A 121,896-nucleotide genomic window follows, 5' to 3' on the forward strand; every position below is an offset into this window, starting at 1 on the left:
TTTTTTTTCAAAAATTTTTATTGAAACTGTTTCAATGACTTGAATAACATGCATGTTTACATATTTACATTTTTTTGATAATAAGAAAAAAAGCAAACAACGACAACAACAACCCCCCCCAAAAAAGACCCCCCACATATTTAAAAAACAAATGTATAAAATTAACCTAAAAATGAGGACAGTCCAAATTTTAACTGTTATAAGAGCTAATGAAAGGTTGCCAGATTTTGTAGAATTCATGTTCTTTCTACTTAATAGAGTACTTAATTTTCTCTAACTGTAAGTGTTGCATTACATCTCGAAGGAGGCTTTGATAAGAAGGAGGAATCTTATTTTTCCAGTTCAGGAAGATTAGGTGTCTGGCCAATAACATCACAAAACATATCACATTAATTTGTGACCTGTTCGGGGACAAATCAGTAGGAACAACTCCAAACAATGACATCACTGGGTCTGCTGGGACACAAACTTTTAAAATTTCCGACAAAGTGTCTATTATTTTAGTCCAGTAGGAGGAAATGTTGGGACAGGTCCAAAATCTATGGGATAGTGATGCAGGTGTCTGGCCACAACGGACACAGGAGGCATCCACTACTGAAAACATTCTGGAGAGTCTTTGTTTGGATAAATGTAATCGATGTAGAATTTTAAACTGCAGAAGTCCATGTCTGATGCAAATTGAAGAAGAGTGAACCCGTTCCTGAACTACAGTCCATTGTTCTTCTGTGATGTATACTCCCAAGTCCCAAGCATCTTTTATATGGTCCATTGAGATTGTACATTCCAGCTGTGACAGGCCATTATATATTTTGGAAATTGATCCATTCTTAAGTGGGTCATCCAACAACACATTATCCATAGGCTACTCTTGTGGTTGATTGGGAAAAGAAGGAAATTTTGTCTTTGTAAAATTGCATATTTGCAAATATTTATAAAAATCCTCATTTTCAATGTTGAATTTATCCTGTAATTGTTCGATTGTAGGAAATGATTTGTTAATAAATAGATCTTTGATTACATGAACACCTTTAATATTATTGAAATGTTTTACCTGAAAACAGGCTTTGTGCTTGATTATCAATCAATGATGTCAGAGCTGAACACTGTCGGAAGTCAAGTCAAGTCAAGAAGTTTGGCAGTCCCATCCCCAGTTTTGGTTTTTGTAAGAAGATTTTTTAAATTCTTGGTGTCTTTTTATTCCAGATATTCCTGTCGAAGGCCTTCTCGGCATCTAATGAGAGTAGTATTTCCAACTCTTCTTTGCTTGAGTTTTTGGTATAAATGATATTGAACAGTCTCCTGATGTTAAAAAACAACTGCCTATCTTTTATAAATCCAGTTTGGTCTGTTGACACAACAGTTGGAAGGACTGATTCCAAACGATAGCCAGTATTTTTCACCAATATTCTGTTGTCTACATTTAGTAGGCTTATAGGCCTATATGAGCCTGGGTTTAATGGGTCTTTACCTGTTTACCTTTACCTATAAATTAGAGAAATACAAGCATCATATAGTGTTGAGGGCAGTGAACCTGTTAATAGCGCTTCGTTATAAACATTTAGTAAAAGAGGGGAAACCTGTTCAATAAAAACCTTATAAAATTCTGCACTATACCCATCAGGCCCAGGGCATTTAGAGTTTTGCATATTCTGTATAGCTTGCTTAATTTCATCTTTCGATATAGGTTGATCGAATAAGTGTTTGTTTTCCAGGCTTATAATGGGTATTTGGAGCTTATCAAAATTTTTTCCTATTGAATTCGGATCATTTTTGGACTCTGATGAGTAGAGTTTAGAAAAAAAGTTTTTAAAAGTATCATTTATTAATTTAGGGTCTGTTGTTATCCGGCCAGTATCTGTTCGTATTTCTGTAATTAGTCTTGATGCTGCCTCTGCTTTTATTTGTTGGGCTAATAGTTTACCGGTTTTCTCTCCATATTCATAATGTTTGTGCCTAAGTTGTGTCAGCCATTTGGTAGCTTCTGCTGTGTAGTAAAAGTTCTGAAGAAATTAAGTTCTGTCTGTAATGACTGTTTTTTATATCATTATTATTTTTTATACATTATAGTTATATCAGTTCTTCGGTAATCTTTGACTCCTTTTCCCGTTGTTGTTTATTTTTCATATTATTCAAGGAAATAATCTGGCCTCTCAAGTATACCTTAAATGTTTCAGATAAAGTGGATCTAGTGATATCTGGATCATCATTTGTGTGGAGAAAAAATTCAGTTTGTTTTTTCAGTTCTTCTACTATATTGGACTCAATGAATTTCTCCACTGCCTGCGGGTCGTTGAAAGTCTTCCTGGTGCCGTCCACTGTAATCTCAAGTTTCGCAGGGAAAAGCATCCGGTACGGGGTTCCAGCATTGCAGAGTTATGTTTTCACCTGGTTGAAAGCTGCATGCTGACGTCCCACTTCTGGGCTCATATCAGGGAAGATGTCAATCAGTGATCCTTCGTAAAACAGTTTGCCTTTGGTTCGGGACAGTGACATGATCTTTTCTTTATCTGAGTAGTAATGAAGGTGTGCAGTTATGGGTCGGGGTCGTTTACCATGGTTTTGGGGTTAGGCTCCTGTGTGCACGGTCAACAATAATGGGACTGTCAAAATTTTCTTCGCCAAGCACTTTAGGGAGAAACTTGCCCACAAAGTCAGTTAGTTTGTTGAGCTTCGGGGATATTCAATATTTTAATGGTTTGGCGACGGCTTCTGTTTTCTAAATCTGTGCATTTTTCTTGTAGTTTCTTTAGGTCAGCGGTGAGTTTCTGGAATGTATTTTCCAGTGCCGTGAGCCTGTCAGAGGTGTCATTGAGAGACTGCTCCATTCCCATCTGTGTGTCAGCAGCCTCTGCTTGAAATGAAAATAATCTCTCAACTTTCTCCGTAAGCTATTCTCGGATGGTTTTGTGGTTTCCCCCAAGGCTGAGATCTCGTCACGTATTCCTTTGCTGAAGCTCTCTGTCTTGATGACAAGTTGCATGGTTTCACTGTATGACTTAAACACCGTTTTGAGACCAGACTTTATTCTGCTAGCTCTGTGGAGCGAGCCTTAGCTGCTTCACTTTTCTCTCCGGAGGTGTGCAGTTCAACATCTGGAGTGGTCTGCGTGTAATGCTTGTTTTTCCTTGTACCCATCTTGGTAACGAGTGTGCCACGTCTCAGTTTGTTCAAAGATGCAGGTCTTAAAGACTGAATCTTTTGATTTTTTGCGTGGAGCTTGTCTACTGCGCTGCCTACTACATGCGACCGGAAGCGAAAGTCGTGAAAAACATTTTGAACTCAGAATTAAAGACGTTGGGTTGAAGGTTACTTTCAAGTAAAATACCCAGTGTCTATTTGAGTCCTTGTATTTCTGAAAAAAATCTCCACCAGCAGCAAACCAAAAATGCCGTCCACTCCCTGCGTGCCGTCATCCTTTTACTGACGTGTGCAGTCCGCTGGCAACCTGAATAATAAAAGGACTGTTTCACTTTCACCTGCATCATTACGCAGGATCGTAAACTGTCATCTGTGAGCGTGTGCGATGTTAGTTTGAAAACGAATGAACTAAAATAAAATACATTTTAAATAAATGCTCATTAGTTATTTTCAGGAGCCGCATCAGAGGGATGAAAGAGCCGCATGCAGCTCCGGAGCCGCGGGTAGCTCTCAAACATAGAAAACCTGAGTCCAGGATCCTTAAAACCATAAAATCTATGTCTACATTACGGATGTAATTTAGGTTCACTGCATCAATTTCTATATCCATCATTATCAGCCCACACAGCTGTGCAGAGTCAGTCAGCATAGTCAGGTCTGAATAAGGGGCTAATTTAGCTTTTCCAAGGATGAAGCTTGAGTGGTACTTTGAGTGGCACTCAGACGCATTTGAAAAGCATCTGATGCAGAAGCTTGAGCATATGGTCTCCAGGGGTGGATTGCACAAACAGGGTTCCTGTCTGGTCTTAAGGTGAGTCAGTTGTATCTTGGCGTTCCAAGTCTGACCTAGCAGTTACTCCGGCACAGCTTGGCCTAAAGGCTCTCACAATTTTGCCCATTCTTTCAGTTGCCTTTTATTGCCAAGTATTGTCAACCTTTTGGTTTAACCATTTCAAATTCAAGACTCAGTTTTATCACAACACCCTTTTTTTGGCAACCACCTACATGCACGTAGGATTTACTGGCTGCATCTGACACACCCCATCACTCTCCTCAAGCCCTTTTAATTTTAAAGGAACTGATGATCAGGCTGCATCTCAACACAAAACACAATCATACTATAAAATGAGAATAAAATGTCCCCTACCTTGAATTGGCCCCAAGCACAATTGTCACTCAATGCAGAGATGCAGCACAGTTACCTGTTGACCCCTCCTCAATCCTGCTCACCAATTACGTTCTGGAGAGACATGACACCGATGACAAGGTGGTGAGAACAAACTGCCAAAATGTACCACATTGCTCCACATCGTGCCTAGCTATTCCCCTTAGCTGGGTACACCCCTTAGCTGCTGCTGTTGGCTTATTGCTTTAATCTAAAACTTTATGCACTCCATACACTTCTTGTCCACAAGTGTATCAAATTTGAGCACATATTCACTTGGAAAGCGAACCATGAAATAATGAGCCAAACTCAGAACTGCTCTTTACACATTAGGTAGATGTCTTCACATAATGTAGCCTTTGTTTCAAATGTTCCAGATTTATTTTTCTGCTCTTCTCCTTTTTACTTTCCTCCCATCTTTCACACTGTCCACCCCTACAACATCCACAAAACTAGGTGCTGGAGGTTGGTCACCCTTGGATACAGACCGTTACCAGTGGTTACAGGTGGACCTTGGTTCAAGGAAGCAGGTGGTTGCCATAGTGACACAGGGTCGCTACAGTAGCTCTGATTGGACCAGCAAGTATCGGTTGATTTACAGTGACACACAGAAAAACTGGAGGCCTTATCTACAGGATGGAAACATCTGGGTAAGTAAACATTGTATATAATATATTGTAATGTTATCTCATCTAAACTTTCCTTTTGACTCTTTGAAACCATTCCATGAAATTTACATTAAAAAAATTCAAAAAGATGTCACAATTAATGTATTGGAGTTAATCTTATTAAGAAATTGTGGTGCTCATAGTCTTTAGAGCAGACATGTCCAAAGTCCGGCCCGGGGGCCAAATGCGGCCCATGGTCAATTTTCATCCAGCCCGCAGCCTCCGTCATAAAATCAATAACATCTGGCCCGCGTGTAGAATTAATACATTGGGCAGCAGCGCTGTTACCTGCATGTTCTAAGTGCTGCCATCTAGAGGCTCAATTAGGAACAGGACAATGGTAAAAAAATATCTGTCCTGAGAAGCAGCAAGAGTTTGCCAATGTCTGCCTGGCACGTAGTGGCACGCAGGATTGAGGAAGTGTCATCGGACATCAAAAGACAATTGGGAGTCAGAGGAAAGTAGTTTGACTTTTTTTCACTAGCTTGCGACGAAAGCACACTGTAAAACTCCATTGCATCATTCATCAGCAAGTTCTGTGTGCTAAACATTTCCGATACGAACATGTTATGGGACCGGTGATAAAGTCAATTAACTATATCCGCTCCAGAGCGCTATGCCACCATCAGTTCCAACAGTTTCTCAGCGAGATTCATGCGGAATATGGAGATGTTGTCTATCACAATGACGTGAGATGGCTCAGTCTGGGTTCTGTACTGTCACGCTTCTACTCACTTAGGCAAGAAATCGGTGAGTTTTTGGCTGAAAAAGGACAACCTATGGGAGAACTAAGTGACCCTATGTGGCTGGCTGATTTGGGGTTTCTAGTTGACATTACAAAGCATCTTAATGTCCTCAACACCAGTCTCCAGGGACCAGATGCAGTCATAAGCCAACTATATTCACATGTCAAAGCCTTTGGAATCAAGCTGCAACTGTTTGAAAGACACCTGTCGTCGACCCAGCCCAACACTGCACACTTTTCAGCGCTGCAAGAAATCATGGCCAGATTTCCACAGAGCAATGTCAGTGTGCAAACAAGGAGGTACGCGTCAGATATTTCATCTCTGGCTGAAGAGTTTAAACAACGCTTTCAGGATTTTGCAGCTATCGAGAAGGAGATCACTCTTTTTTCCTCACCTTTCTCCGTGGACACAGATGATGTTCCAGACCATTTGCAGCTGGAGGTCATTGAGCTGCAGTGTAACGAAGAGATCCGCGGTCAGCACCAGCAGCTTTCTCTCGCCAACTTTTACCGACAGCTGAATAAGGACAAGTTTCCAGAGATCCGAGCATTTGGTAAGAAAATGCTAAGCTTGTTTGGGTCGACGTATTTGTGTGAGAAGACATTCTCGGTTATGAACTTAAATAAGAGCCATGTGAGGACACAGCTATCGGACTCTCACTTACAAGACATCTTGCACATCAATACTACCGCCATTGAGCCAGACCTGGCCTTTGTCCTGCACTCCAGATCTCAGTTTCACCCATCACACTAATGCGGACAAGTCATTTTTCATTAACGTAAGTCTGAATACGTTTTTTTTAAGTTTTCACTCCAGAATAATAAACATTTAAAAATCCAATCAACATTTATAGTTACTGTCATATTTTAAATGAGCCCTGCACTTGTTGATATGACTATTACTTGTTCATTACTCTGTTATTGTGTTTAGAAATTCTGTAAATAGTAAACTGCCATGGTGAGATATTTTTTTATGTTTCAAATGTAATTTGCACCCAAGAGTACAATTACTTCTGTTCAACTGTTACAAAAAAGTTAATTAAAGTGTTAAAAAAGTGAAGTTAAGTGAATATTCAATTTCAATTTTCAATGTCAATTCAATTTTGATATGCATGTTTCAAATGAACCAAAACACATGCTTGAGATAGATGAAATTAAAATAAAAAAGCAAATGTGAAACACAGAATGGCTCACTGAAATGTATTTAAATTAATTGCTGTTATATGTAAAGAACGTCCGCCAAGGTTGGCCCCCCTACATTTTTAACACACCAAATCTGGCCCCCTTTGCAAAAAGTTTGGACACCCCTGCTTTAGAGTAAGTGATATACTCCAATGTATTAGATTTTAGATTTCTTTTTTTCTATCTGTGGACTTTCAGACGAATGGAAGAGTGGTTACAAAATTAGGCTGCTTTTCTTTCTATTCATGCCTTGGGTTGCCTGAAAGGGCTGTATCTAAGCACTAAACTTGTGTCTGATTGGTTCCTTGGTAACCAAACACACACTGCAAAGGACATGTGCCTTTGGATGAGCATGGCGGAGTGTTATGCGCAAATTCTACCCATGTAAGATGTCTACTCCAGCTGGTTGGTTCTTCAGACACCAGACATCTGAGGCCCGTCTCCAGCTCATGGTTCAGTCTCTCAGTCTGTCCGTTAGTCTGGGGGTGATGTCCAGAAGACACGCTGACTGTGGCCCCCAGAAGACTGCAGAAGGTTCTCCAGAACTGGTCCACAAACTGCGGACCCCAGACAGAGAAAACATTTCTGGGAAATCCATATATACGAAAAACATTGTGCGACATCACCTCTGCCGTTTCTTTGTCAGAGGAAGGCTTATGTAAAGGAATGAAATGAGCCATTTTAGAGAATCTGTCAACAACAGAGAAGATAGTAGCTTGAGAAAGTGGTAAGCCAGTGACAAAGTCCAGAGATATGTCTGACCAGGGGCACGAGGGCACAGGTAGCGGCTGCAGCGGTCTGATACATAGATAGACAGATAGACAGACAGACAGACAGACAGACTTTATTTATCCCAAGCTGGGAAATTGCAGTGCAGCAGCAGCATTACACACAGTGAAATAAGTGAAAATAAGACTATAAAGAACAAACTATACATAATAAAAATATAAAAATAGTGAGCAGTAAAAAGATTATATACATAACAATAATAATAAAATAGCCAAATAGTAAACAGTAGTAAAACGTATTGCACAAAAAGGAATATCAAATGCAATAGAATATCAAAATAAGAATATCAAAAAGCAAAATGGCAGTGAAAATAAAGTGTGCCGCGACTGTAAGAACAAACTATATATAATAAAATATCCAAATAACAAGCAGTAAAAAAATTATATACATAATAATAAAGTATCAAAAGCAAACAGTAGTGGTAAGAAGTATTGTATTATTATTATTATTTTCAGCTGTTATTGTACAGTGTAATGGCATGTGGCAGGAAAGATTTCCTGTATCTGTCCCTTCGACAGCGGAGCTGTAGCAGCCTGTGGGAGAAGGTGCTCCGCTGTCTGTCCACTGTGTGATGGAGAGGGTGCTGATCATTGTCCATGATGGATAACAGTTTATTCAGCGTCCTCCTCTCCACCACAGTCTCAAGAGACTCAAGTCTGAGTCCAAGTACAGAGCCAGCCTTCTTGATGATCTTATCAAGTCTGTTGGTGTCGTTGGCTCTGATGCTGCTGCCCCAACAAACAACAGCAAAGAAGATGGCGCTGGCAACAACAGACTGGTAGAAGATCTCCAACATTTTGCTGCACATGTTGAAGGATCTCAGTTTCCTCAGGAAGTAGAGTCTGCTCATCCCCTTCTTGTACACAGTCTCTGTGTTGGATTTCCAGTCCAGTCTGTTGTCGATCACCGCTCCTCCACCTCTTCCACCACCTCCCCTTTGATCCGTAGTGGCTGTGAAGGCGTCTTCTTCCTCCTGAAGTCGATCACCATCTCTCTTGTCTTGCTGATGTTCAGCCTCAGGTGGTTCTGTTCGGACCACTCAACAAAGTTGTCTATCAGTGTCCTGTACTCCCGACCCGACAACAGCTGAGTCATCAGAGAACTTCTGCAGGTGACATGACTCAGAGTTGTACTTAAAGTCAGTGGTGTATAAGGTGAAGAGGAAGGGAGAAAGCACAGTCCCCTGCAGAGCTCCTGTATCACTGACCACCACATCAGACAGCCCGCTGCCCAGACGGACAAACTGTGGCCGGCCTGTCAAGTAGTCAGTAATCCAGGAGATCACTGCGTCGTTAACACCCATCCCCCGCAGCTTCTCCCCCAATAGCAGAGGTTGAATGGTGTTGAAGGCACTGGAGAAGAATGTGATTCTTACAGTGCCTCCTCCACCATCAATATGCATATGGGCTCGTTGCAGCAGGTAAATGACAGCGTCATCGACTCCTAAATGGGCTGATAGGCAAACTGCAGAGGGTCAAGGAATGTCTTCACCTGTGGACTCAGCTGGGCTAGGACCAGTCTCTCCAGGACTTTCATCACATGGGATGAGAAGGCGACTGGTCTGTAGTCAGCTGGGTCAGATGGCCTCGGCTTCTTGGGGACTGGAACCAGGCAGGACGTCTTCCACAGCCTCGGGACTTTCTCCTAACTCAGGCTCAGGTTGAACAGATGTTCAAGTACAGGAGACAGCTGGCTAGCACAGGTCTTCAGGATCCTGGGTGTGATGCCATCAGGGCCTGCTGCCTTTTGCTGATTGAGTCTTTCCAGCTGCCTCTTTACCTGGCTTGAAGTCACTGTTGGGTGGTTAATGCTGGTGTCCTCAGTGGGGGAAGGGGAGGAGGAGGAGGAGGGGGGGCAGATGGAGAGGTGTTGTGCAGGAGAATGCTGGGGGGTGGTGCGAGCCATTTGGGACAGTGTGGGTGTGTGGGAGGCAGGGGGCGTCTGAGAGGTGGCAGGAGGTGAGCTAAACCTGTTAAAAAACTGGTTGAACTGGTTTGCTCTGTCCAGGCTCCCTGATGTCTGCCTGTCCTTCACCTTCATCCCTGTGATGTGCTTCATTCCTGTCCACACATCTCTCACACTGTTCTGTTGGAGTTTGGCTTCCAGCTTCCTTCTGTAGTTGTCCTTACACTTCCTCAGCATGTCTCAGAGTCTGTGCTGCACTCTCCTCTGCTCCTCTCTGTCTCCAGACCTGAAAGCCCTCTTCTTCTCGTTCAGCAGTGCCTTCAGGTCGCTGGTGATCCAGGTGGCATGGTGGTGTCCTCACAGAATCTGATGTACTCTGTGATGCAGTCGGTCATGTTGTCAATGTCCTCGCCATGTGGCTCACAGAGTACATCCCAGTCTGTCGACTCAAAGCAGTCCTGCAGTGCTTCAGTGGCATCATGTGTCCACCTCCTTACTGTCCTGGTGTGCTTGGGTTGTCTTTTCACCAGTGGGACATACCTTGGAGTCATCCTGAGTTTTATTGTCTCTGGTGGGGCAGTCGATGTACTGATGAAAGTTATTTAAGGTGTTGTTCAGTGAAGCATGATTAAAATCACCTGTAATAACCATGAATGACTCCGGGTGTTAAGTCAGTAGGTTAGCGGCGGTGGAGCTGATGACGTCACAGGCTACCGCTGCATCAGCTGATGGGGGGATGTAAACAGCGATAGCAATGGTGGACGTGAACTCCCTCGGTAAATAATACGGGCGCATTCCCACAGCCAGCAGTTCAATGTCTGGGGTACAGAGACGTTCCTTCACGCTAACATGTCTTCAAACTTTTGGAAAAGTCTCTGTCTCCCCGTACCAAACTGTATCCTGGGACCTCAACGCTGCTGTCCGGGATGTGCGAGTGCAGCAATGTTTCACTAAAGCAAAATAAGCTACACTCACGGTATTCCCTCTGGGTCTTCACCAGCGCTGCCAGCTCGTCCGTTTTATTCCCCAAAGACCTCACGTTCCCTGTTATAATCGCTGGGACAGCTGGTTTGTGTCTTCTCCTTTTTTCCCTCCTTTTTACTCCAGACCTGCAGCCCCGGCTACTCCTCCGTAAGTCCTGCGGGACCACAGGTCTGTCTCCAGGCAGCAGCACGGATCTACACAGCGCAATCAGCTGTTCGCGCCTGTAAACAATGCTGCCCTGCTGCCGTCGGCATAGTTCCCAATTACAAAAAGTAGGGAAAGTAGAAGAAAAACATGGAGAAGGGTAGCAAACTTCCAGACATTGTCACAACTCTAACGAACAGGTTGTGATTGATCAGAAAACAGAAAAAAAAAGAACGAACAGACAAATGAACGAAACTTAAAAAAACACGACGGGAGCTGCTGCTACAGGCTGCCACCTGGGATGGCGCCAAACCGCGTCTGGGGTAGGGAATCTGGGAGGACTTGCACTGGCAGCAGACTGGGCAGGCCACAACGTATTTATAGACCTCCTTCTTTGACTCTGGCCACCAGAACTGCTGTCTGATGACAAACATGGTTCTTCTGATTTCCGGATGACAGGAGAAGGAGGAGGGGTGGTCCCAATGAATCACCTTGGACCGGAGCTTAGGGGGAACATAAAGTTGATTGACTGGAAACCTCCCAGGTGATGTTACCCACAAAGCAGGTAGCTGGCAGAGTGGGGTTGTTGATCTTGGAGAGTCTGGAGAAAATAGTCTCACAAGGCATCAGGCTTAACATACTTAAATCCAGTTAAAAACAGGTAGAGAAAAGAGCCCACTTTGCCTGTCTGGGGTTCAGTCTTTGGTCCGTCCAAACCAAAAACGGCTTATCAGCTCCCCCCAGCCAATTTCTCCCTTCCTCCAGGGCAACTTTAATGGCCAGCAGTACTGACATCGTAGTTTCTCTCTGAAAGAGACAATTTCTTGGAGAAGGCACTTGGGTGAATCTTGTTGTCAATTACTGACCTTTGAGACAGCTACAATGCCCAGATCTGAGGTGTCCACCTCGACAATGAACTGCAGACCGTAATCAGGCAGCACAAGGACAGAAGCATTGGTGAAGGGATCAGGTTAAGCAGCGCTGTCAGTTGATCCCTGATTTAGATAATGGGCCCAGCCCATGACACAATTGTCAACAATGCAAAAATCAGTAGAATGACCAGGCAAACTCAATAAGTTTAGTGTCCATAATGCACGGACCAGTTAAAAAGAGGTCCCATGAAGCATAAAACTAGAAGAAGGGTAAGCAAGAGCTGGTACAGGAGGCTGACACTCACATTCATTTAATATTATATAAAAAGATAAATAACTGAATAAGTAATAACAATCACAAAACAAAACAACTGAATGAGAAGGTGTGTCTAAACTTGTGACTGGTACTGTAGATTTAGAACTGTTAGAACTCTAAGCTGAATCTTATGAGGTATAATTTCAATTGATTTCATGTTGGCAAACCCACAAAAACCAAGGCTGTCGGGACACAGTGGTCAGTGTATAATATTCTGCAACACAGTGAGGTGTTCATGGACAAAATATTCATCTAAACATCAAGATAACATCAAGATAAGATCATGCATCACTGTGCTGCTGGAGCATTTGTACAAAAGCATTGTGTTATTATGGACATTTACAGCACTTAGATGCAGGTTGAGTCTGATGCCTAGAACCTGCCTTTTCAGTGAACCTAGGCATGAAAAAAAAAGTTCACAGATATTCTAAATTAGATTTTTCCATTCTCTATCTGACAGATCAGAGAAAAAAAAGTTCAAAATCTCAATCATATGTATTTGAACAGACAGGTAAAAAAATTGAATTTAAAAAACTGAAATGAAATTTCCCAATTTTTTTTATTCCTTGTTTTTTTACGTAAAAAAAAGTGTTACACAGACCATGGAGAACTACCTGCAGCATGTCAGGTAGGGATGCACGATAACTGTTTTTTACGGATATCGGATAACTTTCAACTCCTAAAGGCTGATAACTGATAACCGATAACACACACACACAGATCATGACATCAATACTATGAACAAAAACAAAAACTGTTTTGTCTCTTTAAATGACAAGATTTTTTTTTTCAATGAAAAACTATTGGCAAGCCTCTCAAACATTTTCTTAAAGCTATCAAACAAACTTTTGTGATATTTCACATCAATTTAAATAAGGTGCTGATATAAAAAAAAATAAAGGCTCCTTGAACTGATTCAAATACATGCATCAGGACTACGAATTGAAAAAGTGCACTCCAGAAGTTTACAAAAAATAAATATACATAGAAAATTAATGTACTGACCAAAGTTAGATTCAAACATTTCTATGTAAACAAACTGAAAAAGGGCATTCCTCAATGACAATAAAACATAATGCACAGTGCATAATGTACAAGTTAGACCTATCTATGTAAAAACAAAACTTTAATAACCTTAGCATGTGGGTCATCTTTGGCAAATTACTTTTTTGAATGCCTAGCCGATGTGTGTAAGTCCTGGTGGCCTCTTTGTGGCTGGCTTGCTAACGTTAGCTTCTCTAGCAACCCGGCGTCCTCAAATGCTTCTCAAGCTCCGTCAAAGTTATGGTTATGTTTCATGTGGCTGATCAAGTTTGAAGTATTAAAGCTTGTGCTATTTCTCCCTCCTCGTGGAACTTGCTTGGAACATTTGTTACAAATAACAAACTTTCTTCTTCTGAAATTTTGAAGAAGTCCCACACAATCGACACCATGTTCTCTGTTTTCGTAAGCACGCTGTGCCGCATGCTGCATTCACTGTGTATTCTTTCGGCCTTTTTAAGTTGATGTTCACATTTTTCATGTGTAACATGTTGAAAAATACTGCGATCTGCCATCAATTCAAGACAGCAACAACCCAAATTATGACAAAGTTAACGAGTTGTTTTCTGGCATGATGGGGTATTCTTGATTTTTCCCAATGAGAAAGACTTTTTCTGATTATGCCAATGTCACTTGAACGCAGCATTCACTGCAGGCCATTCGGGTCTCATAGTGGGAGCGAGGCACCGCCCTCCTGACAAATATATATATGCTTTCGGGGCTATTCGTCATGATATCAGATTTATCGGAATGATGTCATAATTTCCTGTTATCAGCTCGATAATTATTGCCCCGATAGTTATCGTGCACCCCTAATGTAAGGTTTCTATGTCTTTCAGACATTTGAGGGCAATGTGAACAGTGAGGGTGTGGTCCGCTATGAGCTGCAGCATGCCATCCTGGCTCGCTACATCCGCTTCATCCCAATGGACTGGAGCAAGGAGGGCCGTATTGGACTACGCCTGGAGCTCTACGGCTGTTCATATTGTGAGTATATATGGACAAGATAGGGAAACCCTACACTATTGTGTTCTACAGGAGCATTACTACCAAAAAATAAAAGCCACCATGTCAACATGGATTTCTGCTGGATGAAGTGGAGAATCTCAATTGTTTGTTGATTTGGATATGAATTATTTTTTTACATTTTCTTTTTAACAATACAGTGCAGGGCTGACAATCCTCTTTCATACTCAGAGGTACTTACATCATATGGCCAAAAGCATGGACACGGCCAGTGGTTCCCAAACTCTTTCTGAGAGAAAACTTCAAGAATTAGTATTTAAGAAAAGTCCAGGCAAATAGCTCAATTAGTCAAGGTCAGCTATGGATGTGAAATTTAAAAAACACATAAGCAGAGGCTAACAGCAAACAGTAAACAGCAATGCTAATAAAACACCAGGCTTGCAAGCTTGGCCAGCTGAGGGCATTCACATCTTTCATTTGGACACTAATGAGAAATGTGTGAATCATCAACATATTGTACCAAACAGGTGTTCAAACACAATTTTTTCCATCCATCCATCCATTCTCTTCCGCTTATCCGGGGCCGGGTCGCGGGGGCAGCAGTCTAAGCAGGGAGGCCCAGACTTCCCTCTCCCCAGACACTTCCTCCAGCTCTTCCGGGGGGACCCCGAGGCGTTCCCAGGCCAGCCGAGTGACATAGTCCCTCCAGTGTGTCCTGGGTCTTCCCCGGGGCCTCTTCCCGGTGGGGCATGCCCGGAACACCCTCCCAGGAAGGCGTCCAGGAGGCATCCGTTGAAGATGCCCGAGCCACCTCAGCTGGCTCCTCTCGACGTGGAGGAGCAGCGGCTCTACTCTGAGCTCCTCCCGAGTGACAGAGCTCCTCACCCTATCTCTAAGGGAGCGCCCCGCCACCCTGTGGAGGAAACTCATTTCAGCCGCTTGTATCCGAGATCTCGTTCTTTCGGTCATGACCCAAAGTTCATGACCATAGGTGAGGGTAGGAACGTAGATTGACCGGTAAATCGAGAGCTTTGCCTTTCGGCTCAGCTCCTTCTTCACCACGACGGACTGGTACAACGACCGCATTACTGCTGCCGCCGCACCGATCCGCCTGTCAATCTCACGCTCCATCCTTCCCTCACTCGTGAACAAGTAAGCCGTGAATAATGGTAAGGTGTGTTGAGACTAAGTGGAGGAAACCTAAACCTGCATAAAGCATTGTTCTGTGCGGGAAGCCAAAAGTAAAAATATCTTCAGTAATTACGTTTTCCGACTATGTCCAGAAAAATCCTCTTTTCACACATTTCACACACCCCAGTTGGCTGGGATGTGCCAGGTTTAGAGTTTCTTCAGTTTTAGCTTATGCTTTGCAGTAACATATGCTTATCTTCAGTCTGTTCTGTGTGGCTCAGGATGCAGCTGAGGTCCGAGCCTAACTGCCATGATTGGTCAGCCACCAGAGGGTTGGGGACCAAAAGACAGGACACTCAAGAATGTGATCCCTGGATTTTATCTTGTTTTATAATGTTTTGTAGAAAGGGGTGGTGGTGTCACATCATTGGCACAACAATTCACTCTCTTAAACTTGCTCTAATTTCTTTTTAAAGAATTAATAAAGTTTTTTACAAGTTAAATGCTTCTATCTTTAGAAGCAGCACTCTTTGTGACGCTGAACGATACCAAACACACAGTTAACAAGACATCATATGCTTAGTAATAAGTGAGTGATAAACTGGGATCCCAGGTTTAAATTATATAAAAAAATCTCCTTCTCACCCCGATGTGGTGCCATCTGTGTCATCCTCAAGCTGGGGTCCTCTACCAGAGGCCTGGGAGTTTGAGGGTTCTTGCGCAGTGTCTTGGCTGTTCCTAGGACTGCGCTCTTCTGGAATGAGGCTTCAGATGTTGTTCCTGGGATCTGATGGAGCCACTCTCCCAGTTTGGGGGTTACTGCCCCGAGTGTCCCCACTACCACAGGGACCACACTTGCCTTGACCTTCCATATCCGTTCCAGCTGCTCTTTCAACCCTTGGTACTTCTCAAGTTTTGTCAGCTGGGATCGCCATATCTATTACCACCACCCTCTTCTGCTCTTTGTCCACCACCACAATGTCCGGTTGGTTAGCCAGGAGCTGTTTGTCAGTCTGGAATCCCACAGAATCTTGGCCCTGTTGTTCTCAGCCACTTTCTGTGGTATAGCCCATTGGGATTTGGGACTTTCTATTCCATACTGGTTGCAGATGTTCCTGTATACTATCCCAGCCACTTGGTTGTGCCTCTCCATGTATGCTGATCCAGCTAGCATCTTACATCCTGCTACTATGTGCTGGACTGTCTCAGGGGCTTATTTGCACTGCATCTTGTCTTTCAAGATAGTGGCGCGTGCAGACGCAGCGGCTTGTAGCTCCCGTGTTTATGTTTTTGTTTGTTTTTACTCGTTTCCACGTTCACCACTCTTCTGGAAGCTCTAACACAGTTCAGCAGGTCTGAACTGTTGAACTCTGGAGTACAGTTCGGACTCCATACACCCCCTAAACTGGCCAGAGGCGGAGGTTTGGCGCTGTATGTTTACAGTGCCTGGTGTACAGCCACATGCACCGTCAGCACATTCTGCTCTCCTGATTTGGAATACCTGGCGTGGAAATGCCGACCGTTGAAGCTGGTTAGAGAACTCTCATTCGTCATTATTTTGGCCGCCTACATCCCACCACGGGCTAATGCTAAGCTAGCATTAGAGGAGCTGTACTGCCTAATCAGCGGGCAGATGGACGACAACCCGGAGGTGGCTGAGATTGTGGCAGGGGACTTTAATCACGTTGAACTGGAGGCAGTGTTTCCTAAATTTCAATAATACATAAAGTTTCCTACCAGAGACAGTAACATTTTGGATCAGGTTTACTGCAACATCCTTGCTGCTTACAAGGCTGCAGCAGCTCCACACCTGGGCATGTCAGACCACATCTCAGTGAAACTCATTCCTGTCTACAAGCCTCTGGCCTGCAGAACAAAGCCGACCACCAGGACAGTACAGATATGGACTGAGGAGGCCTCAGATTACAACGAGACCCACTACAGAGATTAGATACTCCAAGACCAAGGAGGTCATTGTGGACTTCAGGAGGTCCAGAAAGACAGATCACAGATCAAAGCTATTACCCCCAGCAGCCCCTCACTGGAGTGAGAGACTGTGAGGACTATGAGCCACTGCATACTGCACTTTTACACCTTCACCTCCAGATCACCTCCACCCTCTGTGTACTTAACATTTAGGTACACACACGCTTACCAAATTGTCAGCTGAATCTCAGTGTATACATTTTAGTATATTTTCTGCTTTTGTTGGTATATTTTATTGTTTTATATTTTCTGTTTATTATTTTATATATTATTTCATCAAATAATTATAAAGTAATTATTATTTGTATATATTATTTTACTCCCTTATTTTTACTGTATTCTATTATCTTTCTTATCTTTCTTCTTATCTACACGGGGGTTGCAATGGAAATTTGGCTGACATGCTCAATGATAATAAAAGGATTCTTGATTCTTGATTCTTGATTGATTTTTGAGTCTGATCTACTCTGGTAGATCCTGGCCTCTATGGCTCTTGGGCTTATGGCTTGTTCTTGTGCTGCCATGATTAGTGCCTCTGTGCTGCCTGCACTTTCCAGCCACTGGTAGGATTTCTTGATATCAGCCACTTCCTCTATCCGACGGTTGTACATGCCATGTAGGGGCTTGTCCCTCCAGGTTGTTTGCTCCTCCTCCTCTACACTCTTATCAGGGTTCTGCTGCCTGAGACATTCACTTAGCAGTCCATCCTTCTGGGCCATTTTTTCAATGTATTCTCAAATTTTCGATGTTTCACCCTGGACTGTTGCCTTGACTCTCACTAGCCCTCGGCTATATATATATCACTTGACATGTGGCTGGAGAATGACATGTTCCCAGTAAAAAAAGAAAAGAAAAGTAAAGAACAATGCTAGACCGACAGGAGAAGCAATATGAAGGCACAAGCAAGTCAAGGACACAGAGATTGACCAGATTGAAGCAGACAGACACGAAAAAAACACCAAGAAAAAACACAGCATTGGTGATCAACGTGCTAAAAGACTGCTTAGTGGAGAAAAATTTTTTAATGACGCTGAACGATAAAATCAGCTGCTGCAGGACTTTTATCCATCAGTACGAAATAAACAAAACAAAATTTGAACAGAAGAAACTCTGAACCCAGCACACCCAGCCAAGTGGTCAGGGAAGATGTGTAAGCTGCCTGCTGTAAGAGTTGGCAGATGTTGAGAGTTGACAGACGTTGGGCCTCCCTCAATTTCCAGAGCAACTTTTGTTTGACCAGGAGTACCACCAGGTTAAGTTTACTCATCCTGTGTTAGTGGTGGTGGGTGGGTTGGGGGAGCAGATGCCAAAGATTAATAAGAGTACTGAAGGAAGCGTTGGACCAAAATTAAAATTTCTCTTAACATAGTTATAATATCTAATTACTGTAGATTTTTTTATGCACTTGTCCTCATTTATTGTCATCCCTGTATTCGTTGGTTTTATTCATTCTTTTTTAGTCAGGTAATGATAAATATTTGTCAACAGAGTCAGTACATTGTCTTCTGTATCCTTCCAGTCACGTCATGCATTATTAACACCATGCTTCCCCAAACTGAAAGACGTTTTCTCTCCAACATCCAAACAAGATTATAGAGCAGAAAGGCGATGTCAAAAAGTTCTTTTCAGGTAAAATAATTTAAATCATGTGTGTGGGTTGGGTGTGCAGGGCTTTTAAGGACTCAAGTTACAGACTTAATAGGAATTACATTTTTGCATTGTACCTGTGAGGCTTTTCTCACCAACCAAATAGATGGGAATGCATCTGTTTACACTGAGACCTTTTGGAACTTCTGAAGGAGATGTTCCTGTTGACTTTTTCTGTTGACTTTATTTTTTTTTAATCAGGAGAGACTGTCAGTGTGTTTTATGTGTTTTTCACACAAAGAAGCGGAATGGACAACATCAAGACTATGATTCCAGTTGTTGTCAGATACTGGCACCCCAATTTCCTGCTCCCAAATCTGCTTCAAGTGAATTGTAGGGTTAGTGTTAAGGTAGTTAATGGAGTTATAGATCAAAGAAGTGGAGCATTTCTGAAGGGGATCTAGAGAGAGAAGCAAATCAATCAGGGACCCAGGAGAGTGATTCTGAAAATGAGGATACTGAGATTAAATGTAAGTGTCTGATTTGGAAAAAAACTGAAAAAAGTGATTTTGTCACTAGTCCTAGTTGAGAGTTCTGTAAAATCAGTGAAGATTCCATCCTTATAAAAGGATGGAATGAATGCTCTGCTCCCCATGGTAACAAGGCTAGTGGGGGGGGGGGGGTCTGAGGGTGCGGACAGGTGTGGCAATATGGAGAAGATTAGAGGGATATGGAGGGGCGAGGTTATGTATGGCTTTAAAGGTGAGGACAAGTACTGTATTTTGTAGCTGATGCGGTATTTGATGGGGAGTCAGTAGAGCTGTTGTAGAATGTGTGTGATGTGTTGGATGGAGGGTGTGCGTGTGATGATATGGGCGGCCAAATTTTGAACCATTTGTAATTTATGGAGGGTTTTTGTGTGAGGCCAAACAGAAGAGAGTTGCAATTCTCTAAATGTGAGTTTACTAGGCTGTGAACAAGAATGACAGTTGAGTGGGGAGTAAGGGAAAGATGGAGAAGTGGAAGTAGGTGGACTGGGTGATATGGTTAATATGGGAGGTGAAGGATAGGGTGCTGTCAAGGATGACACTCAGACTCTTAACTTGAGGGGAGGGGGAGATGGACGAGTTATCAATGGAAATAGAGAAGTTATGGAGTTTGTTTAATGTGGATTTTGTGCCAATTAAAAGAAGTTCTATCTTATTGCTCTTCTTCCCAAACCAATTGCCTGAAATAAAATCCGTAATGGGGACTGGGTGGGAGGTGAATGATTTTAACTGAATGACTGAGAATGGCCTGAAACGTATGAAAAAATACAGTTGAAAGTTGTGTTGGTGATATCAGTGGAAGAATGTTGTGTGAAATACTCAGATCAAGCAGGAGGAGTATGGATATGTAAACCGGAGTCAACAGCAAGGAGGAGGGCATTAGTGATTTTAAGAAGTGCCATTTCGGTGCTATGGAGGGGACGGAAGCAAGACTGGAATTGGTCATATAAATTATTGCAAGATAGATGGATATGAAGTGGAGCTGCAGCTGTTTCTTCTGTTTGAATGGAAGATTTGAAATGGGACTGAAATTATTGAGGTTGTTGGGATCTGAACCAGGTTTCTTGAGTATTGGAGTTACAGTGGCTGTTTTGAGGGAAGAAGGAACAATTCCAGTGGTAAGCAAGGAGTGAGTGATGTCAGTAATGAGAGGGTCAGAGAGAGGAGGGTGGCCTTTACGAGGACAGTCGAAAGGGGGTCTAATTGGCAGGTTGAGGAATTGGATTTTTTTAATGAGTTAAGATATTTTTTTGACTGAGGGTAGGGTGAATGCTGAAAGTGAATAGTTAGGGGTAAATGGAACTGGGACAAGTGAATACGGAGCAGAGGTGGGTAAAAGTTGTTTGTGGATATGTTTGATTTTTGAAGAGAAGAATGATATAATAGTGTTGCAGAAATCAGAGGAAGACAGGTGGGGAGGAAGTGAGTCCGGTGGTTTTGTAATATTTCTAAGGAGGGAGAAGAGGGCCTTGGAGTTTCCTTCGTTTGAACTAATTAAACCAGAGTAGTAGATGGATTTGGCTTTAGAAATGCAGTGTTTGTAGTGGAGAATATGGGTTCAATACATGTCTTTGTGCACAGTGAGACCCGTTTTCCTGTAGAGTCTTTCAACTTGATGTTCTTTTTGCTTTTAATTGTCTGAGAGTGGGAGCGAACCAAGGTGCTATGAGAGTAAATTAGACTGATCTGGTTTTGAGTGAAGCAAGATTATTTAGAAGGTTATGGAGGCAGTTGTAGTGGGAGAGCAGTTCATCTGGGATAGAAAAACTGTCAACACTAGGGAGGCTGTTGATACTAGCTGATAAATTGTCCAAGTTGATGACCTTATTTTTACGGGAAGTTATAGTACGTGGATGGTTGGATTTGGAGTATGAAAGATTGACACTGAAAGACAACAGCATATGGTCCAAGACAGAGAGGGAATCTGCTTTGCAGTCAACAGGTGTAACACCTGAGCAGCAAAAATGTGTCCTATCATATGGGTGGGAAAGTTAATATATTGCTGAAGTCCAAAACTGTCCAAACGGGATATGAAGTCTTTGGTGAGGGTATTATTGACATTGTCCATATCAATATTAAAATCCCTCAAGAGTATGTTCGGTGAGAGTATGGAAAAGTGCGTCAGGAAGGCAGCAAAGTCAGGAATAAAATCCTTGTTGGACTTGGTGGGCGATGCAGAGTGGCAACGATAGTGGGAATCGGTCCAGAGAACTGACATAAAGTGACCTTGACAGGAGCATACACAGGTGCTATCCTCCACTTCTTGTGGTAAACTAAAAGTCATTCAAAAATGTCAAAACGTAAAGTCATTGGCTGCTGCCACGTTTCAGTTAAACACAAAAAGTCAAGCTTATGGTCAACGAGGAGATCCTGCATAAGATGCCGATAAGAGACCGACAGTCTTGCAGAGCTCAGTCAATTAAATACAGGTTTCCCATGGTTGCATCTGTTTGATCAGGGTTTGTTAAGGTCATCTGTGTTTACACCAGCAGCAATGCTGGCTCTAATTTAAGCTATTTTGTTATTGAAGAGCCATACAAGTTCTTCACAGTTTGATGCATAGAACTGTGGAAGACGGGGGCAGTGTTGAGTAGCTGGTCAATGTTTGAGAATCATATTCTAGAGTTCCCAGCATTCTCTGCCATAGTCTTAGCAATCCTTTCTTGTCAGATGTACTGCCTTGTTATAGAAAGTCATGGCTTCTTTGTATATATTACAGTGAACTGTGAGTCCAGTTTTCTTACATTGTTCCTCCACCATGCTCCATGCTGTTCATGTTCATCAAGGGGAGATTCTGTCAGTCGACCTATTTTTAAGCTTTAGTGGACCAGTATTTAAATAGATAACATGGTATTTTTGAAATGTTCAACCATGTCATTTAAAGAGCAGTCTTAGCTTATCTTCAGCCTTGTCATCAAAGAATCTCTTTACTCTTTGTTGAGATTAGGTTGGCACACAGTGATGGTCAGAAATGGGTAATTCTAATACTGAAACATTTTCAATGTTTAACCCTGTTATCACCAAGTCCAAGCAGGAGACACCTGCTTGCTCCTTACTTTGGAGGAAGCAGGTATTAGAAATTTTATATTTAGAAGCATCACTTAAAAAAAGACTGTGTTGATGTTGTTTCCCATATAATCTGTTTTTTTGTCATTAATGCCAACATATGCTAATATCCTTTACATTTTGTGAAATCTTACATTTTTATTTACTGTTTTGTTTATTTCCTATTACTATTTATTGTTAATGTTATTAATCTGAAGGCAGCATACATTTTGTACTCTTGTGGCAGCAGCATTCCCAGTATTACCATGTGCAATTTGTGTAAAAATCAGTTTATTTTAATGGCTATTTTTCCACAGTTACTGTGGCCTATTTATGGATATTTTTTTAATAGATTTTTTCTACATAGTTTTTCTTTTTTATATTTTTCTTTGATATGTACTTGTCTATATAGTCAACTTTTATTTTGTATTTTGTTTTTTTGTATAAAGTTCTATCTGATCTTATCTGATCTTAAAAGGCAGTGGACACTCTCCAGGAAAGCGTCATGTCTCCACAGCTTTGCAATAATGGTCACTTTCTGTCAGTCATCACAGATGCCCCATTTTTGCAGATCAGAAGAGATCAAATGAGGCCAAGTTAGTAGCATGCCTTAGTGGGACATGAATACAGATGGAGAGGGCGAGAAGGCAAGTGGAGCTCAGTGTATCATGGGAAGTCCCCCAGCGGTCTAATCCTATAGCAGCACTATAAGGGGCTGGTCCAAGGCAAGCCTGAGCCAGCCCAAATCCAGTTTAATTGGGTAATACATATAGGGTGTATGTATGAGCACTTTAAGATCTGAGGATTTATCCCGATATAATATCGTATAATAATCTCAAAGCATATTGGATGATTACTACTATATTTAGATGGTGACTGGACTGCATTTAAATAGTGTCTACCGACCACTCAAAGCACATAACCAAGTCAGCATTCACCCATTCATGCACCGATAGGAAATTTGGGATTCACTATCTTGCCCAAAGACACTTTGACATACAGACTGGAGGAGCCGGGTATCAAACCACCAACCTCCTGATGATCTGCTCCATCTCCTGAGCCAACAGACACAAAGCAACTAATTTCATATGGTACAGCAAGTAGTCACAGCCATCGGTTCTAGATAGATAGATAGATAGATATACTTTATTTATCCCAAGCTGGGAAATTTCAGTGCAGCAGCAGCATTACACACAGTGCAATAAGTGAAAAATTGTGAAATAAGACTATAAAGAACGAACTACTATACATAAAAAAGAGCGAACGGACAAATAAACGAAACTTAAAAAACACAACGGGAGCTGCTGCTACAGGCTGCCACCTTCTTTTAGCAGAAAAGAGAATTTCTTTTTTTTTTGTCTTCCAGGGGCAGATGTCATCAGTTTTGATGGCCATGGTGTCATCTCCTACCGCTTCAGGAGTAAGAAGATGAAGATTGTGAAGGATGTCATCTCTCTAAAATTTAGAACCACGACTGGAGATGGGGTCCTGCTCCACGGAGAGGGACAGCAGGGGGACTACATTTCCCTGGAGCTCTTCAGGGCAAGGCTGCAGCTCAGCATCAATTTAGGTAGCCTTCCATAAAGTCTGTGTGATTTCAAGGACAGCAAAGTACTGAAAATGTATTCTCCAGAGACAACCTGTTGTATTGAAATTCTAAGGACTGTATTATCTACTACTGTCAGACGCGATATGATACATGTTTGTGTGATTTGCATGCTTCGCTCTAGGCAGTAACCAGTATGGATCAATTCAGGGTCACACTTCTGTGACCAGTGGGAGCTTACTGGATGATGACCACTGGCACTCAGTTGTCATAGAGCGTTACCGTAGGAATGTCAACTTCACTCTTGACCACCACACTCAGCAGTTCAGGACCAATGGAGAGTTTGACCACCTAGACCTGGATTATGAGGTAAAGACTCCCTGTGGCTCATGCTGTCAAGCATTTTCATCATCTCAAACTGATGTCACAATCTGAAGACTCTGCTTTTTACTTTTCTTATCAGGGGCCATTTAAATTTTTATGACATCCTTCAGGGGCCATTCTAAATGATCGAACATATATATCACATTATATCACACTGACCTCAATACAGTGACTAGAACTGCTTCTCTTAAACGAGGGGTCTGATGTCAGATGGCAGTAATGACACTACTCACTGCTGGTTTTTCAGGTTTGGGTCTGTTAGTTAGTCTGTTAGTCTGTTGAGCGGAACTGAGTCTTTGCATGATCCAGTTTTCAAAAGAGCTACTCAAAGCAGTAGATGAGAGATACAGAGATACAAACTTTACTGCATGTCGCTTTAGATTGGGAAAATCCTTAAGATGCAGAATGATTTTACATGATTTGAGAAGCTGGTTTGGACTTTGAAGGGTCAGCTCTGAGAGGTACTTGGTATTGTCCACCATGAGTTGTCTATTTTACGATAGAAGAGCTAGGTTCATTTGTTATTTGGGGTTATGTTAGCCATGTAGTGAAATTTGATAACAGTAAATCAAAACCATTGATAGTACTGCTTCAGCATGAGTAAGAGGAAGATGATGGAACCACTCTGCCTGCGTGTTCATGGGTAGCTTGTGTGAAGAAAAACAAAGTCCAACTCTGTGGTTTGTTCAGGTGAGTTTTATTGACTGTGCAGTGGAGACAGAAGTTCACAACAAGACTGTTGAATTCAGTCTAACCAGAATGAGTTTCTAACTAGGTTACAGGAAAAAATAGGTTTGGGCTCAGCCAAAGGAAGACCTTGGGAGACCAGACGCAGAAATGATCCCCAAGTAATTTGTAGTACTAGGATCTCGAGACATGCCTTTTAATTTAAGCATCAGTTGCAATTGTGGTGTGCGTCTAAAATACATTGAAAATAAATATACCTAGAGAAGTCAGTTTTATTTCTATAGTGCCAAATAATAACCAAAGTTATCTCAGGGCACTTTTTATATAGAGGAGGTCGGGACCAGGTTTTTATTGAGGTCAGGACAGTAACAAAATAACATTTAATTAAGTAATTAAAGTCTCATGTGATTAGGTCAGCACGAGGCAGAGGCAGACGAGGCTCTAGTCCATATTAATGTGTGAATCACGCATACTTTTACAACTACATTCACACTAGTTGTGGAAATCGTAAACGAGAGAAAAGGAGACTCTGTGATTGCAAAATTGATGATAGCAAATTCTCCAGTGTAACGTTAATGTGTGAACTTGCAGCTCAACACACAACACTCTCTCCAGCAGTTGACAGTGATGTTAGCCATAGGGGAAATAAGCCACATAACATCTGGGTGCTTAACACAAAACTGACAGTTCAACTACCAATGAATCTCTCGACAAAAACTCCTCTTCGGGATCCTAGGAAGCAAACAAACATACTCAGTTCATGACTCAATACAGCAGTTGGCCAATGAGAATATACTGTATTAATAGTCTGATAGCAATACAGCTAAAGGAAAGGTGCAGGGCTCACTTGTGCCAGTAGTAACTATTCAATTCAATTCAGTTCAATTTTATGTATATGGTGCCAAATCACAAACGAGGTTGTCTTGGGACACTTTCCATAAAGAGCAGGTACAGACCAACCTCTTTAGCAACAGAGACCCAACAATTCCCTCATGAGCAAGCACTTGGCAACAGTGCCGAGGAAAAACTTCCTTTTAGCAGGCAGAAACCACCAGCAGAGCCAGGCTCTGGGTAGGTGGCCATCTGCTTTGACCGGTTGGGTGAGTGATAGAGAGAGACAGAGAGAGAGAGGCAGGGGGAGAGAGGCAAAGAGAAAGAAAGAGATACAGAGAGTCAGACACAGAGAGAGAGAGAGGTTTGGGGATGAACAGAAATCACAGTATTGATGCTTCTAATTTTTATTTATTTATTGCTATATGTACAAATGGCATGGTATATGCATTTTGTGATATATTGATATATGTGATGTATTAACATGTTAATAGCAGATAATATATGAACATAGTAAAGCACTATTGATCTAATAATGATGGTAGCATAGCAAATAGTAATAAAATAAAAACTGTAAGTTATAAGGAAAATTTTAAGGATACTCTTAAACGTGGAGAGAGTGTTAGCCTCCTGAACCCAAACTGGGTAGCTGGTTCCACTGGAGAGGTGCCGGATAGCTGAAGGCTCTGGCCCCATTCTAATTTTGGATACTCTAGGAACCCCAAGTAATATGATCTCTTTTCCCAGTTCATACCAGTATGCCACAGAATTCTGGATCAGCTGGAGACTGGAGACTTATTGGGGCAGCCTGATAGTGAGCTGCAATAAATCAGCCTGTTAAGAAACAAATGAATGGACAGGTTTTTCTGTATCATTTTGAGACAGGGTGTGCCTGATGATTTTTACAATGCCACATAGGTGAAAAAGACAGTATCAGGCAGATTTTTTTTATGTGGGAATAAAGGACATATCATAACTCAGAGACTCCTTACAGTGGTGCTGGAGCTCAGGGCAATGTCATCAAGAGTAACTACATCTTTAGATAATGTGTTTTGGATATACATGGGCTTGAAGACACTTCTTGAAACAGTTGTCCATATACATACAGACCTGATCAAAATCTTAAGACCAGTTGAAAAATAGCTAGAATTTACCTTTTGCATATTTGGATTTTAATGAGGTTTTAAGTAGAGCTACAATATGCAAAAGCAAGAAGGGGGAGTGTGACAAAAAAGCACTTTGAAAAAGTAATTTATTGAAAACAACAAGTAAACTGAAATAGGCTGTTTATCAGCTGATCAAAAGTTTAAGACCATTGCTCAAAAAATTACAAAAAACTCTCCAAACCAGAACAAAACATTTTCTCAGTAGGACTCAGTAATGAGTAGCTCCACCATTCTTGTTAATCACTTCAAAAATTCGTTTGGGCATGCTTGATGCGAGTGTTTCCAGAAAGCTTTTGGGAACATTGCTCCAAGTGGTGAAGATGGCTTCACGAAGGGCATTAACTGTCTGGAACTGACGGCCATTTTTATAAACTTCCCTTGCCATCCATTCCCAAATGTTCTCTTTGGGATTTAAATCAGGGGAACATGCGGGATGGTCCAAAAGAGTGATGTTATTCTCCTTGAAGAAGTCCTTCATCAAGCGAGCATCGTGAACTGCAGCGTTGTCCTGTTGAAAAACCCAGCTGTTACCACACAGACGAGGGCCCTCAGTCATGAGGGATCAACATCTGCAACATCTGCACGTAACCAGCCGCCGTTTGACGACCCTGCACCACCTGAAGCTCCAGTGTTCCACTGAATGAAAAAGCACCCCAGATCATGATGGACCCCCCTCCACTGTGCCGGGTAGAAAACATCTCAAGTGGGATCTCCTTGTTATGCCAGTAACGTTGGAAGCCATCTGGGCGTCAAGGTTTTCCCATGTTTGATGCTCCCTGGCAAAGTCTAAACGGGCAGTTTTGTGGTGTTGAAGGAGACGAGGTCTTTGAATTCGTTTTTTGTTTTTGAAACCCTTTTCCCACAGATGCCGTCTGATGGTTATTGCGCTGCAGTCTGCACCAGTAAGGGCCTTAATTTGGGTCAAGGACCACCCTGTGTCTTGACCGACAGCCAATCGGATCCTCCGGCTCAGCGCAGGTGTAATTTTTTTGGGTCTACCACTTGAACTTTTTGTTCCACAAAGCTCAAGACCTTTCAAAACATTAAGAATGACTGTCTTACTGCGTCCAACCTCAGCAGCAATGGCACGAGAGGTCTTGCTTATGCAGCTCGACGATCCGACCACGTTCAAGAAGAGAAAGCTTCTTAGCTTTAGCTATCAGGAGGGCATGACCGTGTGAATGCCTGACAGAAAATGAGAATTTTGAACAGATTTTGGCTTTTATAGTCTGTGGTCTTAAACTTTTGATCAGCTGATAAACAGCCTATTTCAGTTTACTTGTTGTTTTCAATAAATTACTTTTTCAAAGTGCTTTTTGTCACACTCCCCCTTCTTGTTTTTGCATATTGTAGCTCAACTTAAAACCTTATTAAGATCCAAATGTGCAAAAGGTAAATTGTAGCTATTTTTCAACTGGTCTTAAGATTTTGATCAGGTCTGTAGTTTGTTTGCAAATGATTGCATTCTGTTTTATATATGTTTTACACAGCATCAGAACATTTTTGGAATAGGGGTTGCCTAAAGGAAACATATATAGTGAATAGAATTGGTCTAAGCACAGAACCTTGTGGAACTAACTTTGGTGTGCATGGATTCCTCATTAACATGTACAAACTGAGATTGAGATGAGAAATAGAATTCAAACCAGCATAGTGTGTTTCCTTTAATGCTAATTAAATGTTCCAATCTCTGTAGTGGAATGTGATGGTCACTGCTGTCAAATGCACCACTATAATCTAACAAGTCCACAGAAATATCACTATTACCAGTACAACAGAAATAAATAGAACAGAATTCCATCTTAAATTGAAAACCAATTATATGATTATGTAGAGTTCCTGACAGTTAGTGAGTGTTGATAACAGTAGTACAATAAACATCACAGTCTGATCAATGTTATTCTGTCCACGTTGTCCACTCTGCTGTGTGTCCTCAGATCAGTTTCGGAGGGCTTCCTGTATCAGTGAAGCCGAGCTCAGGAGGCAGGGAGAACTTTGTGGGCTGCATGGAGGGTATCACGTATAATGGAGACAACATCACTAACCTGGTCCGCAGGAAGAAAGTGGACACCTCCAGCTTTGTAAGACAACTCTCTCTGGCTCTGGTTTGTGCATACGTGTGTGTGTGTGTGTGTGTGTGTGTGTGTGTGTGTGTGTGTGTATTTATCAGAGACCTGGTTTATGTTGTTTATGTCTTATGTTGTGCTTTACATAATAAGCACACACACACACACACACACACACACACACACACACACAAATAGAAAACTCTTCATCCACACACAAACATTAAATGAAAATGACTATGTTATAAATACTGACTCAATATAAATCAGGAAATGAGGAAACGCTATCATAACTTTTCATGAATCTGCAATGAGGAAACACCAGAGGTAGTATAAATATGTAAAAAATCGCAAAATAGAATTAATGATAATAAATGATTCATGAAATATGATAGGTAAATAATAAAATAAAGTCACTATATATAATGTGAGTATAACCAAAGTGCAATGTGGGATATTAAAAAGAAAATTAAGATAAAAGTCATAAGAGAATAAAATAGTAAAACCAAAAGGAGAAGTGATGAAGAAAAATCAGACAAAAAAAAGTAGGTTATAAAGAAGGAAACAAGAAAATAAAAACAGAATAAAAAGGACACAGCAAGTAAAACAGGCTAAAACAAATTAATAAAGGAAAGATAAATAAATGAAAATAGTAAGGTTCAATGAAAAGCCACATTAAAGTGGAAGGTCTTAAGTTTGCCTATAAAAATAACAACACTCTCGGCTGCCCTCATGTCTTCAGGGAGGCAGTTCCAGAGACAAGGACAATAGAAATAACAAGATGCCTGACTGTGGCTTTTTGTTCTGACTTTTGCTATAATGAAAAAGCCACTACCAGAAAACCTGAGGGTTCATAGGATGAAAGCAAATCTGATATATAGGTAGGACTAAGACCATTAAAAGCTTCATATACCAGTAAAAAGATCTTAAAATCAATTTTTGAAGCAAACAGGTAGTCAGTGCAGAGACTTTAAAATTGATGCAATGTGAATCAGTTGCAATGTTTTCCAAATGATAAAATGTAGTCCTTGCGACATTTGATATGAGGGGTTTAGTGCAAGTGCATGCAGTGTCTCATTGATACTACACACACTTCTCTACATTATACCTATGTGTACATCGTGCATATTCACTTCATGTAAATGGTAACCCAGGGAACCTCCTCACGTCGCCATCTGGCACTTGATGATCACTCACTAATATTGCGGCGGTGATCCCATCTATCCCATCTCTCCCCTGCTCATTCACCCCGTCACCTTGTGTGTCCTCCATGTGTTCTGTTCATTTGAACCAATTCAAATCACATAGCTGCAGCCACATTGGCCTTTCCAATTTGCCATCATGTAAACTCATCATAACCCTCTGTTATTGTGTTTTTATCATTGTATAGTTCTGACTGCAATGTTGCCTTCCATTTTTGTCGAAGACAATTACACTCACCTGTTACCTTTGTATAGTGCTTATGCCTGGTTGGCGTGTTTACAATTAAGCACCTAAGTGTCCCTACGCCTGACAGGTGTATTTGATCAACTGGTTCATTGGTGTGGTATTTTGAAAGGCAGTGCCTTAAAAATGGCAAGGAAGTGACTTCATGTTAGATTTCTGTGTCTAATGTAGAGAAGTGAGTGTAGTGTTGTTGTTTTTTTAAATACTGTGTGTAGTGTTTTTAAAAAGTGTGAGGCTGAGAGTGTGCTTGTAGTTGTGCAGATCTGTATACTTCATGACAGTCCCTCGAGCATCTGGTCAGTCTTACATCTAAGTGTGTCAATAGTGAAATGAAGCTGTCTCACTCTCTCACTGAGCAGCTAATACTGCGCCTTCTGAAGAATTCTGTCAACTCTGTGGTCTCTCACGGTGGAACTCAGTTGTGGGCTGTTGGGCATGATCCTGTGTTGCCTGCATCTCAAGTTAAACCACAGATGATTGATCCTATAGTGGCCAGTCTCTATATGGTAGAAGTGGAGAGCAGAGGCGTCCTCTCCTTCACCACAACTGCACCAGGTACATGGACGACATCTGGGTCAAAATTAGAACACAGAAGGTGGAAGCTTTTATAGATCACATCAGTGCAGTGGACAGCCACATAAAGTTGACTCGGGAGGATGTTAAAGGAAACAGTCTGGCCTTTCTTGATTGTGCAGTAGACATTAAGGATGACTAAGGCCTCAACATTGAAGTATACAGAAAACCCCCACACACAGATCAATATTTGCTCTTTGATTCTCACCATCCACTGGAACATAAGCTGGGGGTAATTAGAACCCCACACCATGGGCTCAGAATGTGCCCACAAGGACAGAAGGCAAGCAGAGGGAACAAAAACACATCAGGCAAGCACTCAGAACACGTGGTTACCCTAACTAGGCCTTCATCAAGACTGCAAAAAGACACAGAACAGAAAGAGTAGAAAAGGACCACAAAAAGAACAATCATTTTACCATACATCTTGGGAAAATCAGAAAAAACACAGGAGGACTTTCAAGAAACACCACATCCCTCTACATTTCAAGCCCAGTAACACCCTGAGGCAGAAACTTGTTCACCCTAAGGACAAAACACCCAGACACAAACAGAGCAATGTGGTGTATGCAGTGCAATGCAGTGAGGAGTGCACAGACTTATACATTGGGGAAACAAAACAACCACTCCACAAATGCATGGCGCAACACAGGAGAGCCAACACCTTGTCACGTTCGGGTCCTATACCAGAGGCCTGGGAGATTGAGAGTTCTGCGCAGTGTCTTGGCTGTTCCTAGGACTGCGCTCTTCTGGAGTGAGGCTTCAGATGTTCCTGGGATCTGTTGGAGCCTCTCTCCCAGTTTGGGGGTTACTGCCCACAGTGCCCCCACTACCACAGGGACCACGCTAGCCTTGACCTTCCACATCCGTTCACGCTGCTCTTTCAACCCTTGGTACTTCTGAAGTTTCTCTTGTTCCTTCTTCCTGGTGTTGGCGTCAGCTGGGATTGCCACATCTATTACCACCACCATGTATGCTGATCCAGCTAGCATCTTACATCCTGCTACTATGTGCTGGACTGTCTCAGGGGCTTCTTTGCACCGTCTGCATCTTGGGTCTGATCTACTCTGGTAGATCCTGGCCTCTATGGCTCTTATGCTTATGGCTTGTTCTTGTGCTGCCATGATAAGTGCCTCTATGCTGTCTGTCAGTCCTGCATTTTCCAGCCACTGGTAGGATTTCTTGATATCAGCCAGCCTACATGCCATGTAGGGGCTTGTCCCCCCAGGTTGTCTGCTCCTCCTCCTCTACACGCTTATCAGGGTTCTGCTGCCTGAGACGTTCACTTAGCAGTTCATCCTTCGGGACCATTTTTTTTAAATGTATTCAGGAATTTTTGATGTTTCATCCTGGACTGTGGCCTTGATGCTCACTATCCCTCAGCCTCCCTCTTTCCGCTGAGTGCATAGCTTCAGGATGCTGGACTTGGGGTGGAAATCTCCGTGCATGGTGAGGAGCTTTCTAGTCTGAGACGATTCGAGCTTTATGACATGGTGTGTTATTCTGCTGGAAGTAGCCATCAGAAGATGGGTACACTGTGGTCATAAAGGGATGGACATGGTCAGCAACAATACTCAGGTAGGCTGTGGCATTGAAACGATGCTCAATTGGTACTAAGGGGCCCAAAGTGTGCTAAGAAAATATCCCCCACACCATTACACCACCCTGGTGGTGGTGGTGTAATGGTGTGGGGGATATTTTCCTGAACTGTTGATACAAGGCTGGATGGATCCATGCTTTCATGTTGTTGACACCAAATTGTGACCCTACCATCTGAATGTTGCAGCAGAAATCGAGACTCATCAGACCAGGCAACATTTTTCCAATCTTCTATTGTCCAATTTTGGTGAGCCTGTGTGAATTGTAGCCTCAGTTTCCTGTTTTTAGCTGACAGGAGTGGCATATGGTGTGGTCTTCTGCTGCTGTAGCCCACTTGCCTCAACGTGTTGTGCGTTCAGAGATGCTCTTCAGCATACCTCTGTAACAACAAGTGGTTATTTGAGTTACTGTTGCCTTTCTATCAGCTCGAACCAGTCTGGCCATTCTCCTCTGACCTCTGGCATTAACAAGGCATTTTTGCCTACAGAACTGCCGCTCACTAGATATTTTCTCTTTTTCGGACCATTCTCTGTAAACCCTAGAGATGATGCATGAAAATCCCAGTAGATCAGTAGTTTCTGAAATACTCAGACCAGCCCGTTGGGCACCACATTCAAAGTCACTTAAATCACCTTTCTTCCACATTCTGATGCTTGGTTTGAACTGCAGCAGATCGTCTTAACCATGTCTACATGCCTAAATGCATTGAGTTGCTGCCATGTGATTGGCTGATTAGAAATGTGTTTGTGTTAATGAGCAGTTGGCCAGGTGTACCTAATAAAGTGTGCGGTGAGTGTGTGTATATATTTATATATATATGGAAAACTGATAAGCCCGTAGGGCTGTCAGGGCTTTCAGGACTCAAAAGCAGAACACAGGACACGAACTGAGGGCGAGCGCAAAGGCTGGTTTTAATAACAAAATACTTTCTCCAAAAGTTGACAACAAAAATCACTTATGCAAAGGCAATAAGGCAGAAGGGCAAAAACTTAGGACGCTGAGGATCATAGACAAAAACGAACATGAGACTCTGGGGTGACTATAACTGTGGTAGCAAAGACAACACGGCACATTACGCACAAGACGATCTGGCACAGGACAAAGGGAGACGCGGACTATATACACGAGGTAACAATGAACAGGTGGAGACAATCAGGGCGGGGTAGACAATCAGACAGGCGGGAAACACACCGGGAAGTCAAGTGGCCTGAAACGAGAGGAGAGTTAGGTTTCACAATAAAACAGGAAGTGTAAGACAAGATATGATGCTTGTGAACAAAACACTTAACAGACCTGACGAGACATGACAGTACCCCCCCCCCCTAGGGCCGGCACCGGACGGCCCAGGTTCGTTTCGGTGCTTGTTGTGAAAGTCAGTGATTAGAGTCTTATCGACGATGAAGCTTGCTGGAACCCATGACCGTTCCTCGGGGCCGTACCCCTCCCAATTCACAAGGTACTGGTACCCCCGACCACGTCTGTGCTCCGCTAGGAGCTTCTTGACGGCGTAGACAGGGCCTCCGTCGACCAGACGCGGAGGAGGGGGTGGCTTAGTGGCTGGCACCAGCGGGCTTTCGTGGACCGGCTTGAGCTTGGAGACATGGAACGTGGGGTGTACTTTCATGGACCTGGGGAGTCTCAGACGCACAGACACTGGATTGCTAACTTTTGAGATCTCAAAAGGTCCCAGAAACCTGGGTGCCAGCTTACGAGAATGCACATGGAGGGGTAGGTCCCGCCTTGATAACCAGACCTTCTGGCCTGGGGTATACTGGGGCGCTGCTCTGCGGTGGCGGTTCGCCGCTGCTTTCATCTGTGTCTGGCTCTTAAGTAACACCCTTCGCGCAGCCGCCCAGATTTGCCGGCAGCGTCTCACCAGGGCATGCGCCGACGGGACGGCGACCTCCTGTTCATTAATTTCAAAGAGTGGGAGTTGATAGCCGTGTTGTGCGCGTATTCCACCCAAGTGAGATGATCGCTCCAGGAGGTTTGATTCTGTGAAATCAGGCAGCGGAGGCATGTCTCGAGCTCCTGGTTCATGCGCTCTGTCTGTCCGTTGGACTGCGGGTGGTATCCGGACGTCAGACTCACTGTGGCCCCGCACATCCTGCAAAATTCCCTCCAGAACAAGGAAACAACCTGGGGTCCTCTATCCGACACAATATCCTTAGTCAACCCATGAATGCGGAATACTTCTTTCATCAACACTTCGGCTGTGACTTTGGTTGAGGGCAACTTGGGCAATGGAATGAAGTGTGTCATTTTAGAAAAACGATCCACCACCGTGAGCACGGTGGTGTTACCTTTGGAGGCGGGCAGCCCAGTCAGGAAGTCGATGGTGAGGTGTGTCCATGGTCGCTGGGGTACGTCCAGCGGGTGCAGGAGTCCGACGGGGCTTTGTTTAGACGTCTTGTTTCTGCAACAGACTTCACAAGCTTGAACATAGTCGAGTATGTCTTTTCTAAGAGTGGGCCACCAAAACCTCTGTTTGATCATGAAGAGCGTGCGTTTAATCCCTGGCTGACATGTGAGTAATGAGTTGTGTGCCCACTGAATTACCTGGGACCGCAGCTGCACCGGTACGAACAACCGATCGCTGGGGCACCCCGCCGGGGATGTTACTCCCTCAATGGCTTTTAGCACATCATTTTCTATTTGCCAAGTTACTCCTCCTACCACACAATTTAGTGGTAGGATCGTCTCGGGTTCCTTGGCAGCCGGTTCCGGTTCAAACAAACGAGACAATGCATCAGGCTTAATATTTTGGGACCCAGGTCTGAAAGAGAGGGTAAACCGGAACCGACTAAAAAACAGAGCCCACTGGGCTTGTCTAGAGTTCAGTCTTTTTGCTTTCTTGATATATTCTAGGTTCTTATGATCCGTCAGGACTAGGAAAGGGTGCTCCGTTCCCTCTAACCAGTGTCGCCACTCTTCTAACGCCGTTTTAACGGCTAACAGTTCAGAGTTACAGGCTCAAACCTGTCAAAGACAGCAGAGCAGGGCACACAGACTGAAGAGTCATATGCAGGGGATGAGATTAAAGCCCTAGCGGAGGCAACCTTGTCAATGAAAAAGTGAAGAAAATTTTCACACATAGCAGGGGAGGACTCAATACAGACAGTTTGAGGGACATTGAGAACCGAGTCAATAGTCTTAAACAGGACACCAGGCTTATGACAGTTCGAAAGAATAATCTCAGAAAAATATTTCCTTGCACAGTTTTCTGACGGCAGGAGTCCCTTAACATTTGAAATGACACCTGCAGTTTGTCCCTTTTGGCAGGTGGAATAAAACCAAGAGCTAAGCTCCTCCGTATCGTTGTTCAAACACTCAGCGACACAGTTGTGAGTCTGACTTAAAACGGCCGAGAACTGAGCAGCAGTGGAGGGGTTAATGATGCGACAGCGTCGGGCAGCAGCACGAGGTATAACTGTGTTACAGGCAAGAGCAACCTCAAATAATACAGACATATGATCAGTGCGATCAAAACAAGTGTGTGTCCGCGACCAGACACAGACTGCGCAAGATTAAAAGAGTCAATGAGGCTTAAAAAGTCCTTTGCCATTGGCTTATCAGGACAGCATACATGAATATTAAAATCCCCAACAATAAGGACACGGTCATATTTAGGCATGATTTCAGCCAGAAAATCAGAGAAGTCATTTAAAAAGTCCTAATTATATTTGGGAGGCCGATAGATCACTGCACACAACACAGTTTGAGAGCAACAAAGTTCAAACAGGCTCAGTTCAAAGCTAGGCAACTATAGCTGCTTGCATTTATAGTGACTCTTAAAACAGTAGCAACTCCTCCACCTCGGCTCGACGTCCGTAGTGAGTTAAAATAGCAGCAGTTCGCAGGCAAAAGTTCAGTGAAAAAGCTGGACTCACCAATACTCAGCCAGGTCTCAGTCACACAGAGAAAGTCCAATCCTCGGGACGTGAATCCTTAAGAACAAAAGTTTTATTCGCTAGTGATCTAGCGTTTACCAGGCCAATCCTGGCAGGAGCCGGTAGCTCTGCGACATCAGCTGTCCGTGGAGCCCAGCTCAGAGGCCGCAGGTTACACGGATTCACCCCGTGCCGGCGGGGACGGGGAGAGCAGGGACCGCAGGGCTGGAACATCTCATCTGGGCCGACAACAGGTACCAGCCAGGTGTCGGCAGGGTCCAGCCTGGAGTCGACAGGATCCAGCGGGCGCCAAGAAATAAAAGTGCAAGGCATCGCTCCAAACGGGGTCCAGGAAACCGTAGAAAAACAAGCCATACAGGCCTTCAGTTTCACCAGCTGACCGCTGCGTTTACCTCGGTGACGCGGGCGCTTACGCCGGAGAGGTGGAGCTAGGGCGTGGCAAAGGTGAGCCGGGATCCCCGATAGAAACGGGGGCAACGTTTTATGTCCAGCATAATCCAATTTCACCAGATCTTCGGTATAAAGTCGTATATTCAGCAGTGTTTGGCGATCGTACACCAGCAGAGAGTTGACATGATGAGTGACAAGTGACAGAAATGGCACAAACACACACAGTATTGGCAGAGACAGACGGCCGGCCACACACACTGGAGCCATCTTGTTCAAGCAGTTTTTCTTGTTCAATCAATCAAACTTTATATATATCGTAGTTTTCATCCATTTAAAATGCAACACAAAGTGCATCACAAAATAAAAGAATACAATAACAGAAAGAATAAAAGCATAGTATGACAGACAATATCCCGCTTCCAGATATATCCACACATGCGCTCACACACACGCTCACACACACGCTCACAAACACACACATACATACACAAGGTGCTGAGACACGGCAGGGCACTGAGGAACCATGTGGGGAAACACCTATGGGAGCCATCCACACCGAGAAGCGCCACAGCCTACAGCCACCGGGAGAGCTGCCACAGAGACCACCCAGACGCCGATGGACAGGGGCAGACTCCACACTTAATGCAAAGCCGCCCCAGTCCCTCGGGCCCCTGAGGCCTCCAGGGCAACGCCCCCCATGGGCAGACCGGGCATACATCCCAGTGTGGAGGCCCCCCATAAGGAAACACTGAAGCTAAAAACTAAAAGACTAAGATAAGATAAATATAATGCACAAATGCAGGTATAATGCATAAAAATTAAAAACTTCAAGAAAGTTAAAAATGTAGAGATAAAATAGACAAATAAATAAATAATAAATAATAGTAATAAGATTTTAAGATGTAGTACTGATAAAATGCATAACTAAGAACAGGTCATAAGAAATATAATAAAAATAACATAATAGAAGAATTAGAAGTAACTCCAGGAATAATTAAAAGTCCAGCACCGGAGGACCTCAGGACCCGCGAGGGTTGATATGATAAAAGGAGATAAATAAGTGGGCCCAAGACCATTAAGACATTTAAAAACTAATAAAAGAACCTTAAAATCGATCCTGAAACACATGGGGAGCCATGTTGTCTATGTTGTCCCAGGCCTCAGGACCATAGGGGCCCCTGAATGACCTTTAATTTATTTTATTTTAGATTCACATATTTCTTTTTAATTAAATCATTGCCTGATGAATTAAATATTATTTTCTACTCAACATATACTTAAAAACTTTAACTTATTAAATATTTCAAATGTACATATTTTCCTTTTTTTTTGCACAACACCCCTACCCCCCATCTCAGCAGAGAATGGTTTGACCCCGCTCTGGCGCACTTAGGGCTACGCTACATACGTTCCCTGAAGCGGTAAATTTATGTAAATCTGTCATTGTTATAAACTCTTATAAACATGGCGAGTCGTCATAAATCGGGTGCGCGGAAAAGAAAAGAAAAAAGAAAAAGAGAGGAAGATCATAGAGGTGAACGAGAAAAAATGATGACGTTTTTAAAAGGGGGACAAGAAGCCAGAGAATTAGGGTGCCCTATGATGGTCTGTTGACAGCCCTGACTGTGGTTCATCCTAAAACCAGATAAAATATAATATATATATATATATATATATATATATATATATATATATATAAATATTGATACTATTTAAAAAAAAATCATTTACTTGATTAAAAACCAGCTTTTCTAATATTTTACTTAAAAATGGTAAGTTGGACACGGGTCTGTAGTTATTAAAAATGTTGGGGTCTAAGTTACTCTTCTTCAGAAGGGGCTTCACCACTGATGTTTTAAAGAGAGTAGAAGAGAGTAATTTACAATATTTCAAATCTGTTCCTCAAAGAAGCCAAAAAATGTTTTTAAAAGTGATGTGGGAATTGGGTCTAAAAGGCAGGTTGTTGGGTTTACTTGGGAGAAAGCTTGACCAAGTGTCCTAGCGTCCACCAGGGAAAAACTCTCCAGTGTTTCCTCAGGTAAAAGTAATGGTACAGGTGTGTTAAAAATAAATTCTGTTGGGGTAAAAGACTGGATCTGATATTATCGATTTTACTTCTGAAGTGGTCTGCAAAGTCCTCACAGAGGGCATCGAATGGGGGTTTGGAAGATTTTTTAAAATTGCTATTTGTTAAAAGATCGATGGTGGAGAACAGGAATTTGGTGTTTTTTTATGGTCTGTGATGAGTCTTGAGAAATGAGAGATTCGTGCCAATTTGACTGTGTTATTGTAGATTTTCAGTTGTTCACGTAATATTTCACAATGAATTGTCAGTTTGTTTTTTCTCACCTCCTCTCTGCACTCCTGCAATTTCTTTTCAGTTTTTTGATTTCTTCATTATTTCTCCACGGTGGTGTAGGTTTTGTTTTTATGGTTTTGGTTAAAAGTGGAGTCCAGTATTGTTTTCAGTTTGCTGTTAAAATTGTCAACAATAAAATCACAAGAAGCAGGTAAAATTTCGGCAGGAGTGCTCTTTAAAATCTCCATAAAATTTGCAGGCACTTCAGAAGTAATGTAGCGTTTCCTCACCGTTCTCACTGGGGCCTCCTGGTGGTTAAAACTGGTGATGTTAAAATATACACAGTAGTGGTCAGACACAGCCAGGTCAACGACAGAGGACACACCAGTGGACAGGCCATAGGTTATGACCAGGTCCAGGGTGTGTCCTCTGTTGTGAGTCGGCTGGACTGGACTGGACTGGTAAATTGACTGTATTTTATATAGTGCTTTTGTAGTCTGCTGACCACTCAAAGCTCTACAACACTGGCCTGCATTCACCCATTCACACGTGGTAGCTAGGCTATCTGTTCATTAAGAGCATTAACACATTCACACACCGATGCACATCATCAGGAGCAACTTGGGGTTAAGTATCTTGCCCAAGGATACTTCGACATGTAGACTGCTAGGGATCGAACCACCAACCTTCTAATAAGTGGACGACCGCTCTTCTTACTGAGCCACAGAGGAGAAAAATAAAAGTTTGGGGTTAGACTTCTCTTGGTTAAGACAGTGAAACAGGGCATTTGCTATAGTCTCTATCTGAGTTTGCATTTAGAATCTCCATGTGGTGAGTTCAAACTCACTGCTCATAATTATGGCTCTGGCAAAATGGTACTCCTGAATAAGAAATAAAAACAATAACAAATGTGTTCACTCACTCAGAACATGGTTTTACCATTTTGTTATTTTTACTCAACAAATGCAATTAAAAATAAAGTTTCACCTTCAGCAGTAAAGCTGACTGAGCACTAGTTTCACTCGTCCTTGATTGAAAACTACTACTTTAATTCCTCTCTCTCTCTCCCACTGCAGCGTAACCTGACATTCTCGTGTGCTGAGTCCAACTCATTCTCTGTCTTCTTCAACTCCACGTCCTTCCTGCGGCTCCCAGGTCAGAGTGACAGTGACACTCTGTCAGTCAGTCTGTCTTTCAGGACATGGAACCCCAATGGGCTGCTGATGTTCACTGCGCTGTCTGACGGCTGGGTGGAGGTGGGACTTACAGAGGGAAAGGTCACTGTCTACATGAATATTACACAAAAAAAAAACACGCGTATTGACATCTCATCAGGTGAGCTTCAACTCATTGGTATTCAGAATAGAGGTTGAGGAGCCTTCAGTTAGTTGAAATATTTGTCACTTTGCCATCTTTCTGCTATTCTCAATTATTGTTGTTATTGTTGTTAATTTTATCCTGTTGAAAGTTTGGAGACTGGAGTATGTTTTTTCTCACAGGTTCAGGTTTAAATGATGGTCAGTGGCACAGTGTCCATCTGAATGCATTGGAGTACTATGCCATGCTGACAGTGGATGGAGATGAAGCATCCACAGTCAGAACAGCCATCCCCATCCAGATTCAGACTGGAGGAACCTACTACTTTGGAGGTGATTACTCAAAAAGATAATTTACCATCCAAAGTAACCACAAAATTATAGGGAGACCTGTTATTGACTGTTGAAAAAAATATGGGTTCCTTCTGTTTGCAATTTAAGATAGTGAGGAAGGTATTTGACAGAAATACATATTTCCATGAGTGATATACATTAACAGCTAAATCTGTGAGTACGTGGACATACCTGCATATTCTAGAGGAGCAAGGCACTAATTTTAAATCTTGGATCTGACTGAGCATTTGAGCTTGGCCAAAGCTATTACACAGGACAAGGTGGGTATGTGCTCTATTTTGAATTTAGCGTCATAGAAATCTGGTGTGATATTGAAATTCTACAACCTAAAAGGCTGAGTATATTTAAATATGACCAATTCATCATTTCTTCACTAGACTTGTACTCCTGGTGGTGGGGGGAAGAATTTGACACATTATTCAGGTCTCTGTGTTGGAAAATAGTCTATAGGAAATATAGCAGAATTGATAAGCTAACTGAATGACTTAAGTGTTAAAAAAATGTAATAAATTATAACCACATATTTTTTTTCTTTTTGTGTCCAGTGGCAATTTTCTTCTGGAGCAGAGTGGCTCTTGCACTTATAACCTCAACATTTCTAAGACCCTGGCTACGGCCATTTGGGTGAAGCTGAGTGGAAGAAAGATGTAGCGCATTTAAACAAACTGCTCAATGTCAAGCGCAGAGTTAATGTCAAAGAGTTAATTTTATCATTATGTTTCCAGTGGATGTAATTATGGCCTTTGACTTCTTCCACTTGACTTTAGGCAACTTCTTGCACACTAATGCCCGATCACTTCAGCGCTCCTTCCAGGGCTGTATGCAAATGATCCACATAGATGACCACCTTGCTGACCTCAGGGCTGTGGAGCAGGGCCTTATTGGAACCTTTGAAAATGTCAGTCTGGATATGTGTGCCATTATAGACAGGTATACAACTAAGTCATAATTATAATTTTAAGATTGCCATAAAAGTGTTAGTTTTGTTTCCTCACCGCAAATAATGTCGGTTAATAACGGTTCCCTAGTGCCTTCTATCTGTGTTCAGATGAGCGTCCTTCCACTGTCTAACTGTGTATCATTACAGGTGTGTTCCTAACCATTGTGAGCACGGTGGTCGCTGTTCTCAGACATGGGACACATTCAGCTGCAACTGTAGTGGCACTGGATACACTGGAGCTACCTGCCATACCTGTGAGTGCACACACACACACATGCCAGACACGCACACAATGCTTTGCATCCACTGAGCTTTGTGTTGTTTTTCCTCTGTAGCAATGTATCAGCAGTCCTGTGAGGAGTATAAGCACCTGGGGAAGAGCTCAGGGAACTACTGGATTGATCCTGACGGCAGTGGATCTATCGCTCCCTTCAGAGTCAGTTGTGATATGACAGGTGAGATATCACTGCGAGAACGGTGTAGGGTTAGTCTATGTAATTTTCTCATGTGAATCTGGGCAAGATGGAAAAAATATATTCCTCAGAATAGCTGTTGTCAGTGCTTGCTCCATTTTTTTAACAAACTTGAGTTCTGCTTCATCATTATTGCTATTATTAATATTTATTTTTTGAAGCTATGCTTATTGCATTCCAAAAAAGACTTCTCATGTCTGTCTATAAAACAAACAAGAACATAATTGCTTTTGTGAATGTCACAGTAGCTTCTTTGATATAATAACATGCATCTTTCATACTATTTCTATCTGTGTATATTATGTGAGTTATTACACATCGGTTAACATACTATGTAGTGCAAGTGGATCTTTGCCAAATAAGTTGTGGAGACTATTGATGACTACTGATGTTTTCTGGTCTTCTAGAGGAAAAGGTTTGGACTACGCTGAAGAACAACTTGTCTCCTCAAACATCAGTCACTAATGCAGAGCATGAGGGGAAGGCAGTGCTGCATATCACGTACAATGTGACTGATGAACAGGTACACAATGTATTTAGTTTGATGTGATTCACCTGTTCCACAATTAGCTTTGTTGTGGTTGAAGTTCATTTATTTTTGTGATTTGTATATGTGTTAATAGTAGACAGCTAGTATCAAATGTTGTTTTTGTCAGAATTAAAATATTAGTCTGAGGTCAGTGATTATTAGTAAGACCAGTTTCAGTCTGACTGAAAATCCTCCAGGATATTCATTTTTTTCCTAAAGTTAGTGAGTGTATTTCTATGGAGGTTGGGTTTCTTCAGTAAGGCTTGTACAACAGCTGTTTTAAAGGCATCTTGCAGAGATGTATTTCAGTCAGGACCACTTCAGTCAAAGTACATTTATTAATACTGCATTTGCCGGTATGGCTCTGTTGTGGGACCTCCCTGCCCTTTTACGCACTTACATGAAAAGCCTTAAGAAGAGAGAGCACCTCTCTGCTCTTCCATGTACCTACATGGAACAGCCATAGCAGGGCAGCAGCATAGACTCCCAAAACAACCATAGCGGCACACCTCCCTGACCTTTCACACGCTTACATGAAAAGCTTGATGCAAAGAGACCACCTCTTTTATAATATAAATATGCAATATAAATTGCAGTGGATGTACGGCAGGTAAATGGTGAGATGTAGGAAGAAGCTGAGTTAGTAACATACCTTGGTGGGACATGAATGCATACAGAAAGAGAGGGAGAGAAGAACAGAGAAGCTCTGTGTGTCATTGGAAGTCCCCCGATAGTCTACTCCTGTAGCAGCATAACTGGGGGCTGGTCCAAGACAAGCCTGAGCCAGCCCTAACTGTGAGCTTTATCAAAAACAGATAGATGGTGCCTTTCCATTTAAGGCTTTTTATGTAAGGAGAAGGATTTTAAACTTGACTCTGGTTTTTATAGGTTAACATCGGAGAAATGTCTCTTTTCCTGTTTTTTGTCACAACACGTGCCACAGCACTGTAGTAGCTGGAGAGTATTTACCAACAAATTGGGACAGCCTGATAGTAAGGAATTGCAATAAGTTACAAATGTGTGGACTAGTTTTTCTGTACCATTTGAGACAGGAAGTGCCTGATTTTTACAAAGCTATGTAGGTGGAAAAAGGCAGTCCTTGAAATTTGTTTTATGTTAGAGTTAAAGGACATATCCTGATCCAAGATGACTCCCAGATTCCTTACAGTGGTGCTGGAGGCCAGCACAATGCCATCCATAGTTGCTATAGTAATTTTCTAAGGTCTTTAGGCCCAAATACGATAACTTCATTTTTGTCTGAATTTAGTAACAAAAAATCTGCCAGTCATCCAGGTCTTTCTTTAAGACATGCTTGGAGTTTTGCCAACTGTTGCATCAACTGATGTCTTGCGCTTTGGGCCGGATATAGCAGTCACAGGCAGGTGACAACCATTGGCCCATAGCCTTTGCTGCTCCTATGTGTAGAGAATGAGTAGTGTTCTGGCAGAAACCTGAAGGATTGGCAGAGGAGACGAAGGTGAGGGGCAAACTAAGTCTGGGACATGGGTTTTCCCTCCTCCATGGCAAAGAGATGCTCTTGGCTTGAGGTCGGCTCTTCAGATCCTCTGATCAAAAATCAGAATTAGTTTCAGAAATAAGAATTGTTCATCCTCTCCCATTCCTGTCCTTTAAGGAATGGGATATTTCCTATGGTGAGGTCTTGTTATCAAATCATCAACAGATTCTGTGTATGTAGTGAACTCACTACCTTTGAAAAAACCATTAAAAGCCGTGAGAAGAACAATTTCTAATGGTAAGTCTGTATAAGGACTAAAGCATCCACCCTTTAAGCAAGTGGTCATATTTCATACACATTTGTTAAGAGTGGGAGAATGAAAGGGAGATGTATGTCATTGCCTTGTGATTTCTTCCTTCTTAAGGTCATTTAGAAGACAAGCAGATGGGTGTTTGAGCAGGCTGATGAATACAGGTGAAAAGTGAATACCTGCGATAACAGTGAACTATGAAGGCACATATGATGGAAGTACTGATAGGCAAGGTGGCTACAGAGAAGGTGACACAAAATGAGGTGAAGTAAGACCATGCAGAATTATACTTAGTTATGGAGTCGTGTCCAAAAGGCTGCTTGGAGATCACTCTCACACAGTTCTTTCTGTTTCTTTCATTTATATAAGTCCCTGTGACTTCTAAGTATCCAGGATCCATTTTTTTGCAGAAAAAAAAAGTAAGCAACACAAGTAGCAAGCAGGAGAGCCGTGACATGTTACACAGATTCAAAGCCATACCAACAAGGAAATAATCAATAGCCAAATAGAGAAACAGTGTATTAAGCAATAGCAGTGAAGCAATCAACAATTCCAGTGGGATAATAAAGCATGTGAAAATTATTTTCCTCCAAATGCCAGCATATGTTAAGATAAGTAGGCATTGTGTAATAAATAGGAGGCTTCTTGATATAACAACATAAAGTGATATGTTGTGCTAACAAGAAAAGTTTCAGAATAACAAATAATTTGTCATTGTAACATGAATATATTTTGAAAAGGATCTCATTGTCACAAGAAAGGAATTTTAATAACTTATTACTTAATTATAATAACTGACCAGAGTCTATTATGTCATGGTGTCAACAATACCCTGCTGTAATGCTGGTAGATGTACTAGCATTAAAAGTTGCTAAAAACTCTTACAAAGTGTGTTATAATGAACTCAAATAATTACCAGAAAAAACATAAAAAATGAAGCATTTGCTTCTAATGAAAGAACACATAAAAAGAAGTTCTCTCTTTCTCCATCCTGTGTTTGTGTGCAGGTTTTAACGGTCACCAGCACTGCAGAGTACTGTGAACAGTATATAGCCTACACCTGCCGAATGTCTCGTCTGCTCAACACTCCAGGTAAAGTATCCCTCAGTACCATCAGCAGCAGAGATGTCACAGCTTTGCTAGTGACTTTTCAATAACTAAAAAAATACCTTGCTTATTTATGCATGCAAATTAGTCATTAAATGGATTCTTTTTGCAGGTTCATGTGTGTTCTTTTTTTTTTTTTGGAAAATATCTTTAGCAGAAACATTTAGACACCTACAAATACACAAACCAATACAAACAAATACAAAGAAAACCCAACAAATTAAACAGTAACAAAAAGAAAAGGGGGGGTGGGGGCCATGTTACATTTAAAAAATAAATCAGGGACAGAATCAGAGTCTTGCATTCCTTTACAGTACAGCATCACCAGCACTTATATATATTCTAATCTGTCCAACCCCACACCAATTCAGTTCCTACCCTTGAGCCACCAGACCCTTCAGTACAATGGTCGCCAGTCTAGTTGCAATATATTCTAAAACGGGGACCAGATTTTATAGAATACCTTAATCCTTCACTTAGACCTGTATGTCAGATATTCCATAGGTATTATATAAAAACAACTTTATGCCATCCATCTATTGTTGGAGGTTTGCAGTCTATCCATTTCAGCAATATGTTTTTTCTTGCACAGCAAGTAAGGACACATAGAAGTCTTCTGGAATGTATACCTTTAAGCCGCGTGTCTGTCAGCCCAAACAATAAACACATAACAGTTTAATGTTAAGAATTTGGCATAATCTATCCACTATGTTTTACCAGTAATCATCTATTTATTTACAAGTCCAAACACAGTGAATAAACCCCCAATCTCAACATTTCATTTCATACATAGTTCAGATTTATTATGATCCATTTTATGTCTAAGGTGGGGAGTAATCTGCAGATGATGTAGTAGTCTAAACTGAGTTTCCTTCATCATATTTCAAACTGAAATGGTGTTTGGTGATTTCCATATTTGCAACCAGGTTACTTCATCACTATCCATATTCAGGTCATTATTCCAATTAGTGGGCATGAATGCAGGTTTGCCTTTATCATATTTAGAAAGTGCTCCAACAGAAACTATGTTCTCCAGTGGAGAAAGCTGGTGACAAAGGCCTGTGTCTTTTTGGCTACTTTAAAAACTTGTTGCCCCCTACTGGCGAGTGAGAGGATAGTTGTCCCTCTAGTCCTTTAAGCTTTCTTTTTTTTTTTTCAACTTTTTATTAAAGCGTTTTCAACATTTTACAGAACACTGAACATGACATTTCCTGACACATTACACACACATCACATCACAAAGACAAGTGGTAAACGCATGCAGCAGAACCAGCTGCCACAGAAACAAAGACCGAGACCATCCGAGACCATCTTCGAACAAAAGTGTCCACCTTCAGATGCAGACTGGCCGTCATTCTTTCCATCAAATATACATTTTTCAGTCTCTGGGTCCATTGTCCTATAGTTGGAGGCTTTACATCTCTCCAGTTTACTGTTATCATTTTCTTTGCTACCAGTAAGATAATCCTCAGTGTGTAGCGTTGCTCTGCATTGTATACATCTTTGGGTATGATTCCTAACAAAAACAGCTTTGGTTCTAAAGCAACATCTATCTCCAGCATAGTATTAATCTCCCTTTTGATGTCATCCCAGAATCCTTGTAATACCGGACAATCCCAAAAGATGTGTGTGGTGTCTCCAATATTTCCACAGTTTCGCCAACATAATGCAGCACTGGAATTCTTCACATACGTAGAAATAATAAGGGGAGTATTAAAAAATCTAATTTTTACCTTCCAATCAAATTCTTTCCATAGTTGACTATTAATTCCCTAATGGCATCCTGCCCATATGTCATTCCATTCAGAGTCTTCAATTATAACATTCATTTTTAGTTCCCATTTTTCTTTAATATATTCCGTATTTTGAGAAGTATCCATTACTAGTCTTTTGTATATGTTAGATGAATGTTTTTTTGTTGGGTGTTGTTTCTCCAAAATATTAATTAAGTACTCTTCTATCTCATTGGGGTTATTTCTGACCATTTCCCTTTCCTTGTGATTTCTGACATAGTGCCTGATCTGGAGGTACCTGTAAAAATCTTTTGATGGAAGGTCAAATTGCTCCTGAAGTTGAGAGAATGATTTAAATTCTGCTCCTTTAAAAAGTTGATTAATTGTACAGAGACCTTTGTCAGCCCACCCTCTAAATCCACTGTCCCATAAGGAGGGTGGGAAATCTATATTTCCTACAATCAGCATGGCCCTTGAGATCGACTCCGGTCCCTTAAGCATTTTATTTACAGTTGTCCAGACTTTTAAGGTGTGTTTTATCCATTCGTTCTTTATTTTGATTTCATTGGCTGACTTTACATCTATAAAAGGGAGTACTGCTAAGGAGACACCCTTAACAGAATCCTGTTCTATCTTAGCCCATATTGCCTCCTGATCATTTCTGATCCATGCCACTATAGCATTTATTTGTGCAGCCAAGTAGTAACTTTTGAGATTTGGTAAACTTAAACCTCCCATGTCTTTAGGTAGATGAAGAGATTTCAATCTTACCCTCTGCCTCTTCTTTTGCCATATAAATGTTAAAAGTAATTTATCTAACATTTTTAACGTGGAAACAGGTACTCTAAGGAAGGCTACTCTAGGAAGGGATTGAAATAAAAAAAAGAAGTCTCGGCAGCAGGTTCATTTTTACCGTCTCTATTCTTCCAATCAAAGATAGGGGCAAGACTTCCCACCTTGTCACATCATTTTTTATTTGTTTAATTAATTTGTTGTAATTTGCCTCAAATAATTGGGTGGGATTAGGGGTAATTATTATTCCCAGATACCTAAATCCTTGTTTAGACCAGCGAAAGGAGACACTGTTATTCAGTTGTGTAGGCCAAGTGCCTGAAATCATCATGGCTTCTGATTTATTTTCATTAATTTTATATCCAGACACTGATCCTTATTCATGTAAGGTTTTCATAAGTGCAGGGATGGAAGAGAGTGGATTTTTTACAAAAAGTAAAATGTCGTCCGCGAACAGAGCTATTTTATGAATTGAACCTCCTTCGTCTGCTATCCCTTGAATTTGTGCATTTTGGCGTATTGTCTCTGCCAGAGGCTCAATACTAATAGCAAATAAGATAGGTGACAGTGAGTCTCCTTGTCTCACCCCTCGTTTGATCCTAAAAAAACTAGAACAGTGACCGTTAACTCTAACTTTGGAGCAGGGCTCTTTATATAATAGGTTTATCCAGTTCACAAATTCATTCCCAAAGCCCATTTCTATTAGTGTCTGCTTCAAGAATTGCCAATCCACCCGATCAAATGCTTTCTCGGCATCTAAACCGAGAAGCATTGATGGTTGACTGTCTCTTGCTGCTATTGCTTGCAGGTTCAAAGCTCTTCTTATATTGTTTGTTCCTTGACGTCCTAATATAAATCCTGTCTGATCTGGTTGTATTAATTTTTTTATATTTTTTTGGATTCTGGATGCTATTATAGAGGTTAGGATTTTATAATCTACACTGTGATAGGCTGTATTAAGAGTTTTGCCTCCTCATTTGATAGTTTATTCATTCTAAGGGGTTTTAAAAACTCTAAAATTTTCTTTTCCTTAAATTCAAGTTCTTCTGCCTCGTACAATTGTTTATAATATGTGGAAAATGAGTATGCTATTTTCTTTCAGCTTTCTTATAAGAAAAGTTAAGATAAAACTTTATTTATCCCCAGCCAGGGAAATTTGGGTATTACAGCAGCATGTAATAGCAGTTGGAAGAAAAATAGCAACAGAGATAAAGAAATTTAAAGAAACGAAATACAAAATAAAAAAGTTGACTATATATATGTACATATTATACAAGCAAAATGACATTTTTGACTATATAAAAAATAAGTATGTAGAAAAAAATTATAAAAATCACATCATATAAATAAAAAATTACATCCTGCCAGGCTTTAATAGTTGTGTTTATAATCATATTGTCACCAATAAAAGTTTTAATCTTCTTTTGTAGAAGTAAACAAGAGACCCCTTAAGGACTGATTAACCTGAGAAGATCAAATCAAGCCATACAGATTCACTATCATTTTTAATACAGCATAACTGAAGCCAACTGATAAAGCCTAACATCAGGCACTGATAGATCACCCTTTCCTGTGGCTTCATAAGTCTAGCCAGACTCATACTTGTTATTTTTTTTTCATTCCAGATAAAAGTTCTAAACCATCTATTTATTTTCGTAATTACTTTTCTTGGAAGCAAGATTGGAAGCATCTGAAATACGTAGAGTAGCTTAGGTAGAATATTCATTTTAAGTAATGAGATCCTTCCTATCATAGATAGTAAGGTAAGGAAGTCCATCTTTTGAGAATAAGGGTGTAAAATTAGATCTATATAATTGATGAAGCAATGGGGTTATCACTATTCCCAAATATGTAAAGCCCTGCGGTACCCCCCTAAATGGTCAAGATAAGGGGGGCTGAGCATCACAAAGACCACCCAAAGGAAAGGCTTCTGACTTAGAAAATTTATTTCGTAGCCTGAAAATTGACTAAAGCAACTAATCAAATCTCGAACTGCTGGTATTGAGATCTCTGGATTAGTAAGAAACAACGGTATGTCTTCAGCATATAAGGAGGTTTTATGAATCCTACCACCATCTGAGATACCCTGAGAAGTAATGGAAGGGGTGTGTCTAATAGCCTCCGCCAAAGGCTCGATAGCATTTGCAAATAATAGTGGGGACAAAGGGCACCCCTGTCTCGAACCCCTGCCCAGGTGGAAATATGATGATCTTTTGCCATTTGTTAAAACAGCAGAAAACAGATTATTATATAGTTACTTCACCCAGCTAATAAAAGCCTCCCCTAAGCCCAGTATTGTCAGAGTGGAGAAGAGATAGGGCCACTTGACCCAATCAAAAGCCTTCTCTGCGTTCAGACTCAAAAAAAGCTGAATAACATTGAAAAACCTCTTCATATTATTCCATGAATTTCTGCCAATAATAAATCCTGTTTGATCATTGTTCATAATGGAAGGCAGGACTGTTTCTAGACGCAAAGCAAGGGTCTTGGAGAGCAATTTAAGATCTGTATTTAGTATGCTTATAGGCCTGTATGATCATCATTAGCCTTCCCCTTTTTAAGGATAAGGCTGATATTGGCCTCTGTTAATGATCTGGGAAGGAACCCATTCCTCAATGAGTCATGAAACATATTAAGCAAGGGTTGTAAAAAAATCATTCTTTATAAAATTCCCAGCCCAGCCCATCTGAGCCTGGCTTTGCCTGAGTATAGGGAATTCAGAGCTTCCCTTAATTCCTGCTCTGTTATTGGTTTATTGTGTCTCCCTCTGTAGATCTGTACATTTAGGATGACTCAGATTAGGAAAAGCTCATAGAAGCTCTGACTAGACATGGGTTGTTCACTTTTATATAACTGACTATAATATTGTTATAAAAAACCTTGTTTATGTTCTCTGCATCTGTTTTCCTTTTACTATCAGCATCCTTAATGGCTGAGATACATTGGGTATCAGATTTCTTATTTACTAACCAAGCCAGGTATTTACTTGGTTTATTGCCAAATTCATATAACTTCTGTTTAGCAAATCTGCCTTGATAGCCAACATTGTTTTTTAGATTAGTCTCAGAAAGGTATTCCAAATAAGTCTTTTCCACTTCTGATAATTGAGTCTCCAACTCCCTCTGGCACTCAGGCGATATATTATTCAGCCTCTGGAATATGCCTTGTTTGTTTCCCAAAGAGTTGATTTGTGTTCTTGGCTTTGGTTGACCAATAAGCCTCTAGTGTGAGGTCCTGGTAGAACTATCAGGCATACTGTTATTCAAAGGTGAAAGACAAAATTTTGAAGATTTCAGAACATATTGTGTTTTAAACTAGATTTCATGCCAGATCAGGGTCACAGATTCGAAGCCATTAATGTGAGCAGGATATTTTCAAAGTAAAGATCATAGTCTGTCTTAAAAAATGACCTAATGAAAGTGAATTAGTAGTTCAAACTAACCCTACTCTATGGGTTTGACCCCCAGATGGCTCCCCGTTTACCTGGTGGGTAGGACGAGCCAATGAGAGGCATTCTTACTGGGGGGGTTCAGGACCAGGGATTCAGAAGTGTTCCTGTGGTATTGAACACAACTGTACTAACCCCAAACACTACTGCAACTGTGATGCTGATCTGCGCACCTGGTGAGTGAACCACTGCTCATCAGCTCAGCTGATTTTTTTTTTTAACTATTTAAAGATACAGAGTTTGTATATTCACACTGAACTATAGTCCTTACCTTCACAAGCCAGTTACTTTACTATTACTGTCCAAATTTAACTTCCATCACATTTTGCAGCTTTTTTTTCTGATTCAACTTAGACTCACTGTATTTATGGGGACAGATGTAAACTATTTGGAGCACACACAGTCTTTAATTAGTCTGAATGTACTGTATATACGAATGTTATTGCTACCTTGCTCCTCTTATTAATGTTTCGAGTTTTGTCAGAAAAGTAAAATGTGAAAAGTTTCTTAATTATTAGCCTTCAACATGTTAAATACACAGATAAAAATGAAACTGAACTAAAATTGAGCAATCAGTAAGGTGAAGTCAGATCAGACCCAGGCTGTAAAAATATGATTTTTTTACTCAGAAATTGAGTCTAATTGTCTAAAACTGGTTCAGATATTGTCCTGACTTGATTGACGTGTGTGTGTGTGTGTGTGTGTGTGTGTGTGTGTGTGTGTGTGTGTGTGTGTGTGTGTGTGTGTGTGTGTGTGTGTGCATGCAGGAAGGAGGATGCAGGCCTGTTGGTGTATAAAGACCATTTGCCAGTTAGTCAGGTTGTGGTTGGTGATACAAGCAGAGCTGGATCTGAAGCCAAACTGACAATAGGGCCACTCAAATGCCAGGGTGACTGTGAGTGTGTCTCTCTTTCAAACACACACACATTCAGCACACACCAGCATCTTTCACCAGATATATTTCATATCATCAGAGAAACATTGTATTTTATCTATGTCCTAACATTGTTTTTTGAAGGGAACTACTGGAACGCAGCATCTTTCACCAGCCCTGCCTCCTACCTCAACTTCCCTTCTTTCAGAGGAGAAACCAGCACTGACATCTCCTTCTACTTTAAGACTTCCTCCACTCATGGAGTCTTTCTGGAGAACCTTGGAACCACCGACTTCCTTCACATTGAACTCAGAGGTGTGTCTGTTTATATACTGCACAAGATATTAGAACCGATCATTGCTAAACTGCAAATAGATATTAATGGCCATGCAATGGGATTTGGGTGGCAGTTGTGGGCGGGGGCCCACACAGGCCAATCCCTGGACTCTGAATCTGGGACATGGAATGTCACCTCGCTGGGGGGGGGCCCGAGCTAGTGCGGGAGGTCGAGCAGTACCGGTTACAGATAGTCAGGCTCACCTCCACGCACAGTCTGGGTTCTGGAACCCAACTCCTTGAGAGAGGCTGGACTCTCTTCTGCTCTGGAGTTGCCCGTGGTGAGAGGCAGTGGGCTGGTGTGGGCTTGCTTATTGCTCCCCACCTTAGCCGCCATGTGTTGGAGTTTTCCCCGGGGAACGAGAGGGTCGCTGCCCTACGCCTTCAGGTCGGGAACAGGTGCCTCACAGTTGTCTCTGCCTATGGGCAGAGCAGCAGTGTAGAGTACCCGCCCTTCTTGGAGTCCGTGGGAGGGGCGCTGGAAAGTGCTCCGACTGGTGACTCCATCATTCTACTTCATTCTACTTGGGAGGAACGGCCTTCCCAATCTGAACCCGAGTGGTGTTCTGTTATTGGATTTCTGTGCTAGTCACAGTTTGTCCATAATGAACACCATGTTCAAGCATAAGGGTGTCCATCAGTGCATTTGGCACCAGGACACCCTATGCCGGAGGTCAATGATCGACTTCGTGGTCGTGTCAGCTGACCTTCAGCCTTATGTCTTGGACCTTGGGGGGAAGAGAGGGACTGAGCTGTCAACTGATCACCACCTGGTGGTGAGTTGGATCCACTGGCGCAGGAGAAAGCTGGACAGACTTGGCAGGCCCAAACGTGTAGTGAGGGTCTGTTGGGAACGTCTGGCGGAACCCTCTGTCAGAAGGGTGGCAGTCCCTCTATTTAAGAAGGGGGACCGGAGGGTGTGCTCCAACTATAGGGGGATCACACTCCTCAGCCTCCCTGGTAAATTCTATTCCAGGATACTGGAGAGGAGAATTTGGCCGATAGCCTCAGATTCAGGAGGAACAATGCAGTTTTTGTCCTGGTCATGGACACTGGACCAGCTCTACACCCTCCGCAGGGTGCTCCTGTGCCAAAACTGGCGTTCTGGCACAGGACGAGGGTTTGTTGGAGTTTGCCCAACCAGTTCACATGTGTTTTGTGGACTTGGAGAAGGCATTCGACTGTGTCCCTCGTGGCATTCGTCGGAGGTGCTTTGGGAGTATGGAGTCCGGGGCCCTCTACTACGGGCATTTCGGTCCCTGTATGACCGGAGCAGGAACTTGGTTCGCATTGCCGGCAGTAAGTCAGACCTGTTCCCAGTGCAAAGGGCTGCCCTTTGTCACCAGTTCTGTTCATTATATTTATGGACAGAATTTCTAGGCGCAGCCAAGGGCCGGAGGGAGTCTGGTTTGGGGACCACAGGATCTCATCTCTGCTTTTTGCGGATGATGTTGTCCTGTTGGCTCCTTCGAACCAGGACCTTCAGCATGTGTTAGGGCCGTTTGCAGCCAAGTGCGAAGCGGCTGGGATGAGAATCAGCACCTCCAATTCGGAGGCCATGGTTCTTGACCAGAAAAAGGTTTCCCCCTCTGGGCTGGAGGAGAGCCCCTGCCTCAAGTGGAGGCGTTCAAGTATCTTGGGGTGGCGGGGGTGGTGGGGCGCTCCCTTAGAGATAGGGTGAGGAGCTCTGTCACTCGGTCGGAGCTCAGAGTAGAGCCACTGCTCCTCCACGTCGAGAGGAGCCAGCTGAGGTGGCTCGGGCATCTATATCAGTGCCTCCTGGATGTCTTCCTGGGAGGGTGTTCTGGACATGCCCCACAAGGTAGAGGCCAGGAAGACCCAGGACACGATGGAAGGACTATGCCACTCGGCTGGCCTGGGAACGCCTCGGGGTCCCCCCGGAAGAGCTGGCGGAAGCGTCACTTAATATGTCAGGCACTAAATCAAAATGTTCCTTGATTTGGGATTTTCAATTTCAACTACTGCTGCTACTAACATATTCATTATGTCTATATTTCTTTTTTCTAAAAAGTGCCTTACAGTAAATAAAGAAAAACAGAAACAAAACAGTTCATAAATACATAAACGTGTATGCATGTGTGTGTCTATATATATAATGAGATAAGATTAAAGGTTAAAACAACAAAACACAGTAATACACACATAGTTAAAAAAGTAGAAATAATGCCCACCGGTAAGAGAGAGTTTTCAGAAGTAATTCACAAGATATTTGTGATTTGGCTTTCCTGAGATTCTCAAGCAGGAGTTTCATGTTTTTAACAAATTTTGGTTGCAGTAATTCCAAACAAATGAGAAACCAAGGATGGAGCTTGTCTTAAGTAAAAGTCTTAAAATGTTGCTAATATTTAATTTTTATTCTGGTGCTTCCAGAAGGCTCTGTGGTTGTCTTCTCTTTTGATGTGGGCAATGAGAGAGTGGAGCTCAGTGTACACTCACCAGTGCCTCTAAATAATGACCAGTGGCATCGCGTGGAGGCTGAGAAGAACATCAAGGAGGCGGTGCTGCAGCTTAATGGACAGTACAGGGATGTCAGGCCCACTCCCCCACAGGGACACACAAAACTGGCGTTCTACAGTCAGCTATATGTTGGTAAGACACATGTGCTCACATACATCTGATGTATTCTCTACAGCTGTCACATGTGATATCATTCACCACTCTAGTCTTTCTCTGGTGAGGGGGATGTGCTGACTCTCTGTGATGCAAAGACCGACTACATATTTTGTCATCTGTTAATAATTACAATGTATGTTTTTATAAGTACAATTTCTCTGTAACATTTGGTGTCAAGATAAAATACATGTCCAGGCTTTTAAAGACAACAAGTTCTAAAGTTTATGCCTTGACTAGTGACTGATGACTATCTGCTCATTAAGTAAATACCTGATCAATTCAACATAATCATGTGATGCTTCTTGGCATACCTGTCAACCCTCCCGTTTTTCTAGGAATTCTCCCGTGTTTTACCTTTCTCTCCTGTAAATCTACTGTACTTAAATTTTTTGTTTGTTTTTTTTAGAAAAGGGTTGGCTGTAATGTTCACAGGAGGCATGACTGCCTATTCCATGTAAATGGTCAATGGACCATTTACATGTATGACGACAACTCAAACTGCCTTTACAACACAAGCCTGCATTCACTCAATGGTAGCTAGGCCACCTGCTCATTATGAACATTAAGACATTCACACACTGATGTACGGCATCAGGAGCAATTTCAGATTCAGTATCTTGCCCAAGGATACTTCCACATGTAGGCTGCTGAGGCCAGAGATCAAACCACCGACCTTCTGATAAGTGGATGACCGCTCTACCTGAGCCACAGTCGCCCCACAATGTTTTTGCTGCATTCCCCTCCTGTGCAGCAGGTGGCAATATGTAGAACATTAGCCATAACATCTGTTGATGAGCAATCATTCACGCAAATAGCACAATAAAGCAAGAAGAACAACAAAAACAAGAAGGGTTAACACGAGAGGGATGGAATTACTGCCATACTTAATGAAGAGCAACATTGGTCAAGGTCATGCTTTCTGTAAAATATGCCACATGGATTTTAGTGTATCACATGGAGGAAACAACAGCATGAGTCAGCATGACAAATCTGCCAAGCACAAGTGTGCCCAAGAAGCACAGAGACATGTTCTGCCAATGACTGCACTATCTCTCCCATACATTTTCGTAATCACCATCTCTTTTTTTATTGTGTCCCCTTGTGTAAATGTAAGGGGTATGTATAAAGTATTAAGGGTGGCGGGACAGTCCAGGGCAGGGTGCCGGAAAATTTCCTGTATTTTCAAATCTTAATTTTGACAGGTATGCTTCTTGTTTTATATGTGGTATGGGTCTTGATGGTCCTATGCTGGTTCAAATTTTTGCACTGCCTGAGTTAATGTTATGCTATGTTTTATTTGCCAGGTGCCTCAAGTGGTCAGAGGGGTTTCCTAGGCTGCATGCGGGCTCTGAAGATCAATGGTGTGACCTTTGACCTGGAGGAAAGGGCGAAGATGACTCCAGGGGTGAATCCAGGCTGCCAGGGCTACTGCGGCAGCTACGGGATGCACTGCAGGAATGGAGGGAAGTGTGTGGAGCAGTACAATGGGTACTCCTGTGACTGCTCCCTGACTGCTTACGATGGACCCTTCTGCACAGATGGTAACTAGTGATTTCAATTACCAAGAGATGTGACTGTGAGCATGAATGGTTGTCTGTCTCTATGTTTCAGCCTTATGATTGACTGGCAAGCTGCCCAAGGTGTTCCCTACCTCTGACCCACTGTCAGCTGGGATTGGCTCTTGCCTTTTCCAAGGGATAAAGTGGTATAGCTAATGGATGGATGGATAGAGATTAGATTAAATCATTTTATCTTTCATTAGATTACTTACAGTAACAAAGAGCAATGAATGCGTTTATGGTGTTTTCATTACCCTTCTTTCTTCTGCTGCTGTTTCTGTATGTGTGTGTGTGTGTGTGTTAGATGTAGGTGGCTACTTTGAGACAGGAACCCTTGTGCGGTATGACTTCCTGCCAGATGTGGAAACTTTTGGGTTGCAGGGGGTAAAGAGCCTGTCAAGTTCTATACCTAGTGAGGCCAACCTGACTCAGGAAGAGCTGGTGTTTAGCTTCAGCACCTCCAGCGCTCCGAGTATTCTGGTCTATATCAGCTCCAGGACTCCGGACTACGTGGCTGTGGTGCTTAGGCACAACGGTGGGCTCATCAACATTGTACCTGGTCTTTTTTTTAACGTATATAAAAATATAGATTTTTTTTAACTGCTGTTACATTATTATCCTGTGTCAAAACATACTTCATGTCTCTATATGTATGTGTCCAGGCACTCTCCAGATCCGCTATAGCCTTGGGGGACTAACAGAACCTTACACGATTGATGTTGACCATCGTAACATGGCCAACGGACAGCCACACTCTGTCAACATAACTAGGAACCTAAGAGAGATACAACTTCAGGTTAGTGCTTCTTGTCACAACAGTAGTACCTGACAATGCTATACCAAATATTCTATGCTGCAAATAAGTAGATTTTTTTTTTGTCTGATTGCATCAAAATTTCAACATTTTGGAAAAGGACAAATACAGATCTGCAACAGGACTGGGTTAGTTTAGAATTGAGACTTCAAGCAGGAGGAAACAGACTTCTCAAACACCTCATTATTATTATTATTATTTTAATTAACATGATGTATGTTGTTTACTGACTAACTGCACATAAACTCTTTTAAAAAAAAGCAAATAAGCATATTTCTATAAGTTTTGCAAACTCATTTCTTTTGCATATGGGGTTTTTATACGAGGTGGAGGGTATAGCTAGAAGGGCAAAATTAGTTTAAAGACTTCACTGGAATTTGAAAACTGCAAATAGTTTTCAAAGAAATAGTTCCAATGAAAACTGTTAAGCACACATTATGTGGATTGAACAACAGGGACACTGATTCTGTGAAGATACATTGTTGTTGAATTGTTTAAATGTAGTATTTTCATGTTTTGAGCAGTGAAAACGAAATTCTTTTAACCTCATATTGTGGTGTTCAAAGAAATCAGAGCCAGATATCTCCAAACTTGGACAAATAAAAATAATATGTACATGGGTCAATACTGCTAGAGAGAAGAAGGGTGAATAAGTCTTTTATAACCCATACTAGAAGATAGACGGTTCTTGGTGGTAATGGTAACACAGCAGATTAAAGTTATACATTGAAGTTCTCATTGTTCTTTTCTGCTGTCCTTATCATCCAGCTGGACCACTACCCTGTGTCTACATACACCCTACCTGAGGCCTCTGACACCCAATTCAACTTGGTCAAAAGTCTATTTCTGGGAAAGGTCTTCGGTAAGTGTTTAGATAAGTAGAGGTGTGTGTGAGTCCTACTCAGACATGATTGATTGATTGATTGCTGGGTGTTTTGAAAACTTTACAGACAGTGTAGTATGTGTGTGTTTTTCTCTTCCTACTCCGCTATTAATTACAGTCCCAGTTATTTACTGATTTTTAGTTTACTCCATGGTCTGCGCATAAAAACATTGGGATGCTGTGAACAACATGAATAAAACAGAATGTGACAATTTTCTAATGCTTTTTAACATATTTTTTGTAAATATATGCTTATTTTAAGCATATATTTACAGCAACACATTTCTAACAGCTTGGGAAGGGGGCAACAAAAGACTGAGAAAAGTTGTGGAATGCTCAAAAAAAACTCCAGTTTGGAACATTCCACAAGTAAACAGGTTAATTGGTAACAGGTGACTGTATCATGATTGGGTATGGAACCTCTAAAGGCTCAATGATTTACAAGCAAGGATGGGGCAAGGTTTACCACTTAATGAAACACATGATTGTATAAACGGTGTTATTACATAGGCTCTGAAACACTTTGTAAAACTGTTGATGGCAAACAGTTCTTGTGCAAATGATTGTTTTCTGTTTTTATTTATGAGGAGCACGGCAACATTTTATTACCCATTTCCCTTTGGAATATTAATCTCTTTCAATTGGATCCTAATTTTATAGTCATACAGCATTGGCTATGCGATGAAGACAGCATCATCATCATCTGAGAGACTGAATTCCAAGCCTCCAAAAAAAAAAAGAGAGAGAGAGAGAGATATTTTTAAACAGTAAATAGTAGAGAGTTGACATGAATTGAGGGGACACAACTGTGGTCAGTGTCTTAAACCACCAGGCCCATACCTACACCCCACCCCTAGAAAAACTTGTATATTTTCTACTATGCATTAATCCCAATACGAAGAAGTAGTAATTACTAATAGCTCCTTACTGAGGTATTGATCTGCCCATCCCTGGGATGCACATCAAATATGCAAGAGGTAGGACAACAGTAAGGTGATTCAAAGTATTGAGGAACCAGTGCTTCAATTGAGATTGAAGCACTGGTTACTTTGAGCACCACAGCTCACCTCAGTTTTCTTGCTTGGTAGTTTCTGTCATATTCAGACATCTGACATTTTTTGTGGGGACCTATAAGCAAATATTTGGCATGTAATGTCCCATCTGTTAAGGGATTTGATTTGTTATATGCCTATGATCTGTTAGAGCAGATAATACCTTGGTTGTTTCTTTCTTGTAGAAACAGGACAGATTGACCCCATCCTAATCGAGCGCTACAATACGCCAGGTTTTGTGGGCTGTCTTTCAAGAGTTCAGTTGAATAGTGTGGCACCGCTGAAAGCTGCACTGCGCTCAAGCCTGGCAGCACCTGTCAGCACTCATGGGATTCTGGTGCCATCCAACTGTGGAGCCTCACCGCTGACCATCTCCCCAATGGCCTCTGCTAGTGACCCCTGGCACCTAGAAGCTGGTAGAGACACCGACAGATAAATAATACAATCTGAAGGAACATTAGAACATGCCAAAGTCAAACAACAGTTTTTCAGAATTCAGATAAATAACAAGTATTTGCTTTGTCCTCAGCTGGAGTGGTTTTCCCCTTCAATGAGGACAAGGCCAGTGATGATGGAGTGAATCGCAACTCTGCCATAATGGGAGGTAAATCTCATTTAACCTTCAAAATACCAAGTGTTAGTGCTGTTGCTGGATTCAAGTGGACTCAGATCAGTTCTGATCACGTGGTATTGCTGCTTGTATTGCACATTCACATTGTGCTGCTGCCAGTGTTGGTGCTCTCTCATTGCTTACATCTGTGTGGGTCCACTCCATTTTAGATTGTGTATTATTATCTTTGGTCTCTTAAGATCAGTTAGTGGAAGCTTCTTCATAGAACCATTTCAGATGGGGTTGAAAATTTGGGACACTTAAGGACCTCTGCACTTTGCTCTGTACTCTACCTTTCATTGAGTGCACTGCTCACAATGCTCATCATGTGTAAAGAGTTTTAACGGAGAAAAGAAAAAAGTTGTTTTGGTTGATCAGAACAGTTTTAACAATGCCTCTTATTCTGAAAATGTCCAAGGGCCACTTCACTAATTTGACACATTAAAGTCAGTTTACTAATCATAAGGAGCACTACTCACCAAGTAAAAATTTGATGAAGTCTTTTATAATGACTTATGTGGGTCATTGTCATTGTGCTGTCATCCTTGACGATGTCATGGTGATATAATCAGGGTTATATTTGCTTGATCTGGAGACTACACTTGTATGATAATGTTACAAGCTGGAGGTGAGGAGTATGAAAGATGTAGGTGCTTAGCAGGCAGGGAGGATCTCACAAAAACATCAAGTCAGATTGTTGGGCTGACTTATTGTATATCAGGGACTAAAAGTCAGTCATAGTCAAGTCATATCTCTGTCTCTGCCCAGGCATCATCTCCATGGTGATCTTCACTGTCCTCTGCATCATGGTGTTTGTGATGCGCCATATGTTCCGTCATAAAGGCTCCTACCACACCAATGAAGCCAAGGGAGCAGAGTCAGCAGACTGTGCAGACGCAGCCATCATCGTCAATGACCCAGCGTTCACCGAAACCATCGATGAAAGCAAGAAGGAGTGGTTCATCTGAACCCCTCCAGCATGAACACTTGACGTTAGGATGTATGTAGTTTTCTAAGCATAGGGAGTAGTAGTGAGGTCACCACTTGTGGAACCTTGAAGATGTAGTGAGTGGTTTATTCAAAAACTTTATGGACAATGGACAACATGGCATTACAGCATGGGTATTAAAGCAAAGGGCAGAGTAATGCCTGGCAAAGCCTGTATGGAGATGTGGGGTGATTTATTTTAACTTTTTTTGCAATTTCCATCATGGCATTAATGGTAATGATCACTTATCCATTAATCCCAATAATCCTCAATGTCTGTAGCAATGCTCGTGTATGCCTTTTTTTTTCTTTTTCATAAAAGCTCATGTTTTGCCTTATTTTACATTTCTTTCAGTAAAGTTTAATTTCAGCCTTAAGACTAAAATTACTCAGCAAGTGAAAATTTGCGGAGTAGTTGTGACTGTGCGTGTGAGCTGAGTTGCTTGGTTGTCTGTGAAGGAGATGTAGCCATGACTTTGTCCACATCATTTGGACTTAGAACCGGGGGAAAAGGAAATGTTACACTTTTTATTTATTTTATTTTTTTATTTATTCTATTTATTTTTGCATCTCCATAAGTGAGTGTCTCTTAATGACTTTTGAGTATTGATTGTTGAAGCTCTTAATGATTGCATTGTTTAACTGTTTTTGCTTCCAAATGAGTTTGGAAGAATGAACTGAGTCCTGTCAGTCCACAAGAGCTCAACTCAGTAGTTTGTCTGTTTGTTTTTTTCAGATTTCTGAGGCAGGGGTTGCCTTTTGTTAGCAATGCCAGAACACAATAATGCAATAATGATGTGTTTAGATTGGAAGCGGGGCGAAACTGCTAGCCTAACTCCATCACAAGTGAACCAATACACCTTCCACAACTCAAAAGCTGTAGGTTGTTAGCTAGCAAGCTCTTTTCAAAGAGCCCAGCTTTGTTGGTCCTGTTGACCAAAGACTAGGTAAGACTGGTGGTTGAGACAAGTTTAAACATCCACAGGAAAAAAAGAAACATCTCGATAACTATTGCCCTGGTGGAATGAGTTTTTTGTTTGTTTGTTTTTTGTGCAATGTTGGTTCAAGAACGTGCTAAACGTATTGGACCTGTCTATGTGTTGAATGAGAGATGGAACTGATCCTCCAATTCTGTGCCAGATGGCAAGTAACAAGCAAAACAAATAACTCGCCAAAATGCTTGTTTGTGATTCCTACCAAGCTTTCGTTTAATGGAAAGACAACTTCCCCAGTTTGTGAGAAATGTTTTTTGCCAGTTGCTAATTTAATTATTTAATTTATTTTTGAATTAGACATTCACTAGTGTTAATGATATTGCTTTGGTCAGGCTTAGTGAATTTGGACTAATGATAGTATGGCAGATATGGCTGTGGCCAAGGACTGAGACTAGCTTCTTCTTGATGGAGGATGGTAACACTAACTCTTTAGATGGACTGAAAGGACTCTTAGATCAGGACTCTTCTCAAATCTGTCCTGTAAAACCTGAGCTATGTCTTTGATTTTTAGAGAGTATACTGATGTTTCTACAAAAGAATGTTTGTTAACGACATACAGAACTACATCCTGACATTTGATTGTATTGCATTTGTATTCCTTTGACTGCACTGCAGTGTAATGGCATGCTGTCTGACACTGAATGACACACAAATTTATGTTTGATAAGCCACTGTAGCATCAGATTGCTTTTTCTTCATGTTATATGTATAAAACTTTGCCTGTTCTTTTCATACACAATTTCTCATTCTTTGAGTGTATGTCATTGTCTTGAAAATTTTGAAGCTTCCACTCGGAAAGACCAGGAGAATATGAGTAGACATTTTACTCTGGCTAGTATTAGATTATTGATCAAGTAGGACCCGGTCATTGGCATCTGGGAGAACTAACCTAATGGTTGCCCCTAGATTTAAACAGCAAAATGACACTGTATACCTCACAAAACAGCTGTCTAAAAATGGAGATGTTAGCTACATGAAGCATCTGAAAACATGAGCACATTCGTAAAACTCAAGATCTTGTAAGACTGTCCAATCCAACCCAGAAAACAAACAGTAAACAGACATATGCACTGGTTGATGTCACCTACCAGATTTCATGGAAGAAGCTAAATCTACCCCTACTCGATTTATAAACATTGAGTATTACTGATTAGAATTGGTCAAGTTTCACAATTTTCTGTTTGATAATGTTGCTATTGCACTCACCTACAGACAAATAAATAAGACAAATGTGACACTTAGGTGACTTTGTCAACTTGCAGCTGGTGAGCAACACACAGCTATTTGCCTGCATATGATATAATAAACTTTATTTTACACCATTTTTTTAAATTATAGGAACACTTCAAAGTATATTTGTGCACAAGTGAGTTTTTTATAAATATTAAAGGAGCTGCCCTAAACTCCACAGGTTGCTCATTCCAGAGCCTAGCAGGCTTTAGAGCAAAGGCACTATCACATTTGTGGCTGAATGTTGAGGTCGCAATGATCAGGAAGAAAGCATTTGATTGAAGATTTGAGGGGGCATGAATGGTGGCGGCTGGGGGCATATGTATGGGGTTATAAGGTCAGCAATATAACCAGGTGCAAGGCCGATTAGTGTGGGCTCAATAATACTAATATTTTACCAATTATTTCAGAATGATGTTTGTTCTGGTTAATATCCTGATTGTTGAAATAAATACTTTTTACATGATATATGGTATTTATATAATTACATGCCTCACGGGGAACTAATCCAATACCTTGGGAGATTTAGGGCATTCAATCGTTCTCACACCATTTCATTGGACTAGAGCTGTCCTATCTAGTCTGGTGCGCATGACCTGATTAAGTCTGCTCGGATGAGAGGCGAAACGTCTTCCAAGACAAACTGACGAGGTCCAGTTGCAAACGATTTAATGCCCTAAAGCTTACAATGGCCTGGATGAATGAGAATATTCACAGGCAATCCAATACCTTGTAACAAAACAAGACAAGCAAGTTACATGCTATCAAAGTTTAACACATAAAGTTTAATACGTACAGTATGATTTGAGTTAGCAGGCAAGGCATAAGGTAAATACTATAAATCCATAGAATTTTCCTTCATGTTTTTGTGTGTAAATAAGTGGGTGTAGTGTATGGGTGTAATTTTTTTATGTTTCATATACATGAGGAAATTGCAACTGGTTGAGTGCAAACAGCTAATTAACCATACATCATTAGCATAACTTGGTTACATGATATTTCCTGACCAAGAATCTCACATGACATACACCATTTATCAGATGACTGGCAAGCAAAGGGATACTGAAGACCACAAAACCCCCTGAGGCTCAATACATTGTCTTTGGAGGGGGTGGGTCAGACCTCTTTGACCTGTCACTGTACTGTAATGAAATGCAGTCTGTTGTATAAAAAATCAAACATCAAAGATTTTTCACATTTTGCTGCATAATTTAATCTACATAATGATGACAACAAACAACATTCTGAAAAAGATTTATTGACTCTAATGTACAATACAGAAAGGATAAAATATAAATTGATGTTGTAAAACTCTCCTAAGTCAGTTATTTTTCTACTGACCTATGTAATGGAACGCCTGGATTAACTCAAACATGGAGGGTGGTCAGAAACTGTAACTATTTCTTTTTTACGTGTGACACAGTCGTAATGACAAATGTTATACATGTCAATGTAGTCCAATAGGCCCGAGTAGAAAAAGAGAAATTGAGTAGAAACACATTTTTCTTCTATTCTCAGTGACTGGATGAAGAAATCCTTATTCATAACATTTTCCAGGGTTATTAGCCATCTGACTTTATCAAGCGGCCAAAGTAAGCAGTCACAGTCTTTAGCTTGTTGTTGAGGAAGTTCTGCTCCACCTCCACTTTCCCTCCTGGACCAGCCAGAGAGGCTATCTGTGAAGAGATGGACAAGGTTATAATATATTTTCAGGCAGGTGCTCCAGTCCCTCAAACTGTTAATAAAGTAAAACCAGAACAGAATAGAAAGAAAAAACACATTGTTGTGTTGTGGCTGTAGATACAATAATGTTTTGATGACAACTGAATAAACTGCTATGGTAGCCAAGGGCTTGTGCTTTAACCCTATTGTTTTTATTCAGTGATGATTGCTGCTGGAACCCTGTGGTTTTGTTCTGATTATTGTTCTTGTTCCTGTAGCAAAAACTGTAACACTCTCACTCTCTGTAACTGTAACAGTAACCAATGGTCACCAAAATGGGCAGGTGGGTTGGTGGCACTGACCAATCAATTTTATATTTTCACAATTATCTCAAAAACTTCAGAATTTCAATCTTTCAATTCATGAGCTCTGCTCTAAAAATATCAAATTTTGCCACTTTTTCTCAATTCCTCAAATCCCACTTTCAACGCCTTGTCAGAACTTATCAAGCACATTTAAATACGGCAATCTGTCTTGAAATGTTTGAGCTCTCTCTTAAGATTAAATTTTACATAAACACTCATAAATCAAAATTGCTGTAAGCAATCGTAACCAAACTCGTGTTTGCACTTGGTTGGATGCCAGGTCCGAGCTTCGCTACACAGTTTTCAAATAATCCACTTGGGGGCACGACAAATGCAAAAAATCAAATTAATTAAATTAATTAATTAAAAAGAAATCCTGTACATTCGACAGAGCTGATTTTTTTCAGCACATCCACTGACTTGTGATAAAACTTTTTAATTAAGCATAATTATTATAATCTAATATTATTAAATCATTGTTATTTTTAAAAATATGCAAAATCAGTTAATCTTTATCTCTGCAAGTCTTCATTGAAATGCTACCAAAATCATCAGTCTTTGAACACTAGATATCACGTTTCAAATGTTATTCAGCAATGTCAAAGGATGAGTCAGCAGTGACATTCAGTGTCTTACTGTAATTAATACTGTAAGCAATTTCTATTTCATCTGATTTTTAAACAAATCTCACCAAAAGTGTAAAAGTGATATTATTATAATACACAAGCGAAAAGCAGGTTGACTCAATTCAATTGAGTTTTATTTATATAGCGCCAAATCACAACGGACATTGTCTCAGGACACCTCCCATATAGACCAGGTAGAGACCAAACTCTTTATCTACAGAGACCCAACAATTCCCTCATGAGCAAGCACTTGACGACAGTGGTGAGGAAAAACTTCCTTGATGTTTTTTTTTTTTTTTTTTTTCCAGAATATTATCCCTAACAGTTTATTTGTTGATTTTCTAAAAGGTTTTACCTTTTGTTCATGTTTTTAAAAAGTTGACGAACCACATCATGTGTTTTTTTTTCTCCCAATCTCTATTATTACTTCTCTGTGTATAGCCCCAGAGACACCAAATATTGGTAGGTACGTTGCATATTCCATCCACTACTGAGGCACATACAATGACACTCAGTGGCCTCAAGGTGACATTGTAATAATCAAGTTTATGTTTTTGCCATTATCTCAATAGCTAGGCCTAGAGTCAAAAACTCTTTCATTACTTTAATCTCTCAAGACATCTGCCGGAAATAAGTCAAGAGGTTGTGAATGTGTGGAGTTCATGATGAGGCTGAAATTGTGAGTGGTTTTCATGAGGTTTTCATGATTTGGGACAATGGTAAAATATAAAAATGATGATAAAAATATACTGCCGAAAATTGTGTAGAATATTTGCAGTTGTAACAGAAATTGCACATGAATTAAAATGGCACAATGTGGGTGTGGATAATAAAAAGTACAGCATTTGCACTGCAAAAACAGTCTGAATATGGACCCAGTGCTACATTAAGCAACACTGGGGTTGAACATTCTGACAGCTGTTGGTACAAAGAACCTGCGGTAGCGTTCCTTCTTACAGGGTGGATGCAGCGGTCTGTTGCTGAAGGAGCTGCTGAGGGTCCCCACTGTGTCATACAGGGGATGGGAGTGGTTGTCAATGTTAGACGTCAGCTTGACTAACAGCCGCCCCTCGGCTACATCCTCAATGATGTCCAGAGGGCAGTCCAGGATAGAGCCAATTCCCAGCAGACCACTGCGCAAACGATTGCAGATGCAACCACAGAGTCATAAAACGTTTTCAACAGTGTCCTACATATGGCAAAGGACCTCAATCTTCTCAGCAGATGGAGACAACTTTAGCCCATCCTGTACAGGGCATCTGTGTTGGTGGACCAGTCCAGTTTATTGTTGAGGTGGACACCCAGGTATTTGTACTCCTCCACAATCTCAATGTCCAAGCCCTGGATGCTCACTGGTGTAGACTGTGGAGCTTTCCTGCGGAAGTCTATCACCATCTCCTTAGTCTTGCTGGCGTTGATGTGCAAGAGGTTTAGTCGACAAAGTTAGCGATGATGTCCCTGTATTTCAAAACATTCCCCCGTGATATACATCCAACGATGGCTGTATCATCAGAGAACTTCTGGAGGTGGCAGTTGTCTGGTGTTGTGTCTGAAGGCCGATGTGTAGAGGGTAAAGAGAAAAAGAGAGAGCACAGCACCCTGTGGAGCCCCGGTGCTGCAAACTGCCACATCCAACACACAGTCACGAAGCCTCACATACTGCAGCCTGTTGGTGAGGTAGTCGGTGGTCCATGCTGCTAGGTGGCAGCCTACTCCGGCTCCTTCCAGCTTCCCTCTCAGCAGTGGTGGCTGGATCGTGATGAAAGCACTGGAGAAGTCAAAAAACCACGATCCTCACTCTGCTCCCAGTGCTCTCCAGGTGGAAAAGAGACTGATGGAGCAGGTAGATGACTGCATCTTCCACACCAATGCCTGGTCGATAAACTGTAGGGGGTCCAGCTCACTGCTCACCTGGTGCCAGAGGTGGTTAAGTATAAGTATAAGCATCTTCATCTGGTGGGAAGTTAAGGCTACAGGCCTGAAGTGGGTGGTCTCCGTGGGATGCACAGTCTTTGGCACTGGAACCACACAGGAAGTTTTCCAGAGGGCTGGAACTCTTTCCAGATTGAGGTTCAGGGGGTGAAGTGGTGTGAGGACGGAGCTGCTGGTGTCAGGGATGCACCGGGGTGGAGAGAGGGAGTGCAGAGAAGTAACGCCATCTGGTCTGGGCTCTGGTGGTTGGGGGAGGGAACAGGGGTAGAATCGAACCTGTTAAAAAAACAGGTTCAGCTCCTTTGCCCATTTCCGATCTCGAGATTGAGGGCCCCTGCCACTGTCACTGCTGTGGCCTGACATGGTTTTCAGGCCCCTCTAAACCTCTCTGGCATTGTTCCCCTGCAGGTGCTTCTCCAGCTTCCTCCTTTAGCTCTCATTGCCTCTCCTAATCTCCCTTTTCAGCTCCCTCTGCACCGCTTCAACTCAGTTTTGTCCCCAGACTTAAAAACCCCTTTCTTCTCACTCAATAGGGTTTTCACTTCAGGGGACACTCAGGGTTTGTTGTTTGGGAAACACTGCACCTTCTTGGTGGGCACAGTGTTGTCCACACAAAAACTGATGTAGTCCATGATGCAGGTTGTCAGACTATTGATGTCCTTCCCTGTGGGGACTGCGTAGCACTTCCCAGTTGGAGGTGTCAAAGCAGTCCCTCAGTGCCATGGTGGATTCCTCTGACCATCATCTCACAACGGTTGTCAGTTGTTTACTCACCAGGGTATGTAGGCAGGGAGCAGATGAACCAGGTTTTGATCAGATCGGCCTAGTAGGGTTAAGTGCTTGCATACAGTAAGTCTAGTTTTTTATTGTCTCTGGTGTGGCATTTAACATACAGGGTGAAGGTGGGGAGAGTCGAGGGCAGGGAAGCGTGATTGAAGTCTCCAGAGATGAGGAGGAGGGCCTGGGGTGCGAGGGGTTAACTGACATGCGAAAACTACCTCGGGAGGTAATATGGCTGTATACTAAGGTCTAGTGGCTCAGTGTTTCTTGTGCAGTGCTGCTCTAACACTGATGTGTCCCGGTTACACCATCTGTTGCTCACAAGCATCGCTATGCCTCCTACCTTCCTCTTTCAGCTCTGCATCCCCTTCTCTGTCACCTTATCTCCGTGGGAATCTTCAATCTTTCCACTGGGAGTATGCTCATGTTGCACAGCGCTAACAGCTGTTCCAGAGTGTAGGAGCCGTGGCTCGGAATGGATCTGCCGAAGTTGTTTTAAAAAATCCAGAAAAAGAGTAAAAAGCAAAATCACTGGTTTCACCAGTTGTACATCCGTAAGTATGCACGATCGACTGAGATTAGCGACAAAAAAAAAAAACATGAGAAAAATCCATGAAAACACTAAAACGAAGAAAAGCGGTCAGAGCCGTTGTAACAAGCTGTCACTCGTGTGGTGCCATCATAATGACAGTAGGCCCACAACTGGGACACCAATCCTTGATCTACTCATGATTCTCCGTCCCAAATTTTCTGAAAATCTAAGTGCTGCTATATTGGTATATGTTAGGAGCTAATGAATTTGGTATGCCCACTATTACACAGTATTATCCACTACATTAATGGATTAATGTATGTAACGGTACATTCTCCAAATGAAACCAAATAGGCCAATTGAGTCTGTGCTTCATCTTAATTTTGGTGAAAATCCGACCTTAGGTAATAGCGTTAGGAAATTAGATGTACATATCAATTCTCACAGTAAATTGGTGAAATAATGTATTACACTGTGAGAAAAGAGATGCCTCCCCACTGCACAGATGAGTGCACACCAAGCTCCAGTTTCCATCAGGTAAATGTAACCCATTCTTGTCCAAACTGTTTTGTGCAATCTTGCAAAATTGTGTGTCCTGTGAACTTTCCTTGCTAAATGATGTTAGTGGTCTTGTGGACAGGACAGGACATTAGTTAATTAATGTCCTGTCCTGTCCTGTCCTGACAACTCATACACTGACACACAAAGACACTGAACATACAGACCTGATCCATGTCAGCATTGCGAGGCAGAAAGTACACTATGTTGTCTGATATCAGTTTGGCCAGTTGGAAAATCTCAAATGTGTCAACTGTTAAGGATTAAAATCAATATTAAATAGAAACAGACAAAAAGGTCATGTAACATGTAACATGTAACATTGTGGTATTTCATGCAGTAGAATTTTTTGTCCAGGGAAGATGCAAGAAAGTGATGGGATGATTGATACCACTCTCATGTTTGTGTGGTAAATATGAAGCTACAGTCAGCCTGAGTTTAGCTCAGCATGAAGACTGGAAAAAGCTAGTCTGGGTCTGTCCAAAGGTAACAGAACTACCAACCAGCATTCCTAAAACTCACAGATTAACATGTTATATCCCAATTGTTTAATCATTATGACATTGCCAGTTTTACGGATGGCTGTGTCAGACTTTACAGATGAACAACAAATAGTGTGATGGACCAATTAGTGTTCCAAAACATCAACCTATTCCTTTAAGATGCATACCACATACTCATTAATCTCTCTCTCTGTCTCTCACCCACCCCCTCTCTCTGTTGCGCCTATTAATGAATGAAAAGGCAAAAGTTAGAATTCTAATTTAGAAAACTAATAAAGGTATGTACACGCATTAAGAACTTTTGTGGGTATCACAAATAAATGTTTTGTTCTGCAAATGAAAGAACATGATTCACACTCCAATTAGAACCCTACATATATTTCAAAACATCAAAGGATATCCATCAGGCTCCATCATGGTCTTAATGTCAAAGACTTCGGCAGTCAGGTAGTCAGGCCCGCCCCAAGGTGGTGACAGGAAAACCACGTCGCCACGAAGATGCGGTGCCAGCTGAAGGAAGTCCCCTTGCAGGAAGTCAATTAGATCAGCGACACCATAAACCTTAGCATTATGCCATGCCAAGTCTAGCCGCACTGGGTCGATATCAATGGCCAGGACTGAGAAGAATCAAAAGACAGAGACAGGGTATACAGTCTTTTACCTTCCTGTAGTATATACAGGGACTGAAACATGTATAATCTTGCATTAGGACTAACTGGACAGTTAATCACAAACAGAAACATTAAAACCCAGAGGCACAACATTAAAACCCGGAGGCAGTTCAGAGGCAAATGGAACACAATTCGTTATCTGTTTCTCCAGAGGTGTTTGAATTATAAACCTAAACTAGAAAATTCCCCCTGGGAAATTTTGAAAGGGACACGGGGTGTGTTCGAGCCGACAAAATGATCTACGTTTTAAAGTTTGAATGAAGTCTCTAGGAGAAACTATGGCGAAGCAGCGGACAATTGAAAAAGGCTGCAATGTGAGAAAACAGCAGATATCAGAGGTAGTCAGTCCCTGATTAATGAATTGCTCTCAGCTGTGTTTCTGTGGCTTTCTCCTTGTCTGTCTCTGTTGATCACCTCAGCTGTCTGTGTCTGCTTCTCTCCTCTGCTTCATGTCTCTGTTAACATGAATTAATGAACTGAATCAATAAACATGAATGGAGCTAATGCTAACGGAGCTAACAGAGCTAACACTAACGGAGCGAACAGCTAACGGTGCGAATAGAGCTAACGGCGCTAATGCTAACAGAGCTAACTGTGCTAGCAGAGCTAATAGAGCTAACGGCGTTAACAAGGGGGCGGGGGGATGGGGTTTTCATTATGCATTTGTCTGTGTGTGTGTGTTTATGTATCTGTCATTGTGTGTGACTGCGTATGTGTGTGTCTTCGTCTGTTTGTGTGTGTGTGTCTGCTTGAACTACACAAGCAGCCCAACCAGCTCCTACATGGAGATGTGTCTGGTATATGTGTGTCTGAATGTGTGTGTGTGTGTGCGTGTGTGCGTGTGTGACTTCTGCCCCACCTGCTGATAATTACCTCTGCACCTCTCCCACTGTTTACCTGTTCCTGTTCAGTTTTGATGTGCTGTTTTTAATCACTTTTTAGCTGTTGGTTAGCCCTTTTTGTGTGTGCATTTGTGTGACTACTGTCTGAAACTCTTTGGCAAAGTGCTTTCTGAAGCTGAGTTTAACTGTTTGTTGGACAGAGATTGTTTTCAAACAATGCCCTTGTTTTGACTGAGCTCGTTAAGATAATCACTCTCAGGCTTGTTGTCCTGCAGATGTGTGTGCGTGGGTTATTGACCGGTGTGTGTGTAAATGACAGTTGCACCTGTTAAACTCTTCCCTTGCAAAGCGGCTTTTTCGCTGTCGGTTTCTTCCGAACAACTTGCGATTGTGTCAAAACCGTAGCTGCTATCAAAAAAACGATTACACTGTGAGATGCGGACAAGTCTGGGCCAGATGTACGTGTGTTTTATGTCCAGATATTCTTTAGAAAAATGACAAAATGGTCGACTTAAAAAGACTCTGCGACTCAGAGAACAGGAGTTTGTATTGTATGCAGTGAGATTTGGGTTCGGCGAACCTCCTGAACTAAATCCTCTGGTGAGAGAACCGTACCTCGTATCAGAGTGTACTATAGATCATCAGACTCCCGAGAACTTCCTGAGTCCGACCAGCTCCTCGTTTTATTCCTGACACAACAACTTTTCGTTTTATGGCGATCTAAAGACAGGAGGCATTTCTGCTTTGCTCACAAAACAGCTCTGAATTTTAACATGGGACTTAATGGGAGAGCAGGAGGGAGCTGGCTGCACAAAAAGCCTCACTATTTAAATTCAGTAAGTCTCTCAGCTTTTTCGAGGACATCGCATGAAAGAGGACAAGTTTGTCTACAAACTGATCCCAAAATTATGCGTGTAGAGTGTAATTTGTGGCCGTAGCGACGAGAAAAAGAGAAGATTTTAGGATCGTTTTTAGACTCTGTGCCACTCTAGCACGCACTCTAGCGCGAACATTCCGCGCAATACACACCCATTATAATCTCAAACTTTCCCTCCAAACGATCACTGTCATTGAACAGTGACTGATCAAAAACTATAGGACCAATCAAAATGTGGATGAACACACCAATAGACCAGACTTGGGTCTACATTTTAAAGTTGAAATGAAGTCTCTCGGTGAATGTATGCCTGAGCTACAGATGTTTGAAAAACTCCAATTTCAATCTTGTTTTTTTCGCCCGTCCCATTCATTTCTTATGGGAAATTTGAGAAAAGTAATAGCACACCGATCCCGAACAATACGCACGTTTTGATATATAATTTGCGAGGGTTTTCTCAAAGCTGCGGGGCGAGTTAAGGGACGAAAACTTGGAGGAGGATGAAAAATAATAAGAAGAAGAAGAGTCCTTTGCACCGCGACTTGACAGTGCGATTGTTTGGAGGTTGAGATGATAACTTCTACGTTGGAAAGCTATGTTGCCAGCTTACAAAGCTACTGACACCTATTTCATTACCGCAGCAATCCATGCAGATAATTTTGTGCTGTACAAACAAATCCGATCTTGCCACTTGCAGAAAACAGTCTGTAATAAAGATCTGTGGCTGTATTAATAAAGATTCCTCATGCACAGATTTGCAATCAGTGACAAAATTCTAAATTCATTTAATTTCCTTTGGATTTTCGCACTTAGCCTGCTACATCACTAGTTTAGTTACAATTGCATCAGATCTTAAGTCACATACTGTCACATACTGTAAGAGCTTAATGTGAAGGCATTATTATTGTTACAGGTGTTAGAGGTGATTTAAGCACTTTGGCTCGTGCTGAGGTAGGTGCAGTGGTTTGTTTTTGACTGTTCAGACCGTCAGTCCACCTGAGGATGAAGAGGATGTAGTGGCTGAAGATGATGACGACGATGACGACAGTGGCGACGACGACGAATATAAATGAACTCTGACCTAGCATAGTTCAAAGGTCAGTATTCTGTACATGAGCAAAACGTAGCGTTTGATGGCAATCATACAATCATGGTGGAAACAAGCTAGTGGGCACAGCAAAAATGAGGAGATGACTGACCCCCAAAAAGATGTCAGAAAAAAGAAAGAAAACATATCATTTTCATGATGAAGGAGGCCTTTTCAGACAGAGAGGTTGTCAAAGAAGTAATGATGCTAATTGCTAAAACTGTACTTGAAGACGAGTAATATGGAACCGATGTCATTTCCACTCTCTCCGATGTTCAACTGGGGGCAACTAGGTAAGAAGAGTGTCAGCGATGTCCAACCAGCTGGACCGTGATCTGGTGAGGTGCAGGTGGTTTAGCATCCAGTGTGACGAGTCAGATTTATTTAAAAATTTGAAAGTTTATTTTTGTATTTTGCATGATGATTATTATTCATACAAACATGATAGATAGATAGATAGATAGATAGATAGATAGATAGATAGATAGATAGATAGATAGATAGATAGATAGATAGATAGATAGATAGATAGATAGATAGATAGATAGATAGATAGATAGATAGATAGACTTTATTTATCCCAAGCTGGGAAATTGCAGGTGCAAAGTAGTTCATGATTTGTTGAAAAATGTTAGTGGCTATTGAAAATGGGACATTGTGATTTCCTGGGACTGTTGTAGAAGTGATCATTTGAAAAAGTTCAATTTGAAAAACACTTGCACTTGAAGAAAATATAGAAAAGTGTTGCACATTGAGATTTATCTGTTTCCTATCTTATTAAATCATTGTTGATATTTATTGTAAGAAATCATCAACATGATCAGTGTCTTCACGAGGATGAATATCATTAATTATTAATGAAAACATACAGCTAAAGGTAAATTGAGCAAATTGGCAATTTCAGAAGTGCGTATCAAACTGGTAGCCCTTTGCATGAATCAGTAGCCAGGAAGTAGCTCTCGGTTTTAAAAAGGTTGGTGACCCCAGCTTTACACCAACAACTGCACCTCAGGAGACCTGTCTATTAAACTCCTGAAGTTTGCAGATGACCCAACGGTTATCGGCTTCATCCGAGAGGGTGATGAGTCTGCATACAGACAGCAGGTCGAACAGCTGGTCCTCTGGCGCAGTCAGAACAACATGACGCTGAACACGCTCAAAACTGTGATGATGACACTGGACCTCAGGGACTTTTTTTTCCACTGTGGAAACCTTAAGGTTTCTGGGATCCAATGTCTCCAAGAAAACGTCTCCAATTGTCTTCCAAGACATAAGGTGGACTTCTGACATAGCCTCAATTGTCAAGAAGGCACAACAACAACAGAGGATGTACCTCCTGCGTCAGCTTAGGAAGTTCAACTTGTCTTAACAGCTGCTAATCCAGTTCTACACCGGAATACTGTAAGGAGTGCTGAGAAAATCATTGGTGCCAACCTGCCCTCCATTCAGGACTTACAAACCTCCAGACTGAGGAAAAGGGCAGGAAGCATCACTGCAGTCCCCATATCCTGAACATAACTTCCCTCCTCTGGTAGGCGCGACAGATCACTGAACAAGAAGACCAGACACAAAAACAGCTTCTTCCCACAAGAAGTCACCCTGATGAACACTTAGCTAGTGACACCAAAACATGACATTTTTTTCCTACGCGAGTTCATTGAGTGCAGTGTTTAAACCGCAGTCCTTACACGTGCACACATGCTTGGTGAATAAAGCCAATACTGATTTTGATTCAATCATGACAAGCTTTCTTTATCAACAGGCTATGCACCACAGTCCTTTAAAGTAGGTGTAATTAAGCATCTTCTTAAAAAGCCAACTCTTGGCACACTAAACACACTATACATTTTCATTGCTACCAATGAAGCCAGATGAAAGCAATCAGTTTACTAAAACTTCAAGCCTCTCTTCTCCTTCTAAATTTGCACAAAGCAAAAAAGTTATAGTACTTATCGTACACAGCTACTCTGGATGGCACTGCCCTGGCCTCCATCACCATCCTAAGGAGTTATCTTTGATCTTGATCAAAATCTGTGAAAAGAGATATTTCTCCCAGCAAAACTAGCATTTATGCTCTGTTTCCCTGTCAAATTAAGAATATAATTTAAAATCTTCCTTACCTACAAAGCGCTAAATGGCCTGGCACCAGCATATCATAAAGAGCTCATAGTACCCTAATGTAGGCTTACTTAAAGTTCCTAAATTTTCCAAGAATTGGAACTGGAGCCAAAGCTTACAGATTTGCCTTAGACCAGCTCCTAGTTATGTTGCTATAGGTTTAGACTGCCAGCGGATTTCCCATGATGCACTGAGCTCCTCTCGCTTCATCTCCCTCTCTATCTGTACATGTTCATGTCCTATTAAAGCGAGAGTCCCCGTGCTTTCTCGTCTCACAGGTAGCCCTAACAATAATAATGGGCATCAGCCAATTATTATTGTTATTATTATTAGTCATATTTCTATTATTATTATATACATACTTATGTAATTCCATACATCCACAATCATATACTATCATGCACACACAATATACCTTATATCTTATTATTAGTCATATTTGTATTATTATTAAAGCTGTAAAATGAACTAATCGAGGTGAATGGATGTGCAATAACACACACACACACACACGCACACACAGGGCTTACCTCTCTTTCCAGTGAGGGCGAACTGAATGGCGTTTCCTCCCACACCACAGAAGGCGTCAATGACCAGCTGAGAGTCAGAAAAGCTGTGCTCAACCCTGAGGGCAATGTGCTCAGCGATCCTCTCTGGTGTCACAGAAAACCAGCCCTCTGGAACACAAAAATGTTAGTGACGTGTGTGAGACAGAATATAAGAAATTCTGGATACCCTGCATTGTCACGTGAAAGCAAATGAATGAAGCAGCTTGCAGTGATAAGCCATTTCTAATTTGCAAAGCTTACAGAACACCACATTCTTGGGTCTCTGTCTAAAATTCTTCCACACATTAGATAATAATGGGTGAAGTTTTTAAACTACGGGTTGTTCTCTGGCTGAATGCATGCTTTGACCGGGCACAACCATCTTTCTATAGGAATATACAGATTTCATTGAGTGAGTAGCGTCAAGTGAGCATTACATTTCCTTGGGTCCTCAGCAATATACCTGCTGGTTGTTCTGAACACCATAGGAGAAACATAGATACATATATTCACACAGACAGAGATTCCCTCCTTTAAAGTTTGACTTGTTTACATGTATTAATGATGGGCATTGACGTACTGTATCAAGATGGACTTGACTCTCTCTCTCTCATATATATCTATATATATCTATATCTATATATATCTATATCTATATATATCTATATCTATCTATATCTATATACTGGACCAAAGGCCAGTCGTCATTAACAACCAACACATCAGTCAGGTGGGTTCATACAGGTATCTGGGGGTCCACATTGACAACACACTCAGCTGGAAGGTACATGTTGGAAGCCTCTGCTCCAAACTCCAACAGCGCCTCTACTTTCTACGCAGACTAAGGGTCTATGGAGTGGAGCAGAGGATCATGTTGCTCTTCTACTGCACTGGAAAGTATCATGAGATACAGCATTGAGGCCTGGTACGGCGACCTGACTGTGCAGTTGAGGTCACAGATTGCCAGTCTGGTGCGGACTGCCATGAACATTATGGGGGTCAGGAACCATCCTCCACTTCAGTTGCTTTATGAGCAGTCCGACACCGGACTGGCACAGAAAATTGTGTCTGACCCGACTCACATTTTACACCATGAGTTCCAGCTTCTACCTTCCGGCAGGAGACTCAGGGCCCCCAGAGCCAGGCTGAACCGCTACAAGAACTCATTCCTGCCAACATCCATCAGACTGCTAAACAACCAACAGAACCTCTCAGAGCAATAATATACATGGTGCAAGAAATTCCTATCCGTGCAATATAATCTGTTTATATCTCTCTTGTATATAGGTGTGTATGTATGCATGTATATACACATGTGTGTATATATGTACAGTTGTGCTCATAAGTTTACATACCCTGGCAGAATTTATGATTTCTTGGTAATTTTCCATAGAATATGAATGATAACACAAAAACGTTTCTTTCAGGCATGGTAAGTGGTTGGGTGAAGCCATTTATTATCAAACAACTGTATTTACTCTTTTTAAATTATATCGATAACAGAAACTACTCAAATAACCCTGATCAAAAGTTTACATACCCCAGTTCTTAATACCGCGTATTCCCCCCTTTGACATCAATGACAGCTTGAAGTCTTTTGTGGTAGTTGTAGAAAGCCTCCAGCTCCTGTAAATTCTTGGGCTGCCTTGCATGAACTGCACGTATGAGATCTCCCATGAGTGGCTCAATGATATTGAGGTCAGGACACTGAGATGGCTACTCCAGAACCTTTACTTTATGCTGTTGTAGCCACTGACAGGTAGACTTGGCCTTGTGCTTTGGATTGTTATCATGTTGGAACGTCCAAGTACGTCCCATGTGCAGCTTCTGGGCTGATGAGTGCAAGTTTTCCTCCAGTATTTTCTGATAACATGCTGCATTCATCTTGCTATCAATTTTTACCGAGTTTCCTGTGCCTCTGTAGCTCACACATCCCCAAAACATCAGCTATGTTTCACAGCAGGGATTGTGTACTTACTACCTCTCCAAATGTAGCATTTATGATTGTGGCCAAAAAGTTCAATTTTGGTCTCATCACTCCAAATGACTTTGTTCCTGAAGTTTTGAGGCTTGTCTCTGTGCTGTTTGGCATATTATAAGTGAGATGCTTTGTGGCATTTGCGTAGAAAGGGCTTTCTTCTGGCGACTCAACCATGGAGCCCCTATTGTGCACCTTGAAACAGCCATGCCAGTTTTTTTCAGAGACTCCTGTATTTCAGCTGAAGTTATTTGAGGGCTTTTCTTTGCATCCCGAGCATTTTTTCTGGCAGCTGTGGCTAAAATTCTTGTTGGTTTACCTGACTGGTTTAGTTTCAACAGAATCCCTTAGTTTCCATTTCTTAATTAATGTCTGAACACTGCTGATAGGCATTTTCAGATCCTTGGATATCTTTTTATATCCCTTTCCTGTTTTTATACAGTTCAATTACCTTTTCCCGCAGATCCTTTGACAATTCTTTTGCTTTCCCCATGATTTAGAAGCCAGAAATGTCAGTGCAGCACTGGATGAAAGATGAAGGGTCTGTCAAGAACCCAGAAACTCACTGACCTTTTATACACACACCGATTACAAGCAAATAGATCACAGGTGAGGATGGTTACCTTTAGTAGCCATTCAAACCTGTTTGTGTCAACTTGTGTGCCTGTTATCAGGCCAAACCTCCAGGGTATGGAAACTTTTGATCAGGGCCATTTGGGTACTTTCTATTGTCATTATAATTTAAAAAGAATAAACACAGTTGTTTGATAGTAAATAACTGTAGCACAACACTAACCATGAGTGAAAGGTTTTTGTGTGATCATTCATATTGTCTGAAAAATGGCCAAGAAATCATAAATTCTGCCAGAGTATGTAAACTTATGAGCACAACTGTATATATACATGTGTGTGTATTTATGTATATTTCAATATACTTTTGGTTATACAAAATACAAAATGGGAAAACATTCAAAATTACAGCAATTGGCCTCTTGTTACAACAAGAAGTGATGCAAGAGGCCATGTCCAAACTTTTTTGAAAAAGTTAAAGAAATACGGAAATCATTTTCAAAAATGAAATTTGCCTGTTACCTTCTGCAGTTGTGGTAAATAAAAAGCCCACCTGCTTGCAATGCTTCATTTTGAGCAGATGGCAATTAAATTAATTCTTTTTTAGTTTTAAGCATGCATTTAGAGTGCAGACTGACCTCGGTCCAGTCTGATCCCTTGATCGAAGCGAGAGAAGAGTCTGTAGCGTTGAGCCCAGTATTTAGCCAGTTCAGGTTCAGCTGCCATCTCTGCTGGGACCTGCTGCTTCCTCCCTTGTTTCCTCTTCTTCTTCTTAAGCTTCTTTCTGTCTTTCACACTTACCTCTACACACAGACATACATACACACATTCTTCATTATAAGATTGCATCAAATTTTACCAGGATTGCCTTATTTAAAAACATGTTGGAATCATTTGACAGATGCTATGCTTACCATTGCTGCCTTCAGGTGCATCAGACAGGAGAAATTTAGGAATATCTAGGTGTGTTAACTCTACTCTACTGGGCTGCTCCTCCTCCTCCTCCCTCTTACTATCCACATTTCCAGTAACAGAGCTGAAGGAGGTGCTAGGTTGAATGCACTTTCTCCTCTCTGCATCAAAACTGCACAGAGAATTGGAACTGTCTTCTCCCACAGTCTCTTTATTTCCTTCCTCAGCACACTTCATCTCCTTCCTCCTCCTCTTTTCCTCTTCTCCTGTCATTTTTCCCAAAAATGGAGGCCTGTCCTTCGGTTCCTGTTTGCTTCCCCCTCCCATCTCACCCTGGTCACATTGAGTCATCTGTGTCTCCGGCTGGTTCTTTTCAAGAAACTTTTGGACCTGCAAAACAAACAAAGTCTTCTCTTAACTACTCTTCTATCTAACATCCATACTAATAAATGCCCATTTAGCTACTTTCCATTTTTGACTGTCATTGACAATCCCTAGGGGTGGTGATGGAACACTATGCAATACTGTTTTTTGCATCTTTAAAAGGCCATGTCATAGATTGCGGTTAACCAGTATGGATTTCCAACATTCAAGTAACTATCCGTCATGTAAAGACATTCAATAGAGGCTTCCTTTCACAAAAATGAATATTGTTCACCTATGTAGAAGCAAAATGGCACTGCATTTTTAATGAAACCCTCAGGGCCAGACACTGACTTTACAGTGGCAAGAAGCGAGGGAGAGTTCATACTGTAATTGAAGTTCACAAATGGGATCTCTTTGAGATCGTCAAACTTCAACTTCTGTTGTGATTTGGTGCTATATAAACAAAATTGAATTTGAAATTGAAATGGTGACGTGATCCCACCGTCCACATTAGAAAAATATTTTTGTATTACATTGCAATAGTAAATGACAATAGTAGAGCTTTTAGCTTTTTTAAGGGACACAGATCAGGAAAAAATGAAAGTATGAAGTATGAATAAGACTCACTTTGTGTCTGATGACATTTAGTTTTCTGTACAATAAAGGTAAAGTCATGTTTCTTTTCCAACCTAAACCTTCCAAAGGCTGGGAATTAGAATTAAATGGATCAAACTGACCAGACATTATTATGGACATTATTCTAGACTCCTGATGCAAGAAAAATCATTAAAAAAAACCTTCTTATTTACTGACCAATTCTAATCAAGTTTGTGGAGAGAGATGCAGAAAAATGTCTTACATGGTTTTGGATCATAAGAGCCAACTCTTATGCTTTCATATGGTTTTATTAATTTGAGCCAATGATTAATGACAAATTACTGTTTTGAGATTTGTTGAAAAGACTATTCATAGGTTCATACACAAAGTTAATCTAAATGTAAATGGAAACACCTTTAACTTGTATATTACTAATCAAGAGGATTTACATGTTCCAAATTGTTGATGACGCTGCAATTTGATGACATTTTTTGGCGGCGACTGCGGCTCAGGAGGTAGAGTGGTCCCCCACCTATCAGAAGGTCGGTGGTGGTTCGATCCATGGCTGTGGCAGCCTACCTGTCGAAGTATCTTTGGGCAAGATACTGAAACTCAAACTTCTCCCGATGCTGCGCATCGGTGTGTCAGTGTATTAATGAATAATGAGCAGGTGACCTAACTACCATTGTGTGAATGGGTGAATGCAGGCTTGTGGTGTAAAAGCACTTTGAGTGGTCGTCAGACTAGAAAAGTTATATACATACAGTCCATTTACCATTACACAAATACGTGATGATTACGTATATTTGATACATTTATGTCATTTCCACATCTCCTATTCTTATCAGAACCATGAGTACATTTAAAATCCACATATTGCTGGTGATGTGATTTGAAGACACTGGAACTTATTGTTACAGAATCAATGGTTCAAAGTCAAGCAAGATGGACAAGAGGTTTTCTGCAAAAAGTATGTAACCTGCACTATACTGTCTCCCAGCTGTTCTCCCAGCTGTCCCAAGTCTTATAGGTGGATCAGTAAACCCACTTTATGGGCTGTACCTTGTAGAGGGAGGTGCTGATCAGTGGCTGTGTGTTGTCTCCACCCGTCTCTGAGAACCTGGTATGTTTGCCTATGCTGCAGAATGTTTTTTTCCTCTGACACTTTTGATCAGCACTGCCTTTAAAGCTCAACACACTGTCGAACCTGAGATACAAACACAAAAACAGTACAACCTCATCCAAAGAGACATTTACTGTGTAAACACCATAACATTTCACATACACACAGTACATATGATTTTCTCTGTGAAAATAATGCCCTTCAAACTTTTTGAGCAAAGACCAAAATAATTAATTAATAATAATAAATCTCACTCGATCACTCTCATTTTTACATTGTTCATGTATACCCTCAGTTGGCTGTTTATTGAGTCCACTTTGATAAAACTATGCCAAGCTGTAAAAAAACTAAAAAATTAACTTGTGTTCAGGCTGTTAAAACTGTTTTAGAGAGGTGTTCATTAAAAAATGTATGATCAGTTTGTAGGCTATAGTTTGTGCTGCTGCTGAACTGAACTTATAACAAGAGGTGTTTCTGATATGTAGTCTATTCTCACCGTTATAAATGGGATGGGAAAAGTGTCAGAAACAGCTCTCAGCATGTGTGGGTCGGAGAGGCATTTTTTAATCACTTAGACATCGCTTATTTTGTTAGGAGGACATCACACCCAGTGATACCTCAGTGAAAGCATACCAGTTAAAAATGATATACTCTCACTGTGAATGTGTATGAATTTTTCTTTTAAATGGCACTTTCCCTCACTGAACATGAGGGAAACAGCATTTTGAGGCTCATGAACCATCTCCTGATAGTTTAGTTAACCAATGTTCACTACATGGGGTTATATAGTGCTAAGGCTTCATAACTGTCAGCAAGTGTTTGCTTGTGGGGGAATTTCCTGACCTGCTATATGGAAAGTGTCTTGAGACAACTGTGAATTGACCCCTACTGCCATCCACTGCCGTTCTAATTGGTATGCTGATCTCAACAGTTACTGTCTCAGTTCCTTTATCTTTATGGTCTATTTTTGTTAAAATGGGTCATGTCTCTTAAGACTGAAATTCACTTGTGAATTAATGAATACATTTTGAATGTATAAATAAGACTATATTTATTGACTATATATACAGTATTATTGATGATTATTTATTGATTATTGTTACTGTTTTAGGGGGGGTTGTTGTTTTGTTGTAACTATTCAGGAAATAAAGATACAAAATGCCATCTAATAGTACAGTAAAAAAAATCAAGGACAGCCAGAAAACATCTGTTGTGAGCTGCAAACAAGTTCTCAAGATGCTGTAAAACACAAAAAAGTTGGTTAAACAACTGTAAATAACATGAAATTTGGCTGAAGAAAAGACTGCTGAAGGATGCTCCACTTTTAACATACTTTCAGTGGACATTTAAGTCACAACAGAGCTGTGGACCAACTAGAATGCAATGCATCCAGATCCAGTGGACAAGAAATAAAAGAAACAAAAAAACAAAACAGCAGCTTGAACAGATCAGACTTACAGCGGCTCTGGGTTGCGTTTGAGTCCAAGTTTACTCCAAGCTTCTTTGGGTGTCAGATTTGGGCTCTCCTCCACATCCAGCTCATGACTGCAGACAAACAGAAAAAAATACCGCTTCAAGATTCATTCAAGATTGTTATTTCGCTTTCTAGAATCTTTCTCTATTTCAGCAGGTTAGTGAGTTGTGAGGAAATGGGGGTTGCAATGTAAATTTCATTGACATGCTCAATGACAATAAAGGAATCTTGAATCTTGAATCCCTCTTGATTGACTCCCTGGCAACCTTCCCTCTTTCATGGCCAGGACAGAATCTACATTGCTCCTCTTGGATCTGAGGTTCAGCAATCAGTCAGTCAAGTTTAAGAGTTCCTCAAAGTGCTTGAAAATATCCCCAGTAAGAGTCAGCACTTCTCCTCTCCAGCTAAACACAGCTTGAACCAAGCCCTGCTTTCCCTTCTCGAGTTGAGTAATTGTTTGCCAGAAATTCCTAGAGGCCAAGCAAAAGACCCTCTCCATAGCATCCCCAAACTCCTATCACACAGAGGTTTTTGTTTCGACCACAGAAACAGCAACCTGTCTGGCCTCTGGTCATGTGCTACTTTAGGAGACCCCTCCACAAACCAAGCCCGGAAATCCTCCTTCTTTAGCTTTACAGCCTTTACAGCTGCCTCCACAATGGAGGCTTTAAACAAGGCCCACTTGGACTCCATGTCTCCATTTTTGCTTGGGATGCCCAAGAATTTCTTCCAGAGGTATGAGTTGAAGAACTTGCAGAAAGGAGCCTCAACCAGATGGTCAAAGTTCATTATCACTACATGTATGGGTTTACCAGACCTGTCCAGCAGCCTCCTGAGCCATCTGATCCAACTAACGACTAGGTGGTAATCAGTTGACAGCTCTGCTGCAACCACAAAGTCGATCATCAATCTTTTTGGTGTGTGTGTGTGTGTGCTGCTGATTGCTGCAGTCACAATATCCCCTTGCATCTTTTCATCCAATTCTAACAAAAGATTATATAGATATTTGCGAGAGGGTACAAAGCACATCTTTGTCCACAAAAGAAACCAGAATAAAAAAACACATGCAATCTGACCTGCGTTTCACTTTAGCATGTCCTCTTGGGGGTTCATCATCCTGGTCATCGTCTTCTCTATTTGGCATTTTATTGCTTGAGCCATACTGACTGTCACGGCAGGTGGCGGCATGCTGAGAATCTGAGTCAAAAATATAAAAGATATTTTATCAGCACAACTCACACCAAATACATCTATACATCTATAAAACTACATCACAATCACTACAAACCTAATATGTGATTTTGGATAAACTATGGCCTGAAAACAGCTGGTGTTAATATCCAGTGTGTAGGATTTAGGGACATCTTGCAGTGAGGGTGCATAATGCAAACAACTGAATAACCCTCGCCTCACCCTCTCCTTCCAAGGGTGTAGGAGGACCAAAGGTGGCCGCTAAAAAGTTGACAATCCCTCTCGAGGGACAATGTTTGGTTTGTTCACTCTGTGCAACTGTAGAAACATGGCGGACTCCATGGAAGATTAACTGCTCCCTTAGTAGATATAATGGATAATTCTAAGGTAATGAAAACATTTCAGGTGATTATACAGTAATGAAAAAAGAACTATAAATATTATTTTCCATTCCTGCCTTTGGATCCCATTAAATTCGACACACTAGATCTTTAATTAGATGAGGCATGCCTGATCTGAAATTTGAATCACAATTTTTGTTTTTGTGCTTATTCTGAATTTGATGGCACAACAGATTTCAAGTTGGGACAGAGGCAACAAAAGAGGGAAAAGTTATGGAAAACACCTGTCTGGAACATTGCACTGGTAAACAGGTTAACTGGTAGCAGGTGATAGTACCATGGTTGGGCATGAAAGGGGCATCCTCAAAAGGCTCAATTATTCACAAGCAAGGATGGGGTGAGGTTCACGACTTCACTGAAAGTGAAACACGATTATATAAATGTCCCATTCTCAGGAATGTGGTATCTCAAGAAAGCCTTGACGGAATTTCTTCATATTTGGCATGAATTCACTTCGACTCGAGCATGACCTGACTTGATTTTAGTGGCCAAACATCAAGGTCACTTGGACCTAAATTACCTTCGACTGTCATGAACACAATATCTTAAGAACACCTGTAGGAAACTTCATTGCATTTGGCACAAAAGACCACTTGGACTCAAGGATGAACTTATTAGAATGTGGTGGTCAAAGGATATTTTTAAATTTGACACAAATGTTCACTTGGACTCAAGGATGAAATGATTAGATTTTGGTGGTCAGAGGTCAAAGGTTAAGGTTGCTTTAACCTCACATCTGTTCCATTCTCATGTATGCAATATCTCAGGATCACCTATGCAGAACTTCATTACTTCACAAATGTCCACTTGGCCTCAAAGATTATCTGATTAGAATTTGTTGGTCAAAGGTCAAGGTCACTGTGACCTCAGAAAACATGTTTTTGGCCATAAGTCAAGAATTTATACCCTAATTATGACAAGATTTCACACATTTTACCTTAATCAAAAAACAGCAGCCCCATCAGCATTATGCAATACTGGAACTCGGGAAAAGGAGATTATGACCATATTTGAAGTTTGGTTGGATACTGTATTGGTGATACTAGACCTGGGTCTCCAAATGGAAACTGTGGCAACTGTATAGATCTTCTGTAGTGCCACGCTGAAGATGTGCGTGAAACATCCATGCTTTAGAATTTGTATATTCTTTGCAGCAACATCCATAAAACTTCTCCTCAGATGTGATGATGAAAGACTGCATTGATACAGTAAACAAATTTCTCACGTACAATTCCCAATGGCATCACATCAAGGGAGATGTTCCAAGGATTCTGTGTATCAAATCTGCACTGAAAGCTTGCAAACAATACAGGCTTAAATTAATACAGGGAAAAATGTAAAAAAATGATCTCTCTGTTGAAGACCTGCAGGAAGCAGAAGATATGATCATTCAGTTTCGTCAGTCTGCTTCCTTTGTGGATGACTGCACTGAAGAAAGGACCTTGATAAAAGTCGGTGGCAGGTTTTTGAAGTTGGCCATGGCATCTGAAGCCAAACAACCAGCTAAGCTACCGACAAACCATTGCCACAACTTAACTCCCCATCTGACACGCTCATGAGAGCATAAGGCACAGTGTAGGGACTTACACTCTAGTGTTTGAGGAAATCGAATTAAATTGAGGCTTTTTCTATGAGTTTTACACCATTTATCCACACACAAATGCAGTTTTAGGACACTGAAAATTGGGCTTTTGGAAAACTCTTTCAAGATTGAAGTTATTCAAAAGGTCTGCTTGCAGTGTTGACATGCAACAGTTTTTGGTTTGTGAGATGAGCAAGTGTGCAGAGCCGAAAGTGAACTGAATGAAGCAATACAAGGTTTAAACAAAAAGCAAATTCAAAATGATTTTCTGAACGGGGGAATAAATTGGATATTCAACTCGACATCAGGATCACATCATGGAGGAATCTTGGAATGACAAAGAAGAACCATCTAATGCATTCTGTGTGCCCTGCAGCAACAAATGCTTGATGAGGAAGGTGCTTCCACACTTTTCTGTGAAGTGGAGGTGAAGTTTTGTGAAATTTAGTTTTTTTTAATCTAAACCCATGTCTAGGCCATAATCATATCAGAGGCGTTTTTTACTCGCAAATCTCACTCAACAGCTATGCTCTCATTTTAATCTCTGCAGCTCTCTGCACCGGCTACATGCAGGTTTGCATCTCAGGGGTGTAACTACGATCTTAAGCATTTATTTATGCTTCAAGTAGACTTTTTCAAAAATACACATGTAAACATGACGGTGATGCTCAAAATGGTACTGAATAAATACATTTAAAAATTTGTAAATTAAATAATGTATTCTATTTACTTCCTAAAACATATAAATGGAGGCTTCTCCAAAAACAAGGGTACACGGTATCATTATAGTTTTTATAGCTATGACTATATATATGTTAGAATAGGAAAATCACCTACTTTGTTCGTTTCGTTTTAGGTTCAGTGTCAATCATATGCATCAGTATTGAAAAATAGATGAGGAATATGCATGCAAATTAAAGAAAAGCTGCACATTGCACAGAAAATTTGGCTGCTCCTTTGCTGCTTGACACTTTACAATGTGCAGACAAGATGGAACTGCTAGAGAGGGAACTGGTATAAACACTTCAGGGTTGCATACACACTGTTGACATGTGACAATAAACTTCATTTGATTGTTTTGACACCCAAACACCGAATCGAGGTATTACCTGTATGCTCAGCTGTGTTCTGCCGTGAGGAGGCAGCAGGTCTCTTCCGATCATTCCCACCATCCGAGGGATCATCAGAACCACAGAGCTCTCTGACATCAGCCACACTCATATGTTGTCTGTCAGTCAAAGAGCCCCCACCTGCTTCTAATGTGCAGTTCTGAGCAAAATGATGATTCAAAATCTTAATGCCATCATAAAGAGTCTTGACTTCTTCCGTCTGTTGGCTCTCATCTCCAGTCTCTACAGCCCTCCATTCCTTTGGGTGTGTCTCTATGCCTCTGTCCATCACCTCTGCTGCTTCTCCACCAGTGTCCCCATTCCAGATGGACTGGTCAGTAGTCCAGCCCTGTGCTGCCCAGTATGAGTATTGCTCCCAGTAGGAGTAGTAGGTTTCAGAAGCATGTTCGTCCCAGGCAGCCTTTGTGTCTGGGTCATCCCAGTAGGCAGTTGCTGTTCCTTCTTTGGCAGGTAGCAGATCAGTCTCTGGATGTTTCTCCAGCCAGCTGCTCCATAGCAAAGCTTCACCTTGTTGAGCTTCAAGAGATACACAGGAAATTGACAAAAATTGATAATCAATATTTGATAATTCAGGCATTTAATGTTTTGTCCTGATGAATTGCAGCTCAAAGTGCTTTACAACAAAGAAATTACTACAGATCGACAGACATGGGTTTTTCAGGAATCAGGACAGATAACGATACCGATTATTAGTAGTTAAGGAGGCTGATAACCGATATTTAGCTAACTTAACTTAATTAAAATGCCTAAAGGATGTTTATTTAACCTAACAAATATAAAATAAATAGCTCCAGAAGTGCATGGAGTTCCTAGACTCAGAAGCATCTCTTATAAAGTCGAATAAAAACTTAAATAAATAGCTACCTGAAATGTTTCCACAGTAACATTTAAATATAACTGAAATGACTTATATTTGTTTTAAGTTCAAACACAAAAAAAGTATATGGCATTAACAAGCTCAGCAGTAACACTTGTAAAGTTAAATAAAAACTTATATAATAGCTCCCTGAATTTTATACACTGTCAATAAAGTAAAATGTCACAATAACTGAAATGACCTTCAGATAAATCACTCCTGAATTTTACTCCCTCAAACACACACTTCTTACTACTATCACTATTTCCATATCAATATTATCAGAGCCTTGTTGCAAGGGATTAGACCAACTGTTAAACACTAAATAGCCCATAGCATCTCATCTTCACTTTAATATTTTAGATCATAAGACCAGAAAGCTCACAGCAATGTTAGTAGTTGTGAGTTGTAAAGTTTTTCATGTGTCTTTCATGCAAACTCACACTTTTCTCTACATAACAGACATTCTCCCATTGAGTCTGCTAAATGTTTAGAGCACAACTATTGAGCTAATGTTATGCTAAAAGCTAGTCAGCCTTCATCTCAGCGTACTTCCCTGCAACAAAACAAGACTAAATTGAATTTCTTACTCTCTCTCACAATCACATACACAGGCTTCTACTATCACGGACTGTTTGTACATCGACATTACCAACAGCATTGTTTCAAGTGATTCACAGATATATCGGGAGGTTATACGAGATAGCAAAGCTGCCGCTTGTGTTTACTCCGGTCTTAACACTACCTTATTGTATTAGTCGTGAGCTGTAGAGTTTTTCATGTGACTTTCATGCGAACACACACTATTCTCCAATTATATACATTGTCCCCATTGCTAATACATAGTCTGCTGAGCGTTTAGAGCCAGACCAGCGAAATAATGTTCTGGTAAAACCTAATCAGCCTCCACCTTAGCATGCTTCCCAACAATAAAACAAGTGAATTGAGTTTTTTATGTGCTCTCTCTCAATCACACACACTCACATGCTTTTACTATCATGGACTGTTTGACTGTCGATATTATCAGCAGCCTTCTTTCAAGTAACTAAAAGCTAAAAAGAAACACAAAGAGACAGAAAAAAAAAACTTTGCTGCAAACAACTCCAGACAAATGTGGGACACTATGAGGAGAATCACCAACATGACTCCTGCTCAAAAGCGTCTCAGCACCCTGAATGACCAGCAGAGGGCAACAGAGCTGAATGACTTTTATTTAAGATTATTTAAGGACTCCCCTCCAGTAGGCCCATCACCCGCAGGAGGGATCAGAAGGGGCCGATGCGCTGGGATTTGGGTGGCAGTCGTGGGCGGGGGCCCCGATGGCTCAATCCCTGGACTTGGAATCTGGCAATGGGGGCATGGAATGTCACCTCGCTGGGGGGGAAGGAGCCCGAGCTAGTGCGGGAGGTTGAGCGGTACAGGCTAGAGATAGTAGGGCTCACCTCCACGCACAGTCTGGGTTCTGGAACCAGTCTGGAGTTGCCCGCGGTGAGAGGCGGCCTACTTGCCGAACAACAGTGAAGAGTACCCGCCCTTCTTGGAGTCCATGGGAGGGGCGCTGGAAAGTGCTCCGACTGGGGACTCCATTGTTGTACTGGGGGATGTCTGTGCTAGTCACAGTTTGTCCATAACTAACACCATGTTCAAGCATAAGGGTGTCCATCAGCGCACGTGGCACCAGGACACCCTAGGCCGGAGGTCAATGATCAACTTTGTGGTCGTGTCATCTGACCTTCCACTGCCACGCCTTCCGTAGAGGGAGCAGGGGCTGGGGACCCAGAGGTTGGCTCTTTCATTACTCAGGCTGAGGTCACAGAGGTAGTTCGGAAGCTCCTAGGTGGCAAGGCGCCAGGGTGGATGAGATCTGCCCTGAGTACCTCTGAGTACCTCCAAATCTCTGGATGTTGTGGGGCTGTCTTGGCTGACACGCCTCTGCAACATCGCATGGCAGTTGGGGACAGTGCCCCTGGACTGGCAGACCGGGGTGGTGGTCCCTCTATTTAAGAAGGGGGACCGGAGGGTGTGCTCCAACTATAGGGGGATTACACTCCTCAGCCTCCCTCTTAAAGTCTATTCCAGGGTACTGGAGAGGAGAATTCGGCCGATAGTCGAACATCAAATTCAGGAGGAACAATGTGGTTTTCGTCCTGGTCATGGAACACTGGACCAGCTCCACACCCTCCGCAGGGTGCTCGAGGGTGGCGGGGCGCTCCCTTAGAGATAGGGTGAGAGACTGTCACTCGGGAGGAGCTCAGAGTAGAGCTGCTGCTCCTCCAGGTCGAGAGGAGCCAGCTGAGGTGGCTCGGTCATCTTCATTGGATGCCTCCTGGACGCCTTCCTGGGAGGGTGTTCCGGGCATGCTCCACAGGGAAGGGGCCCCGGGGAAGACCCAGGACACGCTCGAGGGACTATGTCACCTCGGGGTCCTCCTAGAAGAGCTGGAGGAAGTGTCTGGGGAGAGGGAAGTCTGGGCATCCCTGCTTAGACTGCTGCCTCGCGACCCGGCCCCGGATAAGCGGAAGACAATGAATGGGTGGATGGAACCCAGGACTTCTCCTCTGAATGTGAAGAGGTCATGAGGTCGATTTCAGCAACTGACCCAAAGCTGGTGATTCATCCTCATAGGGTCCAATCCATGTTCAGGTCTGTTTGCACCAAAAAGGCCACAGGACCAGATGGGATATCTGCTTTTCTGCTCAAATCCTGTGCAGAGGAGCTTACAACAGCTTGGTACCCCATCTTCCAGAGATCTGTGGATTCATACACCATCCCCAGTCTCTGGAAAAAATCAGTAATCGCTCCGGTTGCTAAAAAACCTGTCCTGTGGTCATCAATGATTTCAGGCCTGTGGCTCTAACCTCCACAGTCATGAAGTCTTTCGAGAAGATGATGGTGACTCTGCTCAGGAGGGAAGTAGATACACACTTGGACTCCTTTCAGTTTGCCTATAAGCAGGGTCGAGGCACTGATGACGCTATTACAAGTGTCACTCATCTGGTCAGCAAACACCTCGAGGACCCCAGAGCTCATGCACGTGTGTTGTTCGTTTATTTCAGCTCAACGTTCAACACCATGCAGCTGCACCTGCTTATGGGAAAACTGAAGGAGATGAATGTGAATTCTTACAATCTGAGGTGGTGTCACTCCTTCCTGACACAACGCACACAGCAAGTCAGGGTCAACAGTGCCCTCTCGGAACCAAGATTGATAAGCACAGGCACCCCGCAGGGCTGTGTCAGCTCCCCGGTCCTCTTCATATTGCACACAAATGACTGTGTAACAACACACTCAGAACTTTATTATAAAGATCTCTGATGACACAGCTATCGTCAGCTTGTTGCATGCGGACGGTAGCCCACTGGACTATTTCTCAGAAATAGGGGAATTTGTCCAGTGGTGTGACCAAAATCATCTTGAGCTGAATATGGGAAAGACAGAGGAGATGATATTTGACCCAAAGTCCGTTGGGGACCACAGGCCAGTGGTCATTAACAACCGACACATCAGTCAGGTATCTGGGGGTCCACATTGACAACACACTCAGCTGGAAGGTACATGTTGGAAGCCTCTGCTCCAAACTCCAACAGCGTCTCTTCTTTCTACGCAGACTAAGGGTCTATGGAGTGGAGCAGAGGATCATGTTGCTCTTCTACCGGGCTGCACTGGAAAGTATCATCAGATACGGCATTGCGGCCTGGTACAGTAACCTGACCGTGCAGTCGAGGTCACAGATTGCCAGTCTGGTGTGGACTGCCATGAACATTATAGGGGTCAGGAATCATCCTCCCTTCTAGTTGCTTTATGAACAGTCCGTCACCAGACGCCATCAGATCTGTGGAGGGAATTTTCCTAGAAAAATATCATAGGCTATTTTATAACATAAAAACAAAACAAAAACAAAAGTTACAAAGCAGCAAACAGTACTGGAGAATGTGTGGTAATATGTCCACTGGTCATTTTCATATTTTTTTGGGAATGCCCTAATACTGTTTCTTACTGGGTAAACATAGCAACAGAGATCAAATTAATCAATCAGCTCAAATTCCATTTTTAGTGTTCCATTTTAGTGTTATGTATCTGGGAAATGCACCAACGGGTTGAGAAAGCAGGATAGATACTAGATGACAAATACTGCTTGCAGCCAGTGAGAAAGAAATAACCAAGAAATGGCTGAGTGAAGAATTTCCAACTCTTTGAACAGAAATAGTTCAGGAAATCTATGAAATGATTGACTTTTTCCGCTAAGTCACTCCACTAAAAATGTGGGAAATACTTGAAAAACTGGAAATCAGATCTCTTGGGAAGATGCCTGTTTGCAGAGATGTATTTATAGACTTCAGGACATGACTTGAAACACTGTCAAACACACACTTTAAAAATGCTATAGGTATAGGGTCAACACATAAGGTGGACAAGTTAGTTCAGTGAAAGTCTTGCAGCGGTCAGTTAATGTAATACAGGGTTTACTGAGGTCATCTGTGTTCACACAAGCAGCAATGCTGTCTCTAATTTAAGTTATTTTGTTATTGAAGAACAATGCAAAAGCTTCACAATTTGATGTAGAGACCTGTGGATGGATGGGGGCAGTGTTGAGTAGCAGGATAATAGCGGAGAATAATTTTACCTATACCTATATAAACACTCTCATGCTGCATTAACAAATTGAACACTAAATAAGGGGAAGCCTCAAAGACACTCCTTCATGAGCTCACACAGATTGTGTGGCCTTAATAGACAAAGGCACACACAAACACACGCACACACACATGTATACACCTGTCAACTAACTGTCAACCTAACTAACTTTCGCGCAGTTATCGTTAGCGCTAATTATCGCTAGTTATCACTAGCGCTAATTATCACTAGCTAGCTAGCGAATGTGTGTGAATGTGTGTCTGTGTCCGTCTTAACTCTGTTGTTTGAAAACAACAGAGGTTGTTTTCAAACAATGCTCTTGTTTTGACGTGCTTGTTTAGGGGGCACTTTTGATCTTAATGGGCTTTAATCATGCTCAAGCTGGTTGTCATGGAGATGTGTGTGTGTGTGTGTGTGTGTCTTATGGCACTGAATGTGTGTGTGTAACCGACAGTTACACTTGTTGACAGTTAATTCTCCCTTTGAGGAACAGCTACTTTTTCACTGTCGGTTTCTCCCGAACAACTTGTGATTGTGAGAAAACAGTAGCTGCTATCAAAAAACTGTGAGAAGCGTAGAAGTCTGGGCCAGATGTACATGTGTTCGGTGTGGAGATATGTTTTAGAAAAATTAGTAAATGGTTGATTTAAAAAGACAGACTGAGGCAGGCTGCGAGACAAAAAACGAGGCGAGAAGAGACGTTTGTCTACAAAAGGTGTCTCCTATTCACTGTTTGGAGTTTATGGCAATTTTTTTTTTTAATTTCAGGCGATTTCTCACTGCCTCTCGCACTCTAGCTGAAGACATCACCCACTCTAGGGGCAGAAAATCTGAGCATTTTTTGAGAAACTTTATGGTCTTCAGATGGTCAGGGATCGAAAACCGTAAGACCGTAACAAAATTATCTACGTTTGAATGAAGTCTCTAGGAGAAAGTATGGCGAGGCAGCGGAAACTTGAAAAAGGCTGAAATTTGAGGAAACTTCCCATTCATTTCTTATGGGAAATTTTTTGCAGTTTTTTGCGAATAACTTTGCGAATTATTAACGAATCCTGTCATAACTACAGAGCACACCATTCCCAATCGAGCCGCACGTTTTGATTTATAGTTTGCAAGGGTTTTCTCAAAGCTGCGGGACTAGTTACGCGCCGAAATTCTGGCGGAATTTGAAAAAATAAGAAGAAAAAACACAAGAGATTACAATAGTGGCTCAGGCATTGCCTCGTGCCACTAATAAATACTCCAACAGCCAGCAGGGAGGCCGTTAGAATGTTAGGGGGTTTTTAAATTAGCTTTACGTTTATACTGTTTTCCCTCACTGTTATGTCCAGTGAGGGAAAACATCAAATTTCAATGCATTCATTGCGATTATTTCTCCAAATTTAAAGTGTTCAAGTGAACGAGTACGAAGTGCACTTCATTGTAATGTCCACCTCCTTACCCCAGTAGATTTCCCAGCCGGCATCTTGGATCCCTCCTGTTTCTTCCTGCTGTGGATCACACACTTCCTTCTGTTCAGCTAGGTAAAAAAAAAAATCACAAGGCATTGTCAAACATAATCACAACACTGAACACATAATAATTAGTAAAAAATGGCTGTCTCCTTAAAATCAGATACTACTACTGCAACCCTGCTTCCAAAAAAAGTTGAGACACTGTGTGAAATGTAAATGATGATTTGCAAAGCACTGAAACCCCAAATTTAATTGAAAATAGCACAAAGACAACATACAACTGAGAAATTCATTGTTTTTTGCTAATTATATTCTCATTTGGATTTTGATGACAGCAACACATTTAAAAAATTGGGACAGAATCATGTTTACCACTGTTTACCAGAGGACGTGATGCCATGATTTCCAAAAAGAATGTTAAATTTTGACTCGTCAGACCACAGCACAGTTTTCCACTTTGCCTCAGTCCATTTTAAATAAGGTCGGGACCAGAGAAGGCAGCGGCAGCTCTTGATCTGGTTTCCCTCTTTGCATGGTTGAGTTTCAACTTGCATTTGTGGATGCAGTAACGAATTCTATTCACAGACAGTGGCTTTTAGAAGTGTTCCTGAGCCCATGCAGTGGTGTCCACTATAATAGTGTCTGTTTTCAATTCCCTTCCCACCTTTACATCAGAAAGACTCAGTCTCTCTGGGATCATTTTAGACCCAGTCACGTTACTAACTTGTTGCCAGTTAACCTAATTAATTATGAGATACCATATTCCACCAGGTGTTTCTTTTAGCATTTCACAACTTTTCCAGTCCTTTGTTGCCACTGACCCAACTGCCACTGACCCAATGAAATTTCTCGGTTTCAATGTCTGATATTGTCTTTGTGCTATTTTCAATTAAATATGAGGTTTCAATGTTCCACAAATCATCACATTCTGCTTCTATAAACATTTTACACAGCATACCAAATGTGTACTACAACTATAATACTACTATTGTTTCATGAAATGGACAGTGTTTTTGAAATAAACCTCAAGTTGATGTCAAAATAATCACTGTATGAGCTCATAATGTAATTATGAGAAACCTGGTGAAGCTAATTGGCCATTCTTTCACTTCTAGATAAGCAACCCTGGCCTCAATAACCTGATAATAATCAGAAAATAATAATAATAATAATAAAAACAATAGTAATAATAACAAGTTAATTGTATTACGTTTGTTGTCAACTTGTAGATCTCTTCCATCTTCCTCCTGTTCCACTGGTTCTTCCCAGTATGCATCAGCCTTCCCATTAGATATCTTCCCCTGTCATGTGACCAAAAAACAGGCTCATACAGCAGCAGGAACTACTCTCAACATAATAGTTTACTGTTATTTCAAAGAGTTAAACAATCTTACCACTCTCCTTTGGTCAGAGGAACTGGCAAAGGCTACAGGCAGACCCATGCTAGCCATCAGCTGAGCCTCTTCATCCAACACCTCATCTTCCTCCTCCTCTTCATCATCTGTTTCTGCAATTTGATGGAAAATGTATTTCAAATTAATCACATTTTCTCATCTATTTATTGATTTAATTATTTATTATCATCTTTTTATTTTTATATCCTGGTTGGGACGTTAACTGACTGCACACCAACCCACAGGGCATCACCATAGGGACCAAACTGACATCCCCACTGACTTTTGAGAGTTAAGACTTGGTTTTAGGATTGTAGTTTACATTGCTTATGGTTAGTATTAGCGTTAGGCATTTAGCTGTGATGGTAAAGGTTAGGGGTTAAGGAATGCATTATCTCAATATTCCATCCCCATAGGGAAGAAAAAGAAGTTTTACTCCTGGAAACATCGACCACAGAAACTGCAAGCATATTGTCAAGCTTTGAATATGCGTGCTGTTGTTCTTCAATGCGTCAATCAGTGGAGAACCTCAGTGCCAGCTGGGAATTACAAAAACACCAGAACTGAACTAAAGGCCCAGTGTACTCTCAAATATACTGCCCAACGCCCTGAAGGATCATTCCCTGTACAATCGGCATGTAAAACATCAAATGGTATAACATACCTTGGATGGCTGTGTTTGCTAGGTCATAGGAGAACAATCTATTATCAGAGCGATACAGATCTCTATCCCTGGACAGAGGCAGAGAACACAGACAGAAAAAGCCGATGAAGACCAAGAATTCCACATTTTCATCTATCCATACTTCAATTTGCAGTACTGTTGTCTAACTTTTACATGTGTTTATCACACGTCTTTTACAGAAAGTGCCAGAGAACATAGGAGAAATAGAGAGGCTCACTGCACGAAGGCTCTGGAGCAGCGACAGTGAATTTTTTCCTCCCCCTGCGAGGGTGAGACTCTCCTGCTAAAGAAGATATCCGCCACCACTGTAATCCTGCTCTTCTCCAGCATCATGACGATTCGCTCACTGATTCAACCACGCAGCAGCACGGGATCATACATACGTCCACCCACGAACTAGCCTTTCGCTTCTGGGTCCAGCATGGGTTTGATTCAACGTCACCGTCACATTCAGGTAAAAGCGCCAGTGTTCCGCTGGCAAGGACAATAATTACGCTTCCGGTTAAGTCTCTGCAGAATAAAAGCGTTTTTCGACATGACTTAAGAGCCTTCTTTTGACAAAAACAAATTGAACATTAAAATGTAAATAAACGCATGGTCATAAATGGCTAAATTCTGATAAAGAATAAAGATGAAAAGGTCTCTTGAATTCAGTTATATCTTACTGCCTTTGAAAATGTGAGAGGGGCTGAAACATATTTCGTACAGTTCTTTGTAGTTTGTCCATAAATATTATAAGATCCTTTGAAAGAACTTATAAAACAAGAAACAAGTATTTTTAGTCATTAGAAAAAGCAAATGAATGTCACATTGAAGTTTGACAAATTTTAGTAAACCCCTTTCTTGGGCTTGTGCTTACAGCATTTTATTAGACTTTTATCATTACATTTATTGCATACTGTTAGGCCTGTAATCCTATTGTTTTTATCAATGTGTCATATTTTGTATTTTTAAAGACATTTTGTAGCAACTTTTTGTACATTTTTAATTATGTTTTTTTCATTTTCTGTTTTGTAAGAGGCATCGTTTATTTCTGATTTATACGCTTTTATTTTGAAGGTTAAGTGTCAAACAGGAAGTTTCATCTTCAGGCTGGTACTGAATGGCTACTGTGTTTCTAAGGGACACTGAATCAACGTAACACCTGATTGTGTTACACTTAACGCGCTCCGGGCTTTGGAACGGGGCAGTTGTATCTGAACAGTCTTTTATGTTGTGCTGGTTTAACATTAAATATACAGTGGCGTGTTTTTAAAGGCTCAGTTCACAACTATCATAACTGTCTGAGGTAACGGGTTTTTTGTGTGTTGATTCTGTGTTTAGCATAACGTTAAGGTGACATAAGCTGTTGACTTGCTCTCAACTCTTTTTCCAGTTCTGCTCAATTAGCGTTACTTAGCTAGCTCACTGTTTTATCGCAGTTCTTGTCTTTGGTATTATCGCATTTATGACAGTTGGTTAACTTCTCATATCTAGGGTGTAACGTTAATTCGAACACTAAAATTAGTTTCCATTATATCTCATGGAACGTAGCTGTTAATTTGATTTAGTGCTGCACTGGGTGTCCAGACTATAGTGCCATTTAATTATCACTGTTTTTTTTTCTAAAGAAAGACAAGTTCTACAAAACGTTGTTATTGACGAAGCAACCAAAACCCCTTAAATGTAGCTACATGTGCTTCCCTAACACAGACAGCTGTACTGTATCACATGAAATGTGGTATAACAGGACAAATATTTTAATATTATTTATTGAACTGAGTGCTGTTGTCCTCTCGCATGTAGCAACAGGTGCTCTCCATGCAGTGCGATTGTTCCCCCTGAAGCTGCCGGACTGCCTGATACTGTTATCAGCTGATTGCTGCAGCTTCTGTGACTGTCAGCAAAGCAGAATGTCAGACAGTGGGAACCAGTCCTGTCGGATGGGAGCAGAGGACACTGTCTCCCTCCTGGTAAGAACCCTCTCCACTTAGGACATTTACTACTCTCTCTGTAAATATATTTTGCTGTGGGTCTGTGTGTTTTGCTGTGTTAAAAGTGTTGAAAGAATTACTTAAGTGGTCTTTTAATTACTTAAGTGGTTATTTTATCATATCAGGTGTGGCTACAGGTCACTGATGTGGCAGCTGTAGCTCTGATGTACACATGTTGAAGTGTTTGAGCAAGACAGTGAACCCCAAACTGCTTTGTGTGTGTTACACTGGAGGCAATCATCTGCCAAATTAATGCAATCTAAATGTAACTTCTACAAAGTACAAATACACTGGGCTTATTGTTCACTTTAAGACATGGTTCTATAGGTTCAGAGAGTCTATATCATGCAACATTTGAGAGGGACAAACACAAAAAAGTCTCAGTGAATTGAAAATACAGTATTTATTGTATTTAGACCTTTATATGATTAGTCAGTTAGTCTATTGAATTCACCACCAGCTATTTGAATCAATGGCAATTTGTTCAACAAAAACACCAACCACTCTTTGGTTGTCGCTTCTCCAGGATGAGGACTTTCTCTTTTTTTGTTATTTTATATCTCAGTAAACTCAGTTGTTATGCTCTGTAAAATATTTTGTGTGTTTTTCACTATTTATGCCATTTTATAGACCAGGGCTTCACAAAGTCTGGACATCAGTCTGCATTGATTAGCTTGCCAGCCCCTGGCAATAAGACAAAAATATGTAATTCATAGTTCAACCACTCTAAAGAATTAGATTTTTTTTTTGGACTTCATCCTCTCATGTCATGGACCTACAAGCAACCTGCCCAGCCCCCAGGCTGGCCATTCACTGGATCTGACAGCAGCACGCTGGCTAGACTAAGAAAGGTAATTCTGGAGTTGTTGGAGAATCGCCAAGCTTTTCTATTGCAAGAAGCATCACTTGGGTTTATTTTCGTTGTCCAACTGTTGTATTGACTCTCTAACTGATTATTTTCATTTGCTTTATGGGATCCTCAAGAGGAGTTTTTGTTGAGATAAGGACTCATTCATTGGTTATTGAACTGCGGGACTTGTATTGAGCACTGACTCACTCTGTGGTGGAGGTCTAAGAGAATTTTCAAGTTATCTAGTTATCATATTGGATTTTCTATGTTTTTTGATCATAAAAGTAGACTATATGGCAAAGCAGTTGTACTGGATTGCATTAGATTGTGCAGTTCTACCTAATAAGTCTAAACATCCATAATGAATAAAGACTATATAATGGCTGATAGGTTTACATACGTCTGAGAGTCTCTTAGAGAGGGAGGGGGGTCACAACCAAGATATGCCCCATTGATGAAACAGTACTACAGTAGAGCCCTGAAGCATGGCTCCATAATGAGAATGTGGGGGCTTCCAACAATTGTGAGGAGGGCTTTGGGACGCGTGATTCTATTCACACTGATATCGGCTCATACAAATAACATTTGTTTTTAGAGTTAAAAAAAATATCTATTTTAAATAGCCTGAATAGGCCGCAGTGATCTCCTGGATTGACAGGCCGGCCACAGTTTGTCCGTCTGGGCAGTGGGCTGTCTGATGTGGTAGTCACTGGTCAGTGATACAGGAGCTCCACAGGGGACTGTGCTTTCTCCCTTCCTCTTCACCTTATACACCACTGACTTTAAGAACAACTCTGAATCATGTCACCTGCAGAAGTTCTCTGATGACTCAGCTGTTGTCGGGTGTATAAGAGAGGGAGAGGAGGGGGAGTACAGGACACTGATAGACAACTTTGTTGAGTGGTCCGAACAGAACCACCTGAGGCTGAACATCAGCAAAACCAGAGAGATGGTGATCGACTTCAGGAGGAAGAAGACACCTTCACAGCCACTACGGATCAGAGGGGAGGTGGTGGACGAGGTGGAGGACTACAAATACCTCGGAGTGGTGATCGACAACAGACTGGACTGGAAATCCAACACAGAGACTGTGTACAAGAAGGGGATGAGCAGACTCTACTTCCTGAGGAAACTGAGATCCTTCAACATGTGCAGCAAAATGTTGGAGATCTTCTACCAGTCTGTTGTTGCCAGCGCCATCTTCTTTGCTGTTGTTTGTTGGGGCAGCAGCATCAGAGCCAGCGACACCAACAGACTTGATAAGATCATCAAGAAGGCTGGCTCTGTACTTGGACTCAGACTTGAGTCTTTTCAGACTGTGGTGGAGAAGAGGACGCTGAATAAACTGTTATCCATCATCATCATCATCTATCCATCCATCCATCCATCCATCCATCCATCCATCCATCCATCCATCCATCCATCCATCCTTTGTGGCTGATTTCCCAATTGTTGACATTGCTGACTGCTGGAGAGAGTGTTGTGTGTTGTTGTAGCTGAGTTCACATATTACACTGGAGAATTTGCTTTCAGCTCCTAAATCGCAGATACAGAACATGCCTCTTTTTGTCTACTGCACAATTTTACAACTAGTGTAAAGGTAGCTGCAAGTGAGCCAGGCATAAATATGGACTAACTGCCTTGCTTTCATGCTTGCCCAATTACATGTGATGTGATGTTAATTAATTGATTGAATATTATTTCATTATCGCCAATCGTTCCAGACTTCTGATCTTGAATAAAAATCAGGTGCAGGTCTTTCAGTGATAAGTAACTGGTGTTACAGACTAAAGAATTGAGAAAATAATCATCACACCAATTGATCATCAAAATAATGTTGCAGCCCTGGTGTTTGTACAACACTGTAGGCCTTTGTTTGATAACAATGTGTTGTGGAAAAAAATCACATCTCTGCTGAGATCTTATGACAAAGCCACTCAGCACTTCTGCTAAACTAATTGTGAGTATTTCAGAACTTTAGTTTGGTATGGTTTAAGTGTCAAACTGCTTATTTGGTAATGCCAAGTTTGATTTGGTATGGTTGATGGTGCTAAATGCAGTCTTTGCTGACATGGTAGGATTCACATTTCATTCCTGTCTCTCCAGTCAACTTTTTATTCAGTTGTTTTCCACCCAGTAACACTGATCATGCCCAGTGCTACATTACATTAATACTGATGAAGACCCTGGGCAGGTTTAGAAGACCAGTTGAGCAGCGAGCTGGACCCCCTACAGTTTGCATATCGACCAGGCATTGGTGTGGAAGATGCAGTCACCTACCTATTCCATCACTCTCTGTCCCACCTGATGAGCACTGGGAGCACCGTGAGGGTCATGTTTTTGACTTCTCCAGTGCTTTCAGCACAATCCAGCCATCACTGCCGAGGGGGAAGCTGGAAGGAGCCAGAGTAGACTGCCACCTGGCTGCGTGGACCACCGACTACCTCACCAACAGGCTGCAGTATGTGAGGCTTCGCGACTGTGTGTTGGATGTGGCAGTTTGCAGCACCACAAAGGGCTCCACAAAGTCCAGTGCTCTCTCCTTTTCTCTTCACACTATATACATCAGACTTCAGACACAACACAGACAACTGCCACCTCCAAGAAGCTCTCAGATGGTACAGCCATCGTTGGATGTGTATCAAAGGGGAATGTTTTGGAATACAGGGAACTCATCACTAACTTTGTCGACTGGTGTGGACTTAACCACATGCACATCGACGCCAGCAGAACTAGATGGTGATAGACTTCCTCAGGAAAGCACCACAGTCTACACCAGTGAGCATCCGGGGCTTGGACATTAAGATCATGGAGGAGTACATATACCTTGGTGTAAACTGGACTGGTCCACCAACACAGATGTACAGGAAGGACCAAAGTTGTCTCCATCTGCTGAGAAGATTGAGGTCCTTTGGTATATGTAGGACACACACAAAACTTTTTATGACTCTGTGGTTGCATCTGCAGTCTTTTATGCAGTGGTCTGCTGGGGCTGTGGAAGCTCTGAGAGGGACGGAAAGAGACTCAACAAACTGGTCAGGAGAGCTGGCTCTATCCTGGACTGCCCTCTGGACACCAATGAGGACGTAGCCGAGAGGAGGCTGTTAGCCAAGCAGATATCCATCATTGACAACCCCTCCCACCCCCTGCATGACACAGTGGGGGCCCTCAACAGCTCCTTCAGCACTCCGTAAGAAGGAATGCTACTGCGAGTACTTTGTAAGAACAGCTGTTACCGTGTGACTCCAGCATTGCTTAATGTAGCCCCGCGCCCATATTCAGAATGTTTTTGCACTGATGTGTGATTTATCATACACAAATTACCTTGTGCAATATTACACTTCACTCTCTTTAAGTACCCCACCTACGCATATATACCGGTATTCTACATATATATTTATTACTGTGCAATAGTGTAATTACAGTACTTATTTTATCCTTACCCACCTTGTGAAATTTCAATGTATGTGCAATTTCTGTTAAAACTTTGAATATTCTGTACAATTTTTGGCAGTGGCAATGATCTTTTTATAGTTCTTTGTGGCAATATATACTTTTTTACATATTTGTTATGGTTCTTTGTATTATATATATGTGTGTGTGTGTGTGTGTGTGTGTGTGTGTGTGTGTGTGTGTGTGTGAGAATGTGTGTATGCATGCTATTTTCCTACTACGATTGCCTACTGCCTGTAACACCTGGATTTCCCCTGCTGGGGATTAATATAGTCTTATCTTTTCTTACCTTATCTTATCCTATTTCTGTCAGCTTCTCTTCCTAAGTAGACTCTCAGTCTCTTTGCTAGTCCTTTGTCAGTTAAGTATATGTGTGTGTGAGTGGGGTGGGTATGCTCACACAATTATTGACCTGTCTGTCTTGGTCTACAGGTATGTGTGTTTCATGCGTGGCAGGAATGGGCAGGCCTTGATCAAGTGGAGGACTATCTGAGTGTTCTGGAGTACCTGCTGTGGGTTTTCACCCCTCTGGCCATCGTCTTCATCTTGCCCTTCCTCATCGTCATCCTCCTTTACCTCTCTATACTCTTCCTTCATGTCTATAAGGTACACAGACAGTTTTTTCTATCATGAACAGAGAAACACAGTTCATGTAATTTCCCAAATTTTGCAAGCACTCACGGATGAAAATGTCATCAATTATTTTTAAGCATAAATAATAATTGCTGGTGCTATAGCATGATACTCCTTACTACTTATGCCATCACATGTTAAGACAGAATGTAACAAAATGTCAAGGCTCATAACCAGTTCATTGTTGAGTAGAGTGTGGGACTCAGCAACCTATCATAGCCTGGAGTCACTGTGAATCAGCCAGTTGAACAAATGTACTGGCTTTGTGCAGTTTTCTTTCCCCTCTGTGCATCACTGTAAACCTGTCTGAGCAGATAAGTTAAAAAACAAAATAAACAGTAAACAAGTAAAAGGCAGGAAAATATCTGACTGTATGTCAGTCTGTAAATGTTCTAACAATTTTACATGTTGGTCTCATGTCTGAAGTCACTCCATGGTAAAGATAAGCTTAATTCATCCCACACCACGGTAATTCACTTGTTACAGCAGCTGGAGAGTCAAAAAGCAGAGGTAAAAAATGAACTGAGTGATAACTAAAAATGATAAAAACAACAAAGAAATAAAATAAACATAAAATTAAAGACTACATACACCTTATAGTTAATTTCATATTTTACTTGCAAAAATTCATGATGGTAATTTGATGAAGTGAGACCTGTAAAATTTTCTGTAATGGGACACAAGACTGAACTGAATGTGCATAAAAGATCAGGAATCAGGAATCATTTATTGTCATTACAGAGGACACAATGGCACAAAAGACAGTACAAATAATTGACATGGGAAGACAGGGACAGGAGAACCACGATGCAGCCAGCAGGGCGGTGCTTTGCTTACTTAGATGAAAAACAAATGAAAACAGGAGGGGAGGGGGAAAAAAAAGCTGTAAACCATTATGGGGGGCACAGTGTGGCATTGGGAAAAAAAACCTCATCACAAAGCAACATTTAAGACATTATAACAAGACTCTAACACCTGCACATGTGGGTGGGGGAAGGAAGTTGGGGGGGGGGGGGTGCCACAGCGCAGTCGACCAGGGGAGGGCCGCAGCTCCTACAGGGCGCTGTCCTCAGCCCTTGGCCTACTACGCCGCACGGGGGAAGGAGGGGGTGAGGGGCCAAAGAAGGGGTTGAATTGAGGGTAAGGGCGAATGTCCCAGAAGGAGGTGGGGGTCGGAGCATCTTGTCTGCAGAAAGAGGGATAAGTGTCCTTGAGAAGGCCGTTTATGTCTGGGAGCCAATGGAGATAACAGATTGTTTTGGGATGGGCAGACACTGGAATTTTTCTGTCTGCCCTTGAGTCTCTCTGGGTCTCCCGGTGGCTTGCTCCAATATGTCCGAATTAGTGGCCAGATTCAGCCGAGCCGAGCTGACAGCTTCTTCAAGTTTGTATCCGTCTGGCGAAGGTGCTCAGAATACGCATCCAGTTTGCGATTGAGCTCACAAATCGCTTGAGTCAAGGCACGGTCAAGGCGAGCAGCTTGCCAATTTTTGCCAGCTGCTTCCTTTTTATGCAGTAGATCAGGGAGCCGCCAAAGCCAAACAGCAGAAAGCCTGAGATCATAAATCCAATTGTGTATGCGTCTTCAACATCCTCAACGGAAAGGACTGACAGACACACGATCCGCCACTTCTCCCAGGAGTCCAACGTGTAACCGGCTGCGAATGTTCCGTCAGGGCTGACCAGATCCATCATTTTTGGATTTGGAGGAAAATGCAGAGAGAGGCTCCGAGATAGTTTAAGAGATGATAATTAAGTGGTAATTGTATTTCGTGCATACATATTTTTTTAAATATTTAACTGAGGTCAAAATCACTGCCAGATTGTATGGTAATAAGAACGGAATTGCTTCTTCTTTCTATTAATGATAACATTTATTGAATGCTCAGCGTTGAATCTTGGTAAGGTTCTCATTGTTTAACAAAGTATGAGAATCAGGCGTGAGCTTCCCTCACACTCCTGACAGACAATAATTAAGCCATTGAGATGAACATTTATTCAACTGCAAAATAAATATTGAAATCTATCACTAATGCAGCTGTCAAAGGGCAGAAAAAACTGTTTGTCCTTCACATTCGTCCTTCACATCATTCAGTGCTGTTCTCGATTAGAGGAACCTCTTCTTGTGCGGACCAGATGGGTAAAATGCATGAAACCACACAGAGCATTTCCGTAACAGTAGCCTATGTATGACTGTCAAACAGCCATCACACTAACAGATGGATGAAGCCAGAAATGTGACAGATTTCATCTCTGATAACCTTTTTTGGTTTAAATCTATTATTTAAACCCCGTTGTTGAAACCTAATTGATTTGGTTAGGGTCAAATGGATGGGACAAGCATTCAGTCAGTGGGAATGGTAAAACTTTTAAATAATGAATGTCTGTAGGCAGGTGAACATTTCATAGCAGAATATAAAATATTCTGAGGGAATGTGATTGTTATTTCTAAAACATGATGCCATCAGCCAATCAATCTGTAATGGCCCAGCAAAAGAAATTGTATGAGTGTTTGTAACTGTGGTCCTAGGGGTGTCAAACTGTCTGCCTCGGGTTACTAATTAGATTATATTAGATTAGATGATTTGTTTAAATATAGGAAATGAATTAAATTATAAACATTAGAAGTCTGATGTTAACCTATTAATTTTAGTATGTGTTTGTGCAAGTAATTTATTGGAGGAGTATATGAGAACAGAGTAATAACCCCAACCCTACAAGCCTGACCGCAACTGTTGTTTGACAGGCATACAAATGATAAGTTGACTATATATATGTACATTTTATACCAAAGACTATAAAAAATGTATTGCCACTAGAAAATATTGAGAAATGTTGAAAAATTGCGCAAGGATTGAAAAAGAACTGCACATTGTTGGTATGGATAAGTTAAGTACAGTATTTGCTCTCATGCACACTCTACCAGTCAAAACTTTGGAAACACCTTCTCACTCAATGTTTTTTCTTTATTTTTATTACTTTCTACGTTGTAGATTGATACTGAAGACATCAAAACTATGAAGGGACACATATGGAATTAAGTGACTGTGGCTCAGGAAGTAGAGGGGTAGTCCACCTATCAGAAGGTTGGTGGTTGATCCCTGGCCTCAGCATTCTACGTGTCGAAGTATCCTTGAGCAAGATGCTGAACCCCAAGTGGCTCCCGATGCTGTGCATCGGTGTGTGAATGCATTAATGCTCGTAATGAGCAGGTGGCCTAGCCACCATGTGTGAATGGGTGAATGCAGGCTCATGTTGTAAAGCGCTTTGAGTGGTTGGAAGACTAGAAAAGCGCTATAGAAATACAGTCGAGTTACCATTTACCATGTAGTAATGTTTTTTGTGATTTGTATTTTAAATTCTTCAAAGTAGCCATCTTTTGCTTTGATGACAGTTTTGCACACTCTTGGCATTCTCTTAATCAGTTTCATTAGGCAGTCACCTGAAGTCCTGAAGGAGGTGCTGAGCACTTGTTGGCTGTTTTGCCTTCACTCTGTGGTCCAACTCATCCCAAACCTTCTCAGTTGGGTTTAGGTAAGGTGATTGTGGAGGCCAAATCATCTCACGCAGCAATCCATCACTCTCCTTCTTGGTTAAATAGCCCATACATAGCTTGAAGGTATGTTTGTAGTCACTGTCTTGTTGAAAAACAAATGACGGTCCAACTAAGTGCAAACCAGATGAAATGGCATGTTGCTGCAGAATGCTGTGCATCCTCTGTAGACCGATTCCCTCTGTAGGCGAACTAAAGGCTGTCTAGGTCCGAGGAGATGAAGCCTCTGATGTACCTGAGAAAAATCCACTCAAAGCACTTCATGTTACCGGGGTCAGAGCAACAGGCCGGTAGTCATTCAGGATGTCTTCTTAGGTACCGGAATGATGGTGGAGCACTTGATGCACTCAGGAACCAGAGACAGCTGCAGGGACAATTGAAGATGTCCAGGAACACTCCTGCTAGCTGGTCAGCGCTTGTCCTCAAAGTCTTGCCTGACACCTTATCCGGTCCTGCAGCTCTGCGGGTGTTGATCCTCCTCAGGGTGGATGTCACCTGGTGCTGCTGCAGGACGAGGGGCTGGTGCTGCTCCTCCAGCCGGTGTAGGTTTATGGCTTCTCTGCTGCCTGATGTGTCGAAGCGGACAAAAGTCCCCGCGCTACAATCACAGCCGCCTCGTTGTCGTTCATCTGCCCACTGATTATGCAGCACAGCTCCTCTAATGCTAACTTAGCCTTAGCCTGCTGTGGGATGTAACAACGGACGAGAGTTCTCTAACCACCTTGAACGGTCTGCATTTCACCGCCAGGTATTTCAAATCAGGAGAGCAGAACGGGCTGACGGTGCGTATGGCTGTACACCAGGCATTGTGTACATACAGCACCAAACCTCCGCCTCTACTCTTACCTGAAGCTGCAGTCCTGTCCGCCCGGAACAGAGAGTGCCCTGCTATCTCGACTGCTGCATCCGGGATGTTGTCGTCCAGCCAGGTCTCTGTGACAATGGTAACACAGCTGTCCATCCGGCGAGAGACTATCCTTAGACGGACCTCGTCGATTATGTTGGCGAGAGACCTGGTGTTAGTGAGGAAGAGGCTGGGGAGAGCCGGTCTGTGAGGGTTAGCATGTAGCCTAGCATGCAAGCCGGCTCTCTTGCCCCGCTTTTGGTCCGTAGCAGCTTCGGTGGAATCAAGTCCAGCTTAGGTGGTGTGTGGAGTCCGAACTGTACTCCAAAGTTTAACAGCTGCTACTGTGTCGAACTGTTGAACTTATGGGTCATTTCACTCAGTTAGGAACCTTCCTGCGCAAAAACAACTAGTCACCTGCAACCCAAACCTTATCTTTCATCATGTTTTCTTCTAACAGAGGAAGAACCAGCTGAGGGAGGCTTACTCCAACAACCTGTGGGATGGAGCCAGGAAGACCCTGGCTACTCTGTGGGATGGACATGGAGCCATATGGCATGGTAAGACACTGTGGCCTTCATTTATACGACTGCTATCACCATAAAAGAAGCTGGATTCTGAAGTGAAATTACACTTCTTGCTGTCCGGAACTACATCCTCAGGAGGCTTTTAAGCTTTGTTTATGTTTGCACAAGACACTGTGGTGCAGATAATGTTGTGCTGCTGTTAGGAAGTAGTCGTTATCATTTCACAGCTTCCTGATTGTTCAGAAACTGAAAAGACAATGCAAAGTAAAAATCCATAGGGACATCGGGCTAACACTTCCTAGCTAACACTTCGGTTTGATAGTGTTAAACGATACAATATGAAAGGTGTAAATTAATTCTGACTAAGCCTGGCAAGACATGCCTGCTTTGTTATATTACATTATGTTACAGTGCAAGCTTGATTCCATCCAGTGCGCCTATTTTCAGGCTTAAAAAGATGTATCCAAGATGTGTGTTTGTTTCAGAATTCATTTACACTTTTCCTATCATATTGTATAACAATAGTTAATGAGTTATCATTATGTTGTTTTGCCTTGATATATGGCCCGATGTCCCTCCAGATCGGTTTGCTAATCAATCAGGAAGCAGTAAAATGATAACCTTTCTTGGATTCCCTGCGTTCATACAACTAACAACCTGGAACACAGTGCTACGACATTATCCTTTTGATAACAGCATTTAAGCTTCCCACCTTGAGTGGGACAGAGGAAAATGGCTGCCATGTGAATATGGTCTATACAGCGCTTCACTATCAAAAAGAAATGAATGAATTAGGTAATTAATTGTAAACTCATATCTATTAATGGATATACTTTAACGCCATTGGGCAATCCCTGTAAAGAATGAAGTTAAGCATTCGCACATGCAGGGGGTGCCTAGTCTCAAAGACTGGGACGTGCATGACCACTTGCCAAGACTACAGAGGTGCAGGAAAGTGCATGCAGGGACACTGCATGGAGCATAAAAGTTTTACAGCCATGTATGAGTTTGAGCGGTATCCACAGTAATGTGGGCGTTGTACGGAACCTTGGTGGTGAACAGAAAGCTGCACTGGAGTGCGAAGCTTTGGATATATCAGTCGATCTTTGTTCTAGCCTTCACCTATGGTCATGAGCTTTGGGTCATGACAGAAAGAATGACTATGAATCCATGTGGTCAAAATGAGTTTCCTCCATTGGCTGGCTGGGCTCAGTTTTAGAAATAGGGTGAGGAGCTCAGCCATTCGGAGGGAGTCCAGAGTAGAGCCACTGCTCCTTCGTGTCAAAAGGAGCCAATTGAGATGTTTTGATCATCAGATCAGGAGGCCTCCTGGGCGCCTTCCCTTTGAGGTTTTCTGGGCACATCCAACTGCAAGAGGCCCAAGGGTAGACCCAGAACACACTAGAGGAATTGTAAGCGGCTTACCTGGCCTTGGAATGCCTTGGGGTCCCCAAAGAGGAACTGGAAAACATTGCTGGGGAGGAACATCTACCTTTCTTAATTGTCTTCCACTGAGAGAAGGAAAAGGAAACAAGAGAGCAGACAACAAAAATCATGCAAGCAGAGATACAGGTATAATTGATGACGAATGTACAAACTAATAAAGAACCATTATAAAATACCACTTCATAGTAGCATTTGAATTACATCGGAAAGTCAATGAAAATAGGTGTGCCTTGGGCTGTGCATTGAAAGAATCAGTAGAAGGGCCAAATTTGATGTGGTGGGCTGTTGTTCTACACACTGGGGCCAGCAGCTGAGAAAGCACAGTCACCTCTGAACTTCCACTGAGCCCAGAGGATATTCAGAAGTGACTGGTCAAAAGACCTGAGCGTTCTTGGTGGGGTATAAGGAATTAAAAGGTAAAAAGGTTTGGTAGGTAAGAGGGGCAAATCCATGAAGTGCCCAAAAAACAAGTAATCAGACTTTAAAATTGACTCTGTAACTGGCTAGAGGGAGGCAAGTATTGGGGAAATATGTTCTTGCTTCCAGGAACCAGTGAAAACCTAGAAGCATCATTCTGCACGCACTGCAAACACAAGAGTGAAGATAATGACTGCTGACAGATGCATGGAGGTCAGTAACATCAGCAACAGTAAATGTATAAATTATAGAATTAGTGATGGCTGACTTCTTTTTAGCTGCATTAGTTTCTGGATCCTGCTTTTGTTGACTCATTGTCACACTGCCATGATTTACTGGGATGCTTAAGAGAGATAAGACTTTATTAATCTCACAATGGAGATATTCACTGTAAAGTCACTGCAACACCATTAATGTTATAACAACTGTGATTTTTTTGTTTTAACAAGCCAAAATGTCTTCTGTGAAAGAGGCCTGTGAGACGTAAATACATTGTTTTTATCATGAAAAAAATGAGCATCCTTAACATTCGCATACAGTAGGTCCAGTGTCGTATTGACATTTAACGTACTGTGTGAATGTTGGTGGAGAGGCGGAGAGAGAAGCGCTCACTCACATACACTGCCAGCCCCCCTCCTTTCTTTTTACCCCTATCCGCCACACTCCGGTACACATGCGCAAGTGTAAATCCGTCCAGGGAAACCATAGACTCCGGTATCAGTCCATTCAGCCACGTCTCCGAAGAAACACGTGAGGCTGCACTCCCGGTACTCCCTCTGCTGCCAGGTTAGCGCAGCCTGCTCCTCCGTCTTGTTAGAGATGGAGCGGACATGATGACAAAGGGGATATAAGTCCTCCGCTTCTTTTGTCCACCTCTACAGCCTCTCCTTTTCCTCCGTATCTCCGCGGGGACAACGGGCTTGTCTGTGTACAGTAAATAAGGGCCACACAGACTTAGGAGTTCTTCACGTGTGTACGTGGGACACTTGGAGCTGTAGCTGAATCCAAAAAGGGTCCCCGACGCAGATCCAAAAATACAAAAAATAGTGCCAAACAAAATAAAAATGTAATAAAAGTGGGTTTCCCCACATGCACAATTGCACAATGCTTCACCCACTTTAAAGGAAGCTAAATAAAAATGTCTATTTACAATAGAAAAAAAGAAAATTAAGAAAAAAAGGGTCGGAGCAACCGTAACCAGCTGCTGGTCATCCAGCGCCATCTTGTTCAAAGGATGAGCACAGAGAACAACCTACTGCTTAGCATTGACAAATCTAAGCAGCTGATCACTGATTTTAGAAAAAGAAAAAGGAGGCAAAGACACATCCCTTTCTACATCAGTGGAGCTGAGGTAGAGTGGGTGAACAGTTTTAGGTCCCTGGCAGTCAGTATGTCAGGACGTCACACATCTCCATCCTGGTCAAGACAGTTTAGAGCATCCTGACTGGAAAGGTCACAAAGTAACAGGGGATGTGAAGATTCACTCATAATTAAAACTGCACAGAACATCACATGTACATACCTCTGCTAAGCATCAGTGATATTGGTGAGGTGAGATGTTTGCACAGAGCCCAAAGGATACTAAAAAACAATTCCCACTCCAGCCACAGCCTGTTCACCCTGCTGCCGTCTTGCATGCAATTTATAGGCCAGCCACGAACCACAGGTGTCGCTGCACCTGTGTGTGTATCAGAGTGGGGGCAGAAGTCCTCATTGACAATATTAAAAATATGAATCTGCAAAGATTTGAAATAATATTCTATATATTTTGCTTTAATGTCATTATCTCCACTTAAAAGACACTCGATACCATAAAGTGTGCCCTTTTTTATTGAATATAATTAATACAGGGTATTTGTGTTGTTTTTTTGTTCTGTTTTGTAAAAGACAATTCTGTGTTTCTGTTTTCTGTATTTAGTTGTATTTTCTCACTTTGCAGATTTTTGTTTCTGAATGCTGTACATGTGTTGACAATTTGGTGAATATGGCTTCCTCATTTGCTTGTGTTTTGTCTATTTGCATGTGTTTTCTAATTTACAATTGATCTTGTAAAGCCACCGTACGTATGCCTCATGTACTTTGCCCTCTGTACCAGGCTATGAGATCCATGGGATGGAGAAGATCCCTGACAAAGGACCAGCACTGATAGTGTACTATCATGGAGCCATTCCCATCGACTATTATTATTTTCTGGCCAATGTTATCATCCAGAAGGGACGAACGTGCCACTCTGTAGCCGACCACTTCCTCTTCAAGATTCCAGGTACCCACCCAGTTTTCCACAAGCACACACACATGAATGCATACACAATCACATCAATATACACAAATACTGCTGATCTTGCTATAGCTGCAGTGTATGATTAAAGTTACTTTTTTTTTTTAATTAGGGTAGCTTCTTTCACACAAATTAGGGTTTAACTAAAACTGGAACGTAATTGCCACTTTATCCACTGTTTAGGATTTTATGTATACATATGTTAATGTATATATGTGTGCGTTTGTTAGATAGATATACAAATATTCTCAATTTTAGTGTGTATTTTATGGTACTAATGATGAAAGTAGAAAGAAGGAAAAACATCATTTTCAACCAAATACAAAGAAGGGATAGATTGTACTGTATATAGCTATAGTCAAAATTAAAATAGCACAGGAAGGCTTTGCACTCAGATTAATCAGAATTTTCTTTTAATTTTATTCTTTCAGTTTTTCTGTTCAGCACAAAGTTTCTGAGTGATTTGAATTGACTTTGTCTGCATCCATTTCTACAACTGTTTACCAAATACAGTGAAAAACGAACCCTAGAGAAAGAATGTAACTCTTATGCCAGGATCAGATTACATGATATCAGTCAGATAATGGTCCAGCTCAACAGACATGGGTTGTGAGTAATAACAATGAGCCTGAAGTGTGACAGTCACTGGTTTAGTGTGTCATAGTGAAAGACAACTGCAGTGCCAAAAAGACTGCCCTGTATTCTTTGACAATTTCTACAACATGTTTGGTCGCTAAAAGGGTCATTACACCAATTGTGTCACCTTCTGCACACATCGGAAATGTGCTGCTTACCCACACATTTGCCCTCGTTCTACTGACAAGGAGTGAAAAAGATATAGTCCACCTTCATCACCACATTGAGATCACGTAATCTGGGACAACCACCATCTCAAAAGACAATCATCCTGTAGTCTAACCCTGGCATTAGCCCTCAAAAATCCTCTACAGTAAAGCATGTAACCTTGTGTGTAGAGTTAACTTTCAGTACTTTTTCATACTGCTAGTTTGTCATGTTAAGAATATTAGGAGACACATTTTCAAATCCATGAAATACCTTTTGGTATGTATATATGTAGGTATTTTTTCCCTTACTTACCAGACTGATTTGATTTTTTTTCTCTCTCCCCCTTTTCTTATTCTACTGCATCCTTACCATATCTCATCCTGTCCCATTCCGCCAGGTTTCAAGTTGCTGTTGGAGGTGTTCAGTGTGATACATGGTCCTCAGGAGGAGTGTGTGCGGGCACTGAGGAACGGTCACCTGTTAGGGATTTCTCCAGGAGGAGTAAGGGAGGCTCTGTTCAGTGATGAGACCTACCCTCTTCTCTGGGGCAAACGCAAAGGCTTCGCCCAGGTTGCCATCGACTCACAAGTGGTGTGTCATTGTTCTGCTGTGACTGTCTTTGAGCACTTTTATGAAAAGCTTCAGCCTGGAGTGCATGACATTATAGATCATTATAGCTGATTAGAAATTTCACTTGTTTTGCTGTTACATTACATCACATTGTTTCCCAGTTTACATGCTTGCAGTTTATATATGTGTAAAATGTTTTTGGGTGCACTAACAGACCGTTGCAACACGACTCCTCATGGCCAGTCTTTCCCCTTCTGCACATGACTATCTTTTCTTAACTTTAAAATTTTGTATGTGGGAAATCCTGTTATTTATGTTATGTTAGTTATGTTGTTTTTTTTTGTTTATTTATTGCTTTGCCATAGTACAGGACATATCCTACAAGCACTTACTTTTTCTTAACCATTTTTTATGTATCACATTGTTTTTACTCTGGCATAATGATACACATCTCTTTTAGTAGTTCATTTTAAGTGAAAATTGTCAAAAGTAGTAAGATTTCATTAATTGTTTGGACAGTCAATACTGTCTAAAAATAACTTTGATCAGCTTTACTCCTGACATAGTTGAGCATCCCATTGCCAACTGCATTTATGAATTAAAGTATTGCATGTTTGCCCTGACATGTACAGTGAGCTGACCAGCAGAAGCATATTAGAAGCCTATTACACACGTTTAGGTGGTGCATTCAGGCTGGCACAAAATACTCTAACACATACGTGTACTGTCAAACAAGTAGCCATTTTTTATATTAGTTATTATGTTAGTTATTGTTCGCACATGCACATGTGTTAAATTGCTAAAGCATAGTGTGTCATGGGGTTATGACCAACATTTCAGATTAGTATTTTAAATTTCATCACATTTGCTCTTCTTAGCATGGGTGGATCTGAAAACAGTTAACTCAACTGAAATGTTGTTACTCTATTCCTACAGTAAACTAAACAAGTGTAATAATACATTGTCACATATTATTCTTAGAATTCTGCAGTGTAGAAAGCCCTCCTCTCTAACATTCTCTTTTATGTGCTCTCTCTTTCAGCCAGTAATTCCAATGTTTACTCAGAATGTGCGAGAAGGCTTCAGATCTCTGGGAACACTCAGTAAGTGTAGAAGAAAATTAAAATCACAAAGACTGATGGTATTGCTGATGGGCACACAATTTGAAATTCACACGGAACACAGTCAAACACATTGGAAGACACAGCACAGGACATTCCATACACAGTAAAAAATATAATTGTTTTCTTGGGTCTGCACATTCAGGTTTGTACAAGAAAAAAAAAACAGTAAAACAGAATATCACCTCCTATCTTCAGGATAGTGTTGTAGCAAGGGGAGTGTGCTGACCTGACTCAGGTGAATATGAATCTGATGGTTACCTGTTCATTTGTCATGTTATATTTCTCCATCTGTCCCTCTCTTTCTATCCAGGATGTTTCCGCTGGGTGTATGAGAGGTTTCGTCTCCCTGTAGCTCCTGTTTATGGTGGATTTCCTGTGAAATTTCGAACCTTCCTTGGTGATCCAATCCCATATGACTCCAACATAAGTGCTACAGAGCTGGCAGATAAAGTGAGTTAACGCTGTTGTACTGCTGAGGAATTTAAAGGATAACTTTCGTTTTTTACAACCTGGACTTTATTTGTAGCATTAAATATGACCATTTAGACACCCAGACAACTTTGGTGGCATTTGGAGTCGTTTTGAAGAAATTAGCCCCAGAGGAGCGGCGCATATATCCCTATAATGCGAGTAATTAGGGCACCCGTGCGTAGCCTCTATAAACGCATAATCTGCGGTGAAACTCGTTCATATTCCAATATTTTGTTATAATAAGCTGGTGCTATTCCCCTCTGAGCCCGTGGTGGCATGTTATCAACATCCAGTGTCTCTAGACAACTACCTCTGCCGCAGATTATGTCATTTTCGAGCGCCGCGCACTGCAAGCAACCAGCCACAACACGGCTAACTCTGCGGCGGTCGGCTAGTTTGGCTGTAGTTTGCGACTGTTATTTTTCACAAAATGGATGAATGTTTTTCAGACTCTGAGGTGGTGGACGATGACTTTGTTTACGATGGACGTCCTTACCGTTTTGAGCCAGAATACACGGACAAGGAGCTCGTTGAAAGGAGGACGCGGAGGCAGAGAGGAACAGCTGGCCAAACAACAACAAACGGCTGCGCATCCGCGAGTAGACGGTAACTGGTGGTGTTCTTGTGGACAATGTTCATCGATGACAACAGAGGAGGAATGCCTCTGTTGCTCAGAGTGGGACTTGCAGCCAGGAGATACGCATCTGGATGTGTCAATAAATGTCTGTATCACAACCGTGGAGGATTGCCGTGCAATGATAAACTTCTGGCAAACAAAACCAGGCAAATAAACAATCTATACATGTGTGTAAGCTTCTTACTCAATCGAAAGTTGCCCATCTGGTCCATCAGGCTTTGGCTGGGTCTTCAAGTTCACTTTAGGGACACGAAAAAAGTCTCCACCACAGCCCGGTTTATCATTGCGCGGAAATCCTCCAGTGTTACAGACATTTATTGACACATCCAGACACGTATCTCCTGGCCGCAAGTCCCACTCTGAGCAACAGAGGCATTCCTCCTCTGTTGTCATCGATGAACATTGTCCACAAGAACACCACCAGTTACCGTCTACTCGTGGACGCGCAGCCGTTTGTTGTTGTTTGGCCAGCTGTTCCTCTCTCTGCCTTCGCGTCCTCCTTTCAACGAGCTCCTTGTCCATGTACTCTGGCTCAAAACGGTAAGGACGTCCATCGTAAACAAAGTCATCGTCCACCACCTCAGAGTCTGAAAAATATTCATCCATTTTGTGAAATTTTGGGGCTAGTTTCTTCCAAACGACTCCAAATGCCACCAAAGTTGTCTGGGTGTCTAAATGGTCGTATTTAATGCTACAAATAGAGGCCAGGTTGTAAAAAACGAAAGTTATCCTTTAAGTAGCTACAATTCTCTCGTGGATTTCTGATGTTCAGTGCTTTCCAATTCTGTAAACTAATGCTGCATTCATTTTGTAGAGCTTGAGGGGTGTCCTGCAGGATGTTTGCACTAATGTGAGCTGTTCCACTAAACCTTCATTCTAATGTAGTGCTGCTGACTATGTTTTTTTCTCTGCAGGTGCAGCAGGCAGTCCAGTGTCTGATTGACCAGCACCAGCAAATCCCAGGGAACATTTTGAGAGCCTTGTTGGAGAGATTTCACACCAAACACAAAGACCATTAACAACAACAAGTACAACAACAGAGACAAACTCTCCAGTGTGTGACTAAAACAACACATCATATTGGCTCAGGTGGCTGCAGTATGCACAGGTTTGGTGGCCTAACATATTGGAATATTTGTTTTTCACTGCCCCCAAACACCACTGACTGTAACTGCAGAGGTTACTTTTGCACCTTTCTTATATGTGTTCTTGTGTACATTGCCTCCCTTTTTCATCTGCTCATTCCCTGGATGAATCTGTGTTAAGCTAAACTTTCTGGGGTTGTTTTTTTGGATGTGACGGTCAGCAGACCTCAAAAAAGATAAGTGTAAAGATAGTTATTTTTCCAGTACACATGTGCACAATATCTTATTTTGTGTGTTCGGATATCATTTATCTCCATTAATTACAGTATTATTAGTTAATGATGAAATTGTGGACTGACTGACTGGTTGGATGAAATGTAATTGGTCATTTTAGCTGTTCAAATCAGTTCAAATATATAGGGTTCAGGCAATTTCTTTATTGAAAATCAACACAAGTATGTTTAGTTCAGCAAGAGATTCATAATGTTGTTATTAAATATATTTTATTTATTTTCTATGATCATGGTGCACTGACAATGCAGACAATTGCCTGTAATGATAAACTGTAACAGCACTTTGAGTATGCACACCTTTAGTTTCACTTGACTTGGAGCAAACAATGCAACACACACTAATTACTGGGATCAGGCTGCAGAATTAGATAAGAGTCTCATCAGGCAGACCAGACAGAGTTGAACCAGATGGTTAATGTTGGCCCACTATAAACACCTTTTTGATTTGCCAGTTGGAGTTTCATGTTGTCCCAGAAACATACTGGACATTGACCTAAGGTTACAGGTGTATGACAATATGGGTGATGTAGATGAGATTAATTTGTATATAGAGTCCCATGCCTACAATAGAAAACAACATTCTTTGTTTTGTAGATTACAGTGTTCATGATATTGACGATATACTGTCCATAATTTCCAGTGGTTTTCCGTAACCTATAGGCATACATGTAATGATAAAAATGTATTCCTCAGGTCTGATACTTTCCTGGAAATTTTCCCAATAATTTCTTATAAAACAATCTGGTGTGTCACTGTTAATTCTTAGGGCATGTCTTACTTACTAGTCTGGTATTTTTGTTATGAGGAAGTGAGAGGGGAATTACAGGGACAGATATTAATGGCTGCTTAGAAACTTCACCGACCTAGGCTTTTCCAGTTATCCTAAGTACTACATCATTTTCTAAACACTTAAATCAGTAGATATTTACCAATCATACAAACTTAACATGTTGTCTGTTTCCCCAATGATTAGTCATTTAATAGGTGCATACCAGCTAATTACATTAATTAATTATTAATTAAGGTCATTAACCTGTAAAAACTTGTTTCAGTTTTTGTAAAGATTGGCCCTCAGTAATGAAAAAATACAGTTATGTAAACACTTGTGCACTGTTTGCTAAACTCAGTTGTTGTTACACAAAAGCACCTTCTGACTAGAAGAGCTATAGACTTCTAACATGAACAGTACTTCACTAGCCACCATAACCAGATATTAGCAGGCCTCCATTTACCTCAAATTAAATTGCAGTTATTGATGTTTTCTGGCATACAAAGTTTATCCCCCGGTTATTAGATTTGTTGTTAAAGTGAGCAACATTTAGTTGCAACTGTATCAGTACACCTGATTACAACAGTAGCTAACTAAACTAGATAGCATGGCTAGTTTTTATCTAGCATGGTTGTTCCTTTGTCCATTTAGTTATGATGTTTATTGTTTATTTCATTTGTGACAAGTGATAAGATCAGCAGCATAAATGTGATCACAGTCGGCCTAAAAAAGTATAACAACAGATAGCTAATTAACTTTCATATTTTTGTTGAAGAGCTGACATGTGGCACTCTCAACCACACATCCCAAGAGAGTACATGGAGGACTGTCTTCGATGACCTAATAGCCAGTTATCTACAACGGAACCAAAAAGCAACAAGGTATATAATTGTCAGACGCAGCTCTCTGTATCCTCAAAAACAGTCAATGTAATATGTTATAAAACCTGTCATCTCAATTCAACACAACCCTGCCATCGGATATATAAAGAGGACAAATATAAATGGTTGGTTATAGTTCCCATAAACTGGAACTCATTTTCGGCAGCAAACAGACAGAGATCAACATTTTCAATGTAAGAGACTTAAAGAAAACAGCTATTTTTGTGTCAGTGATCTCATTAGTTGTGTTTCACTGTATTTCAATGCACAGTATGGCATTAAAAACGATTAATGGAAATGGAATAATCTGAAAATTTGAAAAAAGTTTTACATTTTTGTCTTTTTCGAAAACTAGTTAATGTCCATAATGGGAGATGGAAACACCTTGAATAATATATGTATAATATTGTGTAGACTAATACATCCATTCATTTGGAACCTTTACACTTTAACAAGTTTGTTTGTTAAACAAACAAGAGGTTTGTTCGGATGATGTTGATGTCTGGATTATTGTTTAAGTCAGTGTCAGGGATAGAGAGAGATAGACTGCTGAGTGAGTTAGATTAACGATTAATGATTAATGAGAAAGAGGATGGCAAACTGCATGTCATAACTCGTCTCAACAAAAACACTATGTGCTTTCAAGGCATAGTTAGTATAGAGACAATCAAGTCAGGCAGGAATTTTCAGCTGTACCTCCCATCTTCTCTTTTTTGTAGGTTCCTCTATGCCTGGTCCACACATACACGGGTGTTTCTAAAAAACAGTGGTTTTCCTTCAGTCTAAAAAAACCACACAAGACACACACTGTCCACACAAGCTGTTGTGTGAGACACATCTGTCTCTATCCATATGAAAATACAGAAACACAAACTGTCAAGAGCATGCCAAACCAGCAGGCAGCCATTTAACCCTAACCTTGACAATGTTGGCTAATCAGAAGCCCGAAAAAGCTTTCCAGTAGGCTGCCTCCAACTAGAGGTCCAACCAAAATTATGAATCCTACGATGGTAAAGACATTGTGACCAGGTTTTGTCCAAAACTAGCGATGTTGGCAGTGCAGCCTGTGTCATGTGAGTGTTCGATTATGTAATGGTACCTTATAGCTCAATAAAACTGGAGGAGTAACTGTACATGTATGTGTAAACATGTAAAAAAAATCTCCCTTTAGAAAGGTCCCACCAGCATTACTTTGGCCACATCTGTTGTTGTACAAAATCACCTCATGTAAAGAGATAATGGTACACACTCTATTCACAAGCCAAAAACTTAGATTTCCCTGTCTACAGGTCAGCACTATAAACCGAGTTTCTGAATATCTTCACCCAGGAAGGAGTTTTCCAAAAACTTTTTTTTTTCAGTGACCTAAAACTGGTTGTATATGGACAAAAAAGGCCAAAATCAAAGGAAAAGACACATTTGACAAATACCCGTGTACGTGTGTACTAGGTACTAGTCTCAATAAGTATGCGTTTGACTACTGCTGAACAGTACAACAGCTGAACATCACATGTCACAGCACAGACATATCCCTGCCAAAAGAAGCCTTCAGTTCTGGTGCGTCTTGACCTGAGTGCTGCCTTTGATGCTGTGAACTACCAGATACTTTTAGATAGATTAAGTTAGCGTCTTGGCCTGCCTGGAAGTGCGTTTAACTGCCTTATCTCATATCTTTGTGGAAGTTAATTTAAACACAAGATACTTGTGCTCAAAAAGAGGATTCATTCTCAGTGAAGAACCTTGGAGCCCTCCTCTGCCTCTATACATGCCAAAGAGCAGTGATTCCTAACACGTCTCTGGGGGTCATCAGGTGGATACCGTCCTTCAACGGTGTTTCGCCTACTTAGTCCCACTACACCTCCAGGAGGCTAGGCGGTGAACTCCGGCGTCCCAGAGTCACCCCCCCAGTGCCATTTCACACTGCTCCTACACAATCCAAACAGCACTGCCAAGTTCAACTGACCCAGGCCTGTTTAGAAGATGCTCCAGGCAGTGGCCAGTACCGATGCTACCATTTAGCTAATGCTAATGCTAACCATTAAGAAGAACAGAAGAAGACAATACAGTTCCGATGCAACCATTTAGCTAGCATTTAGCATTAGCATTATAATGCTAAATGCTAACCGCTACCTGCTAAGAGGAACAGAAGAAGACAATACAGCTAGATTCACCTATACTGTTATGTTAACTGCTAGATGCCAATACTAACTGCTAAGATACTATCATACTACTACAGCTTTAGCTATTGTTAGCTGCTACAATGCTAGCACAGGCCTAGATCTACCATCATCTACCCCTGCCTCTCACCAACTGCA

The 121,896-nt window shown here is 41.5% G+C and overlaps 3 protein-coding genes across 7 annotated transcripts; 2 read left to right on the forward strand and 1 right to left on the reverse strand.

Moving 5' to 3' along the window:
* The first annotated feature begins 23,693 nt into the window (after window positions 1–23,693).
* Window positions 23,694–63,037, forward strand: cntnap2b (contactin associated protein 2b). Of its 2 annotated transcripts, none has more exons than XM_041948389.1 (20): window positions 23,694–23,782; window positions 23,943–24,127; window positions 28,764–28,907; window positions 40,187–40,759; window positions 41,548–41,710; window positions 41,868–41,974; window positions 42,056–42,175; window positions 42,601–42,716; window positions 45,496–45,580; window positions 51,588–51,744; window positions 52,336–52,463; window positions 52,587–52,757; window positions 55,170–55,388; window positions 56,717–56,953; window positions 57,276–57,506; window positions 57,634–57,767; window positions 58,554–58,647; window positions 59,906–60,136; window positions 60,250–60,324; window positions 61,099–63,037. In XM_041948389.1, exons 4-20 carry the CDS (start codon window positions 40,594–40,596, stop codon window positions 61,296–61,298), a joined length of 2,634 nt encoding a protein of 877 aa, XP_041804323.1. In that variant the 5' UTR covers window positions 23,694–23,782; window positions 23,943–24,127; window positions 28,764–28,907; window positions 40,187–40,593; the 3' UTR covers window positions 61,299–63,037. The 2 variants fall into 2 exon arrangements, with proteins under 2 accessions (XP_041804323.1, XP_041804324.1); XM_041948390.1 differs by having other exon boundaries at window positions 55,173–55,388.
* A 1,747-nt stretch (window positions 63,038–64,784) lies between these two features.
* tgs1 (trimethylguanosine synthase 1) lies at window positions 64,785–97,444 on the reverse strand. Of its 2 annotated transcripts, XR_006007266.1 has the most exons (16): window positions 97,209–97,444; window positions 96,971–97,038; window positions 96,307–96,419; window positions 96,123–96,213; window positions 94,900–94,977; window positions 87,947–88,483; window positions 84,740–84,860; window positions 83,648–83,734; window positions 82,129–82,273; window positions 80,106–80,493; window positions 79,830–79,994; window positions 76,626–76,772; window positions 70,901–71,117; window positions 70,165–70,243; window positions 67,153–69,388; window positions 65,096–65,218 (listed from the first exon to the last, which is right to left on the reverse strand). XR_006007266.1 is itself a non-coding variant. In XM_041949980.1 (15 exons), exons 1-15 carry the CDS (start codon window positions 97,322–97,324, stop codon window positions 65,105–65,107), a joined length of 2,466 nt encoding a protein of 821 aa, XP_041805914.1. In that variant the 5' UTR covers window positions 97,325–97,444; the 3' UTR covers window positions 64,785–65,104. The 2 variants fall into 2 exon arrangements, 1 of the variants encoding a protein (XP_041805914.1); XM_041949980.1 differs by lacking the exon at window positions 67,153–69,388 and having other exon boundaries at window positions 64,785–65,218.
* Window positions 97,445–98,165: 721 nt separating this feature from the next.
* Window positions 98,166–121,364, forward strand: tmem68 (transmembrane protein 68). 3 transcript variants are annotated; one of them, XM_041949111.1, is made up of 9 exons: window positions 98,166–98,279; window positions 98,777–98,943; window positions 103,700–103,873; window positions 108,758–108,857; window positions 112,783–112,950; window positions 114,149–114,342; window positions 115,364–115,424; window positions 115,756–115,895; window positions 117,468–121,364. In XM_041949111.1, exons 2-9 carry the CDS (start codon window positions 98,884–98,886, stop codon window positions 117,570–117,572), a joined length of 1,002 nt encoding a protein of 333 aa, XP_041805045.1. In that variant the 5' UTR covers window positions 98,166–98,279; window positions 98,777–98,883; the 3' UTR covers window positions 117,573–121,364. The 3 variants fall into 3 exon arrangements, with proteins under 3 accessions (XP_041805045.1, XP_041805046.1, XP_041805047.1); XM_041949112.1 differs by lacking the exon at window positions 103,700–103,873; XM_041949113.1 differs by lacking the exons at window positions 98,166–98,279; window positions 98,777–98,943; window positions 103,700–103,873 and adding an exon at window positions 110,817–110,900 and having other exon boundaries at window positions 108,841–108,857.
* Window positions 121,365–121,896: the final 532 nt, after the last annotated feature.

This window comes from Chelmon rostratus, chromosome 12, assembly GCF_017976325.1.
Source record: "Chelmon rostratus isolate fCheRos1 chromosome 12, fCheRos1.pri, whole genome shotgun sequence".
NCBI classification, from domain to species: Eukaryota; Metazoa; Chordata; class Actinopteri; order Chaetodontiformes; family Chaetodontidae; genus Chelmon; species Chelmon rostratus.

What these genes read in the sequence shown, in the direction of transcription:
- cntnap2b (XM_041948389.1), top strand. Translation starts at nt 40,594, where the DNA reads ATGTTTTTTCTCACAGGTTCAGGTTTAAATGATGGTCAGTGGCACAGT. An exon ending in TGGAGCTACCTGCCATACCT is followed by an intron (nt 41,975 to 42,055) that starts GTGAGTGCACAC and finishes TTTCCTCTGTAG; the next exon opens with CAATGTATCAGCAGTCCTGT. An exon ending in AGTCAGTTGTGATATGACAG is followed by an intron (nt 42,176 to 42,600) that starts GTGAGATATCAC and finishes CTGGTCTTCTAG; the next exon opens with AGGAAAAGGTTTGGACTACG.
- tgs1 (XM_041949980.1), bottom strand. Translation starts at nt 97,324, where the DNA reads ATGATGCTGGAGAAGAGCAGGATTACAGTGGTGGCGGATATCTTCTTT. An exon ending in TCAGCACCTCCCTCTACAAG is followed by an intron (nt 80,494 to 82,128) that starts GTACAGCCCATA and finishes TTTGTTTTGCAG; the next exon opens with GTCCAAAAGTTTCTTGAAAA. An exon ending in ACCATGATGGAGCCTGATGG is followed by an intron (nt 70,244 to 70,900) that starts ATATCCTTTGAT and finishes AACAGTTGACAC; the next exon opens with ATTTGAGATTTTCCAACTGG.
- tmem68 (XM_041949111.1), top strand. Translation starts at nt 98,884, where the DNA reads ATGTCAGACAGTGGGAACCAGTCCTGTCGGATGGGAGCAGAGGACACT. An exon ending in ACATGGAGCCATATGGCATG is followed by an intron (nt 108,858 to 112,782) that starts GTAAGACACTGT and finishes CCTCTGTACCAG; the next exon opens with GCTATGAGATCCATGGGATG. An exon ending in TTGCCATCGACTCACAAGTG is followed by an intron (nt 114,343 to 115,363) that starts GTGTGTCATTGT and finishes TCTCTCTTTCAG; the next exon opens with CCAGTAATTCCAATGTTTAC.